Source organism: Xenopus laevis, chromosome 3S (genome assembly GCF_017654675.1).
Source record: "Xenopus laevis strain J_2021 chromosome 3S, Xenopus_laevis_v10.1, whole genome shotgun sequence".
Classification (NCBI taxonomy): Eukaryota; Metazoa; Chordata; class Amphibia; order Anura; family Pipidae; genus Xenopus; species Xenopus laevis.
In genome coordinates, this window is record NC_054376.1 from 85194408 (window position 1) to 85298493 (window position 104086).

The following is a 104086-nucleotide window of genomic DNA, read 5'->3' on the forward strand; positions in this document are numbered from 1 at the left end:
GCATTTGGCTTGTTGACATTTCACAATGTCAGCAGTAGATTTTGTAGGCACAGTATTTTGTGGAAGTTTGATGACTGCAACATGTAACTTAGTGCACATCTGTCTGCCATGTAATAATTCAGCTGGAGATGATTGAGTTGTTGCATGGCACGTTGCTCTGTAGTTATGTAGGAACTCTGTTGTAAATACTTTCCAAGATTTCCCAGTAAGATTTGCTGTCTGTAGTGCTTCTTTCAGACTTCTGTTGAATCGCTCGATTACTCCATTTGCTTGTGGGTAATACACTGAAGATTTTCTATGCACAATATTCCTCTCTCTCAGAAAGGATTCAAACTCATATGAGACAAACTGTGGTCCGTTGTCTGATATTGACTCCTTTGGATTACCTTCGCTGCTGAAGACTGTAGACAGAAATGGTATTACTGTAGCTGATGTTATATGAGAAACAATTGCAATTTCAGGCCATTCACTGTAATAGTCTATCAAGGTTATAGCAAATCTGCAGTCTATAGGAGCATCTGTAAAAGGACCGACAATATCAATAGCAAGTTTTTCCCATGCTGAATCAGGCAATGGTTTTACATCTGGTCTCAACTTAACTTTGTGTACAAAGTTCTTTGCACAGCCCAATGAAGTGTTGCTTTGTGTTGTGTTGCAGGCACTGGTGCTGTAGTAATGAGACCGTCAACTAATTGTAGATTTAATGCAGCAAAGAGATCCCTTCCAAGTAAAGCAGTACCCTTATTCACAGTAGGAGTAATGTAAGATTACATTATTTATTTCTATTTATTATTGTAATGAACCCTATTTCTTCTATTTATGTATAGTTATTCTGTACAGTGCTGGGTACATAAGTAGTGATATATAAATAAAAACATACATACAGACGAATGCAATTGCTGCAAATAAACACTATCCAGGAAAAAAAACATGATTTTGTTTTTTTGCTGAAACTTACACACTTTACTTGCACTTGCTTGTAAATTTATAAATCAATGAATAAAGTGTTTCTCTATTATGGCACACAACCGCTTTGTTATGTCATTTACCAATACTTTACCAGTAAATCCAGTTCAGCAGCCACTTGCAGTCCTCAGGAAATTGTTTCCATGTCGGTCAACAAGCACGACAGTTATATCAGTCAGAGATATAAATAAACTCACTTGGTTTGAAATTATGACCTGCTAAAAAATCTCATGAAGGCTGGTAATGAACCGGAAACAGTTCATTGCTGTCTAGCAGAATTATAGCAAACCACGGCAAACTGTTCTTCAATATAGAGGGTAATTTCTATAAGTTTTGCTCTTGATATTTATCAGAAAAAATATATATTTGTTATAATCTAAAAACATACAAACATACACTGAGGGGCAGATTTACAAAATTCGAGTGAAGAATTCGAATGTAAAAAAATTCGAATTTCGAAGTATTTTTTGGGTACTTCGACCATCGAATTGGTTAAATTCGATCGAATTCGATCGAATTCGAATGATTCGAACGATTCGAAGTAAAAAATCGTTCGACTATTCGACCATTCGATAATCGAAGTACTGTCTCTTTAAAAAATACTTCGACCACCTACTTCGGTAGATAAAACCTACCGAAGTCAATGTTAGCCTATGGGGAAGGTCCCCATAGGCTTGCCTGTGATTTTTTGATCGAAGGATTTTCCTTCGATCGTTGGATTAAAATCCTTCGAATCGAAGGATTTAATCGTTCGATCGAACGAAAAATCCTTCGATCGATCGATCGCAGGATTTGCGCAAAATCGTTCGAGTTCGATATTCGAAGTCGAACGATTTTAGTTCCCAGTCGAATATCGAGGGTTAATTAACCCTCGATATTAGACTATTGATGAATCGGCCCCTGAATGTCACTTAAAAAAAACAATATTCTCATTTTAGTAATTTTGTGCTGACTAAATACCTTGTCAGAACTCAATGGGTTTTTATAACCCCCATATAAAATTCACAGCGACAGTGTATTGTTATCCGAAATGAACATTCCCTCTGCATGACACTGTCTGGGAATAACATCAAAGAATTATCTCAGCTTTAAAATGGGCAGTTGTGGGATGAAATTCACTCTGAATAAGTCTCACTGTCTAAAAACACATTTTTAGGCTAACACAATCTGTTCTTTAAACCATAAGTTGATTAACACAGCTTGCACTTAGTTTAATACATAGCCCATAGTCTGCATTTGGGACGATATGAAAGGGACAGATCATGGCAGTGTCCCAGTGTTCTCTCCTGATTCTGCATTTATTTCTTGGTATATCCCATTTTTTGAAGCCCTGTATTTTTCAAGATACATGTGAAATGGGTACAAATGGGCAGCAATAGAGATGCTCTATCAAAGAGATGTAAACTTTTGGAGCAAAGTAACATCATTTATCATTAAGAAGTTTTATTACATACACTGCACATTATCGCAAACTTTGTGAACATTTATTCGCATCGCGAACAAATCGCAAATACACTTTGCGTATTTACATACCCCTCAATAAGGTGTAAACTGGAAGAGCCTGCACAGCTCTAAAATAATGATGTATTTCCATGTTTTAGTTACTGTTATTATTAATTCATTGCTTATGATATTTAACCTGCTGCTAGCCCACTTTTAAAAGTCAAGCATCTATAATCATAGGGACATGTGACAAGGATCTGAATGACCTGCAGCCATGCCACAATTATAGTTTCAAGGCTGGCAGAGGTAAGATTACATATGAATCAAAAGTAGGAAGTAAGGAATAATAGTATAGAAAACTAGTGGAAAGCGGATTGGACTAGAACAGAGTTTTTGAGCAACATCAGAATTAATATACAGGTACCAGCAGTGGAGTAATTAAATGTCACTGGGCCCCACAGCACATTAATTTTAGGCCCCCCAACATATCCAGAGATTGTCCTATTTTACCAAAATATGTTGAAATCTCTCTTTATGTGATGGGTAGCAGGTTTATTCATGTAATGTTATTTTCCAAGTGTAAATTATTATACCCTTATAAATATAGATATGTTTTAACTTATTGTACCATTAAAGTGGTTATTGGAAAGTTAAATTGATAGGACAAATGTTAGCATAAATAATTTATGCTTGTGTTCGTCATCGTTTACAATGTTGCCAAGAACAAAGTTCAAAATATATTTAAAGGGAAGACCAATTATGGTCCTTTGTACATTTTTTGTCACTGATACAGAAAAATTCAGAAATGAGAAAAACGTGCCCACACCTGCATTTTTAGGGTAAAGCAATTGCTGGGGTACAGATAAAACATGCAAGTAAAGGCTTCTTCTATTAAAAAAAATATTTAAAATCATTGAAAAAATGAAAGAATCATTACAAAAGAAGTCTAATCAAAATAATGTAAAATCTCTTTAAAATACATGCATCCCAAGCAAAAGTAATCAATATTATCACGTGGTGTTCTGTAACAATCACCATAATGAAGTAAAAACTGTTTTGGTCAATGAAAGCACACTTAGTTTGCAATGGAAACTGGCTTTATACCATTCCCTCAGCAACATGCTATGGGGTAATAATAGTTTATAAAGAATTTAAGCTAACAATTAACCATCTGGCTGTAGTTTGGCAATATCAATATGGAAAATCAACTGGCAAACTTGGGGAAATTAATAATAATTTTTAATAATAAAAACGGGGGGGATTTTCACTGCATTTTAATACCATTTAAAGGTCTCCCATCTGGACTCAATGTTAAAACAAAAAAGTCTCATATCTGGCCCCACCTTTAATGCCAAATAGCAAACCATACAAAGATGGTTTTATGAATCAGACAAAAACAGAATGTGAATATAATAATAATGTTTTCCAGACCAAAACGTATACATCTATCAAAGCACAAAGAAATCATTTTCAATCTAACAAACAATAAATCATTTCTTTGTAAACTTAGTATAATGATAGCATGCAGAGTAGGCAATGCATCAAGCAGCTTTGGTTAATGTCACATACTTCGTCACTGTCCTAATATTTTTGTTTACTTAAAATACTCATTATTTTTTGTTTTGTGTATTCTTTTTACTGAAAACCCCACTCCCAAAGACAGCAAACATAAACAGTGTAATTTAGGAAGTGTGAGGCTGAGAAATAAAAAGAGAAAAGAAATGAAAAAGAGACAGAAAGAAGAAGAAGAGACAATACATGGGGAGTACTCTTCCTTGGGGTTCAAGATACATAGACAGATATAGAAGAAGGGCTATAATATACAGAACATATGAAATACAATTTTCTTACATATTAATCACTGTGCACCAGCAGGTGAGCACCTATAAGGCAGGCACAATTATCCATTTATGAAGATGAGAATCTTCTGTGCTATACATGACCCAATAAGCAGATGAGAGTCTTCCATGTTCTGGGACATGGCATGTTATTAGGAAGCAATTTGAGCCCTCCGTGCTGTTGCACCAAAGGGAAGTGGTGGCTTGTTTGCTCAATCAGCATAATCAGAGCATTTGTATTCATAAGCCAAGAAAAGAGAATCCAACCGAGAAAAATCTATAACAAATGACGGGAGGATGGAATTTATATAGGGCCAGAGAAGAAAAATTATAGAGCAAAACTCAAAAGACCAGTAACAGCTTAAAGGGCACCTACTGCCACAAAAATATTATCCCTAACCAAAGGTGTGGATTAATAGAACCCACACTCTGTAAATAGTTTTTTTTTTATTAAATTGCCCCCCACCAGCACTAGGCCTCCTGCACCTGGAGGGAGCTCCCAGTTCAAGCGGCCATGTTGGGGCACACGCATTTGCATAATGAGTGAATACATAGTTACGTAGTGACATAGTTAGATCAGGTTGAAAAAGGATGAAAGTCCATCAAGTTCAACCCCTCCAAATGAAACCCAGCATCCATACATACACGTACTGACCCCTCCATACACTCACATAAATTATATATACTCATACACTAACTATAGATTTTATTATCACAATTAGTGATGGGCGAAAAAATTCGGCAGGCGCAAATTCACTGCGAATTTCCGCATTTCAACATCAGCGAATAAATTAATGAAACTGTCGAGAAAATTCGCCAGCAAAAAATCCCCCATGTCAAAAAAATTTGGACACGCGTCAGAATAAAAATTGTTGCACGTCAAAATTATTCGGACGCCCATTGACTTTAATGCATTTGGACAAAATAGACACACATTTTTGCAGGTGATTTCAATGCATTTAGCAAATTCTTCTGTGTTTCTCGAAACTCACATATTTTTTTTCGAAACTGTACAAATTCACCCATCACAATAGCCTTGGATATTATGCCTGTCCAAGAAATCATCCAAGCCACGCTTAAAGGCATTAACTGAATCAGCTATCACAACATCATCCGCCAGTGCATTCCATAACCTCACTGTCCTGACTGTGAAGAACCCCCTACATTGCTTCAAATAAAAGTTCTTTTCTTCTAGTGGTGGCCTCTGGTACGGTGATCCACTTTATGGGTAAAAAGGTCCCCTGCTATTTGTCTATAATGTGCTCTAATGTACTTGTAAAGTGTAATTTTGTCCCCTCGCAAGCGCCTTTTTTCCAGAGAAAATAACCTCAACCTTGACATCATAATTATGTCTTATATCCCTCTAACAAGTTTAGTTGCACTAAACTCTGTACTCTCTCCAGCTCATGTTTATCCCTCTGGAGCCCAAAACAGCACCACATATTCCAGGTGATGCCTTCCCAGGGACCTATAAAGAGGCATAATTATGTTTTCATCCCTTGAGTTAATGCCCTTTTTTATGCAAGACAGAACTTGATTTGCTTTAATGGCCGCAGAATGACACTGCCCAGAATCAGACAATTTGTTATCTAAAAAAACCCTCGATCCTTCTCAGTTATGGAAACTCACAACACATTTAGTGTATAACTTGCATTTATATTATTTCTTCCAAAGTGCATAACCTTGCATTTATCAACACTGAACCTCATTTTACAGTTTGCTGCCCAGTTTTCCAATTTAGAGAAATCACTCTGCAAAGTGGCCGCATCCTGCATGGAACCTATAGTTCTGCACAATTTAGTATCATCAGCAAAAATAGAAACAGGACCAAGTACTGCAGTACTCCACTAACAACACTGTTCCAATTAGAAAACTGTTCCATTCACCACCACTCTTTGTAACCTGTCTTTTAGCCAGTTCTCTATCCAGGTACCAATACTATGTTCCAGGCCAACATTCCTTAAATTAACCAGTAACATTTTGTGTCGCACTGTATCAAATGATTTAGCAAAGTCTAATTAGATCACATCCACTGCCATCCCAGATGAGGTCCCTGCTCACTGCAACTTGGTCATGTGCATATATACGTGCATATTACTGACGTCAGAAGAACATTATGCGCATGGTTGAGGATAATATTTTTTGGCAACAGGTGCCATTTAACTAATATATACAGTATTCCACAAACACACCAAACATGAATTTCAAAACATTATCTTTATTAATAGCGATGTGCGTATCTCTTGTGCAATTTTTTCTTCTCACAACCAAATGCATTAAAGTAAATGGGGGTTTTTTCTTGTGGAGACTTTTTCTTGTGGATACTTTTTGCGGAGACCGTTCAACAACTTAATCTCTAAAGAATACACCAGTTGGTAACATATTTTCAGTTGACAATAAAATAAATTATTATACAACCGACAGTTGCCCTTCCGCGTGACCTTGGCCAGTGAAGTTAGGTAGTGACTGTGAGACATTCAGAATTGACCACATGTTGCAGACAGGTAATAGTGCTACTAACTGTATATTTAACTGGTGCTACATTGTAGTGCAGGTACCCAAAAAAAAGGCTGTTGGACAAGGAGTTAACAGTTGAACCATTGATAACAGTACCTACAGGCTACGCAATTTACATTACTAGAGTATGTAAGAACAATATCAGAATGTTATACTCTTGAAAAGATGTACCAGAATTACCTTTCATTCCCCAAAAACTAAAATATGGTATGGTTGGATCTGCTAAAAGATTTTTTTGATATGAAGACGGACCCAATCAAAAAATAATGTAATGTAAAAATGTTAGTCAACGAACGCTCTAACACCTCTTGTAATGGCTTCTGTTTATTGGCCGTGCCATCCACAGTGATATGTGCAGGCTTTGGTTAACATCTATCATCATCATCATCATCATCATCATTTATTTATATAGCGCGGTCAAGATACGCAGTGCTTTACTGCAGTTATAGCAAACAGGGAATAAATGGTGGATAACAGACAAGGATTACAGAGTACAATAGGGTTTACAAACTAAAAGGTTAGGGTACAATTGAGACATTAGGATTGTATAAACACTTTGTCATTTTTGATACAGATTAATTAAGGTACATTGAATAGGCCTCTTTAAACAGATGGGTCTTTAAGGAGCGCTTGAAAGTTTGGAAGGAAGGAGAAAGTCTGACAGCTTGTGGCAGAGAGTTCCAGAGAAAAGCAGAAGCCCGAGAGAACTCTTGTAGACGAGAATGGGCAGAAGTGACCAGAGGAGAAGTGAGGCGAAGATCAGAAGCAGAGCGTAGGTTTCGTGAAGGAGTGTATTTGGAGATTAGAGATGAAATATAGGGAGGGGTTTCATTATTAAGGGCCTTGAATGTGAGTGTAAGTAATTTGAATTTGATTCTAGAAGAGATTGGGAGCCAGTGAAGGGACATACATATGGGAGCAGCTGATGTTGAGCGGCGAGCTAGATGAATGAGTCTAGCGGCCGCGTTTAGAATAGATTGGAGTTGTGAAAGGTGACTTGTTGGAATACCTGTGAGGAGTAAGTTGCAGTAATCAAGGCGGGAGATGATGAGAGACTGAATCAGTGTTTTAGTTGATTCTGAACTGAGATAGGGTCATATTCGAGCAATGTTGCGCAGTTGAATACGGCAAGATTTTGCAAGTGTTTGAATGTGTGGTGAAAAAGACAGATGAGAGTCTAAGATGACTCCTAGGCAGCGTGCCTGTGTGGTGGAATGAAAGGTGGTGTTGTTTACGGTGAGTGATATCTGAGGGACAGGGGAAGATCTTGGAGGAAATATAATGAGTTCTGTTTTAGAAAGGTTCAGTTTCAGGTGGCGCTGTGACATCCAGGAGGAGACAGCAGAGAGACAGTCTGTGACTTGGGAAAGGACAGCATTAGAAAGATCAGGAGTAGACAAGTAGAGTTGGGTGTGATCATCATAAAGGTGATACTGAAGTCCAAATGACTGAATGAGTTTCCCTAGTGAAGTTGTATAGAGCGAGAACAGCAGGGGGCCAAGAACAGAGCCTTGAGGAACTCCAACAGAGAGTGGGAAAGTAGTAGAAGTAGAGTTAGAGAAGGAAACTTTAAAGGAACGGTCAGACAGATAAGATGTAAACCATGAAAGAGCAGTGTCCCGAATGCCAGCTGAGTGTAGAATGTCAAGGAGGAGTGTGTGGTCAACTGTGTCAAAGGCTGCAGAGAGATCTAGAAGGATTAGAATGGAATAATGACCTTTAGACTTTGCCAATAGAAGATCATTGGTTTCTTTGGTGAGTGCAGTTTCAGTCGAGTGTGATGGGCGGAAGCCAGATTGCAATGGGTCGAGAAGGGAGTTGTGAGTGAGATGCTGGATCAGGCATTTGTATACAAGCCTTTCTAGTAATTTGGATGCGAATGGAAGAAGGGAGACCGGTCGATAGTTAGTGGGAGAGCTGGGATCAAGGGAAGGTTTTTTGAGGATAGGAGTGATTAGTGCTTGTTTGTATAATGATGGAAAGGTACCAGTAGAGAGTGAAAGATTGAATAGGTGGGTAAGTGCAGGAGAGAGTGTATCAGAGATTGGGTGGAGAAGGCGAGAGGGTATGGGGTCAAGGGAGCAGGTGGTGGGTTTTGAGCTGGCTAGAAGTTTGCTAACTTCATCTAGAGTTGCAGGGTTGAACTCTATGCCATCTGTTCATGTTTTATCCTAGTTTTTATTTTCTTTATGCCTTTAGCATGTATTGCACTGTTTAAGAGTTAATATATGAATCTTTTTTCACAGGGCTAGGATTTGTCACCTGACCTACTTTGATTCCCCTATGTCTGACACTGTAATATACTATGACAAAAAAAAACAAATAGAAGCAAACTGAGATACAGTAATGTATAAACACTTTGAGAAAAACGTCTACATTTTGTTTTGCTTATCAAAATTTTAAGGCTAAGGTACATGGGCACAGACTCACTAAAGGGCGAAGTGGCCAAGTCCTAAAAAAATTTTTTTTGGGTACCCGGTTTCCCCCATATATTTTCTAACATATGGAACATTAACTATACAGTGGGCTCATGTGTAGGGCATTATATCAATTCTAATGTCTTTATTAAGGTTCCCTGGACATGTGTAATTAACAGTGGAAATGTGATGTATTTTCTGCAGCATATAACATAAAGACGTCCATTACACTTTAAATGCCCCACTGTATGCAAATTAACCTGAGTGCAAGACCTCTAGCAAATTTGTGCTAGGCAGAAATGAATGCTAGCACATCTTGGCTTTCAATTGCACGGATTGCCGAAGTAACGCTAGTGAAAAGTTGCCAGCATTTGGCGCCCATGGTGGAACTCAGATTTTTAGTGAATTAACGTTGTCCGAGTGAATTTTCGACTGGCAAAGTTTAGTGATGGGTGCGAAGCATTCACTGGCGACTTTTTGCCGGTTAGTGAATCTGCCCCATGGAGCGTTGGCTGTGCTGCTCTCATCAGAGAGTGGAGTAGAGCAGGGATTATCCGTACAATGCCTGCTTTTATATTTTTGGGTTGATCCCTGCTTTGTGTAGCCAAGTGGAGGAGATAGCTGTACTTGCCAGTGTAGTTTTATTGGAGTGTGTACAAGAGCTAATCCACAAGAGCTTTCCAGGTAAAATGAGGATCTGCTTATAAGTAGTGATAGGCGAATTACTCCCGTTTCGCTTTGCTGAAAAATTCGTGAATTTCCTGTGAAATTTGCCAAACACAAATTTTGACCCCAGGTGACAATTCTGACGCCAGCAACAATTCCGACACAGATTAAAGTCAATGGGCGTCTATTAATTGTCGCCGGTGTCAGAATTGTCACCAGCGTCAGAATTGTCACGAAGTCGCGCCTGGCGAATAAATTCGCCTATCACTACTTATAAGATCTAAAATATACAATCTCACAAATGTTATAAATACATTTGTTTAACTACAAAAAGTCTGCAATATTTTTCCAGGAACAGGAGGAGACCTGAAACACTAGATAAGGGATATCAAATTATTCTGCAAGGAAAGAAAATAACTGAACTCTGGCTCTTAAAAAGCACACATAGTAGAACAATTGTTCATTACTTAGACCTGATCCTACTAACATAATGGAAAGCTTACCTTTTTACTCGGGAATTGCTGTAACAGGCCCTTCTCATGTAAAAACACAAAGGCTTCCTTTTAAAGAAACATCAGGAGAGACACCAAGAATCCAAAAATGTTTTGCCTAAAAAAATTACAAAAAAAAAATCTTTATACACAAATGTATAATATTTTCTAAAATATCTTTAATTATAGTACAGGTATGGAATCAGAAAGCTCCAAAATAAGGGAAAGCTCCGAAATAAGGGAAGGCCATCTCCCATAGACTCCATTTTATCCAAATAGATCAAATTCTTAAAAATGATTTCCTTTTTATACAACAGTACACTGTACTTGATGCCAACTAAAATATAGTAAATCCTGATTAGATGCAAAACAAACCTATTGGATTTATTTAATTTTTAAATATTTTTTAGAACACAAGGTATGAAGTTCCAAGTTACAAAAAAATCCATTATCAGGAAAATCCCAGGTCCTGAGCATTCTGGATAACAGGTTCCATACATGTATAGTGAAAACCATTAGTCAAAGGAAGAGAACTTTATGCTACTGCTGTATATTCTCTTGTGTAATACATGAGCACAAATGTATTACACAGTGAATAGATTACAATATGCAATTTTGTTTAAATACAAATGTGAATCTTGAAAAAACGTAAAACTGTTTGATAAAATAAATTATAATTACAGTGCTATGAAGGGTATATGCAGAACTCATTTTCTAGTTGATAACCCAGACTCCAAAATGGATAACTTTAGTCAAAACCACAATATTTCAAACATTTCATAATACTAGAACAGTGTATCTAGAAATTTTTATTTAAAGGAGCAGTAACACCAAAAATGAAAGTATAATAAAGTAATGAAAATATAATGTGCAGAATTCCCTGCACTGGCGTCGAAACTGGTGCCTTTGCTACAGAAACATTACAATAATTTATATAATTAAGCTGCTCTGTAGCCATGGAACTTCCTAAACCATCCAGACTACAGCCTCCAGTATACGGGCTACATAAGTCTAAGGCCTTGTAGCAGAGTGATGTGCTACTGACCGACCAGTGGCTAATCAGCACTCCTTAAAGGAGAAATCAACCTGTGGGGAAAAAAACCCTACCCCCACCCCAGGTAGGCCTCCCTCCCTCTAGGCTCACTCCCCCCCCCCCCGGGGAGATGGCCCATACACCATACTTACCCCTCGGCGCAGATTCTTCCAGCGAAGTTCCACTTATATTATGTTATTGAACTTATACTGCTGCCAGAAGCTATTTTTTTGTTGTTTGGAAAAAATCTGCCTTTATTTTGTACCTTTTGCTAAAATAAAAGCCAATTTTTTTTAAGAGACTTTTGTTGTCCCGATACTCTGTTTGAACCTGTCATTTATGGTGTCAGAAGTGGGATAGTAATCCACAGAGTGCCCTTGGTTGTTAGAAGGGCTAGAGAGCAAAAATGGAAGTTTTTTTGCAAAATCTGGTGCAGCAACAGAATCGGCAGATCCAACAACAGGATCAGCAGATTCAACTAATCAGGCAGTTACAGTGCCAGCTCTCCAAACAGCAATTGCTGCAAATCCAAGCCGTACAGTACAGCACCCACGCTTAGACCTCTCCTAATTAAAATGAGACAGTCTGATGATCCAGTGCCCAAAAATGGCCTGAGCACCAGTGGGCAATTTTACTGGCTCCACTGCTGACTGTTGAAGTCAGCTTACAGAAATCTTCCGGCAGACAAGGCTAATGTATACCAAGAAGTAAAGTCTGCCATCATGGACAGACTGGGCATTACACCGGAGGTATACTGCCAGCGATTCCAATCTGAGCCATATTCCATATGCACCTCAGGAAGGGGTTTTCCCCCGAAAGCTTGTGTGTGAAGTTCCGCTGAAATAAAATGTTTTAAAGACAAAGAATGAGGATGGTGTGCTTCATATCCTGTTATTCAAGATAAGGAATTTGGCTGACTTGGAGGCAGCTTTGGAGTGGATGCACCTTGAAAAAAGTAAGTGGTGTGCTGAAGAAAAATCTTATTTGGACTGAGCCATATTCCACACAGGTCTGGCCCAGAGTTTTAGCTCAGTGGCTAATGGACTTTTGCACCTGGTGGATCCAGACTGCAGGAAAGACTGCAGATCAAGTACAGTAATAGAGTTGTTCTGGAGCATTTTCTGCTTGTCCTGCTTGTTGAAGCACACTGGTGGGTCCAAAGGCACCAAGCTATTTCCCTCCCGCTAGCTGTACAACTAGTGAAAACGTACCCATCAGCAGAAGGGGAACTTAGTCCAGGCAAAGGCTTACGACAGGCATTCACAGAGCCAGCGTCCACCCTCCAGTGACAGCTGTCCCTGCAAGGTGCTACACAGACTCCCAGATGGCCAGGGGAATCCCTCATGTTCAAGGGACAGGGGTCAATGCAACCAGGTAAACCTCAGGGCAATCGGCTCCCCACCAGGAAGGAATTGCCTGTGGAGCCCATACTGCCAAGGCAAGGTACAGTATTGCCAGAGGAGTTTATGTTCCTCCATTTGACTCTGCTTTTGTTTCTCCTCCGACGGTTCCGATATGGACTGCATGTTTGCCAAAACTAAAGCCACAGCAGCCCTCAAGGAAAGACAGTGTGTCCCTGTGGTAAGGGTAGAGGTCTATGGGAAACAGTTTACCAGGATGGTTGATTCAGGTTCCGGGACCACTCTCATTCTGAAAGAGTTAATTCCCCCCCCCCCCCAGAGCTCATTAACTATACTACTCTTTATAGTATGGAGTCTATCCATGGGGAGGTAAAAAAGTATCCTACAGCCCAGGTAACCTTAAGGGTTAATGGCCAGCAAGTTTCTCTTTGTGTGGCAGTTGCACCCTGGCTGCCTACTCCTGTGTTGCTGTGAAGGGACTTGCCTTTCTATTTTTCTTTAATGCATAGCACACACAAATGCATATGTTGCTTCAGTAAAAGCACATTTCAGGGGACTTCACATAATCATCACATGAAGTTGACAGTTATAAAACAGTGAATAGGACAGTTGTTTGAAAGATCAGTACAATCATAATGATGGAAAAATCCCAAGGTTAAAATTTGTATAGGTTCACCTACTTATCCATGACATTTAAGACTTTTTCACTAAAGTCCAATTTTTTCTGGTTAAGTTTTAAATGGGAAAACTCAATTTTTTGTGAAAAAAACCCTAATATTTTTTGAGATTTATTATACCCTGATGCTGCTAGTCCGAATAAAAAAAATACTCCATCTCAAACCTGCCGAGGTCATGTAGAAGTCAATGGCAGATGTCCCTTTTACCATCTGAAGATATCATGATCTGCTCTGGGTTTCATACAGTAATTTGAATACTTTGTGGTTTAATTAATTTGAAAAAATCTGCGTTTGTGTGTCAAATCTGAAAAAATTGTATGATTCAGATTTTTTCCCGATTTTATAGAGTTTTTTCCCGCACCAGATTTTTTCAAGTTAATTTATTGATAAGGTAAAATTGTGGAGTTTGGTGAAAGTTGTTTTAATAAAATGATGACAAACGTTTTAATAAATAACTCCCTAATAGTATTTGGCCAAAAATGTTTTAATTTAAGCTAGCTGCACATTCCATGTATGGACATTTATGGCAAGTTAGGGAATAGTTTGGAGATATAATTCTGCAATCCTAGTGACTCGAGTATTATCTGTCTTGAGTAAAAATGTCAGTTAGTTGGCCTATATGAAGTAAAGAGGAGCCAATGTAAACAATAGAAAAGGGCCCATACACATTTATGGCCACAACAATATTCTATATTTGGTCTTTGGCCCAATAGATCATCTCACACGTAAGAAATCTTAAGTAATGTTATTTCATTTCATCTTGCACAACATTGTGTTTAATTTGGTTTTTGTTTAATGGATTTACTAATCCAATTTGAGAATTTTTATGATGGCCGTCTGATTGAGGGAGATGTCTTCACCCCGATAAGTCTGCCCTTGTGTAGGACTGCATAATATATTATATTATATTGCTCTGGTAAGACCAATGTTTTCAGTTGAAGACATGAGTTTTATAACTTGCTATGGTATTTTTCAGCAAAACTTGCAAGACTATAAACTATAAACAATTTCTCTGTACAGGCATTGTGCAGAGGAAATCTGTCCAAACTGGATATGATCAACACACAACATACTGCACAGTTATTAATACATTCATGAAATTTACTCAACTGGTGTTTTATTAAAACTGCATCCGTTTTCTAAGGCAAATATGCCAATGAACTTTGCTTACAACCAATATTTTCCTGAATTTAGCTTTACTGAATTTTTTTGACGGAAACCTGTGGCAAAAGAACAAACTTTGTAATCATAAAATCCTACTGTATGTACAGATCTGCTTTAGGCAACAGCAGCTACTGAGAATTTTTATTCCCAGAGTTGAAGGGGGAAAAAGAGAATTTTTATATTAGTTTATTTCAGCCTGTGCATTTATTTTGCACACTCCAGTATCTAAGAACTTTTTGTCCTTGACAAAATCTCTGGAATTGGAAGTCCCCACACAGAGAATCTGGAGGCACATACTATAGTATACCAGTAAACCCCCGATTCTCTAAAGAATCGTTAATGAAAGAATGGTAACAACAGTGAGGCAGCAAAATGCGATGGGTGCTGATTCACTCGGCATCCCCAGGCAGCAACTGGCGACGCTAATTTGTGGGGATGTAGAGTGAATCTGTGCCTATTGCTTGTTATTACCTATCTGCTATTAGAATTCTTAAATTTTGAGTTTATTGGTAGTAAAGTGTTACTGAAAAATTTCTTTATAAACAAAATTTTTTGTGAAAATGTTCTCCTGTCCTTGAATGAGTTCTCCCTGGTGAGCTGTACTTAAAATCTTGACTTTAACATCAGATGAACGCTGCACTCTTGAAAATGCAACATAAAGTTGACCATGACCAAACACAGGCTCAGATAGGTAAATGCCGACTTTATCCAATGTTTGTCCTTGTGATTTGTTGATTGTCATGGCAAATGCAGCCTTAATGGGGAATTGTCGTCGTTTAAGTTTAAAAGGTAATTCCTGGTCAGAACTGGTAAGGTCAATTCTGGGAATCAAAACAGTATCACCGCTATGGGATCCTGTAAGCACTTCTGCCTTGATAACATTTTGTCTCATGCTCTTCACAACCAACCGTGTACCGTTACATAAACCTTGCTTAGTGTTAGGGTAGGGGCACACGGCGCGATTTCTCCGCGATTCTGCGCTGGGCGAGTTGTCGCTGCGTTTTTTAAGCCGAAATAGCTTTGCTAACTTTGGCGCTGGCGTCAATGCAAATCGCGGCGAAATCGCTGGGCTAATTCACACGCGGCGATTCTTTTTCTACTGTCGCCCGGAAACGTTCAGCGAGGCAACTTCGGACGACAATAGAAAACGAATCGCCGCGTGTGAATTAGCGCAGCGATTTCGCCGCGATTTGCATTGACGCCAGCGCCAAAGTTAGCAAAGCTATTTCGGCTTAAAAAACGCAGCGACAACTCGCTTAGCGCAGAATCGCGGCGAAATCGCGCCGTGTGCCCCTACCCTTAAGGTTTCTTAACAGCATGACTATTGTTCCTACTTTGAGTATAAGATTGTGTTGTGGTAATCCAGCATTGTTGATAGTGTTTAAATATTCTAATGGGAAGTTAAGTTTCTCACTTTCGTCTTCAGAATCAATACAGTCAGTACTCAGAAAGACACAGCTTTGTCCAGGAAGTAATGCAATCACTTGGTTGTTTATCATGTCAACATCAATATTTTTTGGAGATAATATAGCCCGTTTTGCTAAAAATGGCCACCCACGCAGGTACGCAACCGGTTCCCCTCCTAGAGTGACGCTAGCGCCGCCATTAGACAAACTTGCAAAGGAGTAGCAAGATGGCCGACGCTTATACAGACTTTAGTGGGCGGATGACAAACTCGCAGAGGAGTAGCAAGATGGCCGACGCTTATACAGACTTTAGTGGGCGGATTTGGCAGTGGGCGGATGACAAAGTCGCAGAGGAGTAGCAAGATGGCCGACGCTTATACAGACTTTCGTGCAGGTACGCAACCGGTTCCCCTCCTAGAGTGACGCTAGCGCCGCCATTAGACAAACTTGCAAAGGAGTAGCAAGATGGCCGATGCTTATACAGACTTTAGTGGGCGGATGACAAACTCGCAGAGGAGTAGCAAGATGGCCGACGCTTATACAGACTTTAGTGGGCGGATTTGGCAGTGGGCAGATGACAAAGTCGCAGAGGAGTAGCAAGATGGCCGACGCTTATACAGACTTTCGTGCAGGTACGCAACCGGTTCCCCTAGTGTGACGGTGAGCGCATCTGCCTCCCTAGATCCTAACCTTCCAGCGGTCGCCGCCTGAGTGAGCAGGAAAGAAGAGGCGGCGGGAGGCAGAAGGAGACGGTGAGCGCATCTGCCTCCCTAGATCCTAACCTTCCAGCGCATCTGCCTCCCCGATCCTAACCTGTTCTGATCCTAACCTTCCAGCACATCTGCTAATCGAAGGCCGCATCTATGTCTTTCGGCTGAAGTTGCGCGCGCATCTCATAGATCCTAACCGAAGTTGCGTGCGCATCTGCCTCCCCTCCACTCGGGACATAGATAGGCCTTCGGTTAGTATATAGGATAACATAAATATGTAATACACAGTAAGCATATGCTTATAGTACATTAATATTCTACCATGACAAAGTTGAATTTAATTTTAAGTTGCAGATTTGTTCAACATGCAATATCCTAGCCTAAAATATATTCTTCCCATAATTTCAAAAATAGGTGAAGGTACGTAAAAGCATGAGATACATACATGCCATGTATCTGTGCTCTGAGAGGTTTCTTGTGTAGATCATTTGTTACAGTGGTCCATAAGTCATTAGCAATGGGGTAATTTATTTTTCCTATTCCTCTTCTCTAGTTAAGGAATATTTAAGAAGTAAACCAAGGGCCTATTGCCACTAGTCTTTACAAGTGTGATATCATGGTATGGAGTTGTAAGAGGTCATGGGTCAGTGAACAACAACTTTAGGGGGCAAATTCATCAAGGGTCGAATATCGAGGGTTAATTAACCCTCGATATTCGTCTGGGGATTGAAAATCCTTCGACTTCGAATATCGAAGTCGAAGGATTTTGCGCAAATACTGCGATCGAACTATCGAAGGAATAATCGTTTGATCGAACGATTTGAAGGATTTTAATCCAACGATCGAAGGATTATCCATAACCAAGCCTATGGGGACCTTCCCCATAGGCTAACATTGGGTTCGGTAGCTTTTAGGTGGCGAACTAGGGGGTCGAAGTTTTTTCTTAAAGAGACAGTACTTCGACTATCGAATGGTCGAATAGTCAAACAATTTTTAGTTCGAATCCTTTGATTCAAAGTCGTAGTCGAAGGTCTAAGTAGCCAAAAAAAACACTTCGAAATTCGAAGTTTTTTTTCTTCTATTCCTTCACTCGAAGTTAATGAATTGGCCCCTAGGGGTCATTCATGACCCTGAAAGCACAAGTGTAAAAGCCTGCCCCTTAGTGCTCATTTCCTGAGCACTTGCAACCATTGGATGCTGTGCTCTGCACTGAGATCCAGATAAAAAATCCAGTGTTCTGTGAAAAACAGTGTCAGCACATGAAGTAAAGCCCTAAGGAACAATTCCAGATTGTGCGTCCTGTCGCTACATTCCTTGTGCTTCTGAGTGACATACAAGGTATGGGAGGGAAGATGCCTACGTGCTTTCCCATATGCCCCACAAAGTGGCCATAGTGCAAAAGAATGGAAAAAAATACAAAATTTAATTAAGAAATCCCAATTTGAATTTATCACATCTGAACTTAGATATGCTTCAGTTAACTGGTTTCCACATTGCAGATCACACAGATGTGTGCTAGATGTATGAATAAACATACATATTGTGCAGTCAAGACATGGCAGCTAAAGATTAATCAAAATCAGGCAAGTCATTGGAAAACTAGCAAATGCCCTTGTCTTGGAAAATGATCTAAAGATTTTCTAAATGCAATAAAAATAGCACAGTTTATTGTAAGAAAAAAATTATGAACCTGTATTTGCAGCATCATATTTTTTCCCAGGGCACTCTCTACTACACTTACTCAAGTGAGGCTTATGGCATTATTTTTCATTGTCCCAGTATTCTTTTCAGTATAAATAAGACATTAAAAAGGCACTAGGTATTTGCCACTACCTTGTTCATCTCTACACAAGAGCAAATGTACAAAAACCTTTGTAATATACAAACATGTATCCCATATTGTGTACAGTGCCATCTTTGCCATTATAATGGTTTTCATCATAAAGTATGTCATGTAACAATTATATAATAATCTTACAGGAGTATCCAATGTCCATGCCCGTTTTCATAAAAAAAAAATTTCAGCATTAACTCCTAAATTGTCCAAAGTCATTATTTGACTCCACTTTTAAAACATTTTTCTATACTTCATAAAAGATACATACATGTCCCAGTTCTTTACAGTAGGCAGTCTATTTACATGACAAGGGTTAAAAGGAGAATACTTTAATAAGAAAAAAAAATCATAGCTTCATATTACATTTTCTTCTTGTAAACCATTATGTTCTGAGAATCTGTTTTGAGTAACGTCAGATGGTGATGCAACATATTGTCTGGTGCAGCAGTTTCCAGATAATGCTAAGTTTGGACTTAAACTGAGAATGGTGCAAAATCAGTGGCCAGGTGTACAAACCTGTGATTTTGGGGTAAACATATGAATTGAACTCAGTACATGTGATAAACCCTGATGCATATTTTGTTGGTGGAAAGCTGAAAGATATTTAGTCAGATAGATTATGAGCAGGGGGACAAAGGTTAACAGATAAACACAGGCCAAGCATCAGCCACCAAGCTGCAACAGAAGTCATAGCGTTGACCTGGGTACCAGGCACATGTAGTGGATTTCTAAGCCAAACTCAATGTCGGACTGGGGTGTGTGAGGCCCCAGGGCTGTCACCTCAGGGCCCACCATCCCTCAGACCCCAGAAATGAAACTCAGAGTTAACCTACACAACATGCCAAACCCCAGCCCCCCCCCCCACTGTGTGTTGCATAACCTGCTTACCTCTACTTGTGGCCTCCAATCAAGGAAGCAGCTCATTTCCTTTTGCATCAGAGCAAGGAGTTGTGTTGGTCCACTAGTTGGATGCACCCAGGCCAAAGCAATAGGTCAGGTAAAGGCTGATGCCAGCGCAGGGATTGATTCTCGGCCTGTGTTTATCTGCAGGCAGAGACTCAACCTTATTTGGCATTAGCCTATAAGAGAGAGCTTGGTCCCAGAAAATGTTTCCCACAGAGTCCATTTTAGTAAAATAATTATAATAAATGTTCAATATTTCCATTTTCTCTGTAATAATAAAACAGTTACTTGTTCTAAATCCAAACTGAGATATTATCAATCTGTATTGGAGACAAAACATCTCTGTTGGGTTTTATTAATGTTTAAATTGTTTTTTTGCAGACTTAAATTACAGAAGGATCCCATATCTGGAAAACCCCAGGCCCCGATTATTCTGGATAACAGGTCCCATACCTGTATTTAGATAGATAGATGTATATATAAAATAAATGATTACAATTTTTACTAAGGCTGCACTGGAGAATGTTATCCAAGAACCAACAATCTATTATATAAAACCCATACTGCCCCACAATTTAGAATGTATGCTTAGCTGTAATTTTGGCTGAAACAGAAAGCAGTTCTTGTTCTCTCTCTGTGTCCTTATCTCTATGCCTCTAGTTCTCATTTTCCTCACTCTACCTTAATTTCCAATACTTATAGTTTCCAGAGTCAATAGTGAATGTAGTATATGTATTTTCTATTTGTAGTGAATGATCCCAAACAGAATATCTCAGTTGGAATGTCTAAGCATTTAATAGAAGCTTTTGGCATTCTTCCCTTTCACACTAGAGAATAAAACTGAAATTGGAAGGAATTACATAATTTCATGCTTTAAAGTAGAGCAATTATTTTATCCATTTTTACCACTACCCTTGGTGACTAAAATAAATTATAGCTGCTATAACCAGTGTACCAATTTAATAAACGTCCTTTGTAACTGACTCACAGGTGCCAATCCCAGTAGAAACTATGATGAACAAACTATCACGTTCTCTCTAGCATGAAAGTACAACCAAGTTTCCTCCTGGTGTGATAATATGTTTTTGAAATGTCAAAACATAAGAACAATAATAATAATTATTTTCATAGTGCATATGCTTTAATATTCTATGTAAAGTTGTTCTTCAAACTCCATGTGGAAGAAGTGTCTTCAAAGTGAAAATAGAAGAAATGGTGTGGACTGGAAATGGGGAAAAAAAAACATTTGGGGCATCAAATCAAAATCCAAGTTGCATTGCCTGTATGGCCAAGGGAAATGCAAGCTGGGGAATACATTTCTGGCACCATACAACTATAAAAATAGTGGAAACGTAGTGCAGATTCACTTGCAGAAGAAACTATACTTGGCTTGTCTTTCTTTAAGTTATAAAACCAAGTCTCTCATACTCTTTTATTGTTGCTTGCTGATAATGTTTTCAGCAGGATTATGGAGGGCGGGCTTTTAAAATGGTTTCTTCCATTAACTGTAAAAGTACATGTATTGTAAAGTTTGAGAATCTCTTTTGCTGTCATTTCTCTCACTCCCAATGTAAGTAATACACTGTTAGTGTCACTGGATATGAATTTTAAAAACACAAACAATAACACATATGATGTAATATTTAGTAAGATATCTTGTTTACCATTGTTATAAATCATTTTATTGGTGCTCATTTTATAATCTCATAATTTGTACTTTTTTGTTTACAATGCGGAAGAGAGCCTCAAATGAAACATGAATTATAATAAGCCATATGGTGTTTTGTGAGTTGTTGTGTGCAATATGGCATGAGTTTTTCAAAGAGCTTAGCAGTGTTGGTATTATTAAAGTACACAGAACATGTACTCCAATGACTTTGCATTTTATGGAACGCTTAACATCATTTAACTGAGAACTATAGTATAAGAAGTCATTTTTATGAAATGGGAATACAAGCTGCTATGAATTAAACATATAGCCCTGCCCTTAGGAAAATATTTAGGTAATACACAAGCAATGTGTTCATAACAGATGTTTTATTTTTCATGTCATGTAAATAAAGTGTTTTTTCAACATGAAGAAATTGTGTTGAAAAAATTGGTTTGTACAATATACCTTTCTATTTCCCACTACTTTTGGCTTCTACTGGAGCTGTGATTCATAACAATGTGCAGTGGCAACTATAAAAATAAAGCAAGAAGTACATCCCCCGAATTGTAAAAACAACCTGCAACCAGAATGATAGGGTAAGGCGTATTAAACTTTTAAATCTCTGAACCAGTGTCACTGGAGACGGATGCAGAGGTAAATACATTCAGTAAATTATGAATTTTTCTCTGTGGCTCCTTGACTTCCTTGACTATTATAAATACTGAACCCCAATGGCTGGTCTTTAGTAAAAATTGCAGAATTGCTTTAAAATCCATTAATGCACAGTTGTATATATATATACAAATGAAGTACTATAAAAACTTATCCAGTAAATTAATTGCAAATGTAATATATATTTTCAGGAGGGAAATGCCCAAAATGCACTTTTGATTGTTTTGGGTGTTTTTATAACTTGTGTTGTTTAATAATTTAATAATGAAAATATTTTGATAACTATAAATATGTATTGCCTGTTAGGGTAATGCTTTTATCCTCAGATAAAATCACAAGAATACTTGTATAACAATAATTATAATTCTTTTATGTAATTTTCAAAAATATTATTTGTGTGATAGCTTCTTAAATGCCTCATCATTGAGTGTTTTCACATCTTAATTACAGTTTCTAATGTAATTAGACTAAGTGATAGTTGTGAAGATAATTAACAAACTGGCAGTTAATTCATGTAGCCAACTTTCAGATCTTGGCAACGTTAAAGAAATAAGGAATAAAGCATTATTCTTCTGGGAACATCTTACAACAACAATGTATATACATAAGGATAACATTTTCAGTTTCACCAAAAAAATTTCCCCTTTCACATTTATTCTACTGATGACTTTATTTGTAAATGGTTTAAAGATTAACAAACAGTCATACAAACGGCAGAATGAAAATATCGACAGATATATATGCAATGGCCCAAGAGAGATACCAACCTTAAATTATAGTGGAGTTTATTATTGTTATATTGGGGGTTCTCTATTGGATTTAAAAATTAAAATAAAAATTTTGAAATGTCATAAATATGGCATAACTTATGACATATTTGTTGTTTTGAATAAAGATTATACAGTCTTGCACCGATAAATAGTTAGTTTGGCCTATGAGTTGAGAGGATCATGTAGTACGTCTGAACTATTCCAGACAATGCATCAAAATTCACAAACTGAATAATTAGATGACATCACTTCTGCACACACATCGTCAAAATGATTGGCGTGATTCTTTTGGCACAAAAGTTTATTGGGTCAACTGACATAAGCTGCTTTGAGAAGTTTGTGGTAGCTTCATATTTCCCCTACCAAGGGAGTTCACTTGTGCAAAATTTGGAACAGGAAGCGGGATGAAGGTAGCGGTTCCAAGCACAAATATATGGAAGTGCAAGGAGTAACTTTGGATGCAAGTATCTTTAATTATTCATGCAACAAGTGCAGAAGAAATCCACCCCATATATTGAAACATTCAAAATGCATTTGGAATACCACCATTTATGTAGCATATTTATCCACTGTATAGATTACATTTTATTCTTTACACTCATTATTTTTAAGGCAATGTTTCTAACATATGTTATATACAGCAGAATTTTTGCCACTATCATGCTATGACATATTTGTAGTGGGATTGTCATTCATTTCAAGCCTAGGGAGACAGCAAACAATACAGTCTGAAGTCAGTGATTTGTGTTATGCCCCTGGCACAATGAAATCAACAATACGATATTATATAACACAAACTTTAATAAAAGGTTTCTAAACTAAAACAATCACTTGCTTTGGAATCAAAGTTGCTCTGTTCAGCTAAGCCCTCCAGTTTTCTAGCATTCTAGAAAGCACAGAAATTATGAATATTCTCCTGCATGTGTTGTCAAACAAGCATTAATAATTTAGTTGTTACACAGTGGATAAGCCCAAAGGGATGTGCAAAGAAAGAAATCTATTTATCGAAAATGTCACAAAGCACCGCTATCTGCATTTATACACAATTAAAGAACGTAAATATAGCTATGGTTGTATCAAAATCTCTGCAGACAAAAATACAATTACTCAAAAAAAAATATAAAGCATATCTAGAGTTTGCCAAAACAAATGAGTGGCTAGGTACTCAATGCAGTGTAGTTGCTTTTCTTCAGCAGGAACTGGACCTCTTGTTAAAATAGAAGGAAGAACAGATGCTACAGTGTACAAGAAAATACTGCATGATAACCTGTTTCAATCTGCTAAAGAAAAAAAACTTAAACATGGGAGAAAGTTCATCTTTCTACAGTACACGGATTCCAAACACAATGGCAAATAAGACACTGGAGAAAAAATAGTTAAGTGTTCTTCAATGGTCCATGATCTTAATCCAACTAACAATCTGGGCACTATTTTAAAATAAGGTGCACAAATACATTTTAAGGGGGATGCTTCTTTGGTGTTTTATAGATTGAAGTAGTAATGTTTCCAATCAATGTTGCAATTGCTAATTTGAACTACTCTAAAAAGTTTGTGAAATATTACTGAAACTCCAGTATTATAACATAGAATGTCAACAAATTATAGATGGATGGTACATGGATGGCACATATTCTCTCATTTTGTCCATAAAAACATCCAATAAGACAATGAAATTTGACCATGTTATTATGTAAGGGGTATGAAGGGGGTGCTGTTGAGGCAGATGAGAAATTTGTGAGTCTTTCAGGTAGGGACTGGCTGTGCACACAAGGAACTGAATGGCAAGACAGGAACAAGGTGACGAGGATGTAGAATCAGAACTGGACCAGATGAAGATGGGTCAGACTGAACAAGATGACAAGGGCGAAGTCAGAATAGTAGCAGACTGGGAAGGAGCAGGACGGAGTGGACGTAGACAAAAACAGACTAAATTAGGACAGGCCGGTGCTGGTGTAGATCGGGAGCAGACTGGAAGGATAGGACAATGCGGGCATAGATCAGGAATGGGAGGACTGGATAGCAGGAGGACTCAATAGCAGGAGGATAGATAAGGACCAGGCTAGGCAGACAAGATACAGACAGGAGAAGGAAAGATAGGCCAAGGTGCAAGTAAGGTCAAGGCAGGACAATGCAAGGTAAGGATCAGAGCAAGGAACAGAGCAAGGTTCAGAATAGTATGGAAGACAAGGTAGGGCAAAGTCAAGGCAAGGTTAAAGCAAGGCAAGATCAAGGTCAAAGCAGGGCTGGAACCGGAGTAGGAAAAGGCAAGGCATGTTTTAAAGCATGACAGGATTATAACAAGGCAAGGTAAACAAGGCAAGGTTAAGGTAAGGTAGGACAAGGCAGAGAAGGGTTCAGACTAGAAAAGGCAGAATAAGGAAGCTGACAAGAGCAGGAACCTTAGCTTGGGGTGATACCACAGTGCTTATGTAGGTAGGTAACCACTCTGTTAGGAACCTGGGACATAAATAAGCTTCACATACATTATGGGGCAGATTCACTAAGGGTCGAATTTCGAAGTAAAAAATACTTCGAAATTCGAACCTCGAATTGAAATCCTTCGACTTCGAATATCGAAGTCGAAGGATTTAGCGCTAAACGTTCGTTCGATCGAATGATTAAATCCTTCCAATCGAACTATTCGAAGGATTTTAATCCAACGATCGAAGGAAAATCCTTCGATCAAAAAAAGGTTAGCAAACCTATGGGGACCTTCCCCATAGGCTAACATTGACTTCGGTAGGTTTTACCTGCCGAAGTAGGGGGTCGAAGTTTTTTTTAAAGGGAAAGTACTTCGACTATCGAATGGTCGAATAGTCGAACGATTTTTCGTTCGATTCGTTCGTATTCGAAAGAATTTAACCAATTCGATGGTCGAAGTACCAAAAAAATACTTCGAAATTCGAATTTTTTTCATTCGAATCCTTCACTCGAGCTTAGTGAATCGGCCCCTATATATATATATATATATATATATATATATATATATATATATATATATATATATATATATATATATATATATATATATATATATATATATATATATATATATATATGTATATACATATACACACACATATACAGGTCTTGTGTAACAAAAATAAGCGGTGTTTCGGCTCATAGACGAGAGCTGTCTTCATGGAAGTGCAGGCTAAATACAAACACATATTTATGCAAACAGAAAGAGTGCTAAAAACCAAAATGATGTGTGTGGGTTCTCTGTGGGTTCTCTGTGTCATCAGTGCCAATCCCCTAATACAGTTCAATTGGCAATGTATCAAGAGGTGCATACGTGATGACTAAAACACAGATTAAGTGCATAGGTGAATGAACCAAAGCAGGCATACATATCCTGCTAAAATGTGAATGATAAAATGTGAAATACCCTATGTGCACTGATGTTCCAAGCCCCGCGGGGCACAATACCTTACAACCGGTAAGATCTCTATTTAAATGTAGTGCTGAAGTTGTTACTCAGCAGGGCAGTGTGGCTGGCTGAGCACACAGGCACAAGGGAAGTCGCTATATTATGTTTATTCTGTCACTTGTATTTAAACTATGAATAAAGACAAACACTTGAAATATATTCTTCTTGTGATTTAACAAAACTAAAACATACAAAATATTTAATTACGATAATAACATGGGAAATTAAGTTAAGTTGCTAAAGAATTGATGTACTTGATCTCTGTTTAAAGCTAATATTCACTACAGAAGCAAACACAGTTTGGAAAAACACAAAGCAATGCTGACACAGTAGGCATAAATTATTAAACTATAATTAAAGTATCAAGCTTCTCTAGGTATTAATTAAAGTTAAAAAAGTTTAGTCCTAGTTCCACTGTCAGCAAGGTTAAACTATACTGTGTATAGTGCTACTGCTGCTGGTCCACATTTTTACTAATAATTTAAGAAGCATATCTTTTTTTAACAAAAAATAGCCATCCAAAAATGCAGATTTAACGAAGTTTACTACAGCATTAACAGTACAAAATTAAACTTTTGCAGAACTTAAAATGAAAACCTGTGAATTTATTTTAAATTGTAGAGCAGAATATATATTTGTTAATACAGATTTCATGAGTGATTTAAAGGATCACAATGTTCATCTGGAATAGTTCTCTGTGCTGGATAAGAGAAAAACGAAGGAGCTGTATGTGCTATCAGGGCCGCCATCAGGGGGGACAGGGGGTACTGCTGTCCCGGGCCAGGATGGTTTGGGGAGTTAAGGGGGGCCCGGCCATGATGCACTTACCTGCAGAGCTGGGCCCATGCCACCAGTGAGCTGCAGACCTCCGGAATGGAGAGGGGGCTGGAGCTCTGATGACATGTATCTTCCTTTCTAGTGCTCTGATTCACCATGAAGTGTAAGTCCCGGTAAAGTCGCATGGGGATCGGATTGGGTGAAGTTTGTACCTCCCCTCTACTTCATCCAATTGCCATGCGGCTTATCCGGGACTTACATTTCACTGGCGAATCAGAGCACAGGAAACTGAAGATACCAGCACCTGAGCTCCCTGGCTAAGGTAAGTGCAGTTTTCTTTTAACTTGTAGGGTCCCTCGCCAAATTTGTTTTTAATATCTTATAGGGGCCCTGGCCACCAATGTTATTTTTTAAACTTGTAGGGGGTCCTTGGCCACCAATGTTTTTTTATTTTCTTCAATTTGAAGGGGGCCCTGACACCAAAACTTGTAGGGGGGCCCTGGGCATCAAAGTTCTTTTTTTAACTTAGTAGGAGGGCACTTAATGTTTTAACGTTTGTGTCTTGTCTGGCCTTCATACTGATGGGTAAGGGAGGGGAGACAAGCGGGGCCCAGAAAATTTTGCTATGCAGGGGTCCCATGATTTCTGATGGCAGTCCTGTGTGCTACAGCAAGTTACATTTAGTACTACACTCTCAGTATGCCTTACCATGTAAAGTGAGAGGCCAGTCCTCATTCTGGCTTTTTAAAAAAGGGAATGAAAACACAATATGAGGACTAAATAAAGTTGTAGTACAACCAGAGAGACGATGGTAGTACAGGCAAATTTATTAAGTAAACTGGGGTAAAAAACCCATTTTTATTACATCTATTAGACTAATTCCAAGAGAAAATTTAAAAATGACATTATTCTGGTGGAGTAAGGAGTACAAAGTACCTTCTCCACTAACTTATACAAAATGCACAGAATTGGTTAAGGAAATAGTATAAGTATATTATTAGTTCTGCCAAGTGCATGAACTGAGAGAGAGTTTTCTTATAGTTTAACAAATATGGAAAATTGAAATCCGTAAAATGTTACTTAACAAATATACCTGACAGTATATTCCCCTTGTAAGCAAGGAAATATGTAGCAAAGCAAAACATTTAAGGTCTCATAGGTTGGTGTTAAGGCTGGAAAGAAAAATCAGAGAGGTGTCAATTGGTTAATAACAGCAAGGACAAATCTGATATTTTAAAATGTTATTTACTTTCTTTTACATAACTGAGGATCCATTTAATGAAAGCTTCCTGTTTAATAAACCCAATTCTAATAGCTAAACATTGATGATGGTTGTTTTTAAAGAGTGACTAGTATATGTAGTATATGTGAAAGTAAACAAAAGTAAAGTTCAAGTAAAAGGGCTTAGAGCTGTCATTGCTAAACCACTCTAGTCAATTTAATTGATTACTGAGGAGGTTATTTATCTAAGATGAAATTTCGAAGTGTGAATTTTTTATACTCAACTTGAATGGGATGTTTTTTTATGAAAACAATTGAAGTCTAACGTTCGATCAACTAGGAATGTCCCAAAAATTTGAATGGAATTCGAATAGAGTTTTCTCCGCAATTTATATCTTCAAATGGTTCAATGGACCTCTGCCATTGACTTCTACATTAAATCAACAGGTTTTAGTGGTGAAGTAGCGAATTAGAAATGTTTCCATGGTTGAGATGTGATAAATCTCACATTCAAATCTAAATTGGTGGTTTTAAATTGAAATTTTGAGTTTTGAGCAAAAGAAAATTCAAAAATTCTAATTCATATTTACCGTTCCAACCTGAGTAAATCTGCTCCTTAATGTCTAGAATGATGGTGATAGATCAATGAATTGATAATATAATGAAATACATTTAAAATCTAACATCATGTGCCATCATGGTTTTATGCAAGGGGGTTGCAGTGAATGGGATCTACTTGGATTTCACATAAATATTTGACACTTTGCCCAACAGAAGGTTACTGATTTCTAGTATGGATACCTGAATGGAGAACTAGCTGAGGGATAGTGAGATTTGTAAATCAGAAGGACCCTGTTTGCCGAGACAGAGAAGGGAACTTATGATTATTAATATAGTATAGCAGGGGCAGAATGGCCAACAACTGGGGAACTGGCCATAGCTTGAGCCACCTGTCCCTGTAACTGCCGGGAACTTGCATTTTCAGATTTAGCATAACATATGCCATTGCTGCAGCCTGCTGGTTGAGATAAATTAACATCTGTTCAGTCCCAGAGGTATCCATTTTGTATTTGGTTTAAGCAAAATGTTAGATTTGTAAATCAAAACGACCCTATTTGCTGAGACAGAGATAGGAAATTATGATTATTAACTACAATATTTTGCTACAAGTTGCAACTGCTTAACAAAAAGACTAGAAGGCTGCCAAATTGACTGCAAAGCAGCTAGCCATGTGAGTTCTGAAGTCAATGAGCCAGTGCAGGAGGAGGAAAGCTCAGTGTTTGAATGCTGAGTAGCTGAGCACACTGGGAACAATAGTACACAGGGTGTATGTATATTAACAGTTTACACAGGGGAATCTGATCATCAAGAGTAGTGATGGGCAAATGTCTCCCGTTTTGCTTCGCCGGAAAATTCACGAATTTCCCGCAAAATTCGGGAAACGAGAAAAATTCAAATGTTTTCATGAAAAAAATCGTCAAATTCAAAAATTTTCACGAAAAATCGAGCAATTCGAACATTGTCACTATAAAATCATAAAATCAAGCAATTCTAACCTTTTCACTATAAAATCAAGCAATTCTAATGAAAAAATCGGAAATTGACACGGGCGAATTTTCGCAGATTTGCGAATTTATTCGCCAGCGGCGAAACGCGTGAATTTGCCGCAAATTTGTGCCAGATGAATTTATTCACCTATCACTAATCAAGAGAAGCACCAAAAGAGGAACAGAAGCTAATTTCGAAATACCATTCATCTAAATTTTCAGGAGCACCCTTACTAACACAGAGAAAAATGTTGGGCAGAGTGAAACTTTAGTCCAGTTTTATAAAAATCAGAAGTTAACCCTTATTCTTGCTAAAACCCCTAACTAACCACAGAGTGCCCTCAAACTGGGTTTACCTGGATGCCAATGATGGTAATTCATGATAAGTCTGTCAGCATAGATATTAGTCACTACCCTTATTTTTGTCCATCTACCAGTACAGGCTGAGAAGGTACAGGTACAGATAGTCTTACAGCATACATATGTCAGAATATGTTGAATCAACATTTTTCATTGCAAACACTTGTACAACTGTCATCATAGAGACTAAACATTTATTGGAAAAGCTATATGAATTTGTATGAAAAGATCAATATGAATTTTGCAATAGATGAAGTATCTCTATATATATATATATATCTCTGATCATAAGCTAACAAGCTGTTTTCTATTTTTGTAGAAATCTACCAGATTTATTATGGAGCATATTGTATTTATTTTGGATGGTGTATAGTTTATGTTGTTTATAATTGTTTTTCATATCAAGTGTTTCCTTCAGATTACAAGGGTGGCCATGGGAGCAGGGTTTTACCCACATATGCAGATTAATTTATGGAAGTTGGGAGCATTGTTTCTAATGGTCCGATGAGGTATTTGTGGGAGGGACTCCTATGCCCACTACATAGATGATGTGTTTATAATTTGAGAAGGAGACATAAATGGATTAGAAAAATTCCTTGAATAATCAGTTTGAATGACATGGGACTACAATTTACACACCATGTCTCAAAAGAGAAAGCAGAATTTTTAGATATAAATATTGGTCGTAAAATTGGTTAATCGTTTACCACAACTCAGTATAAAGAAGTAGTAGTCAGTGAGCTTATACATTACAATACCTGCTACTGCAAAAATGGCTTAACAATGCCCCCAAAGAGCCAAATGATTAAAACCAAAAGGAATTGTACAAAGAGAATCCTTTCAGATTGTGGGTGGTCAGTTCAAACAGCAGTTTATAGAAAAGGGATAAGCTACTAGAATAGTGGTATAAGTCAGGGTTGACTTGATCAAAAATACAAAATAGTCCAAAACATTTTCTTAGGAACAGAAAAATCACTAGTACCTGTACAAACCAATTTGACATGCCCAAGGAATGTTTGGGTTTCAGAGTCCCTGTTAAGTTTCCTTCAAGCTAAGACCAAAAATCTGGACAGGGTTGCTGAAATAAAAAAATACTGTTATCAAGAAAAGGAATGTCTGTTTTCTATAAGACCTACAGCTGATGGTCTAGACAGGGTATTAGCCTTCCCATTCTTCAAGTAGGAATGATAGGTAATTATAAAATCTGCCTAGCATTCAATTTTTTTTTGCCTATTTAAGAAATTGTAAAATGTTTTGATCAGTAAGTACAGTAATTGTGTGAGCTGCACCCTTGTTTCCAAACCGTATTAAACATTCTTTTTATTTTTCCTCTGGAGGTATAGTTTTTCTTTCATTGAGAATGATGTGGATGTTTCTATGGATAACCTATTTGCTACTCTAGACAGTATCAGTTAGTGGGCAATAAAGTGTTGTCTTTCATAAAAAAGGACTTTGACTCAGGGGTTGAAAATATAATTTTGCATCTTTAAAGACCTTTAGTAAGGGCTTACCTAGAGTATGCAGTGTGATTTTTGCACAGTGATCCTTAAGAAGTATAAAATTGAGCTGATAAAAGTGTGGAACTATGAAGAAAGACTATTAAGGTTGGGTTACAAGGGTATATTATGTCTCTTTACAAGAACATAGAACAAGTTTACAAGAACAAGGCCCTTCCCCTTTAGACTTGAAAAATAGAACTTTCAGTTGAATCAGTGCAAATGGTTCTTCACAATGAGAGTACTTACAGTAGGTTGTGAAATGCCCTGATAAGTGATGTTGCAATAGCAGATACTATTAATGCCTTAACTTGATACACTTAATTAGCTCCAAATTAGCTATGTAATTATAGAACTATGAATATGTGTGGACTAAAAAAAGCTCGCTTTCTTATGCAGTGGTATTACAATGTTTCCCAAAATGCCAGATTTTTTCAGTATACAGTAACTTCTAGACCCAGCTCAATTAGATGGAAAGGAAGTTGGGTTGCAAGCAGCAACCATGAATTATCAAAGTCCGAATTTATCTTAATATTTTCTGCTACAAACTCAGATCAAAGCCGCTCTGGTTTTTTATGCTTATTTATTATTACATTTTCCCCGAAATTTTGCTTTGCGGGCAAAAATCTGACTTTCACAATTTTTTGGGATTTTTTCATCCGATTTTTGAGAATTTCACATTTTTTTGGAATTTTCACCCAAAAACGTCGAGGTATTGCACAAAACCCAGCGCACATCAAAAAATCATTGGGACTGCTCCCATTGACTTATATGCAACCTCAACAGGTCTGGGATGCTGGATTTTCAGTACCAGACTTTTCCATCCTCAGGGTTTAATAAATTCCGAAAAATTTGTGATTTTTTAAAAGTCTGATTTTATAACAAAAAAATCACGAATTTTCTGTGATTTCTGCATTCGGAGTTTAGTAAATAACCCCCTATATATCCTTAGTGATTTGGGCTTGGACATTTGGACATTATTTTTAATTTCATCACTTTTATGTATTAATTGTTCTATTTTAAATAGTGTCAGTATAACTTGAAACTTTAATAAGGACATATCTATCAAAAAATGGACTAAGTATACACCACACAACACTACTTGTATGCCACTATTTTGCTTAGTTTAGCTACATTGTGACTTTAATTCCACAAGCTCTGAGGTGGTGTAAAATAATGGTGTTAATTTCTTGAGTGAATCAAAATACAAACCTCTATAAATATGACCACTTTAAACTTTGAAATGGGTGATGGCTGGTGTTAAATGAGGAAAAAAAATTTAGGTCTTAATGTAAAAAACTTGAGTGAGATTAAGATCTCTAGCAGTTTTTTTTACATCGATTACCCTAATGTAACATTCAGTATCCTAAACACAGACCATCAAGGTTATGGTCACGGCACATGCTTCTTCCTATAACATGTCTGAAGAAGCCCTTCGCTACTTAGATGCAGCCAGGTCTGAAAGTGAGAGAACCAAGGTGAGGGGTTTGGGCAGGCAAGGGAACCAAAATGTGTGTCAGGAAGAACGGGGAAAGAGTAAGCAGTCAGTGCAGTACGCAATCAGAAACCAGAAGCGTAGTCAGGGAAATAAGCTGAGGTCAAAGCAATCAGTCATTTTTTATTTGTGGCCCTGAGGAAGACCACTATGGTTGAAACGTGTTGGGCTCACCATTTGTTTTGGTATTTTGTGTAACCTTTTCTTTTTTTGTTTAATAAATTTTGTTTATGATTTTTTCAAATAGAGTGTGCAATCCGTTCTTCATTTTTTGTTACATTAGCTCTGAAGACCCGCATGGGGAGCCTCCCACAGATTAGCACCTCGTATCTTAACCTTAGGGTGTGCACCTTTCAACTTTGTTTCTCTAGTGCGGTAGCTTGGTCAGAAAATGGGCAAAAGCCAGTTCATGCAGCAATACAGCAGTGAACAAGGACAGGCAAGGGTCAGGGAACAGTAATCAGACAAGAAGTGCACCAAGGAACTATCAGGCATAGATCTACATTAGGCAAAGAAAAAACTGACAAGGCGCCTTTAAATGTTTGCATCACATGAGTGGAGCGCAGAAGATGTACTATTACACCTAAATACGATCCTTAATGAATCAGCATTTTGGAGTCACTCTATTGCACATTTTAAGTCAGGGGTAAGTGCAGATTTCTGTGACCAATAAAGTAATTTTTTTTGTATTCTGTAAATAGTGTCTGTCATAGGCTTCGTAAATAAATGAATATATAAGCTGCAGGTCTGTCTATGAAAAAAGTCACTATCTAAATACAGTATATTGGCATTAATTACTGGTTTTCATCCAGTATAATTTCTCTCTAATGATTTTATTGGTCAAGATAATTGCTGTGTGTTCCCATACTTCTTCTGAACAGCAAAGATAAATTCAACATCTGTTTACCAATAAATTTCAATCATCTAAAACAATTTATTTTTATATAATAATTACCCTAAATGGAGGTCACAAAACTTATATAAAAGAAACCAAAAGACTAAAGTTTACGTGAGAGATGACAAACTTTAAATCAAGTACAAAGATTTTCTTTACCACTAAAATATATCACCTGTGACATTAAAGCAGTTCAGCCAAATAAAAAAAATATAAAAAGTATACTGAGGGAAGACAGTTTTATACACATCAACAATTTTGCAGAATATTCCCTACCCTGGCATAAAATGCACTGATGTAAAGAGCTTACTATATTTCTGAAGGACAATGGCAGACACCAAAGGACAGAGACATGTTATTATTAACAAAACACTATCTTTTAATAATATCTTATGAATATAATTATGCACCTGTTCCTGTTCATTTCCAATAAAATGTAATTTATGGAGTATAGAATTGCAAACCCATTAGAACTTGCATTCTTATTTACAATGACACATCAAATCAACATAAAATGCTGAACTGGATCTGATTATGTCCTTGGGCAGGGGCACAATAAGCAGTAAAACAGAAAAAAATACTTTTGCAATGTTAAAATCCAATAAGTTTAATATTACAAATTTTAATTTAGTTTCCATTAAAGATTATTTTGAGATTGTTATATTCAAAGTAACTTCAAATATAATGAACAGTGACAGGAAATACAAATGTCAAATTATGATCATGTGAATATAGAGTAAGTAAGATTCTAATGCAGCCCCATATATTTAAGAACTTACACCTTCCTTCTAATGTTCTGGTCTTTAATGTTCTGGTTTTTAATCTTTTAATCGTCTTTCTTACATCTTCTTCCACATAATCCTGGGCCTTATTTAGGCCATTATATACCTTCTGCACAGCCTGTCTGCCCATTTAGGGAAAACACCTGCTATGTATACTGTATATTGACATTTCAAGAAATGTTAATGGCTTGAGCAGGACATTTGCTACTTAGATAGATGATAGATAGATGATAGATAGATAGATAGATAGATAGATAGATAGATAGATAGATTATACTAATGTAATCAGGGCTGCCATCAGGGGGGGGACAGGGGGGAGAGTTGTAGGGGGCCCGAGGGTAAGGGGGGCCGACCACGCCACACTTACTTGATTAGCCGGGCCCCCCATCTTTCTGAGAGCTGCTGACTTCAGGAAGGCATGGATGTTTAAGGGGCCCTGGCCACCAATTTTTTTTTCTCATGTGGGGTCCTAGCCACCAATATTTTTTAATGGGGGGGGTCCTGGACACAAATGTTTTTATGGGGGGCCCTGACCACCAATATCTTTTTATTTTTTATTAACATGTGGGAACCCTAGCCACCAATATTTTTTTTGTTTTTTTACTGTGTGGTGGGGGGCAGACCTGTAGGTGGGGCTTGCGGTGGGCACAGCCCAGGGGGCCCAGGAAATGTTGTTGTATGGGGCCCTGCAATTTCTGATGGCGGTCCTGAAAGTAATAGTATAATCATATAACAGCAGAAATAACAATACAGTACTGGCCCAGTTATTCAACAAGTTCTTTCTTTCTGAAGTACTCATAGTCTCTTCTCAATATGCTACATACACACAAAGGGACAGCTTAACAATATGAATGAATGAATTGACATTATCATTTTCATTATGCTTTTATCCAGTATTTGTTCTAACAGTATTACGTAAGAAGAGGACACAGGATAACAGTCTGTCCTTCATTTAGCATGGCAAAAGATACCTTTTTGCTGTAAAGTTTACAGGCACAGAGTTTATTGTCCAGAAGCCTTAGAACCTAGCTAAGAGTTTGGAAGTTTGGCACCCTGCCTAAACTCTGCTGAAACACAATTAAATATAGAAAAAAAAAATCTGTTGTTTTGCCACTGACAGAAAGCGGGGCTGAGTTAGGCATTAGAAAAGCAACTCAGGCCATAATGTATTTAAAAAAAACACTATGAAAAATGTTATTGTCAGTTTCCTTACAATTCTGTACAATGGGATCTCATACCATTTATTTAAAATTACAATGAAAGCTGAGTGTTCCCAGCATGCTGAACATATTTATAAAAAGCGTAAAAAAGATGCTGGCACATCATTTTCTAGGTATCAGCAAGTCCTTTGTGTGAGATAGAAATTTTAATGGGATATTTGATAAAAAGGAAATGGAACCAAATGCTAAGTAATCAGACACATGGGACTATATCAATGCAATAAATTACTGCATTTTAAATTCCAAAATCACTTTTGTTCCATTAGTATCTTTTGCCAACAATGTGATCAAACAGAAAAAGAAGTATAAACAGTAATGTGTTTGCTATGGTTTTCACACTAATCTACTTGGGGACAGATTTATCAATGATCAAGGTTCTTCCTGGGCTTGATCATACCAAAAAAAAAACATTACTCACAGAGATAAAAAAAAATTGCAGTCAAATGTTCCTTTTTCTTCTTGCCGGCATTTTCATGGTGAAGAACACATGGAGCTCAGTGTTTCCAAGATTCATTCAAACCAATGGCACATCACTATACGTTAATATAAATAAAATATTTCTTTCACTTTGCTTAATTGAGAATTCTCAAGGCTTCTGAAAGATTCATCATTATAGTGTATGCAAACCTTGTCCAAATAAAGAAAAATGCTTTTGGGTGTCTTCCAACTCAAGAATATTGATGTGAAAATGATAATTGTGAGAAGTGCAAGCACTAGCAAAACAAAGGTGAGAAATAGAGTTGGGAAATCAGGTGACAAAATGTTAAATGTTTGTCAGTTTTCTTATACTGTATCTCTATCTGAATTGTGATGCTTAGACAACTGGGATTACAGTAATGGCCAATGACCACATGAATAAGGACTTAGGCTGAAGCAGAGGCTGAAGCAGGTACTGGGCAACAGAGAGGAAAAGAAGAGAAAAAGGGGGAGCACTCACAAACCCGTTGATGTGTGCCCACTGTGCTGCACGTGAAGAACGCTCCCGATGCGTATAACCTCCAATGAAATCTTTAGCAAACACGGAGCACCAGCGAATTAAAAACATCCATTTATTAGAAATGCATTTAAAATATAAGAACAAAGCGTAGTGAGCTTGACAGCTTTGACGCGTTTCGTGGATAACCCACTTCCTCAAAAAGCTGAGAGGAAAAGGAAATACTAGTAATGGATAAAGGCAGGTCCTGCTTCACAGTATATTATTGTACAGGTGGGGCAGGCAAATTGATAGGCAAGACAGACATTGTTAGCACTGATAGCAAACAGGACAGCAAAGACATGCACGGCTGGTACTGGTAATAAGCAATAAAGACAAAGCAGTGAAACCATAAAGTAAGATGAGGAATTCCAGCAGTATGACTGAAAGTGAATTTAAATATGGGTAGTGGGTACATGGCATGTTTCAGGACAATGCCCTTTATAGAGTGTCAAATAAATAAAGACAAAGTATAAAGGCAAGATAAAGGGTTAAGAAGAGAACAAGGCACAGATCAGAGCAGAGTTTAAGATACAGTACAAGGTTAGTAAGCAGGCTAAAGTCACACAACAGCTCTGTAAGGGTTAGAGAACATGGACCTACAATCAAACAAAAGACAGCTTTGGAGGGATATAAATAAGGAGTGTTTGCACCAAACTGTTGTGGCACTTTAATCCTAGTGTGTACACATCAGCATGATGAGGGTAGGGTTGCAGTTATCACTGTGCTTCAGTGGAGTTTACTTACATTGGAAAATACCTACATTTTCTAATATTTTATCCTCAGAAAGAAGTGATAAAGAATGTGTAGAATGTAACATTTTTATTTTTATATTATTATTACTTCTAAGTTAATTTTAGCACAAGCTATGGTGCATTTAATAAAGAGGCTGCATTTTTTAAGGATTTACCCGACTACTTGAAAATCCTTAAAACGGCATTTAAGAACACAAAATTGTAGATGCTGCATATGTTCTCTGTAAGCCACAGCAGGAACCTTTTGATGCAGCTGATATGGTACATCAAATTATTTGTTTCAATCAGCTAATTAGGCAGATTTTGACACTGAAGATTAAAGTGCTCTGTGAATACAATATGTGTCTATTTTAGATACTCTCAACATCAGCACAAGCGGATTTACCTAGGCAAGATGTTCTTTCCATTCGCCTAAAGGAAACATGCTATGATGGAAGACTTACATGGAGGGGAGACTGTAGCTATGTAGTATTTGCTTTGACATCTTTAATTGTCATAAAAGGGGACATTAAAATTAATATGTTGTAGGTAATATGCAAAATGAGCACAGGTAATATGTATAGAAATACTGTATATATACATACAAAACACTGTATACCTTACAATATATATATATATATATATATATATATATATATATATACACACACACACGTAATTGAATATCAGAATCATTGGACAAGTAGAATGGACCAATACCTCACACGGACAAAATAAAGAGTTGGAGGTGAAAAAATGAAGATTATTTCACTTACCGTGATCTTCCTTTCCTGGATGAACTCCATGTCAGTACTCATCGGGATTAGAAGGACCCTCCCCAAGCCTTTAAAAAGCCAACCACACCCACTTACCTGTGTCTTTGCAACAAGCTCTCAAATTACTGGAAAAAAGGGTGGGCCGTACTGACATGGAGTTCGTCCAGGAAAGGAAGATCATGATAAGTATGAAAAAATCAGGTTGCACCCTTAAAAATTAGTCAGATGACCTGGGTGCTCTAGTAGAAATTATGGATAAAGAGTTCAAAATACTTGTACATACATATATACATGCATATACACACACATCGATGGCCCACCTATAGATGCACACATATATGTTGCTTGGTAGACTCAGTTGTATTATGGAGCTTAACCAAATTGAGCATTCGTTCTGAAAGCATTAGTATCCCCCTGCAGGGTGTGGGCCATGGTGCTAGCATGTATTAAACCATGTGATTATTACATATGCCTCGGTCAGGGCCCTAAGATACTGGTTCTGGCAGAGCACCATGCCCAACCCCAGCAATGAACAGTAATTATACTGCACATTTGACTGGAATAAGCAATTATTACCTGGCCCTCCATTCATGCAGGAAGTGATCTGTAATACAAGGCTGCTGAATCTGGGAAAATTTACATTCAACGGCCCAAATGTACTGCATACCTGTGGTTATTGTTAACCCATCGATCCTTATGACAGACGGGCTTCAGAAACTCCTGTTGTGTTCATCAAGACAATATTTAAACTTACCTACCACTTGTAGAAACATTGCCATGTACAGTAATAAAGTACATTCCCTGGTTAATGGTTTAAGCTATACCTTATCCCAGGAGCAAAGCATTGGCATAATAAGACATTCACATGTAAGTATCCATGTCAGTACTCATCGGTATTGAACGCCAATGTACCCCAGATACAATCACAACACCATGTAATGCATAGTTTAGGTTAGAGCAAGCCTGTATATCAGAACCTAGCAGCCACCCAGCCCAGTGATCTACATCCTTTCGGGCTACTCATTTCAGGTGAGCAATAACTAGAACATTTACTGAACAACAAACTAAAAGCACACAGATACAATCCCAGCAACATATAATACATAGTGTATATTAGCTGCTGCTTAGGGCAATCATATATCAGGCCCTAGCAGCTTGCCAGGTCTGTGTTCTACATCCATTAGGGCTATTTGTTCCAGGTGAGCAATAGCCAGAGCATATACTGCAGAACAAAATAGGAGCACACAGATGTAATCACAGCAACATGTAATATATAGTTTAGATTAGCTCCCGCTAAGAGCAAGCATGTATCATGGCCTAGCAGCCAGTCAGACCTTTGCTCTACATCCATTAGGGCTACTTGTTCAGGAGAGCAATAGCCAGAACATATACTGCAGAACAAGATAGGAGCACATATATACAATCGCAGCAACATGGAATACAAATTTTAGATTAGCTGCTGCTTAGAGCAAGCATATATCAGGGCCTAGCAGCCACCCAGCCCAGTGATCAATATTAAATAGGGCTACTGATGTCATGTATGCAAATGGCCTGAACTCAGCACCCTGCGTTGTCAGTATACACTACATGTCAGCATAAGAGCATGCTAGCCCATTTATCTGTTTGTATTAGGGCTACTGGTTTCAGGTGGGCAAACAACCAGAACCAAGCACAGTGCAGGTAAGCATATGATTACATTGCATGCAAGCAGCTCCTTACCTGTTGCTTATTATGCAAGGCTGGAAGCAGACCCCTTAATGACACATATTTCAGGACACTCTCTACATCCATTGGGAGGTTCATTGTTAACAGGAAGGCAGGCCTTACAAGTTTACTGACAGCAGCAGTACTTACCTGAGGCTTCTGAAGCAGCGTTCTAGTCTGCCAAGTTTAGAGAGTGGGCGGGGACATCTCCACTTGCTATAGCTGGGAGTTGCTCAGGAATCACTTGATGATACTCAGCTGGTGTCTGCACAGACAGAGGAATAATCTGATTTGTCTGCATAAGCAGGTAACCAAAAGCAACTGTTGAGCTTATACAGAGGCAAATTGGATAATTAGTGTTGGTGCCTCCTACAAGGCCCCAAGTTTGCTGCTATTTTGGCTGAAGCCCATAGAGCAACTTTTCTTTAGATTTTTTTATTTTGACTACCTCCACCTTAGGAAAGACTGTTGAGGGAGGCAGCTGGCCATAAACCTGCCCCCATTAAAACATAAAAGATAACAAAAGTAACAGGAAGCAGTAAGGTTCAGGCCCCTAACTAATTATGCCTAAACTAATTGCCACTAGGGTTGCCACCTTTACTAAAAAAATATTACCGGCCAGTGGGGGACGGGCACCAAAAGGGGGTGGTCTGTGATGCGACAAAAGGGGCGGAGCTACATGGTGTGACACAAAAGGGGCGGAGCAACATTGCAGAGATGCTGTATGTTCCAAAATCCTATCCTTCATTTTCATGCGGAGAATGAAGGATAGGATTTTGGAACATATAGCATGTGTAGGGAGAAAAGATGTTTCATCTGCTATAGCGGAACATATTCTAATCAAACACAATGGTAATGATAGATGTATATCCTTCCAAGGCATAGAACATGTCAGATTAGATAGGAGAACGGGGGATTTGGAGAAATTAATTAATAAAAGAGAAACATTGTGGATGTTTACTTTGGAAACTGAAAAACCAGTTGGTTTAAATAAAGATTGGGAGATCAAATACTATATTGAATAGAATAGTTTATTAAATTAACAATAGGAAAAATAAAGCTTTCTTTAAGTAAACTTCCACAATGTGTAATTGAACTATCCCCAAAAGAGAGAAAAAACATACATGGAATCAAAAAGAGTTCTTTTTCTTTTAATAACTTGTGATGGTCTTAAAAATCTTAATGGATATATGTATGGAATATAAATGTGAAGATAGATGTGAAGACAAATTTGGTTTATATATGTGTAATACACCTTTAAGAAACACATTGTGTGAATTGTTTGCCATCCAGATTTGCTATAAAGTTATGTCTTGTTAGAAATCTGTAACACTCTGAGGAAGTGCCATAGGGCATGAAACCCGTCAGTGGTGATTGTCATACACTGTACCGAAGCTAACAAATTTTAATGGAACCAATAAAGTAACATATTTTTTAATTTTGAAATTGTGTTGAAAATATCCGCATGTGTGATGTAGACATGGAGTAGCAAACATTGCACACCAGTGCCTTACCTGATCTCAGAAGCTCAGAAGACTCCAGATATGAGGTAGTGTGCTGGGGAACAAAAGGTCCCGTGGCCCAAAACCCCTTTCCCTAGGACGCCTTGTGGGCAGGCCTGATGCTTTCCCAAGGACAAAAAGAAAATTTTGCTTCCAATGGGAACAAAAGCAAAAGAGAAGGGAAAAAAAAAGACAACGGTAAGTGGGCGTGGTTAGCTTTTTAAAGGCTTGGGGAGGGTCCTTCTAATGGGAGCAGGGGCTATCCCGATGATGACTGACATGATGTTCCTCTAGGGAAAGGCCACAGCCTTATTCAAATTGAAATGAAACACTTTATCCAACATTTCACCAACATAATGATTAACAAAAATACTTTTTGAAGCTTGTCATAGCTGCCAGGAGCCAATCAAAATTTTCATCTCTTCTTGTGTAGCAATAGACCTATTTCTTTTAGTTTCCTCCAAAGCTGTGACAACGTTTTTTTAATTTTTTTATCTCTTTTCTATCCCTTTTACCAGGTCGCCTTTTTCCAGCTAAGACATGCTGCCGAGATGCCACAAGGCCCACTCCAACCAGGTAAGTAGAACACCTGTGCAGTCTATTTATACCCCTGCTTTATGACTCATACTGCACCAAAATTCCAACAATCAGCTTCCAGCATTTGCAATAACTGTATTCCAATGTGTAACTACTGTATATCCTTAGCCTTGTGCAGCCGATGCCAATGTTATGGTTTAGGTTTTAGAAGAAAGAAATATATTTTAATGCCCCTGTTGCTAATTGTTTTGTACACAGTAGCAGCACTGGGTGACCTTGCATAAAAGGACAAGGAAAGTCAGATTCACCTTTTTTTTCACCTCTTTTTAACACTCGTGCACATGTGCAAGTCTGATTAGTCTAGTGAAGATGTGAGGATACCTGGGAAAATTAGGTTAAATTACAGTGCGTAGACAGAAAGAACTCTAGGCCATTTATACTGAAGAGAAGTGCCAGCCTAGATAATAGTGATTTAACAAATAGCCATCCCCAGTTAATCAAATTTTTTTTTGTCATTAAAGTGCTGTCCCTGGAGGACTGGGCAAAATTTTTACAGAACAGCATTGCTGTTATAAAGCTGCCCTAATATTGCTAGACTATAGGTAGGCTAAACCTCACAGCATGCTCTAGCACTAGATAATAGGATCATGCTGGTAGAGTAGTCTGGAAAATTTCAGTGGAGAAACATTGCATAAGCTTATATCCAATGAGCCCCAGTCCTCATCTGGACACAAAAATAACATGCCCCTGGATATTATCTTCAAAGTTTGATAACTATATGCTTTACTTGAACATACCAGAGCAAACTCATTGCAATTTCATCTTCTGCCAGACAATGCAACAGGGAGATTAAACTAAATATAAGCACTGTTTGCAGTTAAATAAAAGTGCAGATCATCTCTGCATAAACAACAAATGTACAGTAATACACATCTCTCTAGATGTTTCTTGCCTAGGTAAATTATTCTGTTAACAGACACTTATTTCCATTTCTAAAGAGATAATTTCCATATGAAAAGCATATTGTTAGCAGTAACATGTTCTATATGTGTAGGATGCTCTTCCAAGTTGCCATGCACATAGTATCCTTATTTATAATCTCATTTTCAAGAATGGTTGCTGGGTTCACTGTCCCTAGCAACCAGATGGTTTCTTGTGTTTCACTTTGTACACAAAGGTAAATCAAAAACTCTTTCCATAGCTGATTTTACTACTTGCAAATACTAAAAGATAATATAAGGTAACTATAAACGTCAGATTCATATAATAACACAACTTGCCTGAGTGCTAAGTAATGTAGCAACCATAAATGAACAAAGTATCATTCATCAGGTCAAGCAAAAAACTTTATTGCAAAGCAAAACATTCCAATGTTTTTGGTGACCTAGGTGAACAAAATTTAAATTGTGTTTCTTTGCAATAAACTTGTTGCATTACTTGATAATATACTGTTTCAAATGTGGTGTGGCACCCTGATATGCCTGCTTGGAATCTTATCAATACTTAAAGGGGGAATTTACTGAAGGGCAAATTTTTGCCTCGGAAGGCTCTGCCACACTTTGCACCACTTCTTCAGACATTAATTTGCAGCACATACGCTACATCAAAATGTGAAGTTGAGACTCGCCAGACAAATGCTGGTAAACTTTTCATAGGGAACTTTCTATAGTGTTCATTTATGCCCAGCGAAACTTCGTTAGTACACTTACGCTTAGGTCAATATGAATAGGGTGGGTACATATAGGTCATATATATATGTCTTTATTAGTGATGTTGGTGAAATAACTTGAAGTGGCCACTTATTATTGAAAATGCCCAAGGAAGTAATATAAATTGTCCTAGACATGAGCCCACCCTAAAACAAATGTGGCATGCCCCTTAAATAGTTAAATGTATTAAAGGACCAGTAACATCAACATTTTTTACAAAAAAATTCATTCAAATACAATGAAAAAAAAAACACCAAGGCAAATTTAAATTTAAAATAGCAAAGTCTTTATTAAGAAATAACTTACAGAAACTCCACTTCCTGTACTCTACAGAAAAGGCGACAGGGCGACCATCCATCCTGCGGCGCTCTATTTCTCCTCCCTGGCTATTCATTGACAAAGTGTCGATCTCCTTCTTCAGCTCTTCAGAGGGCTGCAGCGGTGTCATTATTCTTGTCCCCACTGTAAGATAGCAGACCGGCAGCGTACCTTCCATGCACAAGAGTAAACCAGAACCCCCTGCCCCTGCATTATTTTTAGGCTCTCTCTAATAGTAAATGCATAGTTTCCGGATCAGCGAAACATGGCTATCCTGGCACCGAGAAGATTCCTTCTGCCTGCTGCTGCGGGCTGCTGGGGAGACGTGCAATAAAGGGCCTTTGGGAGCAGTAAAGGGCCTTTGGGAAGTGAACCAGCTGGGCGGCGTGTTTGTGAATGGTAGGCCCAACTTTTTAAAATATGAAAAAATGCAATCCCATTTTAAGGGAAAATTTTTGCCTCAGAAGGCTCTGCCACACTTTGCGCAACTTCGTCAGATGTTAATTTGCAGTGCATACGATACATCAAAATGCTAAGTTGCATCTCGCTAGACAAATGCTGGCGAACTTTTGCCAGCGAAAATTTGTCAGCACAAGCATTTCATAGGGAACTTTCGATAGTGTTAATTTCTGCCTAGCAAAACTTTGTAAAACACACTTACGCTTAGGTCAATTTGAATTTTTTTTTTTTTAACAATCCTTTTATTGAAACAAACATATATCCAGTTAACACAGCTGTTGTAAACACAATGTTTGTTCCTTTTACTATTCGTTACATATAAGCATTTCAGTTTTAACAATAAAACTTAAACAAATAACAATAACATGGTGTCTTTGTCGTTCTTCAGATTCTTGTCAATGTCTTGTCATTATTTTATTATTAATATTTTCCCTATGTTTTCCTTGTCATATTTATTAACAAATAGTACAATACAGTTCTATCCAGATACATCCAGTAAATCACAGTGTATCTACAACATTACATAGTACTGCCATAGTCTCACAATTTATTACTGTATAAAGATATTGTTATATTCCTATCCCACCTATTTCTCACACATTATTGACCTCTATCCACGTTAAGAGTTAAATTCTGCAAAGTAGTATTAAACCAATAGATTATCCCTTGACACTCCCACGTCTCACTAGAATATTATGGACAGATAAAGGATAACGGGAACTCAGTGTTTTCAGTTAGAGAGTCAAGGGGGATCTAGGTCAGGGTCCTCCTCAAGCCACAAGCCCCATATCTTATTAAATTTCTCAGGGCAGCCCCTTTTCATGTATGTAAATTTGTACAATGGCAGGGATTTTTCCACTAACTGTTCCCAGTCTGTAACATTGGGTCCCTCCCCAGACTTCCATTTAATTGCAATCGATTTTTTTGCATACATACAGAGTACAGATAGTAATGTACGATGTGCCCTCCTCGGGGACACTTCCTCTAACTGACCCAATAAAAGTACTCTAGGCTCTAACGGCACGAAAAGGTCAGTTTTAGCTTCAATGAGCTGTACAACCGCCCTCCAATACGATTTAATTACAGGGCAATCCCACACCATATGAAAAAAGTCCGCTGGGGAGTGGTGACATCTGGGGCACTCTGAGCTAATGGCTGGATTCATTTTATGCAGTCGTTGTGGGGTAAAATAAACTCTATGCAAGTAGTTAATTTGTGTCATTCTGTCTTTACTACTGATTACTCCTTCGAAGATGGAAGTCAGTGATTCTTCCCAGTGCTCCTGCGTGATCTCAGGGATGTCCTGCTGCCACTTCGTTCGTAAGTTATTTAGAGGGGCACCCCTAACAGTCTGTAATTGTGCATAAAAATATGAAAGAGGCTTGCCCAACACCTGTTTATGTATCCCTACTTGTAAGCCATTTGGCGTGGTGTCTACCGTGTCACCCTTAAACTGAGTCACAAACGCGTGTCTCAATTGCAAATATCTGAAAAACATATTATTCGGTAACGTATAAGCTTCTTTTAGGGCTTGAAAACCAATGAGTTTACCCTCCTCTGTAATGTCTGATATATATTTTATATTATACCTTGCCCAGAGCAGAGGGTCAGGGATCAACTCTAACTGCTTTAGATAGGGGTTACACCATAGCGGGGCAAAGCTGGAGCATTGAAGTTGTAGCTTAGGGTAATATCGATTAGCCAAACGCCAGGCCTTAAGTGTTTCTTTCATCAGGAAGGAGACCCTAACATTATAAGTGGCTCCTCGGTAAGGTAGATTCTTTAGTCCTTCAAAAGACCCTGCCAGTTGAGCCTCAAGTATTACAGACGCATTGGTGTCATCAGATTTGGCCCAATTCCTCACAACTACCAACTGAGACGCTAAGTAATAAAGGAAAAGGTTAGGGGCCGCCAATCCTCCCTGTTGGGACGGGAGTTGTAAAGTAGTGAGAGCTAGTCTAGGAGTACTATTGTTCCAGTACATCATGAGTGTGAGGCTTTTGAGATTAGAGAAGATCGTATGAGGAATTATTGTGGGGGATTGTCTAAAGATATAGGTTAATTTCGGTAGTATCACCATTTTAAAAAGGTTTATTCTACCCATTAGAGATAGTGGTAGATTAGCCCATGCATTTCTTTTCTGTTCCATATACCTTATTTGAGGCAGAATATTAAGGTCTGTGTATTTATTTAGATCCGCATGGATCCAAATCCCTAGATATTTGAAGGTGTTCACCCAAACAAGTCCCAAAGTCCTTTGAGGATTATCCGGTGAGAGAGCATCTATAGGAAAGAGAACTGACTTGGACCAGTTTATCTTGAGCCCAGAGTAGTTAGTGTGATTGTTTATAATGTTTAGAGCTTGTGCTAGTGCCAGTTGGGAGTTAGGCAGGTATAACAGAGTGTCATCAGCATACATTGAAATAACCTCAGTTAGGTTCCCAACCCGGAGCCCCTCAATGTCCTGGGAGGCCCTGATGCGGCAGGCCATAGGTTCCATGGCCAGTGCAAACAAAAATGGGGAAAGGGGGCAACCCTGCCTGGTGCCTCGGAGGATTGGAAATGGGGTGGATAATTTGTTGTTTGTACGGATTTTCGCTACAGGCAGCTCATATATTGCTCTTATCCAGTTAATGTACGATGTGGGTATACCTACTCTGTTCAATGTGGCCCACAAATATTCCCATTCAACTGAGTCAAAAGCCTTTTCGTTATCCAAAGAGGCAATCAGTCTACTACCTGAGTTATCATGTGTAATGGAGATATTTGTGAACAGTCTCCTGATGTTTATATCCGTGGAGCGGCCAGGCATAAAACCTGTCTGGTTCGAAGAGATTAAGTGAGAGAGCAAGGGCGCCAGGCGGGTTGCCAGGACTTTGGCTAAAATCTTTGCATCAGCATTAATGAGTGCTATGGGCCGGTACGAAGTACAGTCTAGCGGGTCCTTACCTGGTTTCAATAATAAAATTATTAGAGATTCTCTCATCGAGGTTGGCAATAGCGTCCCTTTTTGTACCCCATTATATAGGTCTGTCAGGAGAGGTGCAAGTAACTTAACATGTTGTTTGTACCACTCCATTGGCAAACCATCTGTACCTGGAGTTTTCCCTGTTGGGAATGAAGCTATAGCAGCCTCAACTTCCGCTAATGTGATATTCTCAGCCAGTCCCATAGAGAGGTGGGGTGCCAGTTTTGGGATATTTATGTCACGTAGATATGCTCTTATTTCTTCTGGAGTAGTGCATATTTTGGGGCTATATAAGTCAGAATAGAAATTTGCAAACCTCTGATTTATTTCTTCTAGTGAGGATACTACCGTGCCATCCGATAACCTAACAGCAGGAATCGCCATGGTAGTTGTCTCATCCTTTGCAAGCATTGCCAGTAGCTTCCCGTTTTTATCCCCATGCTCAAAAACATTGCCTTTCTGATAGAGAATATGCTTTTTGGTGAGCTCTACTTGGGCGAGTTTCAAGGCACTCTGACTAGCTTGCCATCTCTGGAATGATTGGTTTGTAGGACATTTGATATAGGCCTCTAACTGCCTAACGTTTTTTGGGCTATGTCTACTTGTGTTAATTTGGTTAAAGCTGCAATATTACAGATAAACTCACCCCTGACATAGGCTTTGAGTGCATCCCACTTTACATTTAAGGGAGTTTCGGTGCCACTCACAGCCAAAAAGTTTATTATACTGGCATTGATGATGTCGTTTAAATGGGTATTTTTCGCCCAGTAAGGACTCAGCCTCCACACTCTATCTATGGGAGCTTGTGAGTATACGAAAGTAAGTAGCAGGGGGGAATGATCCGAGATGCCTCTAGGAAGCGTCTCAACCATTTTTACCCATTTATTCATCTCTGAACAACCCAGTGCGAGATCTATTCTTGACATGCTGTTGCAACCAGGGGAGTAACACGTAAATTGCCTGACGTTAGGGTTGCGCACTCTCCACAGATCCACTAAGTTAACGGCAGAGACCCATCTATTGAAATGCGCCGAGGAAACTCGAGGGGGATGTAGTTTATCTATTCCCGCATCGGATACTGCATTAAAATCCCCGATAAGGAGAAGTGGCGCCATGGGCAGACTTAGCAGTTTCCCAGTTACTTCGTTGAAAAATTCAGCCGTAGGTGGAGGAGGGGCATATATGTTCGCTATATTATATTTTTTGCCATACACATTACCATGTGAGAGGATAAATCTACCATGTTTATCAGAAATTACCTTTTCTACCGTTAGAGGGCAAGTTTTGGCTAATAAAATAGACACTCCCCTAGAGTAACTGGAGAAGGATGAGTGATACATTGAACCAATCCAGGGCTTTTTTAAGGATAACAGCTTAGTACCCACTAGATGGGTCTCTTGAAGAAAAATCATCTGGGGTTTGTACCTTCTGATAAAGTCAAAAACCAGTCTACGTTTTATCCCATCCCCCATACCTCTAACATTCCATGACATTACACTAATGGCAGCCATCAGACATACAGATAGGAAATGTGACGGGTTTGGGGGGAGGCATATGAAGAATAAAACTGCACATTGACATGAAAACACAAGAGATCATGAATCGTAAGACACCAGAAAAATTAACATTGCTAGCAATACCCATAACTTTAACCCCTACCCAGACCCACCCTACCCACTCCATAACCTTGGAAGAGTGAGTTTCGTCTTTTCCCCTAATAAAAGTAAAATGAACTATGAAGGGAGGTTAGTGTGTACACTTCGTCCGTACTAGACAGAACTAAATGTCCATGGGCCTGTCGCTTCCGCACAGGGATAAAAGGGTTAGTCAACAACTGTCCCGCATAACAACATATGCTGCATCATTACCTGCCCGGAGAGGTTTCTTCTGATAGAGTCAGTGGGAAAGTGTCAGTGTCCAGGCCATAACTTCCAGGGCGGCATAAGAAACCTAAGGATAGGCTTGCGTCAGACCAGCCAGATGTAGTGTAGAAAAGTTCAGTGCTCTCTCCGCGGAGACTGTCTGGGTCTCTCCTCTAGCCAAGTGATGACCTCCTCCGGTGTAGTAAAGAAACTGGCCTTGCCTTTGTCTGTTACTCTCAGTCTTGCCGGAAACATCATAGCGTAAGGGATTTGCCTTTGTCGGTGTTGCAGCTTGGCTTCATTAAATTTTGCTCTTTGCTTCCGAATTTCCGTAGAGAAGTCTGGATAAAGTGATATCCTGTGATTTTCAAAAAATATTTCTCCAGCCCTTCTAGCCGCTTGTAAGGCCGAGTCTCTGTCACGGTAATTCAGAAGGCGGGCAATTAATGGGCGTGGAGGGGCCCCCGGTGGCGGCGGTCTTCCCGGCACCCTGTGCGCCCTCTCCACCGTGAAGGCTGTAGAGAAGACGGCTCGGGTAAACGTATCGGCCAGCCATTTTTCAACAAAATTCTCTGTGGCTGTACCCTCCACCCTCTCAGGGAGGCCCAGTATCCTGATATTATTCCTTCTCAAACGGTTTTCTAAGTCATCAGCCTTGTTTTCCAACAGTGCGACCTTCTGTGGCCATTATCCTGTTAGGCAGAGGTGTTGTGAAATCTTCCACATCACTGATCCTCCTTTCCACCTCCCCTGTCCTTTCCCTTAACTTCTGTACATCATGTTTCAGTATGGCAAAGTCTGTCCTGAGTTCGTCTATTTTCCCAACCAGTGTAGTATGGTTTGAAGTGATAGCTTGCAGGACCTCTGTTAAGGTCGGCTCTAAGGGGGATTGCATGAGTACAGGGGAGGAGGGTGCAGCTGCAGTAGGCCCTGTGACTGTATTCTCTAGTGCACTGTTATCAGGGGCGGACATACCTGCTGGCATAGGCTGTGACAGTGGGTCCCTAGCAAAACGCGCTAGTTTCCCTGCAGCAGCTCCACCCGGGCCCTGCAGTTCCTCCTGATCCGGGCGCGCCGCATGGCGCTCGCCGCCATTTTGATTCGCCATGATGCGGGGAGACACGGAGTGGCGCGATGAGTGGTTGCGCCGGCTTCTCCTGACCATCGGAGGCTCCGACTGCAAGCTCGGGTGCTTTACCCGACAGGTAATGGTGAGTGGGAGCAGTTGTAGCGCAGATTATCTGCAGTATGGCCTCCCGTGCGGCGGAGCTTTCGGCCTGCGCTGCCTAGCCGGTCTCCATGTAGACCACGCCCCCGGTCAATTTGAATATTATTTTAACTTTTAAACACAATCCCATTTTAAAAATATGAAAAACGCAATCCCATTTTAAAATGTGAAAAAAAGCCGGCATTTTGTCTTTATTTTTTTAAATGACTTTTCTGCATACAGGATATGATGTCACTAACATAAGATTGAGGAGGCTGTAGTTTCATCTTATCTGTTCAAGCAGACCCTAGCGAAAGGGCAGGTACTGGAAAATTTGCACTTTAGTGAATTTGCGGAGTAACGATTGTCCGCCTGAGTGAAAATTCGCCAGTCGAAAGGACATGAAACTTCATTAGCATTGAGCTCTTTCACAAGTCTGTTCTATACACCACCAAATGATTTAGGGGATGATATGCGAAAATGCAATACATTAAGAGAATATTTTCCTCACTGTCAGGCACATTTTAACCATTGTTATTGCTTTGGAAAAAATAGCATGCATTAGTAAACTGGCCCCTTTAGATGTGTAAATAATTATTTTTAATTTAAATAAACAAAATCTTGGTTTACTGTGCAAAAATAATTGTGCATTAGAATGAAGTAATAAGATTTAGTCATTTAGCAAACATTGATCATAACACAAATGTGTTTTGAATTGGATTTTCAAAACAATATTCCATGCAATCAACTAATAGAGTGTATTCTTGTCAGATAACTGCATCTTTACAGTACAGTTTAGAATAAATCTATGCAGCTGAAAGCACTTCTTAACTGAGACATTGATCAAACACTCTCTTGGGAAACAACACATAGAAAAAAAAAATCAAAACCTCCACTGTATGTCAAATCCGCTACCAGTACAGTTGGCTGCATGTATGAACAATGGAAAATATAACAAATAGGAAGGAAGTATCTAAATGTGGGGTGCTAGTAGCAGAGGTACAATATAGAACAATATAGAAAGAGCAATTAAAATACTGCAGAAGATGAAAGTGCTGCCTACTCCCAGGGAAGAAGGAATGATACCGAGTGGACTTTGTGGCTATAAAAGACCTATGAGCAGAGAGCAAGAGCTATGTTGTAGTATAAAATAAGAAGACATAAGATGACTACAAGAGAGCGTCTGATAAGTGAAAAGCTATCTAAAAAATTGAGTAAATGGAAATCAGAGCACATTGCCAAGACAACTATCAAGACAAGAGGAAATCAAGTCTCATGCATCAGTGGCTTAAATAGTAACACAATGAGAAGCAGAGAAAGTCAAACAAAATGTGCCAAATAATTTACAAACTATAGAAATTAATTAAGGATCTACTATCAATAAAAGCTTGGGGTCTTTCGTTTCCAGACAAGGTTTTTTTTCCTGGAATTTGGATCATCATACCTTGAGTCTATAAATAATCGTTTAAACAATAACTAAACCCAATAGGGTTAATTTCACACCAATATGTACAGTATGCACCTTAATTCCGGTCAAGTACAAGGTACTGTCTTATTTTTAAAGACAAAAAAGTGAATTATTTGCTTAAAATTTACTCTTTGGGAGATGAGCGTGCGATAATTGCAAACTAGCTGGATCTGCTACCATCCATATTATTGGATATTCCACTGAATAAAAAGTTTGTATACTATTCACTTCTTGTACATTTATAATTTTAACATATACAAACATCATGGGATTCCTGCTTTGGTAGAAGAAACATCTTATTAACAGAAGAAAAGTAAATTACCCAATTAGGTGCAAAAAACCGTGCCCGCAGCAGCACACTTTTTAAGAAATACACAAATTACAAATAGCTACAGCAGATGATAACAAAAGTTCACAAACAAATTATTTATGTACTGAAAAACATTTATAAATGCAATCCTCCTTTGTGATGAATGCAAGCCTGCTGCATTTATTATCTGCTCTAGTCCTGACAGCCTATGTGAATGGAGTAAACTTAGTGGCACACAAGTTCTGTCATAACACATTTATACAAGTTGTATGATGGGAAAGGCATCTTAGTATGAGCAGCATTTCACTCCACCAAGGAATTAGTACTCCCCGGGTAACACCTACCTAGTGTAGGGACTACAGATGTAAAATTCTAGTTTTCATTCCTGACAGGTTTCCTCTGGAGGGCATCCATTTCACTGGTGTTCCTGACTTTTGAGACTATTATTTATGATCTTCTGTCTCCTACAGATAATGGTGTATGTGTTTCTCAGTAAAACTAAGTTCTCAGGAAAAAGTGGTTAGGAACCACTGGTGGCTAAGCTTTTGTTTATGAAGAAACAGCTGTTATATTCAAGCTTACCAAACCCTTTCTCTAGTACCTCCAGTACTTTTCTTATCTGGTGAGTTTATTATTTTTATTCTAATGCCAGGAAAAAGTTTTAAATGCTAAAAAAAGCAGGGTGTAACGACCACGTTATCAGGAACCTTGTTTAGCGATAGTATCTGCGGACACACAGGTGGACCCTGTGGGTTCCGGTGTTCACCGACGCCCTTTAGGGGCCCCGGGCTTTCTGCTGTGGAAGCCAGCAAGGAAATGCGTAACAAGTCTGTAAGCGAGGTACCGGCAAGGATTCAGAGAAGACGTAGTCAGAGTCAGGTGAAGAGTTCAAGGCAGGTGGCAGGAATCGTAGTCAAGGGTCGGGTAGAAGTCAAAACCAGGAATTCAAAAACACACGATTCGGCAGGCGTCAAGACACTCAGCGCCAAACGCCAGCATCAGAGGGGCCTGGAAACCGGAAGTGCGCGCCAGTGCGCAGAGACTCTAGGACAGATGCGCCAGGAGGTAAGAGATCGCCACAATCTCCCGGCGCGTCTTACACAGGGTTCCTAACATTCCCCCAGATACAAGACTAAGGTTGTTCGGATTTTTACGGAGAGCCTGAGAGGCTTCATTTTGTTGTTTACAAGCAACAATTTTTATATGTATAACAGTACCTTACAGTACATTTCCCTCTTGGTTCAGTTGCATCAAATCAAAATCATCTCATCTTTTCATCTGTTCTAATTGCATAAACACAAATAGTAATTACTTTCTTTTTTATGTTATAGTCAAGGTGGGAGAAGTTGGTTTCCTGGTGTTCATGTAATTTGCAACAATGGTTTTATAAAAGAAAACAGGCATCTCCTAAATAACATGAAATAACTTTCTCCAGCCAAGCGTACAAAAAAAATCCTGGCTGTGAAAACCTTTTTAACGAAAAACTTTTTTAAATACTGACACAGTAACAATAAAAATCATAATATGAAAACTACCACCAATCGCAAAATGATTATACATCACAACTATCTGGATGCATGAATTTTCTTTTGTACAAAGGATTGATACATATTACTATACTATACCTAGCATCCCTCAAAATTAACAGAGTAAAGTTTTCTACTTATGGCTATCTATAGCCAAATAAAAATATTGAAAGTTGAAAAAAAAACATTACTATTCCTTTGTATGTACTCCTGAAGTTGTGAACGTTTTCGAACGCCTATGTGGGAGTAAAGTTTCTGCGGCTTACATAAAAAACAGAGAAATCAGCATAAGCTGCGGGTAAACCCTCTAGGGATGTGACTGCCACCAATTGAGCAACACTTATGCAAAAGCCCTTACATTTTTGACCCCATTGAAGAATTTCCCCAGTTACCCAATCAATATGTGGGTTATGTACCCGTAACCAAGGTAAACCTAGAATTAGAGGAGAAGACGATCCCTCAAATACATAGAAGGAAAACTCCTCAGAGTGCAGGTTGTCAGTGCACATGGACAAGGCCCCGGGTTTCCTGGTTACCAGACCTGACCCCAAAGGGCTCTTGTCAACTGCCAAGATTCTCATGTGTTAGTAAACCCTGTAGGAAAGGAAGTACCCTTCTCACCCATTCTCTTCTTCTGTCTTCTATATACTTGGATGGCTAGGGACATGAGCTCTTCCAGATTGGTAGATAGAGGGTAGTTTACTAAGCTGTCTTTTACAGCATCAGAGAGCCCTAACTGGAACTGACTCCGAAGGTCCATGTCATTCCAACCAGTTTCGACAGCCCACCGGCGGAACTCAGTGCAATACACCTCTGCATCCCGTTTTCCCTGGCGTAACTTACGGATCCTGGTATCGGCTGAAGAAACACAATCCGGGTCATCGTAAAGTATCGACATACTGTGGAAGAAGGTTTCTAGGGAAAAGCTGGGATCAGAGGAGGATAATCTTAGAGCCCAAATTTGTGGGTCGCCCTGTAGGGATGTCGCGGACTGTTCGCCGGCGAACTTGTTCGCGCGAACATCGACCGTTCGCGTCCGCCGAATGTTCGCGAACGTAACGCAACGTTCGCCAATTTGGGTTCGCCTTAGCTGGCGCTTTTTTTTTGCCATTTCTCCCCCAGACCAGCAGATACATGGCAGCCAATCAGGAAGCTCTCCCTCCTGGACCACCCCCACACCCCCTGGACCACTCCCCTTCCATATATAAACTGAAGCCCTGCAGCGTTTTTTCATTCTGCCTGTGTGTGCTTGGAAGAGCTAGTGTAGGGAGAGAGCTGTTAGTGATTTGAGGGACAGTTGATAGTAACTTTGCTGGCTAGTAATCTACTTGATACTGCTCTGTATTGTAGGGACAGAACTCTGCAGGGATTTGAGGGACATTTTAGGTTAGGTAGCTTTGCTGGCTAGTAATCTACCTTCTACTGCAGTGCTCTGTATGTAGCTGCTGTGGGCAGCTGTCTGTCCTGCTGCTGATCTCTCATCTGCATCTGTTCTTCAAACCACTGCCACCTAGCTGTGTGAGCTTTTTCACATTCTGTCTAAATATCAATAATAATACCGTCTCCAGAAACACCACCTGAGTGACGTTTTCCAAGCAGCAATAATATATTCCGTATCCACTGCTGTAGTGTATACGTTGACCTTGCAGGCATTATTTGCCCAGTGTGTTCTTCAAACCACTGCCACCTAGCTGTGTGAGCTTTTTCACATTCTGTCTAAATATCAATAATAATACCGTCTCCAGAAACACCACCTGAGTGACGTAGTGTGATTTCTGCCCTTTACAGCACAAAACGCAGCGCTGTGTCAACAATGGATTTTTTAGAAACATATTTGCCCTTGATCCCCCTCTGGCATGCCACTGTCCAGGTCGTTGCACCCTTTAAACAACTTTAAAATAATTTTTCTGGCCAGAAATGTCTTTTCTAGCTTTTAAAATTCGCCTTCCCATTGAAGTCTATGGGGTTCGCAACGTTCGCGAACCGTTCGCATTTTTGTCCGGACGTTCGCGAACATGTTCGCGAACATTTTTCCCGACGTTCGCTACATCCCTATCGCCCTGTAACAGGGTCATTACAAACCTCACTTTTTCCTCTCCAGTAGTGAAGGAGTGAGGGACAAAGCTAAGGTATAATGTGCATGCCTCCTAAAAGACAAACAATTTTGTTCTATCCCCACTAAATTTTTCAGGGAAAGAAATTTTTGGTTCATGGGATTTATGAATATTACCCATCACAGCAGAAGAACCATCTTGGATGGCAACAGGAGGAGAAACTACTGGGCTTGGCGACTGTTGCTTAGTGTCCAGTCTGAGATTCAGGTTATGAAAGCCTTGCATCAGATAATCCTGCTTTCGCTCTTGATCCTCCAAGTGCTGCAGCAGAGTAGTGAGGAGCACTTCAGGAGCAGCGGCACCATGACCTTCATTGTCCATTTTCAGGCCCGTTATAATGTCACGGTCGGCACCCTAAATCCAGAACCTATGCTAAGCACCCTGTTCTCGGCTCTTGCTTCTGCCTTTAACAGCCGCATTTCACCTCGGGAGGAGCCCTCGGCTCATCGGATGCCACCAGGTCTTATTTAGAGAGATGCCACGCGAAGGGTTCTGGATGAGCAACAGTGCACAATGGTAAAGCAGAGTCTTTAGGGCAGAAGGTCACAGTACAAGGCGTAGACGGAAAGCGTAGTCAAATCAGGCCAGGTCGGTGAAGGCAGAATACAAACGAAGTCAGACAGGCAAGGGTCAAAGCCGGGATATCAATCGAGAGGAGTCAAGATGGGCACAGTTCGGGTCACATAGAACCGAATGTGACCCGAATGTGAGTCGAATCACCAGGCAGGGGTCAGGATACCAGAAGTCAGATTAGTCAGGTAGGCAGGGGTCAAAAACAGGAGTCAGATATCAGATAACAGGCAGGAATACAAATACAGAGCACCAGGAACTCACAAAGAATGATCCTATAATGGGCAATGATCTAAAGCCCAAATGCGCCTTTTAAACATTTTGAATTCAGCGACATTGCGTGCTGATGTAAGCACGCCAGCACGAATGCGCCTATAAAGGAAGAGGAAGAGGACGTACCTCGCGGCAGGCGTCCCCGCCGAGGGGGCCGCAGGCGTCCCAGCCGACCGTCTCCCACTAGACCACCACGGTAAGCTATTACAAGATTGCACAGTCTTCTTTAACCTTATGCATAAGATTGCATAACCTTATGCATATTGCACTGGCAATCAGAAGTGACCTGCCTTGTATGCAGGAGCACAGAGGTACAATTTTAGTGGAATAATATTCTTTGTTGTTTTTATTATTCCTAGAGCAAACAAACTCAGCATGAACTACTTGTTAAAACTGTGCATAAAGTGCCCTTTTTAAAATATAAGACTTAATTATAGGTTGTTTATCAATATATGAATGAACAGTGTCAGCTCTTAACAACAACCAGGGTACATAATGCATTGTTATGTTAGGCTGGAGGACATTGAGAGTTTCATGTGTTTTACTTAAACATGCATAAGATCCTGACAGTTGACTAATCCAACATTGAGATATTCAGTTAGACTGACAGTTATTTTTTAATTTTAGCTTCCAAAGTTTTTGTCCTTAAAAAGAAGCCCTTTCCATGATTATAAAGTGTGATTTTCCCCTTGTCTTATATCTTTCCTCCAGTGCTAAAGAAGCCAGTGATTCTTGTTGCTCCTTTCTGGCCAAAAAGATCATGCTTTTGCATCCTTCAGCAAATGTCAAGTGAAGCCACCAGTCATTCATTATAATGCTAATTTAAAGGAACAGTTCAGTGTGAAAATAAAAACTGGATAAACGGATAGGCTGTGCAAAATAAAAAATTTTCTAATATAGCTGGTTAGCCAAAAATGTAATATATAAAGGCTGGAGTGAACAGATGTCTAATAAAACATCCAGAATCCAACTTCCTACTTTTCAGCTCTATAACTCTGAGTTAGTCAGCGACTTGAAGGGGCCACATGGTACATTTCTGTTCAGTGAGTTTGTAATTGATCCTCAGCATTCTGCTCAGATTCAAAAGCAACAGATATGACCCATGTGCCCCCCCCTCAAGTCTCTGATAATAATTTATGTCTAAGGTGTCATTGCGGTTTCACAGAAGTCAAGATACTTTCCTTGCATCTATTTTTCCTAATCCAAGAAGAAAGCTGTCTTCATATGTGAGGAGAAAAAACATGTTTTGGGACATATCCCAATACACAACTGTTGTGCGTTAGAGGAAAGCACAGGCTTCTGTTGACCAGATCCACAAAACACCCAATTCAAAGAGCTTTCATACTTTCACTGAGCACTACAGGGTGGTTGTAAGAGCACACTCCAGATCCAACAAACATAAACACATGTATGTCTAAAGTACTCACATTACTTATTTTTCTGTTCTATCTAAGGTGGAGTCATCTTAAGTGTGTCGCTATAGAAGTCAGTTTAAAGAAAATTTAGAGATTTAGAAAAATGGAGGATTCTGCATTTTTTTGTTCTGTGATACATAAGCGGATAACTTTAGAAAGGTAATCATTTCTGATGGTTTATTTATATTATTATATTATTATATTATATTATTCTGATTCAAAGAAGATATTTTGAAAATATACTGAATAAATTGCATTTCATAACAATTACATCTTTTTCTAGTGCTCCTGACATATATGGTTACCAAAAACCAGATCAGATTGCCAAAGTTCTGGTCATGACTCATGCTTCTGCCTTTAAAATATGCCTTTTGATTCGGGAGGAGCCCTGTGGTACTTGGATGTCGGCAGGTGTTAAAGTGAGAGAACCAGGGCAAGAGTTCTGTGCAGGCAAGGGAACTGTAACGTGCAACAGGAAGAACGGAAATAAAGCAAAGTGTAGTTGTAGAACAGGCCGGGGTCAGATGGTGTAGTGTAGAATCGGGAGGCAAAATCATTGTTAAGGACAAAAGGCTAGGTCAAACCAATCAGTAAATGCAGAACCAAGTCAGGATCCATAAGAGTAGTAAAATACAGGCATAGGTCGGTTCAGGCAGCAATTCAGGAGTAGTCAAGAACAGGCAGGGTTACCGTATTATAGTGGAGCAGGCAATTCAAAGACCAATCTTCCACACAGACTTGTAAAACTATTACGGGGAAATGTAAAAAAAAGTCGGTAACAGAAAAACTATTCACAATGCGAAAAGTTATGCCTTTGTGCGAAAAATTTTTGCTATGCGCGAATTTAATTTAGCATTTGTGAACCTGGAAACTGTTTAGTGACCACTTCCGACAGTGGAAGACCATTTGCAAATTTTATGGTTTGTGCCAATGCGCAGTAAATGTAATAAACTTCTTACTGAAAAAGTAGTTATGTTTGCTCCAAAAGATTACGATACGAGCACATCTTAAGAGTGCGCAATTAAAATTCAAAATGCAATAACATTTTAAGGAACAATATTACATTGCGAGATGTGGATTTTTATTCTTATTAGTGCGAATTGTTTTGCTCTTTATGACTTTTATTACATTCCACTGTTAGAAGTTAAAGCCTATTAATAGATGTCTGTAATATATGAAACGAGTAAGGATGTAGCCTGATGTAACTAATAAACCTCTAATCGTTTTACAAGTCTGTCTGGAAAATTGGTATTTGAAGTGCCTGCTCCACTACAACTGGCGTCCCTGCTGCCCCACTAGACCACCAGGTCTACAGCTCCTTTAACATATGGAAAGCAAAGGCAAGGGTTTAAAGTGGCAGTGGTAATAAAAAAAAGTGCAATGGAAAAATTTCAGTACAGCACCTTTTGGATAATTGTATAAAATACAGACAGTGCTTTTTTTTCAACAACTTGTATTAAAACCCCACTGATATTTAATAAATGTAAGTAATTCATAGCTATAATAGATGTCTAAATACATGTTAATAATAATAATGTCTACTAGGTGCCCTCTAACTGCTGAAATACAGAGCTCAAGGCCCTATTTGCCTTGTGAATAAGCTTAGCTTGCATTCCATGTTACCATTCACTGAAAAAAAATACAATTTCCACCTAAAAGAGTTGGGACTGTCCATTAAAAATAAAATATTTGAAATATTTGAAATATAATAAGATAATGAGACATATTACATGTGAAATACTGTAAGAAAAGCAGTATATCAGAATTTTAAAGTCATTACCATCTCAAAACAAAAAAAAGTCTAATTTATGACCACAGTGCAGTTTTTGGATGCAAATCTCCATGCTTTCTACTAAAAATTTTCCAGAATTGCAAAATTGCCAAAAATGCATGCTAAGGTGTGTGAACAGTTCTTCAGATCTAGAGTTAGGCTAGCATTTTCAGAGTGGGTATGGCATTACTTCTAGAATGTGGCATCAATAATGACATTAGTGAACTATTTGCTTGGCACATATGTGGCATTCCAGACTTCCCTAGCATTAATAGACAGATGTGCTCCTAATCGGAGCACAAATGCCTGTGAAAATTCTAAAATAGTACTAGGCATTGCGTCACTTTTTTGCACTTTGCAAACATCCTTAGAGGTTGTCAATGACCCCTATAGTCTTGTAGTGTTTATACAAATGGCCTGCAGGTGTCACTGTCTACATGAGTTACTGTGCATACTTCCTGGTAGCTTAAAAGTGAAAGTTTACTGCTGCGTAATACCTGCATGACTAAATAAAGCACTGTTATACTATACTCATCCTCGGCTACCAAAACATAACAAATGGCAACAAGGATGGCTCTTCTAACTCTGCAGCAGCCTGCACCTTTTCTTCCAAACCCTGGTGAGCTTACCATACCTTTTACTGCTTGGATCCATATGTTTGAAAATTACATTATTGCTGCTGACCAAGGGGAAATTTCTGCTGCTAGAAAGCGTGCTTTACTTATTCACTGCCTGGGTGCAGAGGGACAGCGTATATTCTATACATTACCATTACCTGATGATACTTATGAAACTGCTCTTGCTGCTATAAAGAACTTTTTCATGCCAAGAGTAAATGTGGTTGCTGAAAGATATAAATTCCGCCAACGAGGACAACGTAATGGCGAATCCACAGAACAATTTGTAGCAGCTTTGAGAGAGCTGGTTCTTACCGGTGAGTTTGGGAATCTAATAGATGAAATGCTAAGAGCCCAAATAGTGGAAAAAACAAACTCACCTCGCATTAGAGAGAGACTGCTCCTACAGCAGGATTTAACTCTTGCAAAGGCTATTACAGTTGCTAGCCAAATTGAAACAGCAGTGGCAGAGGCTAAAACTCTCAGTCAGGGAACTGCTGGGAATGTACAGATTGTGAATTCAGCACTGTGGCATAATAATGCACAGTCACAGGCAAAATACAGTGCTAAGGAAAGGGATTCACCTACACTGCAAAACCATGCAGCAAATACAAACAGAAAATACTGCTTTCGCTGTGGTTCAACACAAATCATGTTACATGTCCTGAAAAAGCTTAACGGTGCCGTAAATGCACAAAGGTTGGACATTTTGCTAAGATCTGCCGTAGTTCTGCTAAAGATGTTCATGAAGTCACTACTACAAATGTCACAGTATTAAGTGTGGATAAAGCTGGTACATTTATTCCAGACACGTTTATATGCACTGTCACTGTCAATACTGCGTCTGCTGACAAGGGACACTCTTTTCTTGAAATACTTTGCAAAAGATCAGCTTGTTGCACCTGCCCTGAAACTGGTCATGGATCCAATCCATGTGCTTGCCAGTGACTGTACAATTTGAATCGAATACTGCAAAATGTGACTTTTACATTGTGAATAAGGGTAGTGATATACTTGGAAGGGATCTCTTTGCTGCATTAAACCTACAATTAGTTGATGGTCTCATTACTACAGCACCAGTGCCTGCCACACAGCCAGTATCTAAAATTTCACCACAAAGCAACACTTCACCGGGTTATACAAAGAACTTTGTACACAAAGTTAAGGTGAGACCAGATGTAAAACCAGTACCATTTCCTGATTCAGCATGGGAAAAACTTGCTATTGATATTGTCGGCCCTTTTACAGATGCTCCTATAGACTGTAGATTTGCTATAACATTGATAGACTATTACAGTAAATGGCCTGAAATTGCATTTGTTTCTCATATAACATCAGCTACAGTAATAACATTTCTGTCTACAGTCTTCAGCAGAGAAGGTAGTCCAAAGTCCAAACAGATCACAGTTTGTCTCATATGAGTTTGAATCCTTTCTGAGAGAGAGGAATATTGTGCATAGGAAATCTTCAGTGTATTACCCACAAGCAAATGGAGAAATCGAGCGATTCAACAGAAGTCTGAAAGAAGCACTACAGACAGCAAATCTTACTGGGAAAGCTTGGAAAGTATTTACAACAGAGTTCCTACATAACTACAGAGCAACGTGCTATTCAACAACCCAATCATCTCCTGCTGAATTATTACATGGCAGACAGATGCGAACTAAGTTGCAGACATCAAACTTCCACAAAATACTGTGCCTACAAAATCATCTACTGCTGACATTGTGAAACGTCAACAAGCCAAATACAAGGCTTATACTGACAGAAAACGTGGTGCCAGAAAAGTACACTTTCAGCATGGATCTTTAGTCAGAATTAAAGAAACCAGTAATACTGAAACAAGGACAATCTAAATTTACTTCACCTCTTGAAGTGAGACGCCAGTGAGGACCATACACATATCAACTGTCTGATGGACGCATATGGAATGCAAGTTGTCTTGCTCCTGTTAGATATGACTTTGGAGAAGCTCCATTTGATGAAGGACATTTTCCTACTCCTGATGTCAACTGCAATAGGCCTGAAGAAAGTGAACCTATAAGGCGTACTGAGAGAATCCCAAAAATGACCTGCATGGACCAATGACTTTGTTATGTGAAGAATGTATAATATTGTTTTAAAATGCATACTGTTTAATTGTTGCTGTTTATTATAGTTGTCCAAATGCTTTCCTACTATAGGGGGAATATGTGGTGTTTATACAAATGGCCTGCAGGTGTCACTGTCTACATGAGTTACTGTGCATACTTCCTGGTAGCTTAAAAGTGAAAGTGAAAGCTTACTGTTGTGTACTACCTGCATGACTCTGCTAATAAAGCAATGTTATAATCTACTCATCCTCGGCTACAAAAACATAACAAGTCTGTTGTATAATACTGATGTTTTGTGAAGAGAAACTGTTGGTATGCCATTTTACAATGTATTGCTATAAGTGCAAAAGTGTGTTTTCCTCAAACCAGAATTGGACTATTAATTCTTTTGGAATTGCATTTAGGTCTCTAAGAAATTACATACATTAACATTACTTTAAGTCTCCATTATTCATTTTAATAATCCCTCTTATGAAAATATGAAACTGAAAAATGAAGGTGTGTCAGATTCAGTTAATATGAACAAGCAAATATATGCTTTTAAGCACAGCACTTTCTAGTAAGAATAGAACAAATATAACTGCAGGGATGTGTCTAAAAAAACGTCTAGATTATTTTATGTGGATCCCCATAGCTATAGTATTATATACAAAATAACAGCTACCGATGCTTATTATGTAACTGGAATCTTAAATTAAGATCATCAGACACATTTCTGCATATTATGAATTGAATAAAAAATAACATGCACCTGTACCACAAACACAGCAATTTTGTTAATGTAAAATCAAGAATACGTCATATTATATTGATTGTAGTTTGTAAGTGATGTAAAATGTTGTGTAAAAAGTGGTGTCACCAAATACCAGTTTTCACTAATATTTTTTTTTTCTTTAACACCTCTTTTTTGGGAAAGAATAGAACACATTTGCATAAAATCATAATAAATCTTTATTAAAAATGAATGGATGTATACATTGTATACAAGCAATGTCTGGTGCATTCCAATGCCCCTTTCCCCACCTTTATAAATAGGTCTCAAATTCTCCAAAAGGGTTTACAGAAATATAAATAAAAAAATTAATCTGGCTTGATAATAAAGCCATATCAGTATTCTGATTTTTTTTTGGAAATCTGAATTTTTGTAGAAAGAAAAGCTGATTGCATTATTCACAATCAACATCCTGGTGAGGCAAGTTAAGAAAGAGATTTGTCTTGCAGTTATTGAAGGCTGTTCCTTTCTTTGTTAGCTCAATCAGTACATTTTTATTTTACTTCTACAATACCTTTCCAAAAATACAAATGATTCTTTACTATCAACATATATTTATTAGGTGATTACTTTTCAGCAATTTACAGATGAGTCATTTCCATTGGCTTCAGTTCAATAACTAATGTAAATAATAAAGACAAAGTGGAAAATGTCAAAAATATTAAACATACAGCAAGTATAAGCCTATTCTGGATGCTAAGGCATTATCAAATTTAGTTTTTTTTTTTAAGTGACCAAAAAAGGATTATAATATAGAGAGTCAGTGTTAGAAAAAAAATAATGTGTGTGTATATATATATATATATATATATATATATATATATATATATATATATATATATATATATATATATATATATATATATATATATATTAGATAATGTCTCTACCTGAAGCTGAAAGTAATTAGATCGGGAAATATACTAAAGGGTGAATTTTCTCCTGGGAAGGCTCCACGCAACTTCATCAGACGTTAATTTGCAGCGCATACGCTAATTCATCAAAATGCGGTTATGTCTCGGCAGACAAAGTGAAAATCTGTCAGTGCGAGCATTTCATAGCGAACTTTTGCGAGAATTAATTTCTGCCTAGTGAAACTTTGATTACACACTTACAATTAGGTCAATTTGAACAGTGAAGGTACATACAAGTCATATATATGTCTTTATTAGAGATGCTGCTGAAATTGCTTGAAGTGGCCACTTATTATTAAAAATGCCCAAGGAAACAAAATAAAGGCCAAAAAGATCCTCTATTGTCCTAGACATGAGCCCACCCTAAAACAAATATGGCATGACTTTCAAATGGTTAAAAAAATAATTAAAAAAATATTTTACAGGTGCAACTATATTTTACAGGTGCAACTTATAAACACAATCCCACTTTTAAATATGAAAAAGACCAGTGTTTTGTCTTTTTTTATGACTTTTCAGCATACAGGATATGATGTCCCTGACATTGAGGAGGATGTAGTTTCATCTTATCAGTTCGACAGGTATAACCTGGTGAAGCAGACTCTGGTGAAAAGGGTAGCGTACTGGAAAATTCACACTTTAATGAATTTGCGAAGTAACAATCATTTGTCTGAGCAAAAATCCACCTGGTGAAATGGTGGCGAAACTTCATAAGCACTGAGCTCTTTCACTAGCGAATTGTCCTCTACGCCTGTAAATTGATGATGTTCCTGTGGATTGTCTTTCTGCCAATTTTTCCCTATCGATGGCCACTTCGCCCCTTAAGTAAATTTGCCCCCATGTGTTTTCAGCTTTTAAAGTTGAGCCAATGTATGATATGCCACACGGATAGCAAAACTGCACTACAGTAGAGGGTCAACCTACAGGTCAAAACAACAGAACACATTTGCAAAAAGGTTGGCTTTTATTTGCATGGTCAATTTTACTCATAAACTTTTCAAGCTAGAGCTAGAATATTATCACTATAAGAAAGCAGAAGGAACATTTCTGAAACACGATTAACAGTACAAATAAACAGCTATTTCCCAACACAGTAAGGGGGTTATGTATCAAAGTCTGAATTTATCTCAATATTTTCTGAAAAAAACTCAGACCAAATCCGCACTGGTTTTTAGGGCTTTTTTATTAATACACTTTCCTGAAAATTTTGTTTGCAGGAAAAAATCCGAAAAAATCATGAAAAATCCGATTTTTACGATTTTTTTGGATTTTTCACCAGAAAACTCAGAATTTTGCCCGAAAACTCCAAAAACTTCAGGGTATTGCCAAAAACCCAGCGCACATCAAAAAATCATTGGGACTTCTCCCATTGACTTATATGCAACCTCGACAGGTCTGAGATACCGGATTTTCAGATTCGGAATTTTCCATCCTCTGGGTTTAAAGGACCAGTAACATACATTTTTTTTAAAAAAGATTTGTTTATTTTTAATGAAAAAAAAACCCACCAAGACAGTTTAAACTTTTAATTCGCAAAGCTTTTATTAAGAAATTACTTACCGATTCTCTGCATGTGCTCCTCTTCAGAAACGGTGACAGAGCGACGATCCACAGTGCTCGATTTCTCCTCTCTGGCTATCTCCTATAGAAGTCAGGGAGGAGAAATCGAGCGCCACACGATGGATCGTCGCCCTGTTGCCGTTTCTGAATAGGAGTGCATGCAGAGAATCGGTAAGTCAGTTTTTAATAAAAGCTTTGCGAATTAAAAGTTTAAACTGTCTTGGTGGGTTTTTTTGTTTAAAAGAAACTAATTTTTTTTTTTTAAAAAAATTGTTACTGGTCCTTTAATAAATTCCGAAAAATTTGTGATTTTTTTTTTTAAAAGTTTGATTTTATTAAAAAAAATCACAAATTTTTCGTGATTTTTGCATTTGGAGTTTAGTAAATAACCCCCTAATTGTTGCCCAATTAAAGTACACAGCATTTTTAAACGCCACAAAAAAAATGTCATGATGACAGTTCCTATTAGAATATACTATTTCACAGGTAACTGAACATACAATGAATTAGGTGGAGTGGTAATTTGTTTGTTTTCATAAGAATTATTTTTTTTTTAAACTACTAAACACTTGAATAGTCTACAAATGTGTGCAGCAGTCTCTAAACTCTGGCTTCCCAATACTGGGAAAATTTGCATTTGCATAGTTAACCATCTGTGATTAGCTTCAGATAGAACAGGGGAGCACGCATCTGATTGGCATGTGCAAATTTGCTTGGTAAATTACCTCAAATATTTTTTACTCTGGAAATTAAAGTTTACTGGCAGGTCCTTTAGTTGACAAGACCAAAAATTGAGTGCATAGAGGTGTCTAGTCTCTGAATGAGAAAAGCAGTTGTAATAGAGCAATTTGGTAGACTGCCCCAAATCCATAATTCTTATATTGTAATAAGACGTTATGAAAATAAACTGTACAAGAAAATCTGTCTTAAGACAAATCTTCCTCTATAGTTTCTAGAAATTCTTTGAAACTGTATATTGATGTTACTTGGTAGGAAGTTCTAAATAGAAGGGGGTATGCTTGAAAAGAGGTGTACAGTAAATCTGACGCAATATTTCTACAATTTCATTGCAAAATAAGATTGGTTTGAGCAAAACACAAAGGGGGTAATTCACAAAAGTAGAGATATTGAGATAAAATAAAAGTGGAGATAAGAATGTCGGATTTCCCACCAAATTCACAAACCTCTATCTCCACTTTTGTGAATTTGTCTATTAAACAAGACACTTTTCGGATTTTGTCTTTTGCACAACATTTTAACAACAATTTTTCTGAATTTATCTTTAACTCTTACTAAACCTGTCAGTCAGCCTCAGCCATCAAATTGGAATTTCTGGGGGAGGGGGTTATTTTACCTAGGGAAATTATACATCATTTTTTTCAGGATAGCCTGGACTTTTTAAATCTGCCTACCTGTTTAGGTAATTCCACTTCTGTAACAAGATACAAGGGTCTAAATACAAAAAATGCTATTTTGCATAATATAAGGATTTGTATCAGAAATATGTTTTATCTTAGGTCAAGTGTCTCAGTGCTGCTAAACCTAAAAAAAATGCTGGGAAGCTTTACTTTTCTTTTAGATAATATATTCACTCAAATTGCTAATATTGCCCCATTCATTAAGCTAAAGCTAGTAAAATAACGTGTAAGTTAAAAACTTTTAACATATCATTGTAGAAAACACACTTTTTTGGTTTAATCAGTGCTTTACTGATTTTGTTAATGAGGCTTCTTTTTTTTAATTAATATTAAATTTTTTAATTAATATTTATTTGGTTTTAACAGGTTTTTTTTCCATTAGGCATCTTAGACAATCAAAAAAGATTAAAGTATATAAAATCAGAATAAAAGCTTATAGAAGTAATGACATATAATAAGATTTCCAACCAAAGTCAGATAGTTATAGTGTTAGGATGTAACCAAAGTCCTTTTGAGGGTAAATAATTTTTTCATTTTACACTTTTAAGTTATCTGCAGTTCACTGTAAGCTTTGTACTGGGCAAGGTGTCCCAGTTCTACCATATATTAACTGTAGAGCTTTTCACATTTTTAAAATGTCAGGAGAAAATATTTACCACCACTTTTACTCCAATGGGGGGGGGGTTCCTTTTCTAGCAGATGTATTAGAGCTCACTCACTGATTCCAGTACAAACAAAATAACTGCCTTTTGCACAAATCTTTCATGTAGAGACACATGATGTCTGGTGATTTTAATAGCGTTAACTCTAATACATCTTCTAGGCAAAAGGAGCCCCCTATAAGATTTATTGGATCTAACTGAACTGTCAATTAATATCTGACACCTAACTGCTGCGTAAAGACAGAATGAGGAGGAGAAACAGATGCTGAGAGAGGAATAGTGTATATAAAGTTGATTATTATAGAAATGGGACATCATTTTTAATTTATTGTATTTAGAAAGTTTCTTATTTTGGTATGATGAAGCTTATATTACATTTTCATTTTTATAAGATACATAGTTCCCCTTTAACTTTCTGGTGTACCATCACCAAGCTTTACACAGAGAAGATGAATTACAAATTGCAACTCTAAAGGTATGCAAAAACGAAAAGGCTTTGCCTTGAGTTTGACATTAATGATATATTTTAAATAGAAGCAGTCAGTGTACAGTGTCAAAGGCTGCAGAAAAAATCAATAGGAATGTCATTAGTTAGAGCAGTGTGGGTTGAATGATCACTGCAAAAGTCAGATGGGAAAGAATGAAATAGGGCAACAGTAAATAGCAGACAATACACTCCAAAAGTTTAGGAGAAAAAAGTCACATTATTCAAATTACAGAAACACTGATTAGAATATCTATAAAGGGAAAAGTCCTGCAGCTTGAAAATCTTAACTTGTACAAATCTAAATTATTTTAATAGGGAATTCCAATCAACACAACATTTTGGATATTGAAAGTACATGCAATTCTAAGCAACTTTCCAGTATACATTAATTAAAAAATTGCTCAACTAAATAACCTGTCTATTACTCCTAGAGTGACCTATTACAGAGTATAACTTATCCTTTACTAGGCCTGATCTACCAAGGTTCCACTACCCATTCCATTCCTGCCTGCTCAGGTGAGGGATGGACTCTGAGCACATGGCTGCTAAGCATATATATTATAGCATAGTGCCATCCACTGGGCACTGTTAGAACACCAAGGGGCATAGCTTTAAGCAGGACAAAGAAACAGGTCCACTCCTGACAGTGTTTTAAGACCCATTCAGGTGTCTATAACACTAGGGAATTGCCTGCCAATATTAATAAGGGTGTCTAATTTACCAGACCCCTACATATTTATTGCATTATTGTTTTTTTTTTTAGCATACTGTGGTGTCACTGTGCACAAGAGTTATACTGTGTACATGGTACTTTCTATACTGCTTAAAAGTATTGGAGTTGAAGCTACTCATAATGTCATAATAAAATGTCATAAATGAGGCCTAATAATGCACAGTCACAGGCAAAATACAGTGCTAAGGAAAGGTATTCACTGCAAAACCGTGCAGCAAGTACAAATAAAAAATACTGCTTCTGCTGAGGTTCAACACAACACCCTGCAAATTATGCTACATGTCCTGCAAAAGCTGTACAGTGCCGCAAATGCAAAAAAGTAGGACATTTTGCTAAGATCTGCCGTAGTTCTGCTAAAGATGTTCATGAAGTCACTACAACAAATGTTACAGTATTAAGTGTGGATAAAGCTGATACATTTATTCCAGACAAGTTTATATGCACTGAAGATAATCAAAAAATGGATAGCACACCCAATTAAAGAAAAATACATTTATTACAAAAAAGAGAATTTTTTTTTTCTCTTTTATGTAATGAATTTATTTTTCTTTAATTGGGTGTGCTATCCATTTTTTGATTATCTTTAGTTATTTTTGGAGACCCTCATGGAGAACCTCTTATGGATTAGCACTCTGTATTTGATTTAGAAGGTGTGCGCCTCCTTTCTCTACTCTATAGAAGTTTATATGCACTGTCAGTGTCGATACTGCTTCTGCTGACAAGGGACACTCCATTAACCTGATGCGTGATACAGGTTCAGCCGTTTCTATACTACCAAAGGATGTTTTCTTGAAATAATTTGCAAAAGATCTGCTTGTTGCATCTGCCCTGAGACTGGTCAGTTAATTAAAGGGATACTGTCATGGGAACAAATTTTTTTTTTCAAAATGAGAAGGAAAACCAGCAGCCTGCCAGAAAGCATTTCTCTCCTACAGTGCAGGCACAAGTCACATGACTTGGGGCAGCTGGGAAATTGACAAAATGTCTAGCCCCATGTCAGATTTCAAAATTGAATATAAAAAAAATCTGTTTGCTCTTTTGAGAAATGGATTTCAGTGCAGAATTCTGCTGGAGCAGCGCTATTAACTGATGGGTTTAAAAAAAACATTTTTAACATGTTTAAAAAAAAAAAAATTTAAACATGTTTTCCCATGACAGTATTCCTTTAAGTAATAAGTGCTGGACATGAAATGTGTCAAGCATTTACATATATTTTTAAACGTTCCAATAAATGTTCTCTTTTTCATCGCATCCTACAATGTTTGGTGTATTGGATCTCTCCCCTTGCTATGGGCTCAGGGCTGCTGCACCCACCAAATAAAAAAGGTGCAGGAATCACTAAGGTAATGTGCCCCATTGTTGAATCCTATACAAATTCCCTAAGAACAAAATGGCTAATTATCCCTTAAACACATTTCTGTGATGTCTGTAAAACAAAACTTTTCAATTTGCATACAAATATAAAGTTTCACAAACCTCCATTACTCACTGGAGCTGTTTCAGTTCAGAAGAGAATTACTGAACAATCAGGCAATCAGCAAATATTTTTAGAGAGGTGGCGAGGAAGTTTGCAGCAGGTAATCTGAGTTGGTGATCAGAACAATCTTTGTGTGGCCTATGGCAGGCACCTTAAATGCATAAATCTGCCTAATCAGTGTTATATTGTTGGTTCTGTGACACAGGTTATCAAATGTCCCTCTTTTTACTCTGTTCAATTCATCACAGATTGGCACAATATTTAAAAAAAAAATCCAACATATAATCAAGGCACAGCTGCAATGTGCATTTGAATGAGAAACAAAGGGGCAAAAAAGGGACTGCTCTATACAAAATAGCTGAAGCACAACAGGTACAATCTACAGAAAAGACAAAAAAATCTGACAGTTTTGATTGTGAATAACCTGCTGGTGACAGGGAGCAACAATAAAATATTGGCACTTAACTAGGCCTCTCTCACCCAATCTGGATTTCTTGATTTTGTTCAAATAAAAACAAAAGCAAAAATTCCATCCTTGACAATCTGACTGATGATAATTATATGTTATCACAGTGAATCAGTATTGGCCCTGAATCTGTTTTGGCAATGCAAGAAGCATGATTAATTGTACAATAGAATGCATTATTGTACAATAGCAGGGACAGAGAAATAGCTTGGTTCTGAATTTCTGGAGCACAAGTTCTATAATCACATGCAACAATGTGAGTAAATGGGTTTTGGAGGGATAAAAAGAGTCACTGGGCTATAAAAACACCTTCCTTTTCAAATGCTTCTGAATGTAATCCATTTGTAAAAGCCAAAAATGTCCAAAGAAAAACACACATGCAGTTTGGAAACAGAAGGAAAAGCCATATTTACAAAAAGAAGTATGCCTCGTGGATAAATACGAGCACTGAGGAGTTAATAACAAATGAACACCATCACCTTAAAGATGTCGAGAATTTTCTTTCTAGTCATGAATGTGTTATTCACCCCCTCACTGATTAAGCCACCAACAACTGACATAGAGGATGTAAAAATGCTATGGTGCTTACAGGATTTGGGACAAAGTGGCAACCATGGTCTTGCACAGCATTTTACCAAAATAATACAGAATAGCTCCTGTTGGTGCAGCTGCTGGTCACAAGGAGAAAGGGAGGTCAAAATAAAATCTTTGGGTGATGCTTGGAGCACCATAAAATTATTTATGGCACTAGCAAGGTTCAGATGTCATTTGTAAAAGCATTTTAAAGAGGATAAAGCTGGTGACACATTGGTGAGTTTGCAGGATATTCAATATCCCAATATATGACCATTTGTACAATTTAGTCACAAACTTGAATGGCCAAATAGTGATGATTTCATTTTTGGGCTGCAGGATGATGGGTGAAATCAATAGTGGCAATAAATAGCAAGCATTAAAACAAAGCTATACACATATAATGAATAGAATGAATTATCTGACAAATTCTCAGAGAGCTAAAGACAGATACAGAGTTAAAGGCAGGGGTGCCCAAAAGGTAGATCGGGATCTACCAGTAGACCTTTAGCTGGGGATCAGTAGCTCTCAAGTCACTGTCAACAATCAGTTTGCCTATATCATACTCCTGTTTCATACAGATATTTATTAAGAAATAGTTGTTTATTAAATATAGCAATATATATGTTCTCCTAAATATGTAAGTAATATTTTCGATTGAAGAGAATGCAAACTGATTTTCTTGATGTAGATCATAAATGTACAACCTCACTAAAAGTAGACCTTGCATTAGAAAAGTATTGGCATTCCTGGTTTAAGGGCACTGTCAAATTCAGAGTGTTTTGCCTACTGCATGATTTTCAGCTCAGCAGGTCAGGGCAGCCACCAAAATTCCATTCCCTAGGTAATTGCTTTGCAGTTCAGGAAATTATTGCTTGGAAACACAAAAGGGAGCACTCTGATGAAGATATATGGATTGTTTTTATTGATTCATATATGATTTCTACATGTAACATAATAGATGAATTTGAAAAAACACACACATAGTCAAGTTAAAGCTTTTTGCCTAAATGAAACCTGCCATGTTAGTATATGCATTTAATAAGATTTCAATTGAAAAAGAAAATATCATGCTACCCTTTCCCTCTTTGACCAAAAACTCTACATTCTGCAATGATAATTATGCATGTAATTATAGATAATCACTAGAATATTATCATGGAGCTATTACAATACCTGTGTCTTATATGGACCACTTCCATTTCAATATTTTTTTCTACTGAAGCTTATATTTCTCGTGTGCTCCTTCTATTTCCTCTTTCTCACATAAGAACCAAGTATGAAGTTTGGATAACTATGGAAACAAGTTCTTTGAAACTGACAACCTAGAGTTTGTATGAAGCCTTATAAGGAGATTGTTTTCTTACTGTGTGACATAAAACAGTTTTTAAAGAGTTTCAGTCATTGCATGCGCCAGAGAACTTCTTGGAAAATCTTCACTTATTACAGGAGAAAACAGTGTGTCAAAGGGTTTATTGAACTGCCATAGATATAAATATATGAATGATTTCACAACCATCACTCTTAAAAACCTTATATTCATTGTCATTAATTATTGACTAGTCAACTGTCACTTAATAGAGTTAGGTAGTTCCGGTCTGTCTTTTTGTAATATTTACGGCCCCCCAGTTTAGCTAATACATGAACCCAAAAAATATGGTTTACTTGATAACTGGCTCATTACATCCCCTTGTAAGCAAGAAATGTTGTCACAAAGCAAAACCTTTGTGGTTTGACAGAAGTGTTGGTGTTGAAGTTGGTAAGAAAAGAGGTGCTTTTAAGGCTTTCAAATTAACCGGGGCAGATATAAAAAGGCCAATAAATCATGCAAAAAAGCTACGAGACAAGCTAAAATTGAGATGAAAAGGGGAATGGCAGCGAGGAGTAAAATGAATCCAAAATTATTTTTTAAATCTGAAAATACTAAACTGGTTAAGGGTATGGAAGACAAATTATGAGGGTAGACTGTCAAGGTTGGGCTTGTTCTCTCCGGAGAAAAGACACTTGCGAGGGGACATCATTACTCTTTATAGTTACATTAGAGAGCATTATAGAAAGCTAGAGGGAGATATATTCTTCCACTAAAATGGATCATCGGACTAGAAGCCACCCCTTAAGACTAGAGGAAAAGAACTTTTATTTGAAGCAGCGCAGGTGGTTCTTCAACGTGAGGCCAGTGAGGTTGTGGAATGCTCTGCCAGATGATGCCATGATGGCTGATTCTGAATGCATTTAAAGGGGTTGTTCACCTTTGAGATAACTTTTAGTATGATGTAGAGAGTGATATTCTGAGACAATTTGCAATTTGTTTTCTTTTTGTATTGTTGAAGGTTTTTGAGTTATTTAGCTTTTTATTCGTCAGCTCTTCAATTTGCATCTTTACCAATCTGGTAACTAGGGCCAAAATTACCCTAGCAACCATGCATTGATTTGAATGGATTCTGGAATATGAATAGGAGAGGTCAGAAGGATCAGTAATAAAAAGTGGCAATAACAATACATTTGTAGCCTTACAGAGCATTTGTTTTGTTTTTTTAGAAGGGAGTCAGTGATGCCCATTTGAAAGCTGCAAAGAGTCAGAAGAAAAAGGCAAATAACTATAAAAAATAAATAATGAAAACCAATTTAAAAGTTGTTTAGAATTGGCCGTTCTATAACATAATAAAAGTTACCTTAAAGGTGAACCACCCACTTTAAGGGGCCGATTCACTAACTTCGAGTGAAGGATTCGAACTAAAAAAACTTCGAATTTCGACGTTTTATTTGGGCTAGGTCCCCATAGGCTTGGCTAACTTTTTATGATCGAAGGATATTCCTTCGATCGTTGGATTTAAATCCTTCGAATCGTTCGATTCGAAGGATTTAATCGTTTGATCGAAGGAATTATCGTTCGATCGTACTATCTGGGTAAATCCTTCAACTTCGATATTCGAAGTTGAAGGATTTTAGTTCCTAGTCGAATATCGAGGGTTAATTAACCCTCGATATTCAACCCTTAGTGAATCAGCCCCTAAGAGTGGCTTGGATCATTTCTTGGACAAGCATAATTCAAGGCTATAGTTATACTAAAATCTAAATTAATATAGATATTGGTACAGTATATATACAGTATAGTTTCAGTGGGTGTTAGTAAGTATGTGCGCTTCTTATTGGTTGCTATGGGTTTCTGCACCTGTGCAAACTTAATGCCTTTTATTACATATGGGGCTTAGAATGCATTAGCTGTATAATTAAATACATGCACTTTCTGTAACTAAAATAAAAAATAGAAAAGGTCAAACAACAAGGGCAAAAACAAAATGACAATTTTCTGAATTCTAAAGGGTGTATCTGCCAACTACTTCTGTACAAGGAAGGGTCGGTTAGTGAGGTACACTCCAGGGTAAGAAACTTAAAGTGTTATTAACCGCAAATAGCAAAAAGAAAATTAGATTGAGGCAAATTTCAATACATTTGCAGGGCACAAAACATAAGCATTATGTGAAGGACTCTAGAATTGGCTCTGTTTGAGTGTCAAAAAAGCTGAAAGTTGGGTTCTAGGCGTAACCTCATATTCTAAAACAAATTCAATGTTTTTCTGTTTGATTTAGTTACCTAGCTACCCTTTTTATGTCTTCCCCAACAGGTCTGGACTGGGAGTCAAAATATGCCCTGGCATTTCAACTGCACAAAGGCCCAAACAGCCCTCCACCAGCCCATCTTACAGCAGCCCCTCTGGCATTTTCCTGAACCCACAGATTGCCAGTCCGGGCCTGTTCACCAAGCAATACCTTCTTCTTTTCCAAACAGGCTAAATGGGTGAAGCAGAAGACATGTTAACTGTATTTTCATTTACAGTTTTTAAAGGGGTTATAGGAGAAGGAAAGGCTTTGTGCCCTTGGGGGTACCAAATGTTAGGCACCCCCAATTGATTGTATTGACTTACCTGAAATCTCGGGCCTGTGCTCCTATCAGCAGAAAACTGCCCTGGCCTGTGGTTATAGCAGTGAGCACCATAGAGCGATCTGCTTCTTTCTTCAGTTTTCCCAGGGTAAACGCATGCGCAGTTGAACAAAATAGACGACTTTTTAGTCAAAGTTCAGCTTTTAGTTCTACTGCACATGCGCAGCTGCGTGAAGAAAGTGGGAAGACGGAAGAGGATCGCTCATGATGCTCACTGGTATAACCCCGGGCTGGTGCAGTTTTCTGCTGTTAGGAAAACCGGCCCAGGATTTTAGATAAGTCAATACAATCACTTGGGGGTGCCTAACATTTGGTACCCCCAAGTGCACAAAGCCGTTCCTTCTCCTTTAAAGAATATAAGCATGCATCAATGATTTGTTTTTGTAAATGTTATTCATATATCCTAGGAAACAAACTTGTTGATTTGTATGTGATACAACCAATATATATTTCAGTACTTCAGTTTCCAGTATTTAACAAAGACTACAATGCTGTGGGGCACAATAAGCTTTTTCATTCTCATGTATTTTAATGAACAAACAGCTGCACAATAATGTGAGTCAATGAGCCATTCCTAATAAAACACAGGGAAAGTTTTGAGAAAGAAACAGAATAGGGATCTTCTGTTAGTGTTGCCATTCAAATAAAGAGCATTTGTTTTACAGTTTGAAGCAAAATAAAAAAATGTCAGCCACTGAGCCCTCATTACCGAGACATGTATATATCATGTGACATCTCACATGTAGTAAGTGAAACATTGTACATAAGCAGGTGAGAAACTGAGCCCTCATTACCAAGACATGTTTATTTCCAGTGGCACCTCACATGTAGCAAGTATAATATTCTGCACAAGTAGGAAGAAAAGTTCTCAGGAAAAGTTGGTTAGTGTGGAAAAATGATGAGTAAACAGGAAGCAGATTAGGAAAATTACAGTTTGGGTTTTTCTGGTTGTCAGAGACCTTTCGATTCAGAAAGACCAGAGCAGAGTTTTATATAAAAGATTGATGCCTCTGGGGGAAAAACAGGATTTAAAAATAGCAGAGACAAGTACTAGTAATTAAAGCTAATCATTCTAGGTGTCTTTTATAGTTCTCAACCTGAATTGACTCAACTTTTTTCATTCTTATTATCTGCATAACTGTTATTGCTAAGAAGTGCATTCTAAACAGCTGACATAGTTCATGGCCATCATTGTAATGTATATATGAACATCATTACATAAGACACAGATATATATGTGTGCATATGGCAGGTTTTGGTCTGTGCATAAAGCCAGATAGATACATATATATTTTACTCCGCTTTTCACCATTCATTGTGCCTGCACCACAGTTGGAACAGCATTTAGTGGTATGAAAGCAGGCATGCTAGGCCTCCAGCAGCATAAAGTGGATGTGACTGCCATCTCCATCTGCACAACACTGTACTTCTATCCAATATTTTAAAGGGGAAAGCTATTATACTGCAGAGAGAAACAGCACCACTATGAAATCAGCACCTGCCTTGGAAAATAATATTGTGGCAAGCCTACTGTATAAAGAAATATGGAATCAGTCCATTATTTAATGAAATATACTTAGATCCCAACTGAGCCACAATAGATTTTTTCTCACAAACAAGAACATTGTACAATGTCGTTTTAATGAAATCAAATGAAATTCTGTCCTTCACAATGTGCATACCCTTTAGTAGTGTACACATTGTAAAATAATAACATCCCACACAAGTCCAATTCAGCACTAACACACCCAGATTAATTTCTGCAGCGTTTCAGCTCTCATATAAGGGAGTATTTATGCAACCTGTTACAGCAGAGATTTTCATTGGACATTTATTCCAATTTGTACAGTATATTGATGTTGATTGTGTATTTAAAATGTTGTATCTTGGACATTTTTCGTTTCATCTAAATACAATTGTTTGACTTGTTTCTGACAGTATTTTTATTTAAAACTTATGTACACCTACATCATTACTTGTTTCTGTTCATTCTGTTTTTTGTTACTCAAAGCAAAAGAACTGTTGCTAATATAGTCATATGTCATTGAGCTATGACACTTTTTGCTTGGAAACAGTTTTATTACATACAAATCATATTTTTGTCTAAAAAAGCCAAATTTGATATGCAGTACATGCATAATACTTGGTCTTGAGCTGTTTGCTCTTTTTTACTGAAAGCATATATCTAGGCTATCATGGTTAAGAATATTTCACAGGTGGTTTTGCTAATACAACACATTTAGCATTGTATATAATATTAAATGTTTTGTTTTTTATATATATAGTGCCACAAAGATATGCAGTGGTTTACAAAAAAAAACATACAAAGAGCTTTAGTAAATACAAAGTAATAAAACAAATACATATGTGGTGAGAAATTCAAGACAAAGTTGAAACTAGTTAACCTGCTCCTCAAAGAGCTTACATTCTTGTGAGCTAGAGGAGATTTATAACAACAAAATCGATAGTCAGGTGTATTGTACACAAGGAATGCTGCTAAAAGAAGCTTAATTCGAAAGGAGGCATTAGTATAGGGTTAATGTGGGTTAAACTGAAGAGCATGAACTCACATAGTGAACATAATGAACTCCTACTCCCTAGTGTGAATAAAGTAAACTTACAAGATAAACCTTTACGGATAGTTTCAGTAATAAAGCTGGCAATACAATTTCATTTATGACAATAATTTGCATATACAGGTATAGGACCTGTTATCCAGAATGGGACCTGGGGCTTTCTGGATAAAGGATCTTTCTGTAATTTGGATCTTCATACCTTAAGTCTACTAGAAAATCATGCAAACATTAAATAAACCCAATAGGCTGGTTTTGCTTCAAATAAGGATTAATTATATCTGAGTTGGAATCAAGTACAAGATACTGTTTTATTTTTACAGAGAAAAAGGAAATCATTTTTTAAAATTTGGATTATTTGGATAAAATGGAGTCTATGGGAGATGGCCTTTCTGTAATTTGGTTCTTTCTGGATAACGGGTTTCAGGATAACAGATCCCATAACTGTACATGCACATTCAGATAAAGTCTGTCCTGCAATAAAAAAGCTGTTGTTTTTCCTGTAAATGCTGAAGCTTTCCATTTTCTTTTTTTACAGTTGCACATCAGGAACACCAATGAAATATACCTGTATTGTAGTGTTAAACTCACTACTGTAGATTTGTGATATTATTGCATGTTGAAACATCAAGGCATGTAGATAAAAACAGTTTGGCTAAACAATTTAACAGAAACTTAAAACATATAACAAGGCCAGTTATCTTACATTATTAATCCAACTGCAACATTAACTTCCAGACTGATATATTGGAAATTCATAGTAACAGAATAATGGATCAATATTTAAGTCTGCCATTTAAGAGACATTTATTGAACCTCAAAAATAAATGTGTCTGAACACAACACATTGCTACTTCCAACAAAATAACGTGACTTTCTCCATTTAAGGCCTGCTGCCAACACAGAACCACTTAATTAATTTCTTTCCCCTGCACTCCATCTGTTAAAGTCTCACGTTCAGCGAGAGGTCAGCACTGTTCCAGCACTAATTGCCTTAAGTGATGTTCGTTACTTCAAAATAATACACAGTGTAACATAAAATATGGCATCTGAAATCAGTTGCCTTCTCGCATAGCCCATTCTATACAATGATATAAAAAAAAGCCAAATCAATTTTGCAATTACTAATTATATTTACTCTGTTAGTTGTTGCATGAATCCTGATATAAACCTGCTTTCTTTAACTTGCAAGGATTTCTTTCAGTCCAATCCTATTACTACTAATACAGTGCAATATCTCATGCCAACAAATGACTGTCATTTTATAATTGCATCTTCTTGTTTCCAGATATAGGGCTGATAAAACTGACTTACCTGCTTTTTAGGTTCCAACTGCAAATGCAATATACTTTAGGTCCAAAGAACTGAAATGAGTTCTAACTCTGCATCATACTTTAGACCCAGTGTAATATCCAGACTGTTTAATCTTTCCAAAATCTTGATAGGAAGTAATATCTGTCTTCAGCAGGGTCAGCAAAAGAGAATTTTAGTGTTGTGTTATTGTTTTACATAGAAATCATAAAACTGTAAAGAACATAGCAGTGCTGTAATGCAGGAAAAGCTCCGATCCAGTTGAAGCTGCACTTAATGCATGTGCTTTCAAATAAATATCCACAAAAGAAAAAACGGAAGTGCTAATGCAGCAGTCTCCTTATTTGACATCTGATGTGTATTGTTCAGTTATATTAGACGTTGTTCTGCCTCCTTTTCTCTTGGGAAGCTAAATGAAAAGCAGCACAGCCCCACACCTGCAGTAGAGCACACAGTAACAATCCTGTTCTCTGAATTGGATGGATGGCTTGAGACCCTGTCTGTCTACATAAAAAAGGTGTGGAAAACACAGGACTAATGTAATGTGCACAAGAAACTAATTTACTCAGGCGGATATGATCCTTTTAAAATGCTGAATATGAATGCTGGCTCACCAACCCTGGCAGACTCCTGCAGTTATATTTCTCTCAGTTTCTGTTATCTCTTTGCTTCTTGATTTTCATTCAAGCAATTTCCCTGGCAAAGGTTCACAAAGATTCCAAACGCTGTGTAATCCACATAAACAAGTATGGGTCTGGTTGCACGTCTTGAAGTTGGTTCAGTACTGCGGACAGCTCCAGCACCCACACACGGGGTTGGGTGGAAAATGGCACCTGAATTAATGACTTGGTGAAATCCAAGACGAAGCCATGAATTTAAGCAAAGTCACTGCAAGTACCTGACAACGTTGTACGCACAACATCTTAAAAAGAAAAAAAAAAAGAAAAGAAAATAAGCTTTTTATACTTCTGGGCTGAATTGTGTATGGAAAAAAGCATGCACAAAATTATTTATATTTTATAGCAGTATTTCTTTCTCAGCAGTGGTATAAAACAAACTGAATGTTCAGTCTTCGTAATATGTTGTTCTTTTCTACATAATCCAAATTTATAGGTTGCAATGTATCAAACAGGTACAGTGTATTACTAAATATTAGCTGGAATAACTACGCTTGCATCTAAATTCTGTACAATGTCTCCCTCTTGAGGAAAGACACAGAATATTTGCTAAGAATTCTAGTAACTTTATTCTATGGCCCCTTGATTAATGTAGACATGTACCAAATCTATCATTTATTTGAATGTAGCTAAAAATGTCTCAATATCAAAAATGAATACAAATTCTGATATGCATATTAAAGTATTCTCAATAGTCATATTATTATTTCAAAAACAATAAAGTCACAGAACTTTACAAAAAAGTGCACAAAATTGCATGCAATTAAATTAAGTTTATATGCTCAACAATATTGTGCCCATATTCCACCTATTATGAATCCAGCACAAGGTGCAGGCAATTAATCATAACCAGTGTAGTATCAGGAGTAGTGCTTGGTCATTTTTGTAACATATTTATAACATGTTTTTAACTCTCTCATACTTTATTCACCAGTAGGTTCTTCCAACAATGGAAGCATCCATTCAGATGAAAAGAAAATGGTTGCATCTTAAAGAGATACTGACACCTGAAATTAAACTTTTTTTTACATCTTTTATAATATTGGCTTTGCAAGCTACTTCTAACTTTGCCATAAAGTATTTGCATGATGCTTTTACATTACCTGTCTGATCCCCCATGTTCCTGTATGAGAGGGCTGCCATATTTGTGCAGCAGGAGTCCGTTAGCATTAGAAACTGTAACTAACAGGCTGAGATGGGACAGTCAGGTTGGCAAAGTCAGAGTGTCAGAGTGTCAGGCTTAGGAACTTCAACTAACAATTATATACAAAAACGAAACTCTCAGCAAAAAATGATCACCATGACCTATAGGTAACATTTAATGTACATTCATATGCTAAAATTCATTTTTTAGTGTCAGTATCACTTTAAGATGTTAAAAAGGTTGTTTTATATTTTGAGAGCTGTGAAGTTGTCAAATTCTCTCCCCAGGGCAGTTATACTGGCAGTTTGATTCAGAAGAGGGTTGGGTGCCGTTTTATAAAGCATATGGCCCTGGTGCAGCCTTCACCAGAGATGCAAGTTAGACAGGGAACAAGAAACCTCATGTTCCTCATTAATACATTGCTGTTGAATGCAAGCAGTTTTGTATTAATAGGGGAACTCAAGTCTCTGTACTATAGTTTATCAATGTGCAAGGCGGGGTGCAAAGTGCAAAAACATGGTGATTATGCAGCTTTGCACATGTACTCTTCCTTGCACATAGTAAAAGCTCCCACTGGCTTTTGGTTAAAGATACTTATACCCAAACCCATAGTGAACCCAAATTAGGTTTCCAGAACTAGTACTGCTCAGAATAGAAGTTATTTTATTGGGCATAAAGTGAAAGAATTTGCAGATTTCAAGCAAACTGCAAATTCATACATGCATATGCAGCTGGCATCACCCTGTTTTTGGTGCATGAAAAGATTCATGTCAACAAGAAATAAGTATGCTTGGGTGAATTTGACCTGTTTCGTTTTGCCAAAAATTTTCAGACGCCCAAATTTTTTTTGACGCACGTCATTTTTGTTTTGACGCACCATACAAGTCTGTGGCCGTCATTTCCGCAGCGAAACAAGGCAAAAATATTTGCCCATCCCTAGAAATAAGGCAAATGACATTTAGCCCTCTAATAAAAAGTAAAAAGAAAGCTAACCATATATTTGAAAGCTTTCATTCTGATTCTATATTTGTACTCCATATAATGATCAGTTGTTTTTTTTTCCTTTTATTTTTAACAAACTTAAATCCATATATGAACAGCTACACAAAGTCCAAAAACCAAGACCAAGACCTTTTTAATGAACTATACAGTTGGCAATCAGTCCCCTCACTAAGCCACCGTTTATTAATTTCAGGGTGTCATCATTGGGGTTAGACTCTAAAACCTCAACATTTATCGTTTCCTAATAATCAAAGTACTTAGATTAATGATACAATGCAGCCTGGCCAAAATTCTAGCATGAGATACAGTAGATTAACAAAGAACCCAGTACTATTCCTTTTGGAAATCAGGGGTAACCAACTTTGTATAACAAAAGGGAAAGTTAGGCAAGGGTGCAATGACGGTGTGACCATAAAATCCATATTGTAACGTAATCATTTTGTGACTTTTGTCTTTTGCTATGAGGCCTCTAAGCAAGCCTTTTAAATACTGTATATGGGTGATCACAGAGAATTTCTAATTTCCAAATCCAAAACAACCTCTCGGGTAAATAAATATCTGTAGTTAAAGTACTGAAGCAGATTGTTCTGAGAAAATGTAAACATATGTTTGGAAACTTGGGGGGCTAGAAATGTTGTACATTATGTTTTGGGCTTCTGTACCAGTCAAAGGCAACTACAGCCCTTTAGCAGGGAAGATTTGTACCTCCAAAGATGCCCCAATAGCCCCCCAACTTCTTTTCTGCTGATTCACTGCACATGCTCTATGCTGCTGTCAGTTACCTGAGCTTAGAGACTGACTCAAAATACACAGTACACATAGGGGCAGATTTATTAAAGGTCGAGGTGAATTTTTGAATGAAAAAAATTTAGATTTCGAACTATTTTTTGTGCACTTCGACTAGGGATTTGAATTCGACTCGAATTTGAAGAAAAATTGAAAATTCGAATATCGAAATTTATCATGTACTGTCTCATGAACTTCGACCATTCGCCATCTAAAACCTGTGGGGGACCTCGTAGAACCTATTTGGAGTCAATTGGTGGACTTTAAAAAAAGTTTTTTTTGGGAAAAACTTCAAATCGAATCCGATCAAGAGCTTTGATTCGAACTATTCAAATTTCGGCCGAATACGGACCAATTCAATTGAAAACTGACCTATTTGATTTGGTTGGTCTTTTTGAATTTGAATTTCAAAGTTTTTTCAATTCAAAAGACTTAAATATTCAGCCTTGCATCTTATATTACAGGCTAATTTTCTGCTTGATAATTTGAAACAACCCCTAAGCTTAGCTTCTTAATAGCTACTCAGAACACACTGAGCATGTGGGTTCTCCTTTAAAGGGGTAGTTCACTTTTAAGTTCAATTTAAGTATGTTATAGAATTGACAATTGTAAGCAACTTATTATTTGGACTTCATTATTCATCTTTTATAGTTTTTTACTTATTTGCCTTTTTCTTCTGACTCTTTCCAGATTTCCAATGAGGGTCATTGACCCCATCTAAAAATAAATGCTCTGTAAAGCTTCAAATGTATTGTCTTTGCTACTTTATATTAGTAATATTTCTATTCAGTGTTTTATTCAAATTAATGCATAGTTGTTAGGGTAATTTGGACCCTAGCAACCAGGTTGCTGAAACGGCGACTGGAGAGCTGCTGAATAAAAAGCTAAATAACACAAAAACCACAAATAATACAAAAAGAAAACCAATTGCAAATATTACTCTCTACATCATACTAAAAGTTCATTTAAAGGTTCATTTAAATCTTAAAGATGGAGAAATTATAACCCCGAGAGGCACAAAATATACTCTGTCCTTCCTACATCAAAATCCCTGCCCTTACTCCTAACCGTCAACACAGTGACATTGGTACCAAAGAATAGTTCTTTGAGAATAGGGGCTGCAAATTAGCTTGCAATATTTGGCTTGCAAAAGAAGAGGTTAGAGGGGTAGAAGGTAGAGAGAAGGCAGAAAGGACCAGAATCTACATTTGTCCAACTTTGGGGGTAACCTATAACTACTTTTTTTCTGATCCAGCACATACCTTCATCAACATTACTGTCTATTTCTTGGGCCTTGAAAATACCTCAGCAACAATGTTATAGTGCTAACTTGAACTTTGAAAAGTGTTGTGCTTTGATGGCTAGAAGGGTCACTGATATAATTCCAATTTGCTCTCAAATGGTATATAGTTTCTAGGTGCCACAAATAGTACAAATGCATGTGAGTGTAAAAAGAAACAATTGAATCAAATCAGATTATTAGAAAGAATTTGGAATACTTCTTCATGTGTTTGGTCAGAGCTCATTTCAAGATTGATATAGCTCAGATCAAAAATAATTTAGGCCCTAAAAAAGGCTAAGAGAAGTGAAATCAAGCAGTGGCAAAACTTGAAAAGCAAATAAATTAAAGGTACCTAGACCAAAATCTTGGCAGAGAAGGCCTGCTCAGAAATGACATGGTCCACTTTTCAAATTAGCCCATCCATTTTAGTCTGAGGAACCATTTTAGTCTCTGAGGAACATATAAAAAGATGACCAGCAGCATAAGAGATAAATGTATGGCAGGAAATCTGTGAAAGGGATTTAAGATGACTGTCTTTATTGTTAAACATTGCAACAATTGATGCACAATGCCAGTAGTTGTACCATTTTTAATCAAAAAAGGAGTGTCCAAGATAAATAATAAAAAGGGAAAACACATACTCAGTTCACCCCAGTCCATGGGTGCAAAAATATAAAATAGCAAAAGTTGTGAGTTTTCTTCCAAAAGTAGAGACCAAAAATAATTAAAAATTCAAATAATTTTTTAGGACATACAGGTGACTGCCTAACGCGTTTCCTGCCTACTGGGGAATTTACACATAGACTAACGATCACACCCCTGAACATTTCTTTTAAAGGGATTGTGACCAATCACAAATAGTGTAAACCTCAACCAATTACAATTGAAAGACAATTAACAGCACAGGTGTCTCTTAAAGGAACAGTAACATGAATTTTTTTTATAAAAAATTAGTTTGCCCTTAACAAAAAAAAAAACACCAGCACACATTTAACTTTACATTCACAAAGAATTCATTAAGAAATATCTTACCGATACTCCGCTTGCGCTCCTCTTCTGAAAAGGCGACATGGCGACGATCCATCCAGCAAGTATCGGTAAGATATTTCTTAATAAAGTCTTTGCCAATGTAAAGTTAAATGTGTGCTGGTGGGTTTTTTTCATTAAGGGCAAACAAATTTTTAATAAAAAAAATTTCATGTTACTGTTCCTTTAACATATGAAACTAGTCCAATTACACAGATTAAAATGTCATATACATATATAAAATAGTAATATAAAGTGCATTCAGAATGCATTCAGAGTGTGTGTATGTGTATGTATATATATATATATATATATATATATATATATATATATATATATACATACATACATATAAAATATAGTACAAAAATAGAAAAAAATCTAATGAAATAATTAATAAAAAGTTATGCAAAAATGTAACAGAGGGAGTATCATGTGAGTAGCAGCTGGTATCATAAATTGGTTATATGATAGCTAATACCTTAGGGATCATGTCTTGAGACATCCAAGAAAAATGTACATTCCCGCCACATCTGGTATTTATTTAGTTTGTTTGCACCATTTTTGTACTTTGAGAAAGGCTGTTGTATCAGCTGAAACATCAGCGATTGTCCTCTGAACAAATTGATACTTATCGTTTATAAGACCTGCGAGTGCGATCTTCATTTCCTACTCTACATCTAATTTTCCACAAGGACTGCACCCAGGCATCATCTATGTCATTTTCTTGAGTGACGGTTTTTCTCTTCACTGCATTATCCTTTACAGCCTTGGCACCCGTGTGAAACATTAGTTCTTCTTCGATCACCTTTACCTACGAATGTACTACCGATATGGCCAGCGCCGATGGCAGAGATGTGATTGACATCCCACTCTCGGGCTACCAATTCTCTGATGCAGAAGCAGCAGAAATATTGTTCACCGAAACAGCAGACACTTTTATTCCCACAGCTTCACACAACGACATTTTTCATGAACTCTTGCGATTACGTGAACGCGAAACGGATCTTAAACTGCATATGATTTACCTTTCTGATTTTTATAAAAAACAGCATATACCAAGAGGATTTCGCATTAGAAACATTCCCACCATTGGGCGCAATAACATTGACTTTTGCAAACGGTGGTGCCAAATTCTTAACACATGCTCAATGGACTTGATGCTACTAGTTATTGAAGAAGTCTCCAAGAATTTGACAACCACGCGCAACGAACTTGCAGCATTTGAAAGTGCATACTTGCAAGAACTTCGAGCAGACAGTGATACCAACTGGCTTGATAAACTACAACAACTTACTCGCTACACGTCGGAATTACATAAATTCAAACAGCATAAGGTTACTACTGTTAACGCTGACTACCAAAATAGGAAAGTCTACAGGTGGCTGACTGGAGGAGATGTAAATTACACCAACAGAATAACAAGACAGAGGGGCCATTTATTTCCAACACAAATCGATTCTTCACCCTATACCAGCAATTCCTCCGACCTTGACACTCCCAGCAGAGGCCGCTGCTACAATAGAGGACGACGGGGGCGTCATTTTTCACCTTATGTACAGTGCACTGAGACACAACAGTTAAGTATCACTCCCCTCTCTGGCAACTCCTCTTTTTTAAGCCTTGGCCCTCAAACCAGAGACCGGGACGTCCGCATAAAAGAAGGGGTGGCAGGAAGCACCTGGTCCACAAAACAATACAGACCCCCGAGGAAGTAGTCTTCAATCTAAGTACATATCAACTAACACCAGCTGAAATGTGTCTACTATCTAAGGGCTTAACCTTCGTTCCCACTAATTACACACAAACCCTGGACATCATGACAGATATACATAGGTTCCAACGATCACTAAAACTTAAAGAACATTTTAGGACAGCTACAATAACAACTTTTTAAAAAACCGTGTCGTTTTGAACCTACTAACACACCGAAATCCATTGAAGCATATACAAGACTCCTCATCGACGAAACACACAAACTGAAGTCGACTAAACACCTCACCCCAAACCTTAGCATTGAGGAAAGAGAAGCGATACGAAACCTAGCGAAAAATTCCAACAATGCAATTAGACCGGCCAACAAAGGAGGTGCAGTTGTGGTACAAGACTATAAAGATTACCGCACTGAGATTATTCGACAACTTTCTGACACAACTGTGTATGTACAACTCCCTAATGATCCCACCATCACTTATAAACGTCAAGTGGATTTAACGATACAGGCTGGGCATAATATGGGCTTCTTGACGGACGACATCAGAGACTACCTAATACAAGATTTCCCGATTTGTCCAATTACTGTATATACACATTACCAAAGATCCACAAAGGACAGGCTCCACAGAACAATTTACAACAATGATAGACGAACTAAACTCTCTCCCATCAACTATCCGATTCACCGCCACTATCAACGACAGTCACATCTCTTTCCTCGACTTGTCCCTTACGTTGACCAACAATGGGATTGGAACCACTACCTGCAGGAAGCCGACAGATCGTAATACTTTGTTGCACTATACCTCTTGCCACCCACCGCACACCAAAAGAAGCGTTCCATTTTTGCAGATGATACGTATGGTCAGAAACAACTCAGAACAAACACAACTACATGTACAACTCGATGATCTCTCGATGATCTTGTTACCAGACTGACGCAGAGGGGCTACAAAGCGAGAGAACTACTCGCAAGCAAAGAAAGAGCCTTACTATATACACAGCAGGACCTTCTTCAAAATGCTGTAGACACCAAAAAAGTAACAGATAATGAGCGGCTTACTTTTCTGACCACCTACACCCCTGACAAAAAATCCCTTATTGGTGCCATTCAAGATCACTGGACAGTCTTGGAAAGGGATACGACACTCCCACCCATTTTTAGAAACAAACTTCGCATTGCCTACAGGAGAGGCAGAAGCCTAAGAGACATACTTGTTAAGACTGACTCTAACCATTGCTATCTGAATGCGACCACTTCAACTTGGCTCAATACAGATAAAAAGGGCTGCTTCAAATGCCCATCATGTACGACCTGTAACAACATGATGGCAGGCTCCACATTCAATCACCCTCACTCTGGCAAACCCATCAACATTAATTACAAACTGACATGCATGTCTAGGTTCCTCATTTATTTCATTAAGTGCCCCTGCGGGCTTCTCTACATTGGAAAGACTGTACCCACGTTCCGTGAACGTATGGCGAATCACCGATCTGCGATCCGAGCAGCGCTTGAAACAGGGAAGGCTGACACACCGGTTGCCACCCATTTTCTACTCCACAGACATACCCTGGCGAGCATGCGCTGCATGCTGATTGATCAACAGAGAGAAGATGTTACTACAAAGAGAATTGCTGTGGATTCACCATCTCAACACCCTGAGCCCCAATGGACTGAATGAACTAATCTCCTATTCCCCATTTATCTTTAAGTAAAGCCCTTTGCAGTATATTTATTTGAATTAACCTGTCCATTTTATTCATAGGAATACACTTTGGCTTTGAGGACTGATCGGCATGACCATTGTCCCTGTTGTCTGCACATTACAACACACATCAAGTGGACTTTAGTTTTACTTTTTAAGTTAACTTTTGATATCTCTGATTTATTATCCTTAAAATACTATGTAACATTTTGACCATTACACTATCCCTAGTGATTGTCCACATTGTGATTTTGACCCATTAGCCTACCCACGTAGCCGCCTTGCCTTAGATTTCACATTATTCTTCCTAACCATGTCTCCCTTCCCTGTGGACTTGTGAATTTGTCTCTTATTCTGTTTTTCTTCTTCTTTCTCACACTGGAGAACGGTCTTTTTTGATACTCATACGTGGTGGCATATAGTTATTTTTTGTAACTTTCACTCTTTAACTTTATTATTTACCTACCCTTCTTTTCGTTTTTCGTTTTCTTATTTTTTATTTTTATTTTCATTTTGTATTTCAAATTTTTTCAGTCATTCTGTATATATTTTTTCATTTTTTACTGATATGAAGAGTCTAGGCGCTGACTCCCATGCGCACTGACGTTTGAGTATCCTTGTTTGACCATATCCCCAGCGCTAGACCACAATTAGCAATCAAGTGACTACCCATTGTGTGGGTACCTTTGAGATGTCTTCGGAGACCAGTGGGTCAACTGATGTTGTTCCAATCCAGCTACTGAAGCCTCATTGTGATGATTGGAACAAGTGAATAAAAATACGAATAAGAGGGGAATCCCCCCTATGTGCGACACATAATTGATGTTTAAACTACACAGCGATCTATCCCTATGAACCGACCTTCTGTGACACGATAAGCTACACAGGTGACCATGAGGATTGTGATTAACACTCTTAATAAACATCTGCAGACAGTGTCAACAGTGATGGAAGCCGACGGAGTACATTGGATGTCCTGAGTAACTAGAGCTACATACTCTGACTGATCACCGGTGACAGTGATTACTGAAAACACATACACAGAATGCCCTTGGCTAGGAGAAACCGAGAACGCCAAGACGATATCAGAGGAGAAGGGTGGTGATTTTATTCTACAGTGTGTTACACCAATGTGATGATTGCACATTGTAAACCTATCGCCACCCTTATTTGAATCAACAAAACTGGTGACTCGTAGGGTCTGTGATCTTTAAGATGACACCAGAGGCGACGAAGAGCGACATCACTCTATTAGGGGCGACATCGATTCGATGATCTGGTTTAGAAAAACCAACGCCTCCCCACTTCAGCTGAACTTATGCCCTACAGATCGCAGCGACCGACCGTCTCAGCGCTTATACACCGACTGGTGAGCGATCATTTCACCATTTTTGCTCATATATCCCACGATCTTTGTGAACTGATTTTTACCCTTTCTATTTTGTGGTCTTTATTTCTCTATTTTGAATTTTTATTATTATTTTTTTATATTTTTTATTTTTCATTTTTTATATTTATTTTTATTTTCATTTAATTTTACTTTATTCTCAATCTTTCTCCTTTGACACCTTTCAGTACTAAGCTCACTATATTACTCCAACTCTTTTCCCTACTTCGTCTTTACTACACTCCTGTTTCTTACTTTATGATTGCAGAGAGACGCATCCACGAACGCATAGATACTAGGTGCGATACAGTGTCACTGATTTCCTTTTCCTCAAATGTTACATTTAAGTTACACTGTTCGATTGACACTGTGTTGGCGTCCCAGGGAGATTATTAAAACATTGTAACTGATACTTTGCTAGATTCAGTAAGCCCAGTTCGTGGCAACGGCGGCTACAACTAATACACTCTTTCCATTATTTAATTATTATTTTTTATTCGGTTGCTTCTCTGTACTTTCCCACCACGTCTGGTATTTATTTTGTTTGTTTGCACCATTTTTTTACTTTGAGAAAGGCTGTTGTATCAGCCGAAACGTCAGCGATTGTCCACTGAATAAATTGATACTTATCGTTTATAAGACCTGCGAGTGCAATCTTCATTTCCTACTCTACATCTAATTTTCCACAAGGACTGCACCCAGGCAATATAGTTCCACGAGTTGCCAGCACTCTCGATAAAGATGATTAATATTCCTGGGTGCAGAGTCAACAAAATGTCTCTATTCACTCCAAAAAGATCTGCACTCACAAGTCTTATAATTTTCAAAGGTGTTATAATTAAAAAATATAATTTTTATTGCAACAACCTAACGTTTCGCCCTACCCCAAGGCCTTTCTCAGAGTCACTGTGAAAAAGACAACGTTATGTTGTTGCAATAAACATTATATTTTTTTATCATAAGACCTGTGAGTGCGGATCTTTTTTTCGAGTGAAAAAAAATAATAAAATAAATAAATAAATATATATATATATATATATATATATATATATATATATATATATATATATATATAAATATATAAATATATATATATATATTGTGGCAAGCTGGCAGCTTGAACACGTAACTTTTAGGGGGATTAGTCAATGGTGAGCAGGCAGCATAGGAAAAAGGAGCAGAAAGACAGGGACACACAGCTTCTTCAAGGAAAACACGTTTATTTTCCTACTTTGCACAAACACAGTGTATTGTCCACAGACACAGGGTTTACCATTTTATCATTCAAACAAATAATGAAAATAAAACCTAGCCCATTGGGCACTACCTTCCAACTCTGGAGCAGTCCCTGACTAGGCTGGGCCCCTTGTGGACTACCAGCAAACAAAACAGTATTGGTTTACCCCTGTACTCACAGTCTTGGAGTGAACTTTTTAGCCTCCTGGCTTTTCTTCAATGTCCCACACAGACAACAAATCTGGCTCTTAGTCACAGCCACGGGCTCCCTCTGCTTCATGCAGTATCAGGCAGCACTCCCAGCTCCTCTGGGAGTTCCTCACACAGCCAGGACTCACTCTCCCATTCTAATTAACTTTAAATCGTCTTTCCACAGGACAGCTTTCCTGTGGAAGGTGAACTCCAATCTCTGCACTGGATCTGCGGAATGGAGTCCCTGGCTACTAAAATCTTTAAACAGAGCACTGATTCTCTGTTTAATAACTCCCTTCCTTGTAGTGTAGTACAGATCTCTGGAAACCCATTCAATAGAAAGCTTTGTAGTATGAGAAACCCCTTCATTTTAATCTAATTACAACATTTTATAACAAAAAATCCCTTTATTCAAACATTCCGGATAACAGAGCCTATGTCTGTATGTTTCAAGTGAATTTTTATTGAAACATATTATATTCAAGTGAATTTTTATTGAAACTAATTATAACTGCCATATACACCACCAATGACTGAAGAACAGGAATGTAGTCCAAAGCACCCATGAAACTGTTATGTTGCCAAAGTCTTTGTGAACCTTGTATGGAGCTGTAGAGGGAAAATATATCAACATTCCTAAAACAGACTGGCAGATATATAAATGTACTGCAGTAGACTTTCATGTGGCCAAGTAAATGATAAATAGACAATTGCTTTGACAATAATTATTTGGTTAAAAAAAATTGTATTCAAGGATGTTTATTACATTTTATGCATATTTTGAAACAGAAAAAAGTAATTCATCAAACATTTAAAATATAAGAAATCTTTTATACTGGGAGAGTCAATAGTCAAAATGTACATATCCGTGTGTTAAAAATGTAATTTTACTAAAACCCAATACTTGCAAAAAAATCTTGTATGTTTATTATGTATTGTTTGCAAAATGAAAACATCTCATCAAATTATCTGTTAAACCTAAATGTATGGATCAGATTTTGTAGCATGTTCAGTTTTTATATGCCTACAGAACAAGCTATACATGACACAGTAGAAGGAAGGCTCATAGGGAATACAGTTCATAAAATACATGCATACTTCATATAGGAATTTATTTTAATTTCCCTATGGAAAAGTAAAGTATTATTAACCATTAAAAAACACAAATCTCTACAATATCAAAAAGTAAAAGTTTCAGACATTATTTGTGCTTCTTGCATAACACTTAGCTTAAAATGTGTTTACAAATTCATAGAGCCTTCCCACAATATCTGTAAATATGAATTCTCCTAAATATTGCCCTTCTTAAACAGACTTTAACAAAAGGAATGTATGTCAGCATGAGGTAAAGAAATACAGAATGTTTGACTTAAAAATTCATCTAGAATATATGCTATACATTATCATAAAGCATCTTAATGCTGCTACTAAAAGCTTGTGTCCAGCCATGTAGTTGCTATGCAGCTGCATGCCTTGTTACTCTTACGCCAGGTATCTTTCAGGTAAACACTGAGGTATTTACAATATTATGGTTGTATGATATAAATCTGTTACAACTAATGGAAGTTGAGATTAAATGGGAACTATCACAAAAATGTAATATAAGCTTCAGCAAACTGAAATAAGAAACTTTCTTAATACAATCAATTAAAAATTCTGTACTGTTTCTGAAATAATCAAGTTCATCTTTACTATTCCTGTCTCAGCATCTGTTTCTCTTAATCTGTCTTCACTCAGAAGTTGTCATATATTCATAGACAGTTAGATCCAATACATGTTATAGGGGGGTTCCTTTTGCCTAGAAGATGTACTAGAGCTCACTCTATTAAAATCACCAGAAATCCTGTCTCTCTACATGCAGAATTTTTGCAAAAGGCAGTTATTTTATTTGTACTGGAATTGGTTATTTGAATGAGCTCTAATACATCTACTAGGAAAGTAAGCCCCCTATAAAATATATTGGATCTAACTGTCAATGACTAGCTGGAAAGTGTTGAAAGAAGAAGGCAAATCATGGAAAAAATATAGAAAATAAATACTGAAGATGAATTGAAAAGTTGATTGGAATTGGCCATTCTATAACATACTAAAAGTTAACTTAAAGGTGAACCACCTCTTTAAGAGCGGATCTTCTTTCCTTCTTCTCCTTCTCCTCTAAAAAATGCATGCAGAGAAAATTGGACAATCTGCTTAGTGTGCCCTTGCCCAAACCAATCTGGAAACTGTTCTAATTTGATACATTATTTGATATATTTCTTATCATTGGTCCTGCAGAGCATAATCCCTGGGTTTCATTAAACCATAATCCCTGGGTTTCATAAACCCATAGCCTAACAACTAAAGTCTTGCCTTGCATAGCAATGCAAGTTTTTTGGCTGTTGGCCTAAGAATAGCATATTCTAACATACTAACCTGATGATTAACAACACTTTAATAGGGTTTTGCTTTCAATAATAGTTTGGCTCATGTACTGTTTTATTATTACAGAGACAGCCTTTCAGTAATTCGGAGCTTTCTGGATAACAGGTTTCCAGATAATGGATCCCATAACTCTACATCTATATCTGGATCATGCCATAAAAAGCAGACACCATCAGCCATACCGTAGATCACTAAATTAAGCCAATATGGCCAATTTTTAAAACAGAGAATGTGAATGGGAAACACAGAGTAGTTATTCAGCATGGAGGCTTTTTAAACATAATTACCTATTTCCTGAACCTCGTATTGTCAGATTTAATGCATTCATTATCAGAAATTCAATATACCATAAAGATTCATCACCCAGTTTTTTGTTTTTTTTTAATAATATTTTTATTGATATTGAAAGGTGCATAACAGAAATGTTGTTCACAACACAGTAGATGTAGAAGCCAGAGTATTCAATATGATTACACTACGAAAATTGATATGTCTCTGAAGTCAGCTAAGAACATGGACATAAACAGTAGGAGAAAACTAAATGCCGATGTTCACACAGCATGCTTTGTTTCGGTGGAGATTTCAGTTTCCATCATCGTAGCTATCACCAGTTTTTTTTAAACAATCCTATCTGTTTATTGTTAACCTTAAAGATGCACCAAATTCACTATTTTGGGATTTGGCCGAATCTTGAATCCTTTGTGAAAGATTTGGCCGATTCAAAATCTTAATTTGCACATGCAAATTGGGGCAGGGAAGGGGTGAAGAGAATGTGCACATTTAAAACTTTTTTTTCTTTCTTTATTTGTGAGGAATAGTCATGTGATTAATGATTCGGATTTGTTTTGGCCAGGCACTTCGATTCAGTTAAATCCTGCTGAAATAGGCTGAATCCTGCCTGAATTCTGAACCAAAGCCTGGATTTGGTGCACCCTTAGTTAGCCATAAGTTTCTCTTGAAACTTACTGTTTCATTGTGTAACCAATATTTGCTTCTTTATTGTTAGACCCTTTTATTTTAATGTTATTGTAATGTGCTTTGTAACTAGCTAGCTCTATATCATAAAAGACTATGATGGTATCCTTGCTCAGTCCTTCCATAACTAATAGTAACAGAACAGGCCTCACACGAGCCTCCCTGAAGTGAGAAAAAGAATTTGTAATTGTCATCTAGTAATTCTGGTTATTCTTTGCAGGTTCACATGTGCAAAGTAAAACTATAGAACTGTCACCTTCAGCACCCTATATCCAGAACCCAAGCTAAGCTCCCTGGACACGGCTCTCACTTCTGCCTATAACCGCCATCTTTCACCTCGGGAGGAGCCCTCGGCTAATCGAATGCTGCCAGGTCTTATTTGAGAGAGGAGCAAAGGTAACGGTTCTGGACGAGCAAAGGGGCACGATCATCTCACCAGGATATTGGAAGAAGACCACCACCAGGAACCGGCAGGCTGGACCAGCACAAGCAGAGAATCGTCAGACAGGCTGGAATCAGGATGGAAAAACGTAGAATAGTCAGTGGTCAGGCAAAGGTCGGATTGGAGAGGTTAGAGTAGTCACAAGCAGGCAGGATCAGGATTGGAGAGGTTGGAGTAATCAGGCAGGCAAAGGTCAGGATTGGAGAGGATCAGAATAGTCAAAAAAGCAGGCAAGGATCAAAACCAGTAATAACAGATAGAATCAGGCACCTAGGAACTTTACAAATAGAACCCAACAACCGGCAATGTGTAATAATACAAAACCCCTTTAAATACTTTGATTTTCGCGCTGTTGCATGATGACGTCATCATGTCAGCGTGAATGCGACTATGAAACCTGGAAGTGCACACCGCGTGCGCCATAGAGGAGACCTGCACAGGAGGAGAAGGAGGGAGCGCAGCGGGCATCCACGCCGAAGAAGCGGCGGTGAACCCAGCTGCCCACTAGACAACCAGGGTGAGTCCTTACAAGAGCAAATCAAACATTAAAAAATCTTTTCTGTCAATGAACAGTCATGGGACAGGCAGGGTAAGATTAAATAAAAAATAACATTTGCATCATAAAACAAAAGGATCACTGCTGTTATTGTCAGTTTCAAAATATACTAGTCAACTTAACCAACCTTTTCCTACATGCCCAAAGATAAAATGACAGTTGGGCATGTTTGACCATTGACAAAATGATTTATGGCTCAAAGATATTGGTTGGGATTGCCATCCAGCATACACCTCCTGATAATCACAGGAAACAATTTTATTGGTACGTATATGGGCAGTTTAAAAGAGGAAGTGAAATTTGCAAATTACTTTGCAGAGTAAAGATAGGTCAGGTCTGAGATAGAGCAAGGAAAGCATCACAAACAGGTAATTACCGGTAAGTATTTAATTAAATAACCTGTGTGTTAGGGTAGAACTCTATGGGAGATTTTGTCGGATGGTGTCAGATCGACAAAACGCATCGTAAAAGTTGGGTGCAGTTGCATGGGTCAATATATAATGGGACTGATGCAAAAAATTGATGTGTAAACTGCATGGAAATGTTTCCTTCCGACATGACACGACTGTCGGACAAGATAAATCTAATGGTGTTTGTCAGACTTTTTTTTCAATTGAAATATATTGACTGTCAGATGTAGATGCAAAAACAAACTATGCCCTCCGACTTTGGGCTGAACTCCACAGGCGTCTTTTGTCTGTTCTCCTAGGATAGACAAAACGCAGGAGACAAGTCGGATGAAGCTGCAGCCAGCAAAATCTAATTGAAATGAATGAAAAGTAGCAGGTAAGAACTACTGTACATGATAAGACTGCCGGATGAAGATGCAGCTTTCTGCAATCACATGAGACAGTAGTGTTGTTTCAGATTGAGTGTAGTTCTTACCTGCAACTTTTCGTTCATGTCATTTTCATGTCATTTTTACCTAAGGAACATATCTAAGATACAATCATTCATCACCCAATATGCTGTCAAAATTCTTATTCACTCATATCACGTCTAGACTACTGTATCTCTCTTTTCAGAATAAAATTCAAACTAATGACGCTGACATCAGCTCATAACTCTGTCCCACTCTACATCTCCAAATTTATCACTAGATACTCACCCAACTGCTAACTATGCTCCTCTATTGACCTCCTCCTCAACTCTTTTTTCATTACCTCCTCACATGCTTGCATTCAAGACTTTGCAAGCAGCGTTAAAAACCTTAAGGCGTTTAAAACCGAAATGGCGTTTGTGAGGAATTGTATGTAGGGAGACTGTAAGTACCCAGTGTAAATATGAGTGCAAGTGGGGTTGCTGGTATTATCAGTGTGTGTCTTGTCACATGTATGTGGTGTTGGAGCAGCAGTTCCATGCAGTATTTACATGTGAGAGATGTCGTGGGTTTTCATATTGGAATCTGAACTGCAGACTCTAAGGGGTGAACTTGCAGCACTGAGAGCAGCGGCAAACGAGGGGGAGGAAAGGAGGCTCGCAGAACAACCACTGGCAGGGGCTAGTGGAGTGGGGGGAGGAGAAGGGGCAGTGGAGGCTAATGAGGGAGGAAGGTTTGTGACAGTCAGGAGGGGAAGTAGGGGACAGAAGGGTAGGGGGGCTGGTCCACAGCTTGTCCAAAACTGCAAATTTGCCGTTTTGGCTGAAGATTCTGGGGAGGAAAACTCTGAACTGGCATGTATGGAGCAGACTGACTCTCAGAGCACCCTGGGAGGCAGTGGTTCTAATACGGGTGGTGGGGGGAGTGCAAGGGGAGTACAAGGAAGGAAAGGCAGTTTTTAGTTATAGGGGATTCAATTATTAGAAAGGTGGATAGGGTAATCTGTCGTAAGGCCCCTACATGCCGAACAGTCTGCTGCTTGCCTGATGTTAGGGTTCATGTGGTGGAACGAGTGGACAGAATATTGGGAGGGGCTGGGGAAGACCCAGCGGACTTGGTACACATAGGTACCAATGACAAAGTTAGAGGAGGTGGTGAAGTCCTCAAGAACGATATTAAAAACTAGGTGTAAAGTTGAGGGCGAGGACTTCCAGTGTAATTTTCTCAGCGTTATTACCTGAGCCACGAGCAAGCTAATGAGACAGCGGGAGCGTAGGGAAATTAATGCGTGGCTGAGAGATTGGTGTAGGGAGGAGGGTTTTGGGTTTTTGGAGAACTGGGCTGATTTCTCAGTCGGCTACAGGCTCTTTGCTAGGGATGGGCTGCACCCAGTGGCATAACTATAGAGGAAGCAGACCCTGCGGCTGCAGGGGGGCCCAGGAGGTATAGGGGCCCCACGAGGCCCTAATTCATATACAATTTCAATAAATATTGGAGAAACAAGTCAACCTCTAAACATTTTGGGGGCCTGAAAAATAATTTGCTGTGGGGCCCAGGAATATCTAGTTACGCCACTGGCTGCACCTCAATGATGATGGTGCAGCTGTTTTGGGAGAGAAGATGGCTAGAGGGTTGGAGGAGATTTTAAACTAGGCATGGGGGGGAGGGTTCAGTAAAAGTTTCAGTGGAAAACAGGTTAGATTAGATAGTGGGCGAAAAAAGGGAAAATGGGGGAGGAGATTTGGCTGGGGGTACTGTTAAGGATAGGAAGGACCAAATGTCATATGTTCAATATATACCAGTATTAAATGTATGTTTGCAAATGCCAGGAGTCTGACTGGTAAAATTGGAGAGCTGGAGGTGCTAGTGCTGGAGGGAAAATATGATGTGATTGGTGTGGCCAAAACATGGCTGAATGAGTCACATGACTGGGAAGTTAATATCAGTGGCTATACTTTGTGTCGGAGGGACAGAGGCAATAGAAAAGGAGGAGGGGTATGTCTGTTTGTTAGGCAGGATTTAAAAGCTTATATAAAGGAGGAGGTTATGTAAGAAAAAGAGGGGGCAGAAGTCTTATGGGTGGAGTTCTTCACCAATTGTAAAGAGTCCAGCAAATTAATTGTAGGTGTATGCTATAGACCCCTTAATGTAAGTGGCGAGGAGGAGGCTAAACTCCTGATGCAAATAGAAAAGGCTGCTAGTTTGGGTAAAGTAATGATAATGGGGGATTTTAATTACCCAGATATTGACTGGAGCAACAGTACTGCCAGATCAGTTAATGGAAACAAGTTAATTAACTTGTTGCATGACAATTTTATGGCACAGGTTGTTGAGAAGCCTACCAGAAAAAATGCTATTCTGGATCTAGTGATCTCAAATGACCCAGAACTTATAGCAAATGTGCAAGTCATTAAACCCCTGGGTAATAGTGACCACAATGTTATATCATTTAATGTCTGGTACAAAAAACAAATATACTGGGGCAACAAAAACCATGAATCTTGGAAAAGCTAATTTTAGTGTCTTGAGGGCTGCCCTACAGAGCATTGATTGGGGCATTAAGTTTTCAGCTAAAAAAACAGAACAGAAATGGTTGTCATTTAAAATGATATTAAATCATTACTGTTCTCAATTTATTCCCTTAAAGGGATCCTGTCATCGGAAATCATGTTTTTTTTCAAATGCATCAGTTAATAGTGGTACTCCAGCAGAATTCTGCACTGAAATCCATTTCTCAAAAGAGCAAACAGATTTTTTTATATTCAATTTTGAAATCTGACATGGGGCTAGACATTTTGTCAATTCCCCAGCTGCCCCCAGTCATGTGACTTGTGCCTGCAAGGCTGCTGTTTTTCCTTCTTAATGTAACTGAATTTGTCTCAGTGGGACATGGGTTTTTACTATTGAGTGCTGTTCTTAAGCTGGCCATAGATGTTGAGATTTTTAAAAGATCAGATCCTGACCGTGAGACCACGATCTTCTCAGAACGATCGTATGATCGTACGAATTTACCATCAACTAAAAAGACCAATTTGCCAGGAAAACAAAGGGGAGCTGCCTGCTTGGCCCTGCAAACATAGATAGATTGCACTGGGACCAACAAAGATTTTTTGACCTGGCCGATCAATTTCCTGACAGATTTTGGCCAAAAAATCGTAAGATGTATGATCGTTCGAATCCCACTAACCGCACGATAATTTCGAAGGATTGGTGGGCTTCCCTAAAATCGGTCGTTCGGCAAGAAGAATCGTTGCGTCTATGGGGAGCTTTACATCTACCAGGCAGCTGTTATCTTGTGTTAGGGAGCTGCTATCTGGTTACCTTCCCATTGTTCTTTTGTTTAGCTGCTGGGGGGAAAAAGGGAGGGGGTGATAGCACTCTAACTTGCAGTACAGAAGTAAAGAGTGATTGAAGTTTATCAGAGCACAAGTCACATGACTCGGGGCAGTTGGGAAATTGACAATATGTCTAGCTCCATGTCAGATTTCAAAATTGAATATAAAAAAATCTGTTTTCTCTTTTGAGAAATGGATTTCAGTGCAGAATTCTGCTGCAGCAGCACTATTAACTGATTAATTTTGATAACATTTTTTTTTCCCATGACAGTATCCCTTTAGTATAGTTTTAGACAAGCCCCTATTTCTGATTTTCTCAGATTCACTTTCATCTGGTATAGTGCCTTTGGATTGGAGAAAAGCTGATGTTATTCCAATATTTGAAAAAGGATTACGATCTCAGCCTGGCAATTATAGGCCAGTAAGTTTGACATCTGTGGTGGGCAAATTATTTGAAGGCTTGTTAAGGGATCACATTCAAAATGTTGTCCTAGTCAATGGCATTATGAGCAGCAATCAGCATGGCTTTATGAAGGATAGGTCATGTCAGACAAATTTGATTGCTTTTTATGATGAGGTAAGTAAGATGCTGGACAGTGATCTATTTGGATTTTGCCAAAGCGTTTGATACTGTGCTCCACAAACTACTGCTTTCCAAACTACGGTCTGTTGGGCTTAATGAAGTCGTTTGCACATGGATAGGAAACTGGCTACAGGATCGGTTACAGAGGGTGGTTGTTAATGGTACATTCTCTACTTGGAGTAAAGTTCTTAGTGGGGTCCCTCAGGGCTCGCCTCGGTATTGGGTCCACTTTTATTTAATTTGTTCATTAATGACTTAGGGGAGGGTATTGTAAGTAATTTATCAGTGTTTGCAGATGACACAAAACTATCCAGCCCAATTAATTCCATTCAGGATGTGGCATCCTTGCAACACGATCTTGACAAACTGGCAATCTGGGCAGCTAAGTGGCAAATGAGATTCAATGTTGATAAATGTAAAGTCATGCACCTGGGATGTAAGAATATCCAAGCCACTTATAACCTTAATGGGACTGCACTAGGCAAATACATTATGGAAAAGGAACTTGGAGTCCTTGTAGATGATAAACTTGGCTGTAGCAAGCAATACCAGTCAGCAGCATCAAGGGCAAATAAGGTCTTGAGCTGTATTAAAAGGGGCATAGAGTCACGGGAGGAGGGGGTCATTCTTCCACTCTATAGAACACTAGTAAGGACCCATCTAGAATATGCCGTACAGTTTTGGTCTCCATCACTCAAACAGGACATTATTGTATTAGAGAGGGCACAGAGATGGGCAACTAAGCTGATAAAAGGTATGGAAAATCTTAGCTATGAGGAAAGACTGGCCAAATTGTTCACGCTAGAGAAGAGGCGCTTAAGGGGAGATATTTATAACTATGTATAAATATATAAGGGGATAGTATAATAATCTCTCTAATGCTTTATTTACCAGTAGGTCTTTCCAGCTGACACGAGGTCACCCATTCCGATTAGAAGAAAAGAGGTTCCGCCGAAATATTCAGAAGGGGTTTTTTACAGTGAGAGCTGTGAAGATGTGGAATTCTCTCCCTGAATCAGTTGTACAGGCTGATACATTAGATAGCTTAACAAGGGGTTGGATAGCTTTTTAGCAAGTGAGGGAATACAGGGTTATGGAAGATAGCTCATACTACAAGTTGATTCAGGGACTAGTCCGATTGCCATCTTGGAGTCAGGGAGGATTTTTTCCCCCTCTGAGGCAAATTGGAGAGGCTTCAGATGGGGGGTTTTTTTTTGCCTTCCTCTGGATCAACTAGCAGTTAGGCACATAAAAAAAAACTAAAAGGTTGAACTTGAAGGACGTGTGTCTTTTTTCAAAATTACTTACTATGTTACTATGTTATTATGCACCCCTCTTCTGGAATTCTCCACCATGGTCTGTCTATCTCCCAACCTTTCTACTTTCAAAAGATCTGTTAAAGGAGAAACAAACCCTTAATAAAAAAAAATCCTACACCTACCCTACATAGACCCCCTTCCTCCTCCCCCCCAGCCTAGCTGCTCCCCCAGGCAAATGCCCCTAACTTTTTACTTACCCCTCCATGCAGATTCTGTCCAGGGGAGTTCACTAGCGCCATCTTCTTCTCTTCTGTAATCTTTGGAATGAGACTGGGGAAGCAGCACATGCGCAGGGCAGTTGGAGCAATTTTCTGATTCACAACAACTCTGCATGCGCCAAAACTCACAAAAATTGCAGGAGCCCCAGTCTCATTTTGAAGATTACAAAACAGCCTGAAGATGGTGCGCGTGAACTCCACTGGACAGAATCTGCACGGATCGATAAGTGAAGAGTCAGGGGCATTCGTCCGGGGAGGGGGGGGCAGCTAAGCTGGGGAGAGGGGGGGTCTATGTAGGGTAAGGGGGTAGTTTCTTTTTATTAAGGGTTTCTTTCTCCTTTAAAACACACCTATTTGGAGAAGCCTTTCCTCATTCTGTTTAGCTACCAAATGCAATACCATATGCTATACCTTGTGTCTCAATCCCTTCCCCTTTTAGTTTGTAAGCTCTTTTGCACAAGTCCTTCTTCGCCTTTTGTATCAGTTACTGGTTTGCTATTATGTAATTATGTACGCTCTATGTATATAATTCTGTATGTACTTTGTATTTACATGTTTAGTTTACAGCTCTTAAAATACATGTTAATAATAATACTAGCACCACATGAAAAGAACTTTGTATTTAGTACACCAGTATAAGGCAAAACAAAAAACAATCCATTACACAGTTAGTTTTATGTGACATAATTAGGTCCCTACTGGCATTGTGGACAGGAGTGCACCATTAATGAGCACTCCTCTAAGGGGATCCAAAGAAGTGTTCCCTGGGTAGGGTTGCCACGTGTTCGGTTTTTCTAAGGCCTGTTCGAGTCTCAACTGTCTGTTCAGTTTTCAGCCTTGTGAAACCCGAACAATAATCTGGCCAATAAATGTAAAACAATTAAATACCAAGATACTCGTGCCATGACATGACTTAGTTATTATCAAGTGCAGTTTTTTTCTTGTTATTACAGAAACAGAAATAAGCAAATCAATCAAAAATAAGAAATAGTTTTTTTCTAAATGAGCATTGCTGTATTTCAAAGCTTTCTGGATGATGGATTTCTGTATAATAGATCCCATGCCTGTAGTTAAAGGATTGGTCTTACTCATGGGGCAGAAAAGATAGAGATAGGTTGTCCAGCCATGTGGGTTTCAACTGGACTTCTCAGTTTGTCAAAGGTTTGTCTGTTATATTTTGGGTAGCCGAGGATGAGTAGAGTATAACAGTGCTTTATTAGAGTCATGCAGGCATTACACAACAGTAACTTTCACTTTTAAGCTACCAGGAAGTATGCACAGTATAATCTGGGCACAGTGACATCTACAGGCCATTTGTATGAACACCACTATAGTAGGAAAGCATTTGGACAACTATAATAAACAGCAACAATTAAACAGTATGCATTTTAAAACAATATTATACATTCTTCATATCACATATACTGATTCTCTCAGTACACCTTATAGGTTCACTTTCTTCAGGCCTATTGCAGTTGACATCAGGGGGCAAATTTACTTATGGTCGAATATCGAGGGTTAATTAACCCTCGATATTCGGCTGCCGAATGTAACTCCTTCGACATTCGAATATCGAAGTCGAAGGATTTACCGCAAATAGTTCTATCGGACGATCGGACGAAAAATCGTTCGACCGGACGATCGAACGAAAAACGATTTTTCTTCGACCTAAAAATTGTTACAAAGCCTATGGGGACCTTCCCCATAGGCTAACATGGCAC

The 104086-nt window shown here is 38.1% G+C and overlaps 1 long non-coding RNA gene across 1 annotated transcript; it reads right to left on the reverse strand.

Annotated features, from left to right (window-relative positions):
• Positions 1-10346: 10346 nt before the first annotated feature.
• LOC121402193 lies at positions 10347-80135 on the reverse strand. The gene is made up of 3 exons (XR_005966675.1): positions 79543-80135; positions 40083-40197; positions 10347-10456 (listed from the first exon to the last, which is right to left on the reverse strand). It is a non-coding gene; the product is annotated as an uncharacterized LOC121402193 (long non-coding RNA).
• Between the last annotated feature and the right edge of the window lie 23951 nt (positions 80136-104086).